Source organism: Lepisosteus platostomus, chromosome 2, assembly GCF_059453375.1.
Source record: "Lepisosteus platostomus isolate fLepPlt1 chromosome 2, fLepPlt1.hap1, whole genome shotgun sequence".
NCBI lineage: Eukaryota > Metazoa > Chordata > Actinopteri > Semionotiformes > Lepisosteidae > Lepisosteus > Lepisosteus platostomus.
The window spans coordinates 482,471-604,366 of record NC_142612.1 but is presented as its reverse complement, the minus strand read 5'-3'; the positions used below and the strand labels follow the sequence as shown (position 1 = coordinate 604,366).

The following is a 121,896-nucleotide window of genomic DNA, read 5'->3' as shown; positions in this document are numbered from 1 at the left end:
TAGCCAATGTTAAGACAAAACCCTGACTTCTTTAAAGAAATAACTGGATTATATCAACTCGTCTGCAAACTCTTATGTTGTTAAATGACAAAGCCTTCAGATGTCAAATTACCTGTGATTAGACAACACGGATGCACTGTACCCAAGTTTACCAGAGAAAAGAAGCCATCAAAACAAATAAAATAAATAAAACGTCGATGCTCAAAGGGGTAAAATTTAAACCTTTTAAAGGTCACGTTAAGGGCAGTACCAGAGATGTCATACCAGCTATAATTTGATTTAATGGAGTAAGAAGAATGTCATTTGCATAACAACCGAGATATAAAAAGAAGATTATAAACTTTAATAAAAAGCATTTTCAATGATCTAAATCCAGATTGAAAGTGTCCGAAAAAAATACTTTCAGTGAGATGACCATTTAGTCTACACGACGGTAGCGCATTCTATTTTTTTAAAATTTTGAAATGGTCTTTTTACGCTCGAGTTTTCCGCAGATTAAACCGACAATTAAAATAATAGTTCAAGCAGATAATTAAAATAATACACCATTTAATTAACTGCACCCTACTAAAAAGCAATGTTCGGAAAATGTCGCCAGGAATAAACCGAGTAATGCAGTGCTGCTGTTTTAAATTTAACTTGAAGGTGTTTTTAATCTTAGAGGTTTGGCATCTGGTTTTCTTTGCATGTGTACTAACACTGATAGCGCTAGTGACCGGTCGACCGGTCCTCCGGCCCTGTCTCGTCTGCGGCACCTACGGAAACTTCAGCCGTGTTTCGCCAAGTAATCACTAGAGGGCGGGACTTCCTCCCGTCAGGGTTTTTCAAACTTTTAAGTTCAGTACAAGTAGTCGACCTGGTTTCTGGACCTGCAAAGTGTGTGCGGCTGAGGGCTCGTCCAGGGTTAGTAGTGTTTTCGTGACGTCTCCGGCTGTTGGAGAAATTCATGCAAGACTGCGGGCATCAGGTACCAGGGGACGGAGGGTGGGGAGTTTTACCGAGCAGAAGATACAGGTGGGAGGCAGAGAGAGCAGAGCAAGACGGGCTGTGAAGCTGCAGACGTGGGGATAACGGGAAACACCTGTATGTGCATTGAAAAGTTGCTTTTTGGGGAGTTTGGGGCGTTAAACGTATTCTGTCTGTCTTGATTAACTGGAAAGTAGTGCAGAACTAAGAGTATTTTAGCTACAGAACTCAGACGTCTGTAGGAAACATGTAGGTTAGCGCGTAAGTTTCAGGTGAAGCGTTTTCAAGTTACTATGATTCCATCGCCAATAGTTTACGGACTCGTATGTAAATATACAATGGTAGAGTACCAGTTCAATGAGTAATTATCTTGCTAGCATAATCACAAGACAGCTGTTACCTTTGGTTTTGGGGTCGTGAATTAACAATCAAGCGCAAGATTTATTTTGCCGTTGTAAAACTAATATTTTGACCTCGTTTTCTTAATATCCTTGGGGAACCGCGAACAAAGGATTACAGAGCTGCCAGGATTACTGCGAGATGGAGTGGAGAGAGAATTCCAATGTCAGCTGTGATTTGGCTTTTGCAGAAGCTCAGCGATGGATGGAGGTACAGAGCGTTTAATTCTAGCAAAATTACTTTTCCCAAAGGCAAAGCGCCTGTTTTGTATTCGGTTAAAGCACGCTTTTATTTTCCTTCGTTGTATACTTGTTCATTTGAGCGTTGGTGAATGACGGTAATTTTTAGTCACCGGGTTGCTGTAGATTTGTGGAGAATATACATGTAAAACTATACGAGCTCTACAGAGTTAATATGTTTGATGCTGGCAAAGTTTCACTGAAGTCATGTGTGTCTGCATACCTACTCTGGCATCCAATCCCAGACCAATAAAACCGGCTTGTTAAAGCTGCATGGTTCGAGCTTTCTTTCGGAGTTATCTCAGTATCGCTATCTCCACTCAGTAATCTCTTGCTTGGTTTACCCCTCCTTTGAACTGTTCTATGAATCATGCGAGCCGTCAGCTATTGTCTCAATTGCTTAACTTACCTGAGATCTCTAAGGAATGTGTTACCAAGCATCTGAAATCTCTTGAACACGTTTCGCGTGCAATGTAAGCGATTGCAAAATAATTGCTACTCTGTGGTTCTAGAAATCGGGAGAAGGCAACTAAAAGAGAGATTTAGCGGTGTACAGTCGTCTAATATGAGCATTTAAATTCTTCATACAGATTAATTTAAATCAAATCTGCTAGCCCTCATCCTGTACGTTCTTTATACAGACCGCTGTCGAATACCTTTTGAGAACAGACACATCATTAAGTTTGCTGATGACTCTGTTCTTGTCGGTCTCCTCCAAGATGTAGACATTGATCATGAGCCTGTAGTGGGTTATTTTGTCTGAAAAATGTAACAACACATCTTTCTTTAACTTATCGTGTTAGTCGTTAATTATAGGAAGCAACTACCCATTGCAAAACCAATAGTTATTGAGGAACAAGAAATTGACATCGTTGTCAGTTATAAATATTTTGCACTATCGTTGATTATAAGCTAAACGTTCAGGAAAATACGGATGCTCTTTTCTGAGGAAATTCTGATTATTACAGAGAAAGCTCTGCTGTTTAAATGTGTGTAGTACAATTAAGCAGTCTTTATTCTATGGAACTTTTATTGACTCTGTTCGACATTCACTTGGTAGCCTGGTTTGGTGACCTTAACACACGCAATAAGACTGAGCAGGACAGTGAAGGTAGCCAGCGAAGTCTTGGGTGCACAACAGCTACAGCTGGGAGACATTGACATCAAACAGTGTGGAAGGCCAACATGATCGATGGCTGTCATGACCACCCCTTACACAGTGTATTTGAGCTCCTTCCGTCAGGGTGTCGATTTAGTCTGCCTAATTTTAGTGCCAATAGTTATTCTTTATTCCTTCGGCTAGCAACCTGCTTGAATCTGAACAACTCGTGATATTTTACTATTTATTTTATTTTTTATTGTCATGCATACTGTATGTCTTATGTATCTGTCTCAGCCACTGATGACAAAGTTTATTTTCCTAAATTGTGAAAATTACTTTTTCACAATTACAAGCTGCTAGCTTGTTTTCCTTTCACTTTATGCATGTATGTTTCTTATTTGTAAATGAGTTAAGAAGTGTTAAATGTATTGTGTTGTAGTGTTATAAAGTTCGAGTAGGTAGCTGCTTCAGCATGTGTTGGCTGCAATGGAATGGGTAAACATTTATTCCATGGTCAAAAGACAGGAGACGCAAAGTTTTGGACAGCCTAAACATTGTGTCTCTTTTCATTTCAGCATGGAATAAACCTTTACCTGTTCCTGTATTGTGTTATGTCTTGTATTTGCCTGCAATGCAAATTTCCCATGTGGGACAACAAAGTCCGTAATATTGCAAGTACCATTAAGCTAGGAAGAGGACAGGGGTGGCTTACTACAGTACATATCTGGAGAAGGAAATGGAACATGGGATGAACAAAAAGCTCTATATAAGGACAGTGTTTGCTCCAGGCCCCCTGTAGTTCTGGGACTGCAGTAGACTATTTATGAGCATTCAGTAGGAAAGCACCCAGTTTAATTAAAATTAAGATGTATTTGGTTCGCATGGAAAATGTGTTGTGCAGTTAATCAGCTACTCTTTTCCCATTAGCATTACTGGAAAGTCTTGTCCAGGTTTGCTCTAACAGGACCAAAAATGAGCAAATGTTCAAGGCAGAAGATACTGAAGGCATTTTGGCTTTTCATTGCAAAGTTAATGTGCAGCATTTGCTGTTTTGTGATTCACTAAGTTACCACACTATCCTTTGGTCTGGCCAGGTCTTAATATTTTTTTTGGGTAGGACATGGTTGGTGTCCCTTTCATTAAGAAGTAGTAAACATTTGCACTGTTGCTCCAAGTTAAACACAATCTTGGAAGATACAAGAATCTATTCTCTTCCCATTAAAGATAGCTCTAATTATTGCAACACTATAAGTCATTGTTAAGTATACTTGACATAAGGAATATTAATCAGCTTAGAATTTGGCAATCGTACCTGACCTGCTGTGCTTGGTGATGGTGTTAAATTTGATTGTAAGAAAATCCTAAACTTCAAGGGTGTGGTATTTCTCCTTAGACTCAAAGGGGATGTTTAAATATTTTTGTGGCATGTCTTATACTGTGATTTGTTACTGGTCTGTTGATGTAGTTGCTAAGAACATCTTAATACGTCAGTAATGTGGAGTTATTGTCAATTTGTCAATTACTTTAAAACAAAAATCTTTTTATGTTTTGATAGAAATTAGTGTGGAGTTGTCTCATGTTGGCGATTTCTGTTGATCACTTTAAAGAATGTAGAAAAACCTGTCTTGGGTGAAGGCCAGACAGTCCGCCAATACATGGAACGTATTTCTGGCCCCTCTGCTGTGTAGAATTTACAACATATCCTGCTTGAATGTACCATTGGTTTTCTAATCTTTTAAAGACCCCATACCATTTGTTTTAGTATTTCTGCAAATCTTTGGGATTTTCCTGATTCTAAACTATCGGATGACAAAGTGGCTTATAGCACATCTTCATTAACATGAAGTGTGTAGAAAAGCCTGTTGCCGTGGGAGATTTGCTCACAGAAGTTGTTCATGGGATCAGTAGAAGTGACTCTTGACTGGATTAAAGCATTGCTCTTTTTGTGTTGTACTCTGTGACTGAGGCTCTCTGTGGATCTCATGATCCATTTTGTAGCACTTTGCATTGTATCTTAGGGAGATTGGTCTATACATAGTTAAGCTGTCTGACAAATCCTAAGTGTTTTAGATTGTCAGGGTTGCTGACAGGAGGGGACTTCCTTTTACTGTTATCTATTTTCAATTAAAAAAAGTTTTTGCTCATAGAAACTACAAAAACTTGCCCGGAAGTTTGAAGTGTCAGCATCCTTGTGCTGAGTGGTAATATAGATTAAAGACTGTGGAAGAACAAGCTAAATGGACCAGCTAAGTACCCAGTTACCAGTGTAAGATGTCAAAGCTGTGTCATTGGGATTGTGACATCTGTGTTGGAAAAACCACACTACCTCCTCCATTTCAGATGAGAGTGGTGTTTTCAGCTAGAACTGGTGAAATTGGACACAGCATAGAGTGAGCAATTATAAGGAAGACTTCATTAATGGGGGCCTGAGGGGGCAAATTTGGAAAACTGCAAAGGAGGTTAGACATGGAAACTTCATGAGTGCTCTGCATTGTTGTGGATGTGGTCTGGTGTAACTAGATATATATTGTGGTCTGTTTGGCTGCAACTCTTTTTGAAGGATTTTTCCATGGTTACAAAATGTAGAGAGATCCTAAAGTGACAATATGTGGTTAGAACTATTAAGCACAATTCTGAGAAGTTCTATTTAATTATTATTTGAGTATAGTCACTTATTCTTCCCTTTTCCTGACCCATTTAGCAATTTATGTTTATTTTTCAACTTGACTTTTCACTGAGTTAGCTTGGGGGAAAAGACCAACAATCCATCATCTATGATATGCACTTTTTTGATTGTTGGCTCCAGAATACAAATGAGAGTCATACACTGGCTGGTAAGTGGAATTTCTGTAGCTAGCACTTTTGGAGTTTTTCTCCAGCTTGCACCACAGGTAATATATACCTGGATCGCTCCATTTCAGTCATCTCTGAATGCTTGGCATTTCAGTCATATCTGTGCAGGTGTCAGTCTTGATTGGGGTCAGAAAACAGTACAGCCTGGTTGTGACCCTCAGGCCCCAAGCCTCACTATAGTCAGAGGCTAATAGTTGGTAAGTTGCTTGGGCATGTCCCTGTGTTTGACTGTTTACAGTACAGTGCTTCAAACAATTTCTTTTCCTTGTGATAGGGAAAAAAAAGGAGTGTTTTTTTTATTTTTTTGCCATTTTGAAATTTGATAATTCGTGTGAGAGTGGGATCAAAAGATATTTAGTGAACTATTGGGTTCTTTTTCCCTTTAGTTTTAATATTTGGTTACTTTTGGAAAAAGGAGCAAGTTACACCGTGTAACTTGACTATTGCTCAGGTCGTGACTCAGATGTACTGTAGGTGTTTCCATTAAAGGGGGTTTCACAGTTTCAGGTGTTAGAGTATCTTTGTGAGGAATAAATCTAAAATTGCATGCCAGAGGAATTCTGAGATGTTTTGGTTCCTGGTAAAGGGTGGCTTTGTGGTTAGTGCTGTTGTTTCAGAATTCTTGAGTTTTGTATTGAGTTTGCATGTTCTGCTTGAGTTCATATGCATTCTCTCTGGGTAATCCAATTTCTTCTTATCTTCCAAAGATATTCCAGCTTGGTAAAATTGAACTGTGCCCTACCCTAGGTTCCCTGCTAGGGTATAGTCCTGCCTTATGCTTTATGCTTTCTGGGGTATGATATTTCTATAGAACTGATGTTAACCAGATTTTTTCATATGACTGAACATATGTTTTTAACTTGTAATTTCTGAAAAATGTATTTGTTTAAACAGGTTTCTTGCATTCAGCAATTTAGTTTGCCCATGCTTGTTAATACCTGTAAAATAATGTGCAGTTTTGCCTCATGTCTGATCAGCTAAGAGGTTCACACACAATATAAGAGGTATAATTTTATCCTGTAACTAAAATGTTTGGGTGGTACAAGAAATCATACTATTGAAATTAATTAAAAATTAATTTGGCTTTAGCTTTAACTTTAGCTTAAAAAGTTTTATGTTGAGTTTCCCTTTTTGAAATGATTAACTCATTCAACAGTCATCACTTAAGATACAAGTTTTTAGGAAAGCTGAACATTTTGATTGTTTCTCTATTGTATTTTTGGCAATTTTTCTCAAGAAGGTGAGGTTCTGAGGTGCCGAGGTTCAGACTTTTGATCCAGTTGACACCAGTGCTAACTTACAGGTACCTTGTTTTGAACATTTTTTTTTATTTTATCCTCAATTTCTTTTTAAGCTGTAAATATTGGAATACTGAGCAGAGGTGGCTGATTTAAATGACATTTAAAATATGCGTCCTGTTCTCATACTTCAGAAAAGGTTGAACACCACACTACTAGTGAAATCGTATACAAGATAAGGCTTAGTACACTGCACTGAGACTTCTTTATATTCGAACAGTCTGTTAGTGAAATTTTGCTCGTCTCGTCTATATAACGGCTTGAAGAGGACAGGACCTAGTTTGAAACTTCTTGACCGCGATGAATGAGGGACATGTTCCATTGCTAACTTAGTCTTTTCTGTATGACTTTCCCCCTGTGAATTAAATGGATACAATTGGCAGATAAGGGACTGGTGTTAATAAGTTGTGTACTTGAACTTCTTGGTTACATCTGTTGTATTCCAGGTGTTTTTTTTTCCAATTTCCATCTTTATTAAACTTTAGTAGATCAGGTGGGTAGCTGCGTCAGCATGCGTAGTCTGCAAAGGAACAAGTAATAGGTTTATTCCATGCTGCAAAAAAGACGAAAGAAAACACATTTCGGCCGTGGAGCCTTCTTCAGGTGTGAGGTCACACCTGAAGAAGGCTCCATGGCCGAAACGTTGTGTTTTCTTTCGTCTTTTTTGCAGCATGGAATAAACCTATTACTTGTTTATTAAACTTTGCAATGAGTAGTTCTTCAGTGCAAAGCTTGATATGCTTGATATCATTTTTGCCACAGTAGCATACAGTAGGTCTTCTCCTAATATCAGGGTGGGTCAGTCTGTTACCTCTGCATGACATTGCATGAATATTGCCTTTCTTGCAATATTCAGGTGTATACTGTAGTCAATCTTCTTCCTTCTAATGTACTTGAGTGCATGAAGAACGTACTGTACTCCTTCACTCACTAACTGAATAACCTTAATTAACTCTGTAATTATAAGTTGTTTTCTATGTCTCCTTCTCTAATTGTAAATCTTCTCCTAATCTACTGTATTTTACAACTTCAATCCCTGTCCTTTATTGAAAAAGTTAATTTTTTGACAGTCTCTGACCTGCCTCGTGTCTTACAAACAGTTGAGGCACTGATTGGAGGACTGACCTCTCTGCGGGTTTCTGTGCTCCGAGTGGACCCCAGGAGCCACTGTTATTCTGTGTTCTGGGGGAACCCTGGCCAGCAGGATACATCTCGTGTTTTATCTTCACTTTCATTTCATACATAACTTGATGTTATCCGAACACTTAGCACTCGTTCGAGAGCAAGTACAGTATTGCTTGCATGGATAGACTACTATGATCAAACGTTTAGGAATGGAACAGAATGTTTTAACATTTTTTTGTCCCTTCATTGTGGCAAATTTAAAATTGAGTACTTGTGCCAAGCCCAAATTACTCCATAGCTTTACTCAGTAATAAATGTTTTAATAATGAATTTACAGGAATAGAAATGTGGTGATATATAGTATGTACTGTATGTGATACATTATATTTTGCAGAGATCATAAACATAGGCTTCCTAGTAATGAATTAATGATTGAAATAAAGACAGGGCATCCCCTCAGGCTATATAGTAATCTGTTAATTTCACCATAGGTCAGACTCTGGCTTTAAGATGATGAGAGACAAGAAGCAACTAGCTTTCTTATCCTACGTCTTCATGTCTGTGTATACATTCAGAAATACTGAGAGTTAAACTGAGTAAGTTTCTTAAATCTCAGCATCCATAAAAGTGAAAGGTTCTAAAGTTATGATTAATTTAATGGTGTTATAAGCCATTTACTCTTTTATCAATATTAATATAGTCAAAATTTGATTTGCTCAATAAGTTTAAATTAACCATTAAAAAAAAAAAACTTGTAACTTGTGAGGCAACATTAGTTCTGGTTCCAGCCATTTAATTGTGTTTTTTGTGTTCATAAAGGGGCAACATATAAAAGCTTTGTTTAGCTCCCCAAATCCTCTTTCTAGAAGGACGGTGTTACATTTGAATGATGTCTGCAACTAAACAAATATTGTTCTTATTTCACCAGGGGTGAATGTAAATGCTTTCCCTGTGACATCAGGCCTCCTGCAGTTTGCACACTGGCTGATTGTAGTAGCTACTGAAACTTGGCAGGGACGTTGCATTGGGTTTAGGTTGATTGCTCTGTGTTGAGGGAGGCTGAATTTGATTGGCCTAGCTAGGATGATTTCCTTGGTTTAGACCAATGATTAACAGATTGTCAGGCTCCAGGGCACTCTTAATGATGATGAAAAATAAGGGGTTGTTAAAACAGAGGAAATGGAGTGGAATGCATCACATGGAAGCCTTCCTGCAGTGCATTCCAACACCGTGCCTAATGACTATAGCAGCAATGCACTGTGGATAAAACATGCAGTAATTGCCTTCATAGCAGCTTTGATGCACTTAAAGCAGGCTTTACAGTGACCAATTAATTCAGATTATAAGTCCTCTTAATTGCTTTTGCATGTAAATCCATTTTTTATTTCACATAATTGGTTTTGTCCTTTGAGAGTTTATTGAATTCTTTTATAAATCCTGTCCAAAATTAATGAGATACAAGTATAAGTCAAATTGCTTTTTAAATTTTTAAATTGCATTTTGAAGAAGATATCGCCTGCTCGCATTGAAACATTTCTCATCTTGCCAGATCCTATTACTGAAGTGCTCTTTACACTCATATCTTACTTTATATTCATGTACTTGTGAGTTATTCCTGACAGGTCAATAATGGTAATCTGATATTTAACTGGACAAATTGTTAATAGTTTATCCTATTGTCTGTGTTAGTCGATGTGGTGAAGCAAAATCCAGAGCTTTATGTTCTGTTACAGTGTATTATATTTGTGGTTATAACATTTATGTGTAATAAACTTCGATACAGAGGAATAAAAACTATTAAATAGGTTGCTCCTCTAACCCTCTCCAAGTGAATTTTAAAATGCTTAATCTAGAATATTTGGAATACCTTTATGAACAATTGTCGCCTTTCTCTGAGCATTAAGCAGTGAGCTTGTTAATGAAATGGTCAAAGGTTCCTCTAATGTGTAGCCTGATTTGCAGCGTAAGGTCGGAAATGTGAAAATCCTCTCCTGCATGGTGCTGTGCTTTATTGCTTACCTAAAGGATGGAAAGAAAGTGTTGTAAATAAATGCTGGGGCACTGACGAAAAGCCTGAACTGCTTCAGAAATTCAAAAGAGTGGTAAGAAAAGCTTTTGTTTTCTATGGCTATTTCAGTAACATAGAATCATGTTCTTCATTCCACATGATCACTTAAAACATGCAGCTCAGTCCAGGCACAGTACCATCATGCATTTGCAGTGTGAATTCAGGCATTGTTAGACTGGGCTGGAATCCCCTGGAACTGGGTTTCTTAGTTTTGAATGTGTACTTACATCTGTGTACTGATGTTTAAACACTAACTGTCCCTGCAGATGGCACAATATAAATGATAGCATACAGTACATACTGTACAAGATTGTGGTTTTACTGTGTTCGTCAGGAGTAAGCTTTTGTTTTGTACATTCGCGTGAGCCCACACACTTCTCATATCATATTTTGAATAAAAAATTACATAGGATGATGATTGGTTTTCATCAGGTGATGCTATACCTGCCAAGGAAACGGCATTATAACTTGGTTGTCTGAGTGTTGTAGATGCAGATAGCTGCAAAATGGTTTTCCTCTGCAGGATTTTGGTCTTGGAAGTTTAGGAACAGCTCTTTGTAAAATCAGTAGATGTATATACATGCAGTATGTTCTGTTTAATTACTTTAAATGACTGGAGGTTGACTTCTTAAGGTACATTTTTCTATTTAATTTCAGCATACTTGATTTCTCTACATCCTACAAATTAATTACAATACCCAGTATTGTACCAAGATGAAAACTAATGAATTAAATTTATTTTAAGCTTTAATCTGTAAAGAGAAGGGAACAGGAGTGCCTCAGTTTCAGCGTGAATGTGATGCGCTCATGATGGCATTCTGCTAATTGTCTAATCATCAGATGCAGACTTTTTTTTAAATGATGATGTGAACCCAGTTGGAATTAAAAAAGTAACATTTCTTACGAAATCAAAGTAAGTAAAGTTTCTGTTAATTTGGAATAATTTAAGAATGCTATGCAAAAAATTTCAAGTATTATGAAACAATAGCCTGTAACAACTGTACATGTTATAAGTAGGATTTGTTTTCATGTTAAAAGTACAAGGACAATTGCACTAGGAAGAGCCAATTTAGAGTGTACAATTTTGGTCATCGTGTTACAGAAAATACATTGTTACTTTGGAATCAGTCCAGAGAAGCAACCAGATGCATCTGTGGTCTTAAAGGGATGTCCTACACTGACAGGCTAAAAGAGCATTTTAGTCATGTTCAGAGATGATTAAGGGGAGGGGATTCAAGTATTCAAAATCCCTGAAGGTATTAAAATCTTAAGAGAAATAAATCAAAGGACATACAGTAAGTGGGGGGGAGGAAGTGCGCTTAAAACTGAGAACAGGAACTTGTTTTTTACGCTCACTACCATTATGTCTAAAACTAGCTACAGTATGTCCAGCTGGATGAGGTCCTAGGATTAGCTACATACTAGGGACCTAACAAAATGGTCTCCCCTCCTTTGTAACGATTTGTATCTAAAAACTTATTGTTCTTATAATTTGAAATTTGACAATGTTAAAGTGTGAGTTGTCCTCACTGTCCAGGGTTTTGCTTTAAATAAATGATAGTTTCTCATGGCCTTTGAATTTCATAGTCTCACTATACAGTCTGTCCTTTTGAATCTTTAAGACTACATCTTTTCATTGTACTTCCCAACTACTAAGTATTTTAAACAGTTCAGTTTCTTGTTTGATTGTGTTTGAAATGCGTGACAAGGACATTCATTGTATGTTGTTGTTTTCTTTGTGGCATGATGGACTCTTAGCAATTCTCGCCTTAGATTTTTTTTTGTATTAGATTACATTAACATTAAGAGACTTATCTTTTTGTCAGTTTGCTTCTGTCGAGCATTCATTGCACAACATATTGACCTTTATTGCACTGTTGAGTAAAAGATATGGTTGGTTTATATTGACTGTTTGTGGAATTCAGTCCCACATACAGCAGGGACTCTGTAGATGCAACTGTGCTCTCTAAAATGTTTTGTGCTGGGAACTAAGCATATTAAATGGGATTGCAAATCTGACATGACATTCATAAAGCTGAACTGTCGAGTTGTGTATGTGGTTGTTTAAAGCCGATTGAGAAATGTATTTTAATGATTCTGCATTCTTGAGCAATAAGATACTGTTTAACTCTTATGTGAGAACTGAAAAACGTTTTCAACATTTGTGATGTTGCCAGCTAGGACTTGGCTGAAATCTCCTGCTGGGGATGAAATGGACACACGTGCCTTAATTGTCTGATTAGCATCCTGTGAAATGGAATTCCACAGGAGAAGAGAGGGTTTATGTGATTGGCCTCTTGGTCAATGGACATTCCACAGCATCAGCAAATGAATGTATAACAGCAGTCAGGTGTAGAGTGTGGGGCTGTGGCTGAGCTCCTTTAGTCCAGGGAGTGAGTCGGGAGAAAAGTGAACTGTTTAGGTAGCACAGGTGTAGATACTCCTGAGTCCTAGCTGCCACCCAGTACTCCTAATTTCCAGATAGTTTGAAGGATTTAAGACAGTCAGTGGAAGAAATGTGCAAATCATTTATTGGTTATGGAGTGTATTTATTTATAGGTTAGTTATGATAGTTTTAGTGAATGATAGATCCAGAGTGAACTTAACATCTTGTCTCCACTATGTATTCCTGTATTTAGTCTGAATTCTCCATAATCTCTGTAGAGTTGTTGAGTAGTGCTGATTATAGTTGAAAACTGGGAGGATGTAAGTTACGCAATGTAAGGTATGCAGGTAGGTCTCCAAGGAGACAAGGAACATGTACTTTCCCATTAAATGGGAAGCCTGACCATTGTGTGAGCCAGCCTGGTTCAGTGTTTCAGGGTGTCCCTGGGTGTGTTATGATTTTTTTTTTTTAAGGAAGAGGAATGGAATTTGACTGTTCCGGCTGGATTGTAGAAGACTTGACAAGTCAGTTCTGAGGAACTGAATATATTTTATTAACCGATACCTCTAGGATGGGTTAGACTTCACTGAATGGAGACTATTGGTGCATCATAGGAGCTTGGAGGGGTTCTGCAAGCCAAGAACAGTGACAGACCATCGAAACACACTCCTGATCTGGTCATATGCTGTCTCTGGGTTATAACCTGTTACCTGTAAAGCGCTCTGAGTGGAGTGTCCAGAAAAGCGCTATATAAGTGTAAGCAATTATTATTATTAATTATATGCTATTGCCTGGGGGTCAGCGTTCACCATAACATTTAACTGGATTAAGATCTATATTTTAATTATTAATTCTGCCTTTGATTTGCTTAGTCCCTCTATTATGTGCACAGCAATGTAATATTTCTTGTTATTTTACATTCTGATTAGATATGAGATATTCAATCTTAAAGTTCTCTCAGGCTGTATAGACTGTGGAACATAAATACTCTAAAATCAGTTGTTCAGATCTCTGCAGTCATGTTGCACTAAAATGTTTATTTTTTCCACTTATTCTCAGTTGTGAGTCTTTTACAATGTTGCTTTTGTTAGAGTACAAGTTTAGGCTGGTGGTGAGCATAACAACCAGTTCATGTCAAAAGTACATAAATGGAAATTGAATATTTCAGTTGTTCTTTTATGCTGTTAGTATTGATCAGTAGCTGGTACACTTTTTATTGACAGCCAGGATCTGAAGATACCTTAAAAAAACAATTATTTGGGCGCACACCTTCAGTGCTCAAAAATACATTTATTAGCACTTGTCAGTGCTTCGGCATACACAAACCTTCGTCAGGATATGGCCTTGGCTTGCTTGCTTGGAAAATAGTTTGCACAAGTCTTTATCAGGACATATTCTTGTATAAGTGAAAACATTGACAAGTAGTAATATGTTTTGGAGTGGCGAAGGTGTATGCCTATTCAATTTTTGCCACTTTGTTTTTTTTACCACACACAATGTGTGTGCATTCTTTTCTTCTTTCTTTTTGTAACCTTTTGCAGACATCACATGTATAGTAGGATTCCATGTTATGTAAGTGTCTTAAGTATTTGCTAAGTATATTTTAAGAGAATGTATCCTTTTCATAGAAGGCTTAAGTTTTCCTAGACCAAGATAAGATGGCAGGATATTTAGTACAAATTATAAGGCTCTCAAATGTATCACCAGGGGTCAGGATTTCACACCCTGAAAGCATGTTGAATACACAGATTTTACTTCCTTAGTGGTACAGAAACGTACCCGAACAGTGGTAATTGTTCTGTAATTCAAAGGACTCTGTAACAAAGTTAATCTTTTTTGCCCCCTGAATAAAAGTTGCCAGTGAGAAGCCTCTAATAACAGATTTAGACATTCTGTAGCAACCTTCTATTACTGCTGCTTGGGTTGGCTTTTGAAAACACCATGAAAGGCTATCTCCCTGTATTGTTGAGCTATAAACAGCCTATTGTATTTTAAAACGATAAAATAAGGGCTTTGTTCTCCTGGAATTCATGTTTCTGAATTGAAATAATCCGTGCATGTACTGTACAAGGAAAAGAGTAATTTGTGAAAATATAAAAATATTAAATTTGACCTTAATCTGCAAAAATGTCAGAGGTACTCTTGAATTGTACAGTCGTTCCTGAAGCCTTAAGGGTTGTAGTCTGCAGTTCATATACTCCCTGCAGTGTCCTGGTGTTTTCTGATGGTTGTTTTACAAAGGTTTATGTTGTGAAACAAAAATAAATAAAGCAAGTAGTAAGTTCAGTACCTCAAAGCCAGAGACATTACATTAACTGTTTGATTTTAATTTTGTGCAAATTTCACATAGGCCATTAATGCCTTTGAAAGAGGGTTACAGTTAATATGCTGTCTGCTTCAAATGAAGTTTGCCAGCATTGGTTTCCTTAAGAAGCTCTAGAAAATTGAGACCATTATACTGGAATCCAAACCACAGAAGACTATAAAGCCAGGCAAGCAAGAGATGTCCTGTTTTTCTCAGTCTTGTGGTAGCAACTTCACAGACACTGCTGGACATATGTTTTTCATTAATCACTGTTGCTATAATGCATTCAACTATGACGTTTGCAGAGATTTTTTTTGCCACTAAAGGCAATTTTCTCCTATTATTGTCGTTATTTGGAAAGTTGTTTTTAAAAGCCCTTCCACTTTCAGAAAACAGGAAAAGCAACACCTAGGTATCATACCAAGACGTGCAACTATTTTGCAACGTTAATGTGACGTTGCTTAACTTTTTAACGAGCAGAAAACACAAAGATTGAGAACATGCCTAGACCAATCTACCCATTGAGGCTGACTAGTTTGTTTATAGCCAGCCTAACCTGTTTGTGCTTTGGTTTCTCACAAGAAGAAGAGCTGGTCCTGGTAGCTAATTACAACAAAAACACTGTGGATTAAAACGAGATGCTGTAGGACTGGTCATATGTACATCAATGGCAATCAAAAAATCCTGTCCGCTTGTACCCCCTGCTGAACAAAGATGAAGTTTATCATTGCAAACAAAAAATTAAAGAGCTCACTAAATAAACAGAATTTTAGTATACTGTAGATCAACAACTACTTCTAGTATGGACCTGCAGCAAAAAAATGTGTACTAATTTGTGTGTACAATATAACTTTGCTTATTTAAACCACAATTGATACAAATGCAAAAAACAGTTGTAGATTAAATCTCTCAATGACATGTTACGTACAGTATATTCAGAAAAGAGATTGGCATGATCTCAATAACCCAAAACTAAATGAGTTTTCTCCTTAATAAAGATTTGAAGACAGACAGGGAGAGAAGCTTGGTGTCAGAGCGCAGGGTTATACAGTGCCCCTGGAGCAGTTGGGGTTAAGGGTCTTGCTCAGGGGCCCAACAGAGTAGGATTCCTCTGATGGCTGTGGGATTCGAACTGGCAACCTTCCAGCCACAGGCGCAGATCCTGAGCCACAGAGCCAACGCTCCACCCGAGGTTTGATAACCTTTGTGCTAGTACGTTTAAGTCTTCTGTAGATCTCGGAATCTCTTCAGAAAACAACAACAAATAGAACTCTCATTTCCTGGATTTTCTTTGATTTGGAAATCTGTCAAGGTTGCAAGGGATCTTCAAGAAATCATGGCTGTAACTAGTCTGTGTAGATTTAAAATCTTTTTTGGACACATTAAAGCACAGTGTGTGTTAGGTTAAGTCAATTGTTTAGAATATTATAAACTATATAAACAATTAAAGTGACACATTAATACCTTCTGGAAATGCCATACTGCTTACAATGAGAATTACATTTAAAAAAATTAAATAGATTGCGTATGCACTTCATACATTGCAAGGCTCAGCACAGTGACCGCGTCACAAACCTAGATGGTGTAGAACGTTTCTGCTGCAGAAGACTTGATCTGCTGGTGTAGCAGAGTTCATATAAAAGAGTGGTCATCCTGTAGTGACCTTGATCGAACCCTGGCAGGGGCATTTTAAGCAGCCTAAGGCTAGTAATTAACAACATGGTAACATTCCTGCAGAGGTTCTTATCACTTTTCGTGTAGCAGTCTGGTACCCGTGTCTGCCGAAGAGCTCAGAAACCGAGATGTACCATAGCAGAGCCCAACGACCAGTGGCAGAATGTTGGACTCTGTCTTGTTCAAAGAATTTATCATTACTCTCTTTTTTTAAAACAAATCTGTTGCATATTTTAATACCAATTTGTTTTTTATCCACCAACAATCTAGGAGGTGACAAATAAGAAGTTTGGAAGTAACAATTTTCGATCAGCACTTGAAAACGGAGTCCTGCTGTGCGAGTAAGTCAATTTCTAACTTGAGACTTTGCGTGGTTTGTGTGCTTTATTTGCGAATATTTGTAAAAATGTGAAATTTGATTTTTTGTCTGGGATTTATAACATGTTTTGCCAGCCAATTCACATAGGGATAAATACTAGACGTAGTACCGTAGTTGTTGGAACATACAATACATGTTGATGTAAGAAATGTGTAGATTTGTAGGATTTTATATTCCTCATGAAAAAGCATATGGCATTTCTCAAATCAGTTTGTTTCAAAGGTAAGTAAAAGAAGACTAGTAGGTAACCAAATAAAGTAATCCTTAAATTCATGGTTCATCATACGTTTTATCAGTTTTTATTCTCATGAATAACTTCAGTTGCATCAAAACTGAACTCCACTTACACTACTAAATATAGGTTTCCTCTTTAGAAATGCCCTTCAATTGATCCACTTAAGAGTCCCCAGAAAGGATGATAAAAATACTCATGTGCCTTTATTAAACAAATGATAATGGTTCTTTCATATATTTCATATACTGTATGTTCTTTCATTGGAGTGCCCAAGTCTCTGAAGATTGCTACAGTCTCTGTATGGTTCCTCAAGCAAGACCACTGTTTGTTGTAATATATCACAGTAGCTAAGGAACTGGGAACAGATGCCAAGAAATTCAATCCTCAAGCTTCTTTTCTGAGAAGTCACTTAGGTTCAGTGGGGTGACGCTTTTGCCTAGTGTGTTTGTGTGACTGGCTTTGTAAGGTCACTCTCACAGAGGGGCAATCATCTCCTTTATTAATTGTGGCTGATCTGTCTGCGTGGGCTGGGCTGGATCTGTGCGCAGGTGCCATTTCTGTGACTCAGCAGCCTAATTACTGTGGTCAGATGTTGCATAGCACTGCTGTTCTAGTTCTGTGGTCAGAAGCAAATTGCATCTTGATTTCATGCTCTAAATTTAGTTCTCATTTCCACATGTGTTCACATTTTTGAAAGGTGCATATATCAGCTTTTGGGCGTGTGTGTCATTCAGCTGTTAAGACGATTTCTTTCTTGTTTAGGATTGTTTGGGATCTGTTTTCTTCCACATTTGCTGTTAAACCTTATATAATGCAGTAGTAGTATTGCAAATTAACATACTCATACTAGGCATTGTCTAAAAGTTTTCAGAAAGTTGACATTGCTAATGAAAAGCTATTTTCACTTTCAGATGGGATGTAAAAACTGTTGATCTCATTGGGGATAGTATTCTATAGTTTAGATGTATAACAAGAGAAAGCCCTTCCACCGAGTTTGTAATGTGGTTGTAGGCACAAAATGAGGGTTTACCTTTTCCACGCTTTGGTCAATTGTCACCGATTTATGATTTAGTTGAAACTTCCTGAACACTCCCTGTGTTTGATGTCATGAAGCTCTCTGTTCACGTCTTATGAAAAACCACTGACTTTAAACCTGCCGCAATCCACCTTTTTTTACTCAAATTATTGCAAAACTGCGTTGCAAGAAAACTGCAAAGATTACTAAGGTTTTTAAATATAATCATTAGGACGTGAAGGTGCCATTTCTGTGACTTCACTAATTACTGTGATACTTCAGCAGATAAAACTGGTCTTAACATGCTGTTTTCAGTGTGGGATCAGTGATGCAGACAGTTTGGCATGAGATGACTGGTGATGTATTCTTAATCTAATGTGCTGTTCAGGCCGAACCAGAGTTTTTAACATGGTTTCTGATTTGTAAAGTTTTCGTATTTTAAATTAAGACAGCAATTCTTTAAAGTCAGAATGGCAGTAATGAAGGAGTAAAAAATTAACAATTATATACAGTCATGACTAGGCATTTTTAGATGTGTAACAAGTACTCAGTTCAGCAAAGGCCAGGATTAAGTTAAGACGTTTACTCTGCCACCAGTTGCAAATTACAAACCCTGTGCTTGATTGTAGATTTTCATTTGGTAAAAGAGCAAGTACCACTAGCAGATGAAAAGCTAATAATGGAACAAGCAAACGTTTATTCCATGCTGAAAAGAAAAGATTACTTTTCTTTTGGTAAAAATGAAGATTACTTTTCTTTTCAGCATGGAAAAACCAACTTTTACTTGTTCCTTTATAGCCTATGCATGCTGACACAGCCACCTACTTGAACTAATTTGTTACTTTGTTTCTTTAATGTAGACCAATGTAAGAATTATGTTTTTTAATGTATCAAAACAAAATGTGGAATGCTTCAAACTCTTAAGGTAACTGCATAGACTTAGAATCCTGGATTGTGTATATTCCAATGGTGAGATACTGATGTACTATATTGTACTCTACTTGGTTTACATACTTTTTGTGCAGAAGTGATTTTACATAACTATTAAGATAAGTTAGATTTACTCAGTTTACTCATCAATATTAAAAAAATATATACATATAGAACGTGAAGTTTTTTTAAATGGTGCACTGTAGTCTGTTTGCCCTTTTAACGACAATGGTCTTTTCTAAATATCTCATGGTGCTCATTGTGTGGGGACCTGTTTTATAACTGTTGATTCCAGTAGTCATGGGTTGGTAACATTACCTTTCCTAATTTGAGACACTGAAATTTCCTTTGTATTGCGAATAGGTTTGTGTACCTTTTCACAGGAGTAGGGATTTGCTTAAGAATGAATTAAGAGTGATTTCATTAAGAATTTTACAGCATCATTAAAACAAAGTTATTGGTAGTTTGGCGATCTGATAAAAAGAATATAGTACTGCCTGATGCCCATGACATTTTGGCTACTCAGGTACAGTATATTGCTAAAAAAGTACAACACCCCTTTTTGGTTTAGGCATTCATAAAAACGGAGGCACATGCATAAGTGATTTAATGGGCTTACAGAGCTAAATAAGGGTATTTCAGACAGGATTTATTTGTTATAATGGAGACATTTACGAGCAGAAATAAGTTCACTACATGTATTTAGACTGTCGTTTCTTAATGTAAGTGCTGTGCATGTTATGAGACTCGTGGTGCCTAATGAGCCTGTTTACAGTGGCCTCAGTCCCTGGAGCTCCCAGGAGCATTGGCCCAGGGGATATGTGCTTGGTGCTGTGTGTGTGACTGTTCTGTGGGCTGCGCGGCTTGGGCACTCAACTGCCATTTCAGTCACATTCAAAACCACAAAATCAAGGATGATCTCAAACCGTGAAGCCACAAATCATGTAAAACTACTATGCAAAAGTATGTATAGTTTGGGATCGTGTGTGTCATGTGTAGATATTAGCACAATCAGTCCAATAAGAAATTTAACACCTACTGTATATGGTGTATGAGATGGTTTTTGTATGTACATGTGTTTTATACTGCTATGACACAGTGTGAGTGACTCTGAGGTATGTTGTCATGTAATAATATTTTAGATGAAAAGAGATTAACCATCTGTTGTGCCTGTTCTATCCTGTTATATAAAATGTTATATACTGTGTATATATAATATACTTTTATATAAAATAACAGTAGTTGGATTTTACTTGAACATTTGTCTATTTTTAGTAGGATGTTGACAAGTCAAAATACTTTTATACATGTATGACTCTCAGATATGTTTGTTCTGGTATATTTCTCAATGGTGTTTCTCATTTCACATTGAATGTTGGGAATGGAGTAAACAGAGCCAGGTGGCTAGCATTATAGGAAGTAATAAAATGTTATTTCCATGAAGCGGCACTGTTGGTGCTTGCTGTAAACTGAACCTCTTTCTCTTTTCTTTTCCAGCCTGATAAATAAGATTAAACCCGGGATTATAAAGAAAGTCAACAGGTTGTCCACTCCAATAGCTGGCTTGGTAAGTTCACAGATGCTTTTAGTAATTCATGGAGGTACCATGATTTTTATTGTTTTCTCTGCCAAAATGTACCAGAAGTGTTTATTATACAACTTTCGAAATGTAGGGCTTGCTAACAGTATGAGAACTGGTAAACGGGTAAATACAGAATATGCTGGTTTAAAAAAAGTTATATAGTCACTCAACATTGTGTTCACTCTCTTACTTTGTGGGTTCACACTCCAGACTTCCACATCGGTTATCTAACCATTTACATTGAAAAACACACAAAAAATACATCTTTCTGAATCATAACTGTGTATCTCCAAGGGCTGTAAATCGGTTTTGAAGTGAACATTTATTTATAGATGTGGTTTCTGAAGCAAATTTAAACATGAAAAGTTATGTTTTTTTTGCTTTTCTAACTAGAAATTATCTGTAATGGCAAAGATAGTTTCTCAGTGTGCTTGCAGTGTGGTTCTTTTAAAATGTGCCATATCCATTCTGACTGAGGTTCCAGATTAAAGGCTGCTTCTAGTAACGTTTCCAGACCATTCTAAAATGACCAGCATTGTACATAATTGCAGACAGCTGTCCCAGGCAAAAATAAATGTAGAAATAAATTCGATTTTACTACATTTAGAAGCATCTGTGGAACATTCCGAATTTTGTGAAAACAGGCTTTTATTCTCCAGTTGATATTTATCCACTAATATGTTTAGTGGGTAAATTTTCATAGTCCAGACATAGGCTGAAGCAATTTTCTGAAAAAGTGCTGTAAAATATTAATTATCCATAAATACTTGCTAAGTTTTACATGCTGGTTTTGGATAGGAAACAGTGCTAACCCTGTGCAATGCAGAGAAGTAGAGTAAGATTAGGTTGAGAGGCATTTGGAAAGCTTTCTAACAGTAGCTTTTTTTCAGAAAAAATTGCAACCTTCTTCCTAGACCCAATTTATATATTTTTTGTAAATTTTGAATTTTCATCTTCAAAGTAGTTAAGGTGGGTAGCTGCGTCGGCACGTTTTGGTTGTGGAACCTTCTTTGGGTGTCGTATATGTATTATTATTCAGAGGATAAAGAAAAGGCAGATACTATTATGTTTCTATTGTTATCATCATCATCTTCTGCCCACATTAATTCCACCGGCTTTACCATACTTTCACAATAACCTTTTGTCAACCTGACACCTCCATTTGGTAAAAAAAATCCAAAAGCATTATACTTCTGATGATTTGAGTTTGTATTCATGTAGGATTCCCAAATTCTGTGAAACTCAAGACTGTTTTTTTTTAAATAATATTGACATGTACACTTGAACCTTTTACCAATCTGGAAGCAAAGCCTGCAGTTTTGTGGCCTATCAAATTACCACAAGAGACTATTTAATTTTAGTGGAACTGGAGGCTGAGGAAACGGCAATGACTTCATGGTGTTGAACCTCAGGCAGTTAATTGCACCAGACAGACATTTTTTGAATTTCTGTAACTTAATGAGTTGCAATTGGAACTGCTAAGGAAAGATAAAGACTGCAGCTTACAACAAATATCACAAAGATTTGTTTTAATTGAGCAGCAGCCAGTTCCTTTTCTTGTCAGGAGTCCCTGCTGTGTAGATTGTGCATATTAGGCCCTTACCACTGAAAGGGAGCTGAACTCCTGGAGAAATGCAGGGTAGGTTGGTCGCTGTCTTGACATTATCCCTGTGGGTGGTTTTCCTACAATGGAGTGGCATCCTATTCAGATATTCAAATAGGATGGTCACGTAGCTGCCATTGTGTTCTTTTTTAGATGTGTATTACTATATGTACTGCAAACCATTCCTCAGCAGAAACCGGACTTTCAATAGCAAACCTATTGGTAGGTATCATTCTAGTTTCCCCTTTGTGTACCTGAAATTCACTCACACTATTCAAGTAGATGGGCTTGACTTGGTAGGAAGCCTTCAAAATTTCTTGCATTTTTTTTTGTTTTAAATAAAGTAAACAAAGTCCTATTTTATATAAACTATTGGCTGAAAATAATCCATACTCCCCTCTTAACATTCCTCTAACAATTGGATACTAGAGCATATTTGTCTTTGGTACTGATTGATCTGTTTAACGGGGTTGACCAAAACAAAGCTTATTACATTTTAGGTACTTCAGCAAATAATTTGAACTTTCATGGCTTCTTGATAAATAGTTTTGACAGTTTTCGTAAGTCATAAGCTTAATCTTGGAACACTAGCAAGGAATCACATGAACCTACTTTAATGCTTCCCTGTCATGTCAGAGTAGAACTGTGGCAGATCAAAACTACTGAGCTGTGCATATTAAGCTAGCTGGATCACAGTTTTAAAATTTGTAAAGATTAGTAACTCGTAGTTCTCTGTTAAACACTTCTACCCCAGATCTGAGGTGTACAATTATTATTTATTGCTGATCATGCCATCTCTTCAGCCTTCTTGTGCATAGTTCTATTAAACATCTAGTCACTGTCCATGTCAGGCAACAGAAGCATGTATCACCTGTGAAAAGTAGCCAGCAGCTCGTGCATTCGCACTCCCCCTCATAATTTCAGGATAATAAAGGAGGGTACCATACTGTATGTGTTCTGAAATTTCATTGCAATTTCTTGTAGTAGAGAGTGACCTAGCATTAGCTAAACATAAGCTAAACATTAGTGAAACATGAGGAAGACTGCCAAACCCTTTCATAAACCCATATCAGACAAATAAAGATTAAGGATTTCTTCAAGCACAGGTGACATGGTGGTGAATTGGTTAGCATTGCTGTTTCCTTCCACAGTCCAAAGACATACTGGTAGTTTAATAGTGTTCTGGGAAAATTGGTCCTGGTATGAGGGTGTTCGTGTCCATGTCTGCCTGTTGATGGACTGATGTTCTTAGTTCTGTTTGCGAGGATAGGTTCCGGCTTCCCCATGATCCTGTATTTGGATAAAGTGCTTAGAAAATGGGTGGATGGATCTGTTTCTACAAGCTAATAGTCATCTGCTTTACCTCTCCTATTTGTGATGATAACTGATCTCCCTTTCTGCCATTTCATAAGGATTCAAAGACTCTTATACTAAAAAGACATTAGAATCTAAAATGATTTACGTTTGGTTCACAATCTCTCCATTCCATTTTCAGATTGCTACCTTCCACACCTTTTGTCTCCTGCCTTTTCATCTCTTTATCCCTTTTTTCCCCAACCCCTTTCCAGTGCTCATCTTTTCATTTCATTCCCATCCACCTCTCTCTCGTATTTCTGCTCTCTCCCACTCTTCCCCTCACACCTGAAGAGGGCTTTACAGACAAAAGTCTTTACCTGTCTGTGTGGAATTGAAGTTCCTTTGCAAATCTTATTTATAACTGCAAACCCCAGAACCAGACAGGACATAGCTATTAGCGATACTTGGTGCTGCAGGAATCCTGTCAAGAGAAACAATTCCTGGTGTCTGACTGTTCAAGGTTTCTGCCGTTCTGTTCCAGCAGCGCTTGATTCATTGCCCAACATCCTATGACAATGTGTATGTGCTTTTAACCTCCACCGTATGCATTTCAAACAGGGATTACAAGTAATTTTCACAATGGATACCTTAATGCAGATTTTCTTTCCATGGTAACCTTTAATATTCAGTAAATATGCATCTAAAGGTTTTCCAAGTGGTTTAAAATTGGTGTAGTGATAAACTGTTGTAAAGAACTGGCAGAACCTCCCAAACAGATGGCAGGCTGCTGAAGAGCTCTTGATATATTTCTTTTAACATGCATATCTAATGTATTCTCATTTCATATTAATATTAGATAAATTGTCATTGTGACAGCCAAAACCTGGCATGTACAGTATGCCTCTTTTACAGTAGTTTAGGAACATACCACTTTGATAGAAATGTGTATTAGATCAGAATACTTGTCATAACTAAGTGCCAGCTATTAAAAATATTTATACTTTCAAGTTTAGTTAACCTGATACTTCCCCTGTATTTAATTATGCCTTTCTGGTGGCGATAATGTAGTAAATCTAGGCCTTTGCGTAGCTAAAAATATTTAGTGAAAATCTCCTGAAGCCTACATTTAACAATAAAATGGACTGTATGTCCCATTAAGCTCTCTTATGTTTTAAAATGACCAACCTTTTATTTGTATTTTTAAGCAGCACATGTAGCGCTTTCCTTTCTGCAGTGAGTGAGGGTAACTCAGCGAATAATGTCCGTCTCTTTAAGAGTGACTTCTTTGAGTTTTCCATCTAATAAGGTATCTCTTTGGTGACTGCGTACAACATTCTTCTATCGCCTGGACATTACTCTGCTCTAAATGAAGATTTTGTTCAGCTGAATTAAACTATAGGAAGAAAGTGATCTCGTTTTTTTTCTTCTGATTTTATTTTTCTGTTTATCCATATATGCATTTTGTTTTCATAATAACAAGGTACTTCATGGGTTATCAAAATGTGGTGCTTTACATCTTGGCCACTTAATACTTGAGTGCAGCCAGCATCGGTATTGTTACATTTATCATACTAATGACCAGTTAAAGACCTCAATTATATAAATTTGAGAAGCCTTGTTTTTTTCTTAATTCAGCCATGGCTAGTTTACCAAAGAATAAAAAATATGTGGGATGGAAATAGATCAGTAATTTTCCATTACAGTTGACCAGCTGTAGTTCTGATCAACTGTTTCCCTTGTGTTTTCCCTGTATTAGAACATGACACCTAACTTGAATCTGAACTTTTTGACTCTTTTCGTTTTCTTCTTGTCTAGAAAAAAACGTTAAGTGGAAGCAAAATTGCCTTACAGTGCTTTAAACTCTGTATAAAGCAAGTTGTGTTTATTACTAGTTGATAATGTTTTGAAGTGTTTCAAATCAAGATAATGCTGTGAGAGAACTGAGGGGGATCTTTGCTCTTGGCTTTATTACCAAAGTTCAACAATTTGAGCCAAAGTGTTTGAATCACATACTGGACATTTTGACTAGATAATGCAAGCTCTCCTTGTACTATTACACTAGTGACAGTTTTACATCCTGCCTTTATTTTTGCATGCTCAGTATTGCATGCCAACAAAAGCAACTTAAGTTTATGTCTTGGCATGCTCTTCAATGTTTTAAAAGTTGATTGTATACAGTGAAGTCAATGCTTCTAGATTAACCTCTTTCAGGTTATTTACCCATGAAGGAGACATGGTTAAGATAATTGCAGACTAAAGAAATAAAAGTAAGCAGAAAAGATTACTATTAGATTGGTCTTATTGATTGTTTCATACCTTGGATTAAATGTTGATAAAGGTCTAAAAACAAAATAAGGCACTCCAACAATATTATAGAAACCTAAGCAGTTTTGAGTGAGACAGATATGACGACAAACTCTTTTAAAAACTTTTTAAGCACAGGATATATTTATGTAATGAAAAGGTTAATTTGACAGCATGATAAACTGTACAGTGTTGCTTAGTACTGTCATGGGCAAAGTCTGAAACAGTAGCAGTAAATAATTATATTGACTTCATGCATTTTGGGGGGTGAAAGATTTCGAAAAGTATAATCGTTTAGGATACATAAGTATTTTGTATTCTAAATGAAACAAAGGATACAAAGTAATTTGTCAAGTAATTTGGTTTTGTCTCTCATGTTTTTTGGTAACTATTAGATAAGTATTTAAAGTTATTGATTATTCATGTAGGAAAATTAGATTAATCTTATTCTTGAATCATGTCAAAGGAAAATGTCAAGAATGTAGTAGAACACACCCAGTCTGTAATTGTACCTTGGTTATATAGCAAATAAAAATCACAGTTTGACGCTCAAGAATGTTGACTGTTTTAAGATAATCCATATTTTTAATCATTTTTTAAAGTTTATTTTCCTTTCAGAAATGTGTATGAACAAATAGTTTGAAGTCAAATCTGCAATCTTTTGTCTGCCTTAGTGAGTGTTGGTGTGATTGTCACACCTCAATGTACACACTGGTACATCAACATTAGGATAATATTCACATTAATAAGGAAAGATTTCTTATTGGTCTTAAATTCAAACTATAGAAAATAAAAAAATGAAAGAAAATGATTAATGTTATGTTACTGGTGTTGCCTTTTAAGAATATCTCATTTTTTAACTTAATTGTACCTTTTCCGTTATTCCAGATGCATTTTGAAAGCTTGGTAAAAATATCATTATGACAATAACGTGTGAATGGGCATAAGAACTGTAATTTAAACCGGGTAAAAAGTCTGGGCATGCTCTGGTAATGCACAATGATACCTTTTGAATAATGATGTTAATTTAATCAACTCCTATTCAGGTTATTTGTATAATCCTTTATTTTCAAACATCTTTCTGCCATTCTCAATTATATTTCTGTTAATCCCTTGTGTTCAGTTAACATCCTAGTTCACTGGATTCTGAAGTTGCCTTAAATCCTGTTTTATTACAGTTTCAGGCTTCAGAGTAGAGAAGATTTCTGAAATGTTCACCAGTGATTTGGTGGTTAAGTTAAGTTGCATGTGACATGAGGGTCAAACATTTGCTTGTGGTATGGACCTCAAAAACTGCTGGAAGGGTTGACATGAAGTGAGATACAGTTTCTGCTGGTCTTTTCTCATCTCTTAATAATTTTGAATTTCATATAGAGCAGCCAAACCTGTAATCACGGGGGGTGGGAGGTTAGCAGAATTACAGGAGTTGGTTAGATTTAATTTAAGTAACACCATTCAGAATCCTGCAAGCATTTGTGTACAAGAAGTGTATATTTATGTAATACAACTCTAATGTCCAAATCATATGTATTCCATAGAAGAAGACACGGTTTCTCTTCCTAATCTATAAGTGATTGGGTCTTTATACAAGACAAATACTGAACAAAAGCAGCTTGAAAGTTGGTATTCTCTTATCTTAACTGTGTATTTGTTAAATGTCTGCTACCCAAAGAGGCTATTATTTGGTGGGGATTAATACTGTTTGAGAAATAGCCTGCATATATAATCTGTGTATATGAATGGGTTTATACGGTTCTTTAATTTTTTGTTCTGGCTGGATCACTGCAGCTGTACTCTTTCCTCTTCTAAGGTGTCAAATCATGCACATACTCTTGCCAGTGGCAACATTCCAGATGCCACCACACCTTTGTTTTGAGAGACTGAGAGAATAAGATTGCCATGCCCCTTTGCTTGTCATCATGCCTACTGTATGTGCTACATAAAGAAAGTGTGCATGGTAACCGTACGTCTCCAAAATAATAAACTTAGATTCCTAATGTATTTCTCGGCTAAGGTGCAGGCAGGGAATACTTCAGCGCTCACACCCGAGTAGCTGACAGTTTCTGGGTGGGTGAGAAAGTGAGTTGGTGTTGGGAGGGGCGGAGAGGCAGCATGGCTCTTTGGGTACAGCCTGTCACATTGACGAGGGTGGGTCTTCTGACGGACTGTGACGCCTGGCTGGCTGGGTACTTCCCACTCACGGTGCAGAAACTCTATAACAGGTAATGTTTGAAGAGTCAATCATTGCCGTCACACAGGGCTGCCTGCACATTATATGTTGTCACTGTTTGCTGCAGCATTTCCCTGTCTGGTTTATTGAAGAAGTGGACTTTGGATCAGAAATTCGGGAGTGTGTTTCCTAGAGAATTGTCCTGTGGTTTTGTGGGCCTAAGCAGCCACTTTCCTTCTCCGCTTACAGGACAACGTTAATGTGTTCCTGAAGGCTTGTGGACGGCTTGGATTGAAAGAAGCACAGTTGTTTCATCCAGGAGATTTACAAGATTTGTCAACTCGAGTCACTGTCAAGTAAGTTTTATTAATCATTAAATAACTAAAAAAACAAATGAGGTTGCTTAAAATCAAAGCAGTGTTGAGCACATTGTGATCTGTTGAGATGCCAGCAAGTGGTGTAATTAAATCTAATGTTGGCTATTAACACTTTTTTTGTTTAATTTGTCAGTCTCTGGTATTTTTTCTGTTTGTTGACTGTGTTAAAGTATAAAAGGATTGCTGCAACACTTTTTTCTTGGTATGTAAAACACCTGAGAGATGAATAGGGACAGGGCGCTTATCTTTAAAGTGGAGTAAACGTGGAAATACTGTTATTGAGTGTCCCTGTATCTTCAGGAAGCCTTGGGATATTTGAATACTGTTTGCAGCATAATTTACATACTGCTGAGCGTTTGTCTTGTCCCTTTCACCTCATGCGACATGGTTGACTCAAGTGATTTTATGTTATGTAATGAAAGTGAGCTACAGAGAGCAGAGCTACCGAATAATTTCTCAATGCGTTGAAAGTACGGCTGTGGTGATAGTTTGCTTGATGGTCTAAATATCTGTTTGGTGTTGTTGTTAAGCTTTAATACAGGGTCTGTCTCCTGTACTCATGTATTCCTTCCAGTAAACAACCAGTAAGCAGTAGCCAGTAGTAGCAATCACTCAAGGGGTTCTTTATGCAGGTTTCTTGAAAGACAGAAAAGGTTTTACTTTTCACAGGCGAAATTGTACTCAATGACAGTACATATAGTGAAGATAAAGTATTATACAGTACAAATTATCAAAACGTGAAGATCTTCACTCTTTAAACAATGGCTTTCATTTTATTTTGCCGTTTTTATGTTGCTAAATTAAGAATAAGATGCCAGTTTAGGCCTTGGCATTGAATGAGTTAGCACTTTGGTCAATAAGGTATGTTGATCAACCTGTTGAGGATCCCTCCACAGGTGTGTCAGCTAATTCATCTTTGAGGGATGAATCAAATGCAGTGAACTCAGTTTTTAATTTTTTAATTATCAGCTTCGTTATCATTTATTCTGGAAATGTTACCAGCTGCACACAACAGTCTATCCTTAAATGCTGGGGAATTTTCTAAAATAATGATTGAATGTAGGTGTACAGTATGTTTTTTTTTTTATTGTATAACAGATTTATGGTGCAGACTGAACAGGTTTCTATATATAACCACTAGAGGAAAAAAGTATTAGTTTGAACATGTTTAGATAAAAGTATAACCAGTGATATATAGATTATATTCTATGAAAAGCAACGTTAAATATTTAATAGTCGGAATACAATTCTTGTCATAGTTTAATAGATAACTGCATAAATAAAGGTTATCTTGGGTATTTGTTATCATTGAACCGATGTATTACTTTGTTCATTTTTTGTATATAGCACTTAACTTTTTTTCCCCAAAGTGTTTTGACATGTTAGTAAGGGCAGCAGTCCATGAGTGGTATGACTTGTCTGACTGTAAACAGAACTTAACTCTGCTGTTAAAATGATCTTCTTTGCCTTGTTGCATTGTGGTTCTGCATTCCATAGTCATGGAGGATGGTATGCAAAGTGGCCCTGATCCACATACTTTGATATGGAATCACACTCAATACGTGTCCTCAATTATACATTGTAATATATTCTGTGTATACACTGTAATCTCTTGGCTTCTCACTGACGGCTTGCAGAGCTGTCAGAACAGGTGCTGCTAGCAAGTCAAACAAAGGGACAGCTTTGCTCTGCGAGTTTTACCACACCCTGTTGTACCTAGCAACCAGAAAGGCATTCTGATAAATTGAAATGATTGATGCTATTATCCTACTCAGAAACATGGACTTGTCAGCTACATTAAATCCAACAAAAACTGTGTGCGCGGGCTGTGCCATTCTCAAGAGACTGCCCCTAATTTTAGAACTGGAAGGTCACTTTTTGACATTGGGTTGAATGGAATGGTGACAAGACTCTATAGAGTAAGCACTTTATTTAGAGCATTTTCTTTCATTCATTGACATTTATATAAAGGCCCATAAAAAGTCACCACTAACACGGCTGAAAATTGACTTCTTGTGTTATCTGGTGTGGTTTTATATCATGTTATAACCCCCATTTTCTTTTAGACATTCCTCTAATTAGAGAAACAGCTAAAATGGCTTTCTATGTTTATTTGGTTTGTTGATTTTTTTTAAACAACTGATCCATAATATGATCAGGTTATTCAGTATACCTGTAGTTTGAAAATGAGCAGCATTGCATGTGCATTACCAGCAGTAAGGCTGTTTTAGGCTTCATATAACCTGACATAGTCGGGGTTGGGATGAGTCTGTGGTCCGCTTTCAAAATTGAATTCAATGGGCATTTGTGAATAACTGATTTTGGTAGGTAGGGAAGGTGCCAACAGCTAAACGGCTAAAATGCCAACATTTTGCATTAGTAATCTTGAATAAGAACTATAATATATTTATACATTGATTTATAACTTCTTAATAGAGAATATTTGAATCCAGTTCCTAGAAGATCTATTGTCTTGGAAAAACTGATTACATTGGGTTTTAATAAGAAGATAGTAAATTTAATGTGATTATCAAACAAAATGGCATGCAAAGAATCCGTCTCATCATTAAAGGAGAATTTACATTTTTAACTTAAATACTGCATGGGAGGGACTGCAAGACTTTCAGACAAGCGGGTAGATGGAGTTCACAAAATTGTACATTACTACTTAAATAATGCTGCCATTTCCTAGATATATCACAATTAAAAGTAAATTTGCTGGCAATTACCTGTCCTCATCTGTAGGTGCTTGTATCCTTAGATTTGTGCACTCTAGACTGTGCCAATTCCTCACCAGGAAAAATTATTAATTAGCAGGTGTTTCCACATGTCAATTTGAGTCTGATAGCTGGCAAACCGGTATTTGTTCTGGGGTTAACCGGTATTTGTTCTGGGGTTTGCTCTAAGGCAGCCTATCAGTATTTCAGTGATTTGTTTTTTTCAGTAAAAATTAAGCTGCAGGGACGATTGATATTCTCTCTCTTACTTAATGATTGTATACAGGACAACTTTTCCAGCTGTCAATCAATACTAGGATATTCGCCATTGACCATACAATTGCTAATGTCGGCCCCATTCCTAATGATAAATCCAAACCAAAAAGTACCAAAATCCAAAAAGTACTTATACACCAATAAATCTTATGATTACCTGTAAAGCTATAGAAATGATCATAAGAACAAAACATGAGATGTAATTATTGGAATTTGTATTGTAACATCTACTCTTTCTATAGATAACTGATCTAGATTGTGGTACAGTAAGGAAATTAATACAGGTTACTAAATTAGGCGGACTAACCAAATAATGTAAATGGAAGCTCTTAGACAAAATGTATAATTTGGAAACATCTAAGTACAGAATTTCACATGCAAGTAGTAGAAACATGACATTTTGGATATAAGGAAAGATTTAGGTGATTGCTGTTCATTTTTTCCCCCATCTTCTGGACAATTTGGGGAAGCAATATTAAAGGTGAACAATGTTTGGGTATATACTGAATTTAAGCTAAGGTGTTACAGTATGTTAAACTTGTAAGGTCTCATTTAGAGTATTGTGTACAATTTTGATCTCCACAACAAAAAGATAATTGCTTCTCTCAAATCAGTCTATGGCAGATGAAACAATGATCTCTGGGCTCACACTATTGTCTTCTGAGAGATTCAGATTCATAAAATGTAAAAAGTCAGTTTAGCCTTTTACATTCCTTCGTGTATTTCTTATTCAAGTAATCAGAATCCTCTAAAACACTTCAGCAATGTAAACTCAGTTAATTTCTTCAGAATCAAAAGTGAAACACACAGCAGAGGTGATGAGTGAAAACTACAGAGACAGAGAATGGGAGACACCCCAGTACGCAAAGGGTTGTGGGAGTCTCGAACAAATGTAAAGCTGATAGTCTGGCATCTTTCATGAAATGTCCAAATGAAATCCAAGGAACACTTAGTTATTATCAATCAAATAGGCTAGACTGGTCAAGTGTCCTGTTTAATGTTTTTAATTACATGACCTTTGTGTCATCTCAAACTTTTAAACCGACATAAAATAACTTTCATATTTTTAAAATCTAAAAAAGTCCAGATCTATTGTGAAGATATTGTGCTTCCAAATGAAGTGAAAAGAAAACATTTTTTTAATTAAACTTTTCTAACTTATTTAAATCTATGACTTTTGCAAACTAGCAATTTTGAAAATTTCATAAAACAGAATCTGCTGAGTTTTCTCAGGCAGACACTCAAAATGACATTTATTTTGTCCATTTGTTGTTTGATCCTCCTTGAAACATAACCAAATATTTTTCTCTGCAGATAGTGCATTCACTAGTTACATAGAAACTATTCTGAAAGTTTAGGAAAACAGTGTTACAGAATAATGAAAGGTGATGAGAGATCCATAAAATATTATGTGATCGCTGCATGAAAATCTTCAAAAATTGAAGTATTCACAGTGAGAACATGATAAATCCTTGACAATACCCACGTCTATTCTGAGGCCTCCAATTTAGAAAAACACATTCTGATGATGTATCTGACTAGATTACAGTATATATAGGCAACACCCTGCATGCCTCATTACCTTAGCTGTAAATTACTGCAGTTTTTGCAATGCTGTTTTCTGAAGTGTGAAAACTGTGATGGGTTCCTGCTGTGCCACTAGTGTTTTGAATGATTGTGCGTTATGACACATGGTGTGATACTGTGCCACTCCCGAAGTTTATTGTTATCTGTTAGTAACCCTCATCTGGCCTTTGAACTCTTTGTTCAAGAATGTTCCAGTGTGGTTGCTTTCATTTGTTCTGTACTGGGACTCTGAACGAGAACTGCTTGTTAATGGGAGAAGAGGGGATGATATGGGAAGAAGTACAGTAATAGTCTCTTATTACATAAGGGTTTTGAGTTGAGCCCTTACAGTGCAAGCCGGTCCTTACAAGAGGACTGATTATAGTACAAGCAATCACAATCCTCACAGGCATTGACAATGTCAGCTTCTTTCAGCTCAGTGACATTCTTTACTGAATGAACACTGAAATATGAACCAGAAAACATGGGTTGAAACTACTCTACGTGGAAGTGCATTAAAAATCAAAAAGAGCACAGTCCTTACACAATGGGTTGTGGGAGTCTGGAACAAGCTACCCAGCTATGTTGATGAAGCCAAAAACCTGATTTCTTTCAAGAAACAGCAGGATGAGTTCATTGGTACTGTAGTTTGTATTAAGCAAACTACAGAAGATGAGCTCATATGGTCTCCACTTGTTTATAACTTATGTTCTTTCCCATTTGAAAATAACACCCATGTGAGTTATAAGTCATTTGGGTCAAACTAGTAAAGTAACCTAAGATATAAATAGGTAACAATGAGACACTCTTTGAGTTCTTAGTTGCCAATGGCATTTGTGTCACATGGTTTATGCAGAGGTAGACACAGGCCTAGCAGAAGCCAAGGAGCCTTGAGAAACAGATGTGGCTTCATTACTCCCACACAGAAAATAGTTCTTGTTAAAAGTAGCTTACGGTATATTGTAACACAGCCTTAAGTGCTCATGTGCTTTTTCGAAGAGCTTTCTGAGAATATTGAACTTCAAATAGTATTTTGAATAATACAATTGATGACTGAAAAGTTACTGTTCCAAACATTTTAACATCAAATTTAGTGATATTGTTCCAGTACATAAGAAATTGTGATAGTCCTGCACATCGTTATATTGATATACTAGTGTGGAGATCGAAAAGTGTTGAATAATAACTGTGGTATTGATTCACATTGGAAACTGGCTGCTTCTAACATTGACTGTTTTAATATCATATTATTTAGCAATGAATGCTTTTTAATGGATAATTAATCTTTTATTTAATCTGTGTACTGTAAAATGGTTTTAAGCTAAAGCCCAAGTTCAGTAGTTCAGGGGTCCTTTTTAAAGTCAGAGAACATTTTGTTACTTTGTGCTGCGGTTCCATCAATTTCAGTCTCATTCTTCTTCACTGTTGTGCCAAGCAATTGTGAAATACGATAGTTGCGTACAACCAATAAATTCTGTCATGGAAACAAGCCTTACCATAAATGGTCACAGCCCTGGTGTTCAGTGCATACTGTTACGGAAACTATGGAAGATTTCATCTGCCCCTCCCTGTTGTCTTTGAACAGTACCTGTACTGTTTGATAAGGATGGAAGCCTTGTCAAGACCTCTATAGTTTGTGCACCTGTTGTTGCTTTCACTTACACAACATCAAGTCCTTTCAGCATACCCAAGATATTAAAAACTTGTTAATCCCTCTTTAATGTGAGGCAAGATAACAAAATGGTGTTTTCTTGATTCTTTAGACAGTTTTGCAGTGCTAGTAATACAATAATGGCTAGAATTTCAGTAGTGTTCTGTGTTGCTCATCAGCAGTACAAAGCTCACCTGTTACTTTTGTGCTTTATGCTAAAAGAGATTGTCAATGTTGAGATGCTGGAAATTAATGAGGATGTTTCTTTTTTTCCCCCTCCATGATAAACACACACACACATACACTTGCGCTGTCTGGTTTTGTCTTTCAGTGTTTATTTAATGCGTTGATGCCTTGGCTATATACAATATATTTTAGATTGTGTATGTACTGCTTATATTATTGATGATTGAGATTTATAATCGCCGTGCTTGAGCGATACTCCTTTCCCTCGTGATTTTTTTTTCTGACTGAATTTTATTATCTTTATTCTTATTTGCTATGAGCCATTTATCCTTTGGTTGCAAGACACCAGACTGGGAATATAGATATGACATTAAAGAAAGTTGAAAATGGGAGAGTTTCGTTCATCAGCTGTACAATAGAATGACAAACTAATAAAATACATTTCCATTTACTCTGCTACTGTATGGAAGCTCTTGCAATGGAGGTGTAATTCCACAGACTCTCCTCTACTGGTAAAAACTTCCAGACCAATAAATATTACCTTTTTGTTACTGTTGTTGAAAGAAAATTGGACTATCACTAATATTAATGATTTGCCAAGCATAGAGCTATATTGGCTCAGAACTTCTGTTATTCCACTGGCTACTGTGGACTGTTACTGTCCACAGTAGCCAGTGGAATCGTATCTTCATATCTTTAATGAAAATCCTGATTTGTTTTTGGTATGAATAACTTGTAACACTGCACTCTTTCTGTATCCCAGTGCTACCTTGAAATTGACCTATTGACACAAAATAAATTTAAATTTATCTTTATAAATGTGTAATTCCTTCACAACTGTGCTTCAGATTGTGAAAACCTATAGGAAAAGTATCTGAAAAATGAGGAAGCTGAGATGTAAGTGAAATTTCAAAAACATTTTTTGGCATGGTAGCCTTAGTCTAGTAATGGAGTATACTACTGTCCCTATTTTAAATAGGTAAATTCCAACCAAATAATGGGAAAAATATATGTTGTCAACTTTTAGTGGTCTCACAAAGTGAGAGAGTTTATAACTGTCCAAGTGTGATAAATGTTATTAACCCATCTACTTTAGGTTCAGTGTAATCATGCACTTGCCTACCTATCTTGTATTATCTTTGCAGATTACTCAAATTGTTTCAAGTTACATTAAACAAAATCATCTCCAAATGTACTCTCCTAAAGGTACTGAGATCTAAATATTATTTTCATTGTGTAACAGATTTGGTTTTCAAGTGCAGAATATGTTCAAATGCTAGCAAAATGTGCAGTACTTTATAGGTTCTCCCTCCAGTGCAGTGTGATCAATGAACATCTTCAAGTACTGTATTGTGGCAGTATTCCAGATGCCCTAATTTAGTGGCTTTCAGCCGAGGAACTGGCCGAAACATTTTAAGGTACATACTTAATGTTGAATCTTCTTTGGTGTTTTATAAACCACAGAATTGTTATGCACCCTCACATCAAGGAAAATAATCTTTTTGAATTGCTTTCAAGATGGTTCTGGGCATCTTGGTAAAAATGCGAATTATTAAATTAAAAAAGGAGTAAAAAATCTTTAAAACAAAAAAATGTTTTTTTTCTTTCAAGGAGAAACAAAATCTCCTTGAAGACATTCAGAAGATAATCATACATCATAGTGATTTATGATGTACTGTAGGTTTAATTTCATTTTTAAAATGTAGCATTAAAACACAAGGAAATCGGTTTTCCTTGAGTGTTTTTTCACTTCTAATCTGGGATTTCTGGGAATCTGGCAGAGGTACAGTAAAGCCCTCAGCCCTTATTTTGCAGCTTCTGCGCTCTCCCATTGTGCTCTCTAGTCTTTTACTGGGGCTCCCCGAAGAGCTCCCCCGTTCTTTGTCTTGGGACCCTCATGAGGAGCTTAATTTGGCCATGGTGTGTGGTTGCCTTGACATGCGCCGTGTGCACTTCTCTCTCTGCAAGTGCTAGAGCTAGTGCCAGTGTTGCTTATTTCAAGCCCTTATCGTGCTCAATCTCGGCAGGAGAGAATGTGAATTGGTACAGAATGTCTTGTTCACATGATGGGGGTGGGGGAGCCTGCTGTCATCTGACCGGCAGTGTTTCTATCGGGGTCACACCTATTGAGATGAAAGGTCCTGGCAGCCGTCCCCAACATTCATTGTTGTAATACGTTGACAATACTGGCATTTTGTCATAGCAACAGCAAACTGTTCTCGCTGTGCGGCAGCAGTTGTTTTTTCTTGATATAGGCTTCACCTGTTTCATGTGAATTACAGCGGATGAGCAATAAAACCTGTTAAATTCCTTGAGTGTGAGACGGAAACATTTTTGAATAAGTTTCAATTTGTAGTTTTTTGGTGTGGGTACCTAAATAGAGCACAATTGCATTTTAGATATCTCCGTCTTTTAAAATCCCTGTTAAGTATACACTGAAATATTATTGGTGCCTCATACATTTATGAGTCACCGGTCAAAGTCAGTATTGATTCAAAGGTCATACAGTAGATCTTTATAGAAATGTCTGCTGAAGCCTTTACTGTACCATTGCTGAATTTTCTCATCACTAGAATGGTGATACTATACAAAAACTTTTTTCTCTCACAGAATAATATATCATAGATACAGTACTTATACAATATATAAACAAAGTTTTGCTTTTGTTCTGATGCAAATTGTCCAACTGATAAAGGAAAATTTGCATTAGAATCTGTTTCATATGAACGTGGTCTTGTTTGAGAAAATGGGTGGTTGTATGGAGAAGGCAAAGTTTTTTTCTTAGTTTTTAGACACCATGCTCTAGTCAATACTGGGAAGATGATAGCCAGCTCTTGACTAAATGACTAAATCGACTGTAGCTACTATTCTCATTTTCTGACTGATTGATACAGTATGCCTTTGGAGTTGCAGTATCAACTATTAAGGAAGCATGCATTAAATAACATTCAATTATCTTTTAAACTAGTTCAGGTGGGTAGCTGCGTCAGCATGCATAGGCTGCAAAGGAACAAGTAATGGGTTTGTTCCATGCTGAAAAGAGAAGAAAGAAAACACAACTTTTCAGCTGTGGAGCCTTTTTTGGGTGAATACAATTATATACAATTGAAGTATATGTGATTTATCGTTGTTAGTCATAGTTGTATTGGAAGACTATTTGCACTATAAAATTTAGGATAATTAATTATTACATCATATAACAGACTCCGTTATTTATTTTTTCTGAAAACTTTAATAACTGATAACGCTAAAAAAGTCAGAAAAGAGCTATTTTTACCTCATGAGCTGTCCTAGCAATCCTCATGTGTATGAGTGATTTAGGCATCCAAGTTCAGAATGAACTCCTGAGACCTGGAACAAATGGAACAATGGCATGCCTTGTGTAAGATTATTCCCAAAATCATATAGCATTCAATTAAGTATATTAATGAAGTCTTCATTCCACAATTAATAAGCACTGTTTCCATCTTTATTGCAGTTATAGATTGGGCTGTGTGTATAAGAGGGGGTGGGTTCCAGCTGCTTTCTCAATACTGTAGCATTCACAGGTAATAAATTACCTAAGTCTAAGCAAACATAGGAGGGACTAAAATAAAGTTTTGTAACATTGAAGACCTTAGTGCAGATTGACGGAACTGCTGTTCTATGCACATGAACACATTTACAGCATATGCATTGCTTTAAGAAATGCTGTAGTCTAATATGTCACATTTACAATCAATGTGACATTCTGTGGCGATGAATCAATAGAAAATATTCGCTTAGGAATGTGTTAATGTAAAAGGTGACTGACACTAATAATCCCCCTGTGTCAGAATGCATTGTTGTGCTTTCTGTGCTGGTGTTTCCAGCTGCAGACGTGCCATGGACCTAGACATGAAAAGTGTCACAAGGTCGAGTAATGTCACATTATTGTATTACCCTACACTGCAGGAATGCGTTGCATAGAGACCAGCCTAGTGTCTCATACTTCCTTAGCTACAGTAATAATCTCCCCCCAGCATGGCTTAGTGTTATTATTGGAGACTATTCAGAGCAATAAGAAGAGCTTTATAGATATGATGATTGATGATGTACAGGCATTATTAGAGTGAGGAGGTGACCAGCTAGCCAGAGGAAGATTTAATTTGTTGATTAAGGCAATGCAATCAGGGTTAGGCACTGTCTGTTGTTGAACCTGTAGTATCCCTGGGATTGCCAACCACATGTGCAATATTGTTGAAATTCCAGTTTCTGTCAGATAGCTTGGTGGAGGCAAGATCTGGTCTGGGGATAGGAATTTTAAATTAACCACTTTTAAATTTCACCTTTGATACACCAAACCAAATAGGCATGCTGTCTGATCAGGTAAGCAGTTTTTGTGAATAGTTTTTGTGAGCTGTAATTTCTTTGGTTCAAATAACATGAATGCAAAACATATGATATGATATAAACATTATAAGTAAAGACAAAGTGTATGTATTTTAAATGTTGGATTTTGGGCCCAAAGTTCTAACACCCCATAAAGAAATCTAATTAAAATCACTGATGTCTAAATGCCAAAAGCACACAAAAACAATCTGCTTTGTTTAGGATCAAAACATTTGAGTGCCATTGATTGTGTCTTACATAAGACAGTCTGCTGACATGTATTCATGGTTAAACAGGTTTCTTTGAACTATGCGAAGCCGGTGATCTGGTTACCCACTGTTCTCAGTGACAGGAATTCTGTGCAAGCCTTAAGGCCTCCTGGCTAGAGATAGCATGACCTTTTGTAGAGTAGGGTGGAGAGCTCAGCGTGACTGCCTGTGCTTTCACTTTCTGGCTACTTCAGTGGGAGACTGTGAAGCACAGAGGAGACATTCTTGCACTTCTTTTATAACGGCTAGGAGACTACAAATGAATAACCATTTTCTCCCCTCTATTTCAGGCCTGAAGAAACAGACAGGAGGTTAAAAAATGTAAGTCTAAATGTGGTGAACATTTTTTAAGTGTTTAACTAAAGTTGTTTACATTGTACGAGCATTGAACTCTTAATGTTTAATATCCTTTTGAAATGTTTAAGAAAAAAAATAGAAATTCATGTTTTAAAATCCTATACCTGCTATTCATCTGTCACAAATTGAGTTAGATCTTCCATAAAGTGACTGTATTGGAAAAAGATCATCGCTAATGGGGCAGAGAAATTTATTTCAGCCTTTCATCTCAGCTGCTACAGCATGTAGTACCCATGACAGTGTGTGGAAATCACATGCAAAAATAAAAACATTGATCTTAATGCAGAAAACAATTGCACAAATGACATTTTTATAGTTATTAGTTATTAGCTATTCTTCTGATTATCAGCATACAACCGTACACATTATATGGGGAGGCTGCATTTTTTTAATTTGTGTGCACTGGGGTTTGTATGTGCTTTTTGCTGGTTTTTGGAAATCTATAAAGAGCTTTTCAATTCTTGCCAAAAATTGTGGTAGATATTTAGAATAGTGTAATGGGCATGCATTTACTACTATACAGCAGATGTTAAAACACAAAGTATTGATCCAACAAACGCACTGCACCTGAAATGCGTTTTGAAATGTTTTAATAGCAGAGGCTGTTAAGTTGGTTCTGACAAAAAATAGCTCTAGGGAATCTACTGTAATTTAAAGTCTTGTCTGCACATGGACAGCTATAACCTTCCTTTCTAATTCTTTATTTAAATAATTACATTAATAAGCGGAAACAACTGAAGCTCATTCCAGTCTTCATTATTGAAAGGGTTTTAGGGAAACTCTCTTGTAATACTAGAAATCTCTAGATATTTTTAAATGTGAAATTTGACTTTTTAATTTTTTTCCAGGTTTTAATCACAATATATTGGCTGGGTAGGAAAGCACAGACTGATCCTTTCTATAATGGACCTCACCTAAACTTGAAAGCTTTTGAAGGATTATTAGGAACAGCTCTATCAAAGGTAATAAGGTTATTTTTTTGGTAAAAAAAAAAGAATTGTTCCTTAATTTAAGGTCTAACTTTTGAAATAGGTGAACTGTAATAATGCAAGTAATCTATGAAGCTCGACAGCTGTGTAAAATCTTATAGTAATAGTCTTTTTTTTGTATTTAGTAGCTCCAGTTATACAATATTTTCTTTTCAATACCTTGAAACGGAAAATCTCTTGCTTGTTTTCAAACTCCCAAAAGCAGTAAAAGCAGAGGTGCTTTCAGGTTTATTTCAGGTAATTTAGCAATTTCGCCATTATTGTGGTTTTAAATAAAATATATTGTAGCGCTCTCGGCTTCACGTGGGTATGCACCCTCGCCGCTGCCGCCTCAGGTCGGCCCCCCACCGCTGGGGACTAGAACCCGGGCCTGCGGCGTCACTCAACAGGGACCCAGCCAGTTGAGCTAAAGGGAATTCTTTCGTCAGCCCTATTCAAAGGGAACGGCGGTGACATCACTGCGCTGGTAAGCCGGCTCGCACAACGTGCAGTGTCGGCCGTCTGCATTACGATTTTTTTTTCAGCAATGTTCCATTTAAATTAAATAATGAAAGGACTTGAAAGGACTTTTTCTTTTATATTTGCCTTAAATTGTTTCACAAGCCTTAAAAATTTGATTTGATGTGCATCTGAAATGACCCTGAAATTTGTAGGACGATCTGAAGGACGTGTGAAGCTGAGCTGGTTTTGATTGCAGGTGCTTGAAGAATCGGGCAGTCTGAAGCGAATCGGCAGGGACAGCGGATACGGCGAAAGCTGGTACGCGGAGAAAGGGGAGCTGCTCTTACTTCCAGCTTCTCACCAGAGAGACGACTCCCTAGACAGCTTGGACTCGGTCGGCTCGAGATCGCTGAGTAACTCTTCAGACGCAACTTTGAAAGGCAGTTGCGAGGGTACGCCGTGTACCAGTTCTATCAAAATAGAATGGTGCTGCAACTTGTTTGGTGGTGGGGGGGAAGACTGCTAGCAGACAGGCTTGGAGAAACCATTATGCCATTAAAAGAAAGTTGAAGAGAAGCTATGTTGTCTTGTGATTAGGACCTCAGCTGGAACTAGTTGATTATCTAATGTTCAATTGTTCCATTATTTAAAAATAGAGTGTGAAGAAATGAGCTATGAAAAGCAAAAAAAAAACAGACATTGCTCTGTTGATATATGGTTTTTTTTACCCTAGTGTGTGAACCAGAACTACTGTACACTGCTGTATTGTGAGTTTCAATAAATATGTACAGTACCACCCATTAATAACAAGAGCCACCACTGCAGAACTGAACTTGGGTTAGCTCAGTAATCATCAGAAATCCCACTGTATAAAATCATACAGTTGGAACACAAAGCCCTCTGGTGGTGACATTTATCACTGCTGCCATGAAAGAAGCACAACTGAAGAATTTAGACCAGGGTAGTAGAGGATGACCAGTGAAGCTGTGGAATGTGATTCACACAAACCCACAAAACCTTTTAGGTGGGAGCTGTTTGCACATTCCACAGAAATATTTTGCCCACAGTAGGATTCTGAAATCCTACTGGCCTAAATACAAGTTTTTCAATTGCCTGGTTCAATCCGAAGGATAATTTTAATTTGATGTAAACCTGGTATTTTTAACTTGAGATTGAAGTAAATAAGGTCCAGGATCTTTGATTATCCCATAACCCAACAAGTAGGCAAGGAAATCTTTTAATCAAAATATGCAACAACATATGAGTTTTTCTTTCTCTAAAACAATGATTCATTTTTGCATGTGTAAAATGACAAAATTGATCCTTGTTATTTGATCTGCAGTTTAATTTTGACTTTCAAAATTGCTGTGGGGTAAAAGCATCCAAAAGCCTATTTTAAGAGATATTGAAAATCGTTCTTGAGTGCTTTGAAAATTTATTTATAAATTTGCATTAGGCTTTATTTACCCTCCAGTACTGAGAGTGGCATTGTGTGGCCACCTTTGCAGATCTTTATCTGTGAAGGTGAGTCCTTTTCATTTTATCAGTTTATCAAAATGCCAAAGCTGACACTTGTTGGGAATACAAAATGCCTTCCATGCAAATATCATTACTGATCAAAGAACAGATTCAATCAAACATTGGCAAGGTTTTGAAGGTCTGGAAATTGTTTTCCAATTATTAGACGTGCCTTTGTTTCTGCTTCTTTGTTCAGCCTGGTGATACATTCCAGTGCATTCAGCAAGGGATTGCAAATGAACATGTTATTCCTGAGCTGGTTTTGTCACTGTTTATTAACAAGTCTGAAAACATTCCAGCCATTGCCAACAGCAGCCTGTGAACTTCTGGATGGGGACAGCGCACGACTGAGCAGTCCACTTAGTCGGGTACAGCATTTCAGCTCTGATCCTCTCCTAACAAGCTGTCTTCTCTTTCCAGGTTGTGGGAGTGACGTGGAGTTGGAATCGGCATTCAAGATGTCGGAGAACAAGGACGGTCTTCAGTACCGCCGGGTTGCAGTGGTAGAACCGAAGAGCAACGCACAGTTTAACCAGTTTCTTCCCACTAAAGACAAGCAGGCTGGATATGTCCCAGCCCCACTGAGGAAGAAGCGAGCTGAACGTCATGAAGACAACAGGAGAAGCTGGGCAAGTCCCATGTACACTGAAGAGGATGGCTCCTTTTCCAGGTAATTTGACCTGCTTTGGTAGCAGAATGTTTCTTGTTATTATAAGGAAAAACAAAATATCAGGTGAATAAGGATGCTGGTGTGTAAAAGAGTAGAACAAAGGTTGTTGGACGTCTTCTTAACATTGGTTTTATAAGGTCTACTCTGAAATTTTTTCCTGAAAAATGATGGCATCTCTTTAGTTTGTATTCTGTGGTATATCATTCACTTGGGTATCCAACCTGATTCACAGTTGGTTCTTTGGTTAAATTTAAATAAACATCCTTGATTATGCTAAACTTATCCTTTTCAGAACTACCTGTAAATTAACTTTTCATATTTTTTTCTGCAATAACTGCATCAGCTGTTACACGAGGTCTCGTCACCAAGTGATAGCATTTGGAAAAATCTTTGTTGGTTATTTCTTCAAATGCGCTTTTCCTTTCTTTTTTGCTGCCAAGCTGGTCTCATGTGTTTTAAATGGAATTAGTTTACACTCTACTGTTCTCAGTGTGTTGAATTGCTCATTGTTCTGGATGACCTCAGTGAAGAAGAGACCGGTAGGAGTAATCCCATTCCTCCAAATGGGCATCCCCTGCAAGGCCACCCTCCCGCAACACACCTACGATTGGCTTACGACTATGAGAGCGATTCTGACTCAGAGGGCGAAAGGAGGCAGCCCAATGTGCTGCTGGATGACCTGGCCAGCCGCAGGTTTCAGACGCACACACCTGCTATCCCGGCCAACTATGCTGTGCCTGTGCACAGCGCCGATTTCTGCTGCCACCTGAGTGGTTCTCTTCCCCTGGGTGCTTTGTCACCAGCACCTGGGCTGGCAGTGGGGTCAGTAAGATCTGTAACTGCAAAATAACATGAAGCTCAGAATATGCATTGCTGCGCTCAAACTTTACAGGAATAGAGGAGTTTAACCAGCTTGCTTCATTTGCTCCTTTTTCGTCTTTAAATGGGGACTGTTGACCTGCTGTTGTTGACCTGGAATGTTATGCATTGTTTATGCTGCAAACTCTGCACTGCGCTGTAAAATAACTGCCCTTTGGAGCGTCTGTGTTTTTGAATTTGCACTAACCTTGCTGGCAGTGTTATGTTGAACCTGATTTTCTTTGCGTGAAAGCATGGTGCTCGCCCTGGTTTGTGTACAGTATTTGCACAGTCGCCCATAGGGCTCATGTGATTGGCTCTTTTTGAGCAGTAGCACGCAGCAGCGTGGGGGTGTCAAGGTGGACAGTAGCCCTTCAGCTCCAGAGCAGGTCCTCATAAGTGACCTTTGCCAAAATTCGGAAGAGGAAGAGGAAGAAGGCACAGCGGACCCACAGAAGGATGACCTCTATGCACGCAAGGTTGGCTTGGTGCTGCAACCCTCGGCAATTGTGGCTTATGACACATTTCTGCCAAAGTACTGGACTCCAGAAGAAGACCTGCATGTGCACAAGATCAAGCTCGGATCTCAGCGCAGACCATGGTATAGGAAGATCCAGGGTTTCAGGTTTGTTTGGGTTTCACAGCATTTAAGATCCAGTTACGTGGATTTCATTGCTTTCTACCAGGTTTAAAACATGCACTTAAGATCATGCCTACAGTAAGTTTAATTAAAAAAACATATTACTCAAATTGTAATATAATTTAAAAACCCAGTTTCCTTTAATTCTCCTCTTTGGTGTTTCTCAGTAGTGGATTGTTCAATTGTCTTGGACATTTTTAATTCCTTTTTAAATTAATTTCTGTTTTAGTCAGTACATCTTTACCTTTTCCCTCTGATGTCTGTTCTGTACTTTGATGTCTTTCCTGTTGGGTCTTTCTGTGTCTTTGCTGTAGCCAGAAGAAGTCTGGTTCATCTTCAGAGGATTCTGACTGTGAAGGCAATCCCGTCTTTGTTCCCTCATCTGCTAGGGATGAACAGCCACCCCAGTCTGTGTCTCATAAACACCTCAGTCACCTGGACAAGCCAAGGGCTGCTGAAAGCATGTCTGATTGCTGTTGTTCCAGAGTGCAGCAAAGGTTCATACCACTGCAAGATGAAGTCTTCATATTAACTTCCCCTTAAACATATAAGGGGATATTTAAAAGCATAACCTGAAATAATCTTTAAATTTAGAAATTAAAATCCAGGATCTTATTTCATTGTATTTGTACATTGGACTTTTTTAAAAGGCTCAATACAGAATCAATGGGCCCAGAAACATATCCTGTCATTTAGTATGAATTTCTTTGAAATTCCTTGAAGAAAAAGGGAATGTGCACACTATTTTAATCAAATGTTATTTTATACTGACTCTTTTAAGTCAGTTTTTCTTCTCTTACATGTTATGATAATACTTTTTTTCTCTTAAATGAAGGGAGATCTGTGGTCATCCCTGTCCATTAATATATTTTATTTTTTACCTTATTTAAGTATAGCAAAGTAAATAATTTTTATAAGGCTGGTTTTAACCTGGTATAGGAATAAACTAAAGGCTACTTCTTCCCTTTTCACACTTTGGTACTCCCACTTTTGTTCTACTGGGGTTTTCTGGTGCTAAATAAGTTTTCTTTCTGCTCTCTCCTGTTGCTGAACTCCAGTCTTTCCATGCAGCCACAAACTCTAAAAGGTGCAACTGAACATTCACAATTCATGAAGCCTTGTGCCAGCGTGCCCAGACTTGACCCCACGACTGGTCCTAGAGTCGTAAAGTGTGAGAGGAACTCATTTCTTAGCCCTTTGCAGCAACAAGACTCGGGCGACATATCGGAAAAGTTTCTTCCTGATCTGGAAAACGATGACATGTTTGCCCGTCGGACTGGGTCTTTCCAGAGCCTTGTGAACCTCCAGTGCAAGAGTCCAGAAGCCCGGGAAGACCGTATCCCAGACTCAGAGCGTGAAAGCAGTATTGTCACTCAGACGCGGCGAGAAGAGTCGGCGACCCCAGATGTAAAGAAAGATGATCTGGTTTTCCGTAAAGTGAGGCTCGGCTCTCTGAAAATGGGACTCTCCCTTTCTGGAGCTCCTGATGTCTACCATGCTATTCCTGTACCGGAGCCCTGGGCTCTGCCACCGAGCCTCCGGTCCCGACTTCTATGCCAGCCCAGGACACCCATTCCCGAAGAGGAGGGGGAAGAGGGCGAAGAGGTGGAGGGTAAACTCTGTGCTTCACACCCAAAAGTAGATGACATGTTGGTGCGAAAGCTGGGGGGAGTTCAGCCTCACACTTCTGTGCCTGTGACTATCCCAGTTCCCACTACCTGCAGTGAAGAGGACCTGCAGAAATGGAAGGCAATTCAGGAAGCCAGCAGACAGAGACACAAGAAGAAGCTGATGGTGAAGAGGTTAGGCCTTTGAGCTCTACGGAATGTTTTCCAGCTTCAACATTTCTTCTTCTGCTGCTGATTAATGGAATATGGTGTGGATGCACAATCTAACAAAGCATGTTGGTTTTGACTTTGGCAGTTTAGGTGCTGTGAACGATTGCTCCTGTGTTTGTAGGCATTTTGTGATGGTCCCTTTGTTTAATACAAAAGCAAAACCCTACAGCTGGTCCTAGAGTCGTAAAGTGTGAGAGGAACTCATTTCTTAGCCGTCTGCACCACCAAGACTCGGAGGATGTATTGGAAAAGGTTTTTTTCCTGATCTGGCAGGAAAAAAAATAGTGGTGTTTGTTTTTTTTGTTTTTTTTGGACTCCAAAGATATTTCCACCTTTCATATCTGTAAAGAGTTGCCAAAAGCATTCTCAAAGCAAAGTGGTTGTACATTAAATGTAGTTTAAAAATTAAACCTATGTTTAACAAGATAATGTGAGTGGTATTATGTTAAGAAAAAGAGGAGAAAGTAGAACAGTTTATTTCCAGAATATATAATTGCAGTTGTTCTATTTCAGACCTTTGGTGCCATATATGATGTAAACATCAACTAGCTTACATAATTATTGATAAGTAATTTATTTATGAACAAAATAAACATTAGCATTTATTTTCTTAGGTGTCCTTATTATTTTTGTGTCCTTAATTTATTAGAAGAAACCTAAAAATATTCTTAAGAAATGTGTGGGTTAGACTGGTGCCATGTTTTAATAACTGCAGTCCCTCTGGCTGCATTTTGAGTGTTCTAATTATCTTTCCTCGGTTAGATCTCAAATATGCTTAAGACACTTTAGAAAACAAAATTAATGTCTAACATTTTATGGATGAGAGACTATAAAATAACATTTGATTGCATGTGACTATTTGGAATTATTCCAGTTGTAAGTACGAATGACATTCATCGCACTTGTCTGTTTTAATCCCAAAGTTTGCATTCTATCGTAGTAAAGGAACTGCAGCCTTTTTAAAAATGATATTTTCATTAACTTTTTTGTCATTCCTTATCAGAGAAAATATTTGGTCATCAAAATTCTTTGTATTCTCTGTATTTTGAAGTCATATTTTGCTTGTCTTTCAGTAGAGTATTGTACTCCTCAATAAATCTGCCTGAAGGTTTTCTGGCATGTCTGTTAACATGTAAATGCTATCTCTCAAAGGTGTTCCCAAACTAAGGTTCAGGTCTTAATCTGATTGACTTTGGAAAGTATGAGCCAGTGGGTAAGAGGAGGAAGTCTGTTTCAAACCGAACTGATTCCAATTATAATAAGATATGCATTTTCATGGAGAACAAGTTGGGCTATGCGAAAAGGCAAATTCCTAATACAAGAAATTGTATGTGGCCAGGAAAAAGGATCTTATCTGTACACAAGGTGCAGGTGCTTCTCTCCAGTTGCTGCTGTGGATGCCATATTCAATTGGTCATTTCCCTGCGGTCTCCAGTCCTTAAATTGAGAACTAACTTTCACTTACACTTACCAAGTAAAATAACAGAATAAAGTATGCTATACAGGATACTATATCAAATAAAAGAATTGATATTGAATAAAAGGATTGATTACTGTGGGTCACTTTACCTTTTATGCTGCCCCTGTAGTTGATACTTTGACCAGCAGGTGTCACCCGTAGTCAATTCCTGAGTGGGATGCATCACCTCCACACCTTGACCTCCAATCCCTAGCATCTGGCAGTGGAAAGTTCTTCTTCGTGTGAATATGCTGCACAAGCTCATGAGGAGTCACCTGCAGAGTTTTCTCTCATTTCCCTGGGACAAGCTCAGACAATGGAGTAAATGCAGGCTCCAAGGCTGCCAGCTTGCCAGAGTTCGTGCTGCATTTGGAAGACTTAAAATTGTATGAAGGCAAAGTTGTTTTGTGAGGACTGACATTTTGTTTAATCATTTGCTGAAACTGGACAGGTTAGGGTTCATTTGTATTTTTTAAACGCATCCTTGCCTGTGTGTTTCATTACAAGATCTCTGTTCTTGACCCTTTTCTTTATAGAAACCGGTATTTCAAATTACTACAAGGTCATAAGAAAACCAATTCTTTCCTCAGCACATCAACATCTGCCACTGTGAGCTCATAAACTCAATAGTTAAACTTCATTAAGGATCAATTTTCATTAGCAAAGATTTTATTTTTCCCCAAATTTGTTTAGCATGATAAATTCGTGGAAGGGAAAAAATTTAAAAGAGCTTGGAGTTGTCTATAGTGTGGAGAGTTATCTGAAATGTGGCTTCATATTAAATTAAATTATGTGCATTAAAGCAACTATTACAGGGGTCTCTACCCCTAGTCCTAGAGATCCCCAGATTCCAAAGATAAATGACCAGTTTGTAAAGACTTTCACTTTTTCACACAGTTTCACTGTGTCCAATTAAACAGGCCATTTGTTAAAACATATTTAGATATCATACCCTTTTTTTAGTTTTCAGGGACCAAAGTTTTGTTAATTGTTAATTGAACAGATCACATGATCAATTCAAGTTGATTAATAGCCTCCTTCTTTAGTCTTTAGAAGCAGGTGACATGTAAGCCTGACTTGACTGGTGATATCTGTCTCTAGAGTTGGAGCCTATGCTCTGTCATTTCTTTTCTTAATGACATGAGTTCAATTTGAGGAAATGATGCTTCCAGAAAAGTAAATACTGTATTTATTCGCTTTTATTTAATAATCCTGTTGTTAAAAAATATATACAAGTCTTGCCATGTGTAAATGTTGCTTGTTTGGCTTGGTGGTTTTATCTAGTATTTAAAACTATTGAAAACTTGAATGATTAACCTTTAAAATGAAACTGTCATGCTGCGCCATTAACAGGAATGCAGGGAAGACGAGGTCATTTAATTCCTTATTAAATCTTCCTTAATTAACATGTGGATAGCATAAATTATAGGTATCTCTACTTGGGAGAGTCACATGGTTGTTTGTGGTTCTCTTTGGTTCCTTAGACTGCTGGAGAAACACTCGGGTGGAGATGGGTGAGTTTGTGCACAGAAAAGGATTCAGCCTGTTTCCCTCTTTGCAGCATGATGCCCCTTAATGGCTTCCTGCGTGTCAGGGTGTCCTGCAGTGTTGCCAGTTGCTTTTTGTTACACAGCAGCGAGCTCCTTGGTTCTGTAGCTTTGCTTCCCAGACTAGGGGTTCACATTTCCCACAATAGGAAAGAAAGCAGATACATGAAATATATAACAAATCTAATCACTAACATTACTGAAATGGAAGAGGGAAATATGCAGTAGGATGAAACTTAATTTCAAGAAGCAGTTTAGCTCCACTCTTTAGGAGAGCTACCTGGTGATCACAGGTACTGTATGTTCAGGGAGGATCACATTAACCCTGACACTGGCTTAAAGCAAGTTTGCCTGCAGACATTTATTTGTCATTTTTTTGTGTGGCTGATGGGTTGGCTGAGCATTTTGCAAAGATTGTGAATTCTGCTGTAGCTTATTGATATCCAGTGTTTTCTGCCATCTAACTATGCCTATTAATACATCGGCTTGTCTAGAAGTTGTCGAAAGTCAGCGTTTTTTTTAAATGAGCTTTCTTCTTCTAGAGCAGCAAGTTAAATATACTCTTTATCACAGTAAAACTGATTCTAAAAATGTTCTTTATTTTTAAAGATCATTGCATTAATTTCCTGTGTAGCAGAGTGCTGAAAGTTTGAGATGCAAGATTATTGAGGAAGAACGGCACCTAAGCAGCATGCTTCACAATTTACTTTGAGCTCCTTGCAAGTTGAAATTGCAGTTTGAGTATTCAATTTCAACACTAGGTGGCCTTCTAGTGACAGTCCAAAACATTGCTTGTGACTGTAGGGATCATGGAGTAACAGTATTCTGAATTTATATTCATAATTCTCTTCCCTCAGACTTTTTTTTACAGAAATTACAGACATTTATTTGACCCTTTCTACCTCCAAATTTTTTCTTTGCTTATCAAATTTTCACTTTTCCGGCATACATGGGTAAAATAAATAATAAACCATGTGTATAACCCAAGTGATGGGAAAGTGCCTGCTTCTCTCTGACTGAGATTTTCACACATGTATATCCCTTGCAGGAGCAAGTCCATGAACGATGTAACCCAGGACACAGAAATAACCCGCCAGATTCGCTTTGAGGGGTTACAGAAGTTAAGAACTCAGATAAAAGAAAGCGACAATAAGTGGCAGGATGTGAGTATGATTTGCTGGCAGGTCTGCTTTGGCTCACCTGATGTACAAGGCAGCAATGAGGGCCACGAATTACAATGCATATTGTCCATCTTGCAAGCTAGTCAATAGCTATGTGTAGTCTTATCTAAATAAAAGATTGCAATGTTTATTTGCTGTTATAATTCCTTTCTGAAAATGGTTTGGCTATTCTTATTTTCAATATAGAATCCTAAAACAAGTGCATGTCACTGATCAGTCTTACGCTGGTGTGATGATTGTGCTACCATTCAGTGAAAGACATCTCCTGTCTCAGCCACACACTGGGTGTGAAGGCAGTGCCAAATATAAATGAGAAATCTGTTTTTACCATCTACCTGCCTGTGTGCCTTAAGGAGGCACGATCAACATTTCTTTTTAGAATAATACTCTACATTGGGTAAAGAAATATGCTGCTACTAATACTTTTTAAAACTAATAAAGTTTAAAACAAAAAGTTTAATCATGCTGATATTCCTAATGTGCTACATATGGTTTTAGCATTATTCTTTCATTTTTGAAATTATGAATCCATCTTAACCAAGCATTTAGGTCAAGCTCAGCAGCCTGATACACATGGGACAGGAAATGGGTGGAACAGTGTGTTACTTTGAACGGAATTAGGACACCAGCAAATCTAGTCCTTTTTTTACTGCAATAGTACTGGCCAGTGCCTTTTCCGTTCCTCCTTCCAATAGCATAGAAATATTCTATGATTTGATACAATGGGTATTGGAGGTTTTATGACATTTATCTTTAGGATCTTGCTAAGTGGAAAAGCCGTCGCAAGAGCTTTAATAATGACCTTGTGAAGAAGATGGCAGAAAGAGAAGAAATTGAACTGCTGACCAGCACTGATACAGAGAGGAAAACCAAGACCTTTCGAGAAATGCAAGAGGAAAGGTAAACCATAGAGGACAGACAGATCTTTAGGTTGTTTCTCTAGACAGTTACTAGTATTTCTGGATTTTTTTTAGTATTGTAAAAATAACATTGACCTGACGATTTTGCTTGGCTTCAGTATATTGTAGACTTAAAGCAGGGAAAACCATTTTTTAAATGGCATTTTTATTATTTAAAAAGGGGTCTGTCTTTTTCTTTCATCTCTTATGTACTGTATATAAAAAATATGAGTGATGGTCTTATGTCTCGACAGAAGACCAATTATACATAATTATACAGAATCCTGGCAATATTGCATCCCCTTTTCATGTACCAGTTAGAGAATGTAAATGTTTGCACAGCTGATGAGCAGTATAGTGATAATTTTTCAGCTAACTTATACCTTTACAGATAGCAATTTTTCTTGGGTTTTTTTTTAGTGTGAGGTCTTGTTACAATCTTGTTTTAAAATTCTTTAAAAACATTCAGACTGTTTTTCACGCATTTGCTTGCTTTTCATTTAGAATATCCTTTTCAGGCTAATTTTTATTTTATTGTTTAGGACCATTAAGGTTATCTAGTTCTTAGCTTTTCATGCCAATATATAGAAATAGTTCAATAAGTCATTCAGTGGTGAGTATTGGCTTCATTTATTTTTGTCTTAATAGCACTGTAACTTTAGGTATTTAGTTTAAATGTTTTCCTCCTGTTTGTGTGAAAGTGTAACCTAATAGCTGAATGCTTCCAGAGACTACTCCTGGCTCCTCCTCTCCCCCACATGCATTTAAAAGCATGTCGCTTTTTCCACAGGGAGAACAGAGGGCTGAGAACCCTCAGCACAACAACAGCTGAGAGCATGTCCCTTCACTCATCCAATGAAGACGTGTTCACTGAGCAAAAGCCCACTTCCAGAGCCCTGTCCGAGAGAAGCTATACTGTGGAAGTGGACAATCCTTACACAGCCCAGACCAGAGTGGCTCCCCCTTCCACCCCTTCTCGGAGAGCACAGAAGGAGCACACAGAATCGTCCACTCCCAGAGTAGCACCAATGCCCACTTGCACACCTGTGTCCACAGCTGCCTCTTCCTCCTTCAGAACAGCCACAAGCCCCACAAGTAAGACAGAGGCAACCACCACTAGCACAGCCAGCAGAGCAACAGAATCCAGGCTCCTGTTTGAGAAATCATCGGAAGAAAAGAGCTCTGTTCCTTTGTATACACACAATTCTATGGACACAAAGCCAGGGGTGGCTCGGGTTTCAGCTTCTCTCCCTAGAAGCTACCAGAGATCTGATAGTTTACGGCTGTCCTCTGTAGTCGCACCACGACCTTTTGGAACTCAGTCAAACAAAATTGCATCCCTTTCCAGAGCTTTTACAGTGAGTAACCTCTTTCTTAAATTTTGACAATTTTAACAGTTTGTCTTCTGCTTTAACAGCTCTTGTGTTTAAAAACAAAGCGAACAATTACTTTTTTTCTGTGCTTTGTGTATGCGTTTAATGTTACCTGCTACTGCATGATCTGTTTACAGTGTTTATAAATAATAGAATAGCCTAATGTTATACCACTTCATATCCAGATCCTGAAATTTCAAAATGCTTCTGTTTTTTATGTTTATATATAAAACATGACTTTTCTGTGTTATCAGGAAAGGAAAGAAATCTTATTAATCTATGTTTAATTGTGGCCAAAAATCTTTGAAATGTTGAACCTTTTGTCATAAATTAGTAATTTGGTGACTGTTTTGGTAAGGCTGTGTACTTGTTGAGTATCCTTTCAGGAAGAAGAAACTTATTTTTAATTTCATATTTTTAATTTTCTTGTCTCCAAATTACATTCCTAATTTTTTTTTTGTTTCAGATGGATGATGCACACAATCGCTACAACGGAGAGAGAGAGCGCTCCCAAAAGACCAGCACCCCTAGCCGATACAGCCAGTTCATGACGGAGGATGATGCTCAATCCCAGTCCAGCTCTGTCCTGAGCAGCAATGAAGAGGAGGAACAGGAAGAGGAGATGGACCCTTCTCCTCCAGCACAGAACACAAGCAGCACTCTTGGTGACTTGAGGACTGACGCTCCCTTCAGCTCTGAAGCGGTGCCACCAGCCACAAAGAGAACGGCAGCAAAGCCACCAGAGGCCAGGGTGGCTCCACAGGTGGGTGTGAGTGAGAAAGACGGCTTCTTGTGTTTTAGTCTGTCTGTTTTTTGACCACAAAATCAAATGTCCAGTACAACATTTTACATCCTTCTTCAGAAAGACATTTTGCTATGGCTGCTTGTTCTAACATACCTGCAGTTTGTTTTATCCTCTTTAATTGTTTATAATGTTCTGTACTGTCTTTGTTATTGTACAAATTGTGAATCTGCATACAAAGTGTTAGGTAATTAGAAAATGAGAAAGTTTGTGTGATTGTTTGCTCCAAAAACAGCCATTATTGTAGCAAAAATCATTCATGAGAGGCATGATTTTGATTTTTAAAGGAAACTTCCGATTAAATTTCCAGAGCACATTTTGTTTGAGGAAGCAGCTAAATATTGCAAGGTTGCAGATGAGTCAGGATAGGCTGTATTTTCTGTCATATTTGTATAGACTTTTGGCTGCATCTTACGCATCTACTTAATAGTGTTATAAAACTAACACCAGGCATTGCAAATTTGTCAGATAAAACACAGCTTCCTGTCTCCTAGTCTCAACACATTTAAGTCCAAACTGAAGTTATAGTGTGGTTGTTTTGTTCAAATACCTCGCAGACATTAGTTGTGTTTTTACCAAAGAAATTATTTTAATCTTTTAGAAATTATTCTTAAGAATTCTAAATTGATACAATTTAATTAATGTAGAAAAGAGATGTGTATTGTTTGCATTGAATACATGTTTTTTAAAGCAAGTTATGAGGAATGCAATACTTGCATAATAACACTGCTGAAATTTGTAGTCATAATTGTTTAACAGACAATTTTGCAGACTTGAAGACCTACTAAGAGCACCTGGACATTGTAAAGAATGATTATTTTTTTAAGATGCATGCTGGTCCAGAACCACTTAAATGAGGGATCGTCTTACCCCCAGGAAAGGCGAGACATGAGATCCTAGGTGTCATGTTCTGTTTTTCAGGAGCAGTATAGCGACATGAGAATCATCCTGAACCAGAAACCAAACAGCAATCGAGACTTTGGGTTCACAACTACCTGGGACTCCACTGCTGCCATTGTGAAGTCCATAGAACACGGTAGGTCACGTTTTGTATCAACGGGATGTAGACTGTATTCTGCATCGTTTTTCTGCCATCAAGTTTGTTTTTCTTTGTAGAAAAAAAGGCAAAATAAAAAAAAGTCAAACACAAAACATGTTATGATGACATTTATGTAAGAAATTAGATGAATGTTCACTCTTTGTGAAGTACACTGAAGTTTTAACTGTTTTGTCTGTTTTGTTAGAAGATCCTATATATATTGTGGGTGTTTGTCCAGGTACATTCAGTGGCATGTAGGGAGGAAATCAAAACTACTCTTCTATGTGCATGTTATTTAACTCCTCATTCCAAGGTTGGGGTGTTGAATGAAGAGTAGTGGAGAATACTTCCTCCATACTCTATGCTTTTGCATAATTTTTTCTGCTGTTTTGCAAATATAGCCAAAGAATGCTATTTCCTTATTAAGTACAGAATCCTGCGTCCGCTTTCAGTTAATCTTTTAAGATTAAAGATAACCTTTACTTTTTTCAAAAGCAATTGCAATCATTTGCTTCAGGAATATACTCCTATTTAATGTCCCTATTTTAGAGGACTCTGGTGAAGGGTTCTGTAGTTTCAGGATTATATATCGCACTGTGAGTTCAAGGCACTGGTTGTGCTAGTTTCAGGAGACAGCCATGAATGATTTATCAAGGTGTGGGACAAAGGTTCTCCTTACACTCCAGCTGCCACATCATTCAGATCTGAACATAAAACTCCCCAGAAAAACTAGGGATTGGCTTGTCAACTTGTACTTCAATATGGTAATCAATTAGTAAGTATACCTAAAATGTGGGTTTTCTTTATATATAAATATGTTTGTTATTAAAACATGCATGGTAAATGTTTTCACTGTCTCCGGTGTTGATTTCATTATTCTGGGATATGTCCAGGTTTCTGAATTAGTATACTGGAGGGACCAATTACTCTTTTAATCTGTGAATGACCTTTTTAGCACACAGAATTTGAAATCAGCAGCTGAAAAAGCAATTGGCCTTGTACATGTGTACAGTGGGATTTCATTTTTTAAATTCAAAGACGGTGAATTTGTGGATTCCCTGCTTGGTGATGAGCCATGTTTTTTTCATTCCATTAGTCACAGTGCAAGACACGAGAAAAATGCAAATGTTGTGCCACTTTGTTATGATGAAGCATTATATACACTATACTGCTCATCAGGTTGAAGCTGGCCTTGAACTATGGTTACGATCTCCTACCCGTAGGTAGCCCAGCTGAACTATGCCAGCTGCAGGTGAATGATGAGATCCTCACAGTTAATGGCCTGAAGGTCTCCGAGATGGACTACACGCAGTGGAAGGAAAGTATGGATAAAGCTCATCAGAATGGAAACCTTGTGATGGACATACGCAGATATGGCAAGAATAGTAAGTTTGGTTATAAGTACTTGGTACTTGTGATGCTCCGTCATGTTTCATGTAAATGTTTGAAAAACTGCACACACAAAAAAAGCAATCAACAAGAAATCCAGTTGCAAACGGGCAGATTTCTAGCAGCTCTGTGATGAAATGGGGCTAAGGGATGCCGAAGTTATTGTGCAGTGTGATGGATTTCATTTCTCATGATGTACTTCAGTAAGGCAGTATCTTGAAATCACTGCATCCAAAATGTTTTCCCTTTGAGAAAAGGAGGATGACTCAAAGACAATTCAGTGCAAATCTGAAAAATCTAAATAAATTAATTGATCTCATGAGGAAGAGGATTTGGTAGCCTGTGATGAATCCAATCTTTCTTAAAGACAGGTGGCTTGTGAACTTGATGTTAGAAAATAATACAGACCCATTAGGAGTGCTTTTTCAGTTTACTGTAGATATTATAGCACTCTGTCAAAGTGGTACAAGACTACTGTAGGGTGTATTGTTAGCACCTTATGAGAGCTGCAAGAGGTTTTTGCTTTTCTTTCTGTCATAAGAATATCATGCTCACAAATGATAGTAGATCATTTGGCCCAATTAGCCGGTTTTGTTCTTTATAGCTAGTTTATCAGAATAAGCAGAGTTGTGATTTTAATTCAGTTGTGGCCTTTGTTCTTCTGTCTTGAAACCAATTTACAAAGTATTCGTGTGAAAAGAGCACCTTGTCAATGCTGTCTAAATCTCTAGTGTAACACCCAGTGGTGGCTGTTGAAAAGGTATAGTGTTAAGTATAATGGATGGGAGCTTGGGAGGTCTACATATCTTCAAAAGTGGCCCGGTCCTTTTTTTATTCACTTGGAATGGTAGTCTTCTAGCTACTGTTTGACTATTTTATTTTAATGGTCAGTGATGCTTGCCCTCAGAAACAAATAAAAAGGAGAGAGGAAAGACTGTGTCATTGTAACATCCTCATGTGAGCCCTTGGAAAATACATTTCAGCCTAGCCTCAGATCCACAGCTGGTCAATAGCCTGAAAAAAAGATAAAAAACTTTAAACGCTGTCATTAGAAAGGTAACTCAGACCTCTGCAGCTTAGGGAAACCATACATTTAATGTGCAATGTTCTTGTATTTCAGGTGGACTAGGAGGAAGTAATGCTCTTTTGTCATCAGTATTGAGTGGCAATTTTGTTTTATTTTAAGCTTTCTGGTCTGCAGACCACTTGATGTATCCAAGTTGATCACTGGTGATCATTAAAAAAAATGTTTGCAATATAATATTATACAAAGGCATACTATGCTTCCATGTTCTCGTGGCAGTTTTTTTGTGTGTGCAGTTTAGCTTCCTGCCTGTTCACCTTCAGTGGGGGTTGATGCTTGCAGGTGCTTAACTTACTAGGTGTTAACCTAACTTAGTGAGTACTTATGGTTAAAGAAATGGTTCTTTACCAGCAAGGTTATGGATACATCAGTCGTGGAACACTTAAAACATATTATACCCATCCCTTCATGAAATTTTAAAACACACCTTTTGTTTCAGCCTAAGTGAATTATTTTCACCAGGTTGCATATAGAAATGGGTTGGTAAAATATTGTAACTCCAACCCAAAAACCTAGAAAAACATGGCATTGCTGCATACATTTGAGTATCTGTAATCTTGTTTGTGAAAATGGGTTTCTTAAGCTTTGACTAAATGTAGACTATGCATGTCTGGGGAAGGTGGTCTGTCCATTATGCCCTCTCTTTTGGTATTGTTTTGTCTGCCTTTCACCTATGCTTGTTGTCATTATTATTTTGATTTGTGAACTTGATATTTTCATAAACTCATGATTTTATGCCATCATACACCATTCAGACTGGGGCAGAGACCTACCTTCCCTACCATTTAAAAGCCATAAAACCATCAATCTGACCAGTATGGATGAAACACTTATAGGTTCCCCTGAAAAGTACAGCAACACCAGCAGAGATCTTACTTCACGCGAGTCCCCGGGGGAGACCAGGAAACCAGATTTTATGAGTGAGCCTGTTAATGTAAGTTCGCTGGCTATAAAAGCTTCTTTGGCAAAAAGTTAAATCCAGTTTTTTAATGTTTTTTTCTTTGTGGTTTTTGGTTGACATTCAATATTTGAACAACAGCTTTTTAGTGCCGTTATTTGGCTTGGTAATGAAAGATTGTGATGTAAAATGTAATTCTTAGCGATAATACACTTGCTGACATGAATGAATAGAATTATTTTATACGTCACTCAGTCATGTAAATGTTTAAAAATGGGTAACAGTTTGACGATACGTAAATTATTTATGGCAGGAAAATGTTTTAAGACCCTTCACAAAGCAAGAGCTCATAAAGATTTAGATACTCTTAGTATTGGAGTGAAGATTTGTTTGACCGGGGCAGCACAGATTCCTTTGACAGCAGTTGTGGCAGCTGCCTTGCCTTTCTTGGATCCTGGATTTGATTCTGGCCTGCGCAGTTTGCGTGTTCACTCCCATGACCACATGGGCTTTTGCCAGGTGCTCCAGTTTCTTCCCACAGTCCAAAGAAATGCTGTCTAGGTTAATTGACATCTCTTAAATGTTCTGTGTGTGATTTGTGATTGAGGATATCTTTAATAGTCAGCTTTTCTCTGCATCTCCCTTATTTGTGTTTTATTCACCGGGTGTTGCTTTTCCAGGATGCAGCAACTAAGGAAGTGAATGGAGGTTTCCGTGGGGAGGCGGTCACAATGAGACATAAAGGTACTGAGCAAAGAGCTGAAAGCCAGCTGGTGTTCTCCTGCCTGAACTAACGTGAATGAGAAATGGAAGAATTTGTCCTTTAGCTACATGCGACAATAATATTGTTTGCCTGGGTTTGGCTGTGCCTGTTGTTTGTTGCCTGTGACAGGTGGTATGACATAAAAATCTATGTATTAAAGCATATTGAACTATTTCAGTTTCCTAAATTGTTTGAAACCATAAACTGTGTACCTTAACTTTTACTGAGTTCACATTAAGGATTGGGATTTATCCTTGTGTACCTTATTTTTTATTTCTTATGTAGAATCTGAGCCAATTTCTTTGAAAAACTTAAAAAGGAGATCAGAGTTTTTTGAACAAGGTAAAAATACAAAGATCGATTGTGTTTTGGTGCTGTCAAATTTTCAGATCATCTTCGCATTGAAAATGTGGTGCTGGGTTATAGGCCTCTTCATCCTTGTAATCAATTCATGTAACAAAGCAACATAATTCATCTGCTCTTTCTTCAGGCTCGTCAGGGTTTGCATTCAGTTCATTGGTCTACCTTTGTGGTAATGGGGCCTTGCTTGTTGTGTTAACCTTTATCTGTGAGAGTGATATGCTGTTCTCAGTAGTCGTTTATTGATTTGGGGAAACATGAAGCCAATATTTTTGTTATTTAAAATTCTAACCTCAGTATTCCTTATAAATATAGACTTTCATTGCCACTTCTGTTTGGACTCTAGTATTTTGTAAATCCTGCACCATGGAGTCCAACATGTATTTATTATACAGAACAGAATTTCTAATTTCTCTATAACAGCATGTCATATGCCATACCAACATATAAAGAATGCCATTGTCATGAGTTGGATTTCTTCCTTGCTTTCAAATTTGTTTTTGTTTTGGCTTCTTCCTTTTTTGAAACATGGTGACAAGGTAGTTTTCCCCTTTAAGCAGTATGAACATGGTATAAGCACTATAACACTCTGCTTCCAGACTTAATGCAGCTCTGACCTTTTCATCTTCATCTTATTACGTTAAAAATCAGTTTCATAATTAGATACAGATTTTCATTTTCATTTTTAAATAAGTGAAAATGTGATTTTTTAATTTACAAAAAAAAACAATTTAAATGTAGAGCATTTTGCATTTAATTGCTCTTTTTTCTTTTGAAGTAAAAGGATTCACCTTTATTAACACAATCAATCAAGTGCAGGACATCTCACTTAAACCACTACCTGACGTATTGGCTTTATCATGTGCATAAGATAGAATAAAAGCAACTAAATTGAATTCTAATTACAACTTCAACATGTTTTAAGGATGTGTGCTCCATATGTGCAGATATATTCATGTTCATGCTGATGTTCAGGTGAGCTTCAGGTTTTTGTGCTACGTACTATATGTTGGTATGGTGTACAGTGCATTTAAGTACCACTCTTACATTCTGCATGTTACAGTATGTTGGGAATGCCCTAAATTTACATTTTGCTAACTAATATTAAATGCTTGGGCAAGTGTGAGTATGCCATTTTCCTCTTTTAAAAATGAAATGATTTTCTTGTCAGACAATAGCAATATTCTGATAATTGCTAATGCTCTAAACTGATTTATATGAAGTCATATGAAGCGTATGTATCCCTTTTGTTCACTATTTATATACTAGATTTATTATACTTGTTTTCTGTGCGTATTGTATTGCAATTTAACACATGAATAAGAAAATGAAATGTTAGTGTGTGTACAGCAAACACCTAATTATTATATAAATATTTTAACATAAAAACCCAGTGAAAGACACCAGTGTGCTTTGTACTATACAGATCGATCTCATAGATATTAGTAAATCAACTCACATTTTTTTTGTTCTTAGGTGGATCTGAGTCTGCAATATCAGATGTAAGTTCTAATGTACATATTATTCCAAAATATTTTTTTTGCAAAAAAAAATGTACCTGCATTTACTACTGCTTGAGATATCTTCCAGTACCTGCAGTATGTATTTCCTTCTTGTATTTTAGGGAAAAACGTATAGCATAATAAACAGAATAGCAACACTTTTGTGAAACACTGCTCTGTATTTTTTCTCATCACCACTCTCTTCCCTGCGTCCATCCTTGAATCAGTCTGGAATAGGTCTGAAAGAGCAGAAGGAGTGTGTGGCTGCTTCTGCCTCTCTTTGTGTAACTGTACAGGAGTATTAACCTAATGACTGTAATCCTAATATCAGGAATATCTTGCTCAACGTTTCCCTTGTCCTGTCTCCGCCCGTCAGCTGCAGGTCCCCTCCATCAGCACCTCCTCCAGCCGCTGGTCCTGGGACCCCGAGGAGGAGAGGAAGCGCCAGGAGAAGTGGCAGAAGGAGCAGGAGCGCCAGCTGCAGGTAAGAGTTTACTTGCTTCCGTATCTCTTCGCACCTCACCCTTTTTGGTGAAGCGATGATGCTTTCTTTCGCAGACATCAGAACCATGTTTCCCTTGACCGAAAGAGCATGCCGTACATTAAACCTTCCTGCTTTGTCACACATGCAGTGAAAGATCCCCACCCCATTCACTCCCAGCCCGGTCCAGGTGTTGCACATTGTCCACTGCTCACAGGTTTCGCCCACCTGTCTAGCTAGTGACGGTGACCTTGCTGTCATTTGCAGGAGAAATACAAGCGTGAACAGGAGAGATTGGAAGAGGAGTGGCGCCGTGCGCAGCAGGAGGCCGAGAAGGAAGGGTCCAAGTACTATGAGGAGGTATATATGGTGCAATTCCGAAGGTTCCTTTTGTTCATTTTTTTAAAAGAAATGCCTAATACAATGATATTTCAAGTTGTCATATTCTGATAAACAGTTTCATTCAATTATAATGTCCTATGAAGATGGCTAAAAAACTTCTAAACTTTCTTAAATCAAGCTACACATATTTACCTTTTCTTTTGCTTCTGTTGTATTATGACTTCATTTCAGAATTGGATTTTCTTGCAAATTGGTCAAGAAAAAAGGTGTTTAAGATTTTCTAATGATAAAATTAAATTCCAGACGGGCAATCTAGCCCTAATTTGTCATATATGCCCGAAGATTGGACCCTGTTTGACCTATCTTCATATAAATCTGTTTTTTTTTCCCCCCGATTCCAACAGGAGCGCAGGATAATTGAAGTCAACACTAAACCCTGTTTGACCCATCAGTCCCCTGACTCTCCCCCAAGCCCGCAGACATGGTCTTGGAAAGATCGAAGCACTCTGGGGGAAGAGTCATCCAGGATCACTGAACAGAAGGATGTTGCCAGGCTGCAGGACGAGGAGGCCCAGCGGCTCAAGCAGCAGCAGCAGCAGCAGCAGCAGCAGCAGGAGGAGGAAGAGGAGCGGAGAAGGATGAGGCAAAGCCAGGAGGAGGAGGCACGTCTGGAAGAGGAGAGGAGGAGGCAAGCGGAGCAGGAGGCACGCCAGCGCCAAGAAGAGCAGAGGGAGAAAGAGAGGAAGCAGAGAGAAGAGGAAGAGCGCCAACGTCAAGAGGAACAGAGGCGCAGGCAGCAGGATGAGGAGAGGAGACGTCAAGAAGCTGCTGAAGAACAGCACAGGGAGCAGGAGAGGCTGAGGCAGCAGCAGCAGCAGCAGCAGCAGCAGCAGCGGTATGACCTCCTCTTTCTCAAGAGAAAGTGTTGGACGCCTAAACCTCTGTCACCGCAGTGCTTAGTTTAAGGAGGATGCACAAGCAAAACGTCAAATAGCAGATAAGAACAGAGGCTTGTACGGTTTGTGCCCGACAAGTATCTACATTTTGTAAACAGTACCACATGATGTCATTCTGTAAATGTTACTCTTTACTCTTCTCTGTCCTCTTTTTTCCTAACATTTAACTGCTATAAAATACTTCTCTTTGCTATTTCCTTGGCTGCACTAACACAGGTCTGGCGATACCTATGGTTTTTCTAAAATCCAGCCTGAAATTGAAGTCTCAGACAGGTTAGTATGACTCTGAAATTCGAATTATATTTAAATGAACAAAACTAAATGCATCACAAATCACTATAAAATATGTAATGGACTTGTGTATATATATATTACAGTAAATAAGGGTGATATTGATTATTTTTCAAAAATGTGGAGAAATACCCATCAGTTTATTTTGATACCATATATATTTGTTTTTGTGATTTAGGAACAAGTCAAAGTCTACTTCAGATCTTGATGATGATTACACAGCAGACGGCAAAGGTAAGTTTATATAAGGTATTCTGAAGTGCAATGCAAATTTATTGACTGTTTTATAGACAGTTTGCATACAGTATTTCTGCTAAATGTATGAAATAATTTTGGAAATAGTTCCGTTTAGAAATATGACCAAACTTTTTCCTACTTAGCTTAAGCATGTCAATAAAAAAATGTTGGAGCAGCAGATATCAACTATAGTAGATTTTGAACTACTTTGGTTATTTTCAATTTTATATTAATTAAGAGCAAATAATGTACCCAAACTGAGAAACCCACAAAAAGCCTTTTAAAGCCAGTCTTCACTATCTTGTTAAATAAACTGGAATGTATATTTCCAGTTCTGAGCTAAAGATAGGAATATATGCTGCTCGGGGCAGTGGCTCTGTGACTAAGGATCTGGAAGGTTGCTGGTTCGTATCCTGCAGCCGGCAGAGGAATCCTACTCCTTTGGGCCCCTGAGCAAGGCCCTTAACCCCAGCTGCTCCAGGGGCGCCGTATAAATGGTTGACCCTGAGCTCTGACCCTAAGCTTCTCTCTCCCTGCCTTTGCGTCTCATGGAGAGCAAGCTGGGGTATGTGAAAAGACAAATTACTAATGCAAGAAATTGTATATGGCCAGTAAAGTGATCTTATCTTAATTTTTTTTTCCACATGAATAAGCTGTCTGAAGTGTGCTTAATTAATACTTCCCAATGCTAATGACCTTATCCCCCTCATGTCAGTTGTCTGGTATAAATTTCAAGCTAACATACTGGGGACTGTATTATTGTTGTACACGGTTTCATTATTTCTTTTTAAGTCCTAATATACGGCAAAAAACATTATGTAGGAAATGACTTTTGGTCATGAAATGAACTACCTTTTCATACTATTCACACATTTTTTAGGAAGGAAAGGTATCATTACAAATGAACATATGGGTCAGAGTTTACAAGACCATTATATTTAATATTCTCTTCACCGGTGAAACAGAAATGTTCATTAAAGTTTCAAAATAAACAAGGTATAGTCGTATAATCGTGTACGTAGGTATTTACTGCAGACATGGGGGCATGGCTCAATGGCTGCTGGAGGAGGAATTGAGGAGGAAGAAAAACAGGGAAGTCCAGAAAATGGTGGCAGCATCTGAGCTGGAGGCAGAAAGAAAGCAAATCCTTAATTTGATGAAATATGCTGACCCAGAGAGAGGTGGGCAAAGGCCTTTAATCTGTGGCCTTCACACTGATCAGAAAAAATAAAAAAAAAGTTTTGAATGATTGGCAATTGTGTGTTGATTGGAATATCTCTAATCATTTTCATCATTTATTTAAAATGCATAATTCAGAATGCTGGTTAAATTCCTCTACCATTTATTTTTCCACCATTCTTTTATGGCACCTACATTTCTATAAATAAAATACAATTTACTCTTTCTTTAAAAGTGTTCATCACCAAGATAATTACCACCACTGTCTGGCATGTACAACAATAGTTCTTGCACAAATCTTTTTTAATAGAGAATAAACTGTTGACAAATTGGTGATCTTGAATCAATTAAAATAAGGTCTTTAAAACCAAATCATTTCATCAAATACTATATCACGTCTTTTCATCCCTTAATGTTCTGCTAAGTCTGGACTTTTGGTTGATTTCAGCCACCAGCAAATCCATGGACAGCACCTGGAGCAGAGCAGATTCTCAAAAGAAGAAGGACCAGGCTCTCTCTCAGGCAGAGCTGGAAAGACAGCGGATCATTGAAGAGATGAAGAAGAAGAATCAGCTTGTGACTGACAGCAGCTGGATCAGACAGCGCAGTGCCAGTGTCAACAAGGAGCCAGTCAGCTTCTCTGGGCCAATGAGGAGGTAAGAAGTTAAGTCCTTACTGTCAAAAACAGTCTATTTCAAGGGTACTTCTTTAAATATCTTCAGCAAACAGAACTTTATGAAGGCCTCTCCTCAGCCTGCTGGCTATTATTTCTGACTAAACAGCTCTTACTAAAAGATCAATCAATGAGGAACAGAAACAGATGGGAATGATATAGTACATGACACTCCCACAATGATGTTTTTTTTCCCTTTTGCAGAGGACCAGTTGGATACATTTCAAGCAGCACTTCTGAATAAGGGCAGTTCTGAAACTGATTTTGGATAGTCTGATGGAAATTGATCCAGGGTTGAAACCAATTACAAATCCCATTTGACCTTTTAAGAGCTCAAAATAAATTGACAAATATAATAAGCCCCAAATAAATAATTTCAATAAGTTAGCCTATGGTTAAGAAATCAGCTGGAGCAAAAAATTAAAATAGTGTTCTTCCGGAATAAGATTTATCATTATTAATTTTTTTAAGCAATAAGCACAATTGATAAATAACGGCCATGATCATTCACCTCTGATGGCCATGATCACACCGATCTCTCCGTTCTCAAAGTATGGTTTCTTAACTCCTATAGCAGAAAAACATCAGAAACTAAAATTATCCTGAAACTTGGTTCACATCTTCCCCCTCTCTCAACAACAGACTAGTTTTCTTCTAATTCTCTCTATTCATTTGTAGGTTTCGTTTCACACCTCTCCTCACCTCTCTCGACCTCGCACCAATTGATTGGCCACTCTGCTTCTCCCCTGCTCCTGATTCCTCCTCTCTCCCGACTTGTTTTCCCATGCTAATTATCTTTGCTGACTGCCCTATCTTTCTTACACCTGAAGACGGCTCCACAGCAGAAATATTGTTTTCTTTCTTCTCTTTTCAGCACAGAATAAACCTATTCTTGTTCCTTTGCAGCCTATGCATGCTGACGCAGCTACCCACCTGAACTACATCAAACTCTTAATATCCCTACAGAGGCCACACAAGAGATGAGCTACCTTCTAACTATATATAATGCAACCTGCAGTTAAATCTCTCTGTTTCCCGAATGCCACAAAATTAATAGGAGCCTATATCACTATCCATAAAAATGCACCCTAAGCAGGAAAGCCGTTTCAAACTGAGGTATCTTTTACCGAGGAAACCCAAGATCCCTAAAAACACAGAATAGCATGCCCTCTCTAACAGGGTTAGGATACTTGGATCCAGCCAGGTTTGATTTTGATGATCATGAAGCAGGTGCTCTCGCCTGGCGCAAGTCACAACTCCTCCGAGACTTCTCTATCCTCTCCTTGTTGCCTGCTTCTTCCTTCCTCTCCTGTCCCCCTTCTCTGAGCTCTATAATGTGATCTTATATTGTCTGTTTCTGTCCTGCTCCTTTGCAATCATTAACCCACAACTTACTTAGGTATACAAAGATAAACTTTACCATTGTTTCTGCTTAAGGGACCCCCCCCAGACCTCAGCAAACATCCTCTTTCCTTTGAAGTTTGAAGTGTTTACTCTTCCCAGTGTCACAAACTTTAAAATCTAAGAGGCACTTCTAAGTCACCTAAAGCTGAAACAGATCATTATTTTGTTTTAGGTACCAAGTCGAAAAATAGTATCAACCTCTAGGATTTGACAGGGAGGGAATGTGTGACATTTCAAATGCTTTTTGACCCATTAGCAAACAGTCCTCAGTTTAAAGATGTAATTTGTGCTTTCTCATAAATGCACTTCATATATCTATATTCCTTCCAAAAAACTCTACCATTTTCAGAGGCGAGTCGCTTGACAACCTGGATTCCCCTCGATCCAACTCCCTGAAGCAGCCTCCATGGATATCCAGCTCGTCCTCCATCTCCTCTTCTTTGGTCCAGGACTTCAGCCGGTATCCCCAGCCAGTGTCCACATCCAATCGCAGCTACATGCGCACACCTTCCACTCTGCCCACATCCCTCTCCATGGGTTCCCTGAAGCAGGGTCTCTGGAACCAGCCCTCTCCCGATCTGCTCTTCCAACAGCAGCAGCGCAGCAGGTGAGACTCCCCGCAGCTGCACCCTAAGGGCTGGTATCCCCTCTTCTTCCTCTCGAGAAACGCGACCTTGTTTTACCGTTTACTTATACAGCCATGCAACACTATTGTCAAATGGTAATACTCGGCTGCAGAGGTGGGAGTAGCAGTGGATCTGAGGTGTAGAATGAACCCACATTCTGGGCGAGGAGCAGCTGAGATGGGGCAACCTGCAGGCGGCGGGGTTGTAGCCAGCTCCAGACACAAGGAGGCGTTGTCGTATGCGCACACAGACGGCATGCTGTGGCAGTGTAGGAAACCAGAAATAAGCACAGTCTGAGATTGTGGTCAAACAGGTGGGGGGTGCAAAGCCGATGGAGAGGCACAAACAAGGTCCAAAGCACAGAGGGGGTATGGTTCGATGGGTCTGGTCAGGATGAGGTGAGGGTCAGATCCAGAAAACTCGGTAACTCAGTTTGTAGTGGGGACAGATCTACAAGAAATTGTGAGAGTGAACAGATTCCAAAGAACAAAATAATAATAATAATAATTGCTTACACTTATATAGTGCTTTTCTGGACACTCCACTCAAAGCGCTTTACAGGTAATGGGGACACCCTCCACCACTACCAATGTGCAGCATCCACCTGGATGATGCGACGGCAGCCATAGTGCACCAGAATGCTCCCCACACATCAGCTATCATTGGGGAGGCGAGCAGAGTAATGAAGCCAATTCATAGATGGGGATTATTAGGAGGCCATGATTGATAAAGGCCAATGAGAATTTTGTCCAGGACACCGGGGTTACACCCCTACTTTGAGAAATGCCCTGGGATTTTTAACGACCAGGGGGAGAGTCAGAACCTTGGTTTTACGTCTCATCCGAAGGACGGCGCCTGTTTACAGTATAGTGTCCCCAACACTATACTGGGGCATTAGGACTCACATGGACCGCAGGGTGACTGCCCCCTGCTGGCCCCACTAACACCTCTTCCAGCAGCAACCTTAGTTTTTCCCAGGAGGTCTCCCCTCCAGGTACTGACCAGGCTCACACCTGCTTAGCTTCAGTTGGTTGCCAGTTGTGAGTTGCAGGGTGATACGGCTGCTGGCAGTACAACACACAGCAGGAATCCAAGCAAGGCAACACTAGGGAAACGGGGGCAAGGAGAAGCTAGGGCAATGGAAACTATGGACTCAAGAATTCAAAGAGCTTTATGGTAGAGCCCCAAGCTCCATCAGATACAGGTATTTTCTGGACCAGCTGAACTGGGAGTGGTCGTAAATTGTTTCCAGGTGGTCCTGGAAACCATGACAACCACTGCTGGGAGATGGTTTGGAAGGTAATGTAACCATCTGCTGTGTCAATACTGGTTAACCCCACAGCTTGCCAGCGAAGGCAAGCATGACAAAAATTAATCAAAAGGTTTTATTTTATTTGAAAATGTCAAGGTAATTTCTGAAGTAATAATTTTCCTAGTTCCACACTTTTTTAGTTATGTTTTTTTAAGATGTGTCACAAATACATTTGTTAAAACAGTTCATGGTTTATCTTTAAGGCACTTAAAAAAGCCAAACATCGTTTTAATGTATAGTTGAGAAAGCTGACCCCAGCACTTTGTGTGTTTTTCTTTCTTTATCTTGATATGGATCTCTTTCAGCATAACAGAGAGATTCAATTAGGTGGCTGTGTCAGCATACAGTATGTAGGCTGCAAAGGAAGGTTTATTCCATGCTGAAAACAAAAGACACAACCTTTTGTCTTTGGAACCTTTTTCAGGTTTACCTGTGCCAAAACAAAGAAATGTTTTCTTTCATGGATGTTAAATTAATTTAGTTATTTAAATTAATGTATTATTTGGTTGGATAAATGCTACTACACCTACATGTACCTGAGGGACTTAGACATATTATAGATCTCCAGTCACATTTCCATTCTGCAATCTAGGTCAGTCAGTGGGAAGAAAATCTGTGCATACTGTGATGCACCTTTGGGCAAAGGAGCTGCCATGGTCATCGAATCTCTGGGTCTTTGTTATCATTTGCAGTGTTTTAAGGTGAGATCAAGGACTCGGCATCATGGGAAGCTCACGCTGTACTGATGAACAGCTGCATGTCTGCAAATACTAAGCTCAGTTAATTTGCTTGCACTAATTATCTACTGCGTATACTGTATGTGTATGATCCATGCAATTCCTCCGAGACTGGAACTCTTAAAATATTGTCTCTAAAGATTTAAATACTTAAAAATGGAAAACATTGTTTTTCAGGTGGAATCTGAGTGAGCAGTTTCTTTATTTTTATGACAGATGTATAAATTGAGAAGTTAAAGAAAAATCTGAATATAGACTATAACAATTCAAGGAAAAAAGTATAAAAAAGACCAAAAATTTATTTTCTGTACTAAAGTCATACTTACATGTTTATTGTAAAACATCTGCTGTTATTTACTTATCTCCTAATACTAACATTCCATTTGAAGTCTACATCTGTTTTTAGCGGGTTGTTGAAATTCTTTATAGGATGCATGGATCCTGCACTTGGGACTATGTCAGTGCCAAATTGAATGCATCACAAAAATATGCTTCTTGTCAGCTCTCAATCACTTTAGTATTTATTTTGTAGTTGTTGCTTTAATTTGTTATTTTTCAGAAACATCTACCATTTACTGTTTTAAAGACATACCGTTTTGCTCATTACATTTTTTTCAGCTATGAAAAGCATTTTTATTTTCCTCTGCCAATTTTTGCTTCTTCAGTGCATCATTTTGTCACCTCCCTATTAACATCTTTGGCTTTTGCTTAACCCCAGTAGAGGATTGGCTGGTGCACTGACTAAAGGCTCACTTCTTACACTAAAGCAGCTTGTGGCTTTTCACACGGTGTCTGCGTGTTCCTCTAAGGCAGTGCTGTTTTAAAGGTTACATTCTTTCACTGTTGTCCTGTGCAGTGTATTGACTGTGGCTCAGATCTCGGTGGATCAGAAACAGGAGCTGAAGTCAGAATACGAAACCGCCAGCTTTACTGTAACTCCTGCTATCTCAGATTTAAAAGTAAGTGTCATTTTCAGTTCTATTTCTATTTTCTACTTTGATCAATGGACTAAGCAGCATTTGTAAACAGCAGAAATGAAATATATTTTAGGTCAGGGAATCTGGAGCAAGACGAAGGGCCAGAGAGAGGTACAGATATGCGTGCGCAACAGTAGGTCACAGCTGCAGAAAAGGGCATGTGCACCTAACAGGGGCTACATCCCCAGACCACACTGTGTCTTACTGGACACTTGTCAACTGTCTTAGTGGACATGGATCTTGGTCAGGAAAGCCTTTCAACCTCCCACACCTAAATTGGAATATTGTGATGGGGAATACAGAAGTCGAATTTGAGATGGTTGAAACGATTAGTGACTGCTTCTTAATCCATTTAGTAAAACACCAATTAGTTAAGAAGTTCTCTTTCAACTAATCTTATTAACCCTCTAGTGCATAGGCAACGTCCTGGGGCCGGCAAGAAACAGATCGATTGGCTTTTGCAATCGAATTTGAAAATGACCGTTTGAAAAGCTGGTCTGATTGGTGAAAAACGATGTCTTTCATCGTATTTTCAGCCATTCAGAGTCATTAGGGGGCGGGACTTCCCCTGGGAGCCACTGGCTGCCTTCTGTCTGCATTCCAGCTGTCAATCATTGCCCCAGCAGGTGGTAATCAATCAGTATCTTATCAGTGGTAAATTTTTCAGACCTGAAGGCCACTCTAAAGTTTTTTTTCACTTACAGCAGATAAGGCTCTTTAGCAGTGCCTATAGGCTTTTTATATCAATTGCAATATCTTTTACATGTTATATAGGCTTTCAATAACTTTGATGATCATTTTTTAGGGGAGGCGAAAGATTTCATTCTAGGTCCAGTCTTAAAAAAAAAAAAGAATTAATTTTTTCAAATTGATAGATTTATCACACATTTTTATCCAAGCTAGTACATACCTATGACAAGGCCTGTAAGCATTTTGAGGCCTAGAATTTGACAACTTTGACCTCTGAAGACCTCCCCAAAAAATGTTCCGTATCTTTGTCTGCTGAACGGACACATTAAGAGATTAAAAAAATTGACTGTTCACACTTGAAGCCAAGGGGGATAGCTTCAGTTTAAGACCTGAACCAGGCTTTTGCTGTGTTCTGCTACAGGAAATTTAACAAAATATTTAAGAGGAGAAATTTCCAGGTGCAAATTTTCTGTAGGTGGTCTGTGACAGGAAAGGGATTTACTAGGATATATTTAAGGAAATCGGTGTAATTCCACCACTTGGAAATAGGATATATGCATACTTCTAGTATACATCAAGAGATACCATCATCACAAAACGTAAGTTTACAATTCAGGGGAAATATTTTTGAAAGACTATGAAGGAATGAGGCAGAGTTTGTTTAATAGACTCTTGTACGGAGCTAGTTATAGAAGTGAAACATCTGAAACCTTGACAGTTCATTACTGGCTGACGTGTCCTCTGCCTTGGTTTTTACATGCCATTTGCTTTCTTCATACCTCTTCCTAAAACAGTGCAGTTTCCTTATCCAACATTTTGATTCTACTGAACAAGATAGTGCAGGCCACAGTACTGTAACATTTATTTGCACAGCAGTGTAACAGTGCTTCTGTTTTTTACTGATTCATGAACAGGGGCTTTTACTGCCTGCTGGCAGAGAGCATGGTTCTGTTATAAAATAGTGTATTTCAGGAGTGATTAACCAAACTCTTGATCCCACTTAGCTGGACAGCCCACTGCCATGTGATGTCACTGCAGTCAAAGGTGACTCTCTACAGCAGATTGAAGAAGAAGCTTCAGAAGACAAATATGTATAAATACTGCAGCAATGGCTATAAATATTGTTGCAGAGAAACATATTGACACTCTTCTTTTGAAACATTCACTGATTCGCTTAGTTTAATAAACTATTTTATCAATAATACATTTTCAAAGTTTATTGAGCACTAATTTATCCTGGAAATCAAACAATAAGGATTCCAAGTAAATTTAATATTTTATGACGGGGTTGCCAATAGATTTGTTTCTGACTGTAGGTCATGTCCTTTTCCTAGATATTAAGATTATATATATATAATCGTGAGTCTTTATCAAATGATTGTATAATTCATTTTTGTGACCTTTTGTTGCAAGAGAGTGAGCTTCACAGGGTGACTCCTCTATACCAGAATATCACTTTCAGCCTGTACAAAGTATAAGGGACATGCATGTATATTACAGAAGTTTTATTAGATATGATACATGTATTGTACCTCTATCTAGTTAATGAATCATTATCGTGACCTTCAACTGGTATGAATGATTTAATTTCAGAGTAGCATTATTTGGCTGTTCATATTAAAAGTAGTTGATACTTGCTATTTTATCATTTCTTTTGTATCTTAGTACCCCCCTCCAAAAGTTTTTGTTGAACAATTTGTTTGCGGTCTAAAATATCTATCACGGTTTATCAACAATGTGCCTTTTTGATTTTCTTTTCTTTTGTCAAGGTGACAGATTATTATATATGCAATGAATTACATTGGGTATTTACATTTTTGGTATAGTGGTTAGAAAGTTCTGAGTTATGTTTTTCATTGAGGTGCTCTATTCAATGCATTTTGGGGAACAAAGATTTTTCCTAGAAAAGCAAGTGTTATCATAACTGGAATCTAAAAAGTCTATTCTTTGTTCAATTATGTTTGTAAATAAAATTATTAAATCTGCATTTTTTGTTTTTGTGAGTGTATGAACTTCATATTTTCCTAGCTACAACATCTTTGATTAAATCTTTGGAATGACACGTCTCTGGTTATCTTGTCTACCGATTGTTGTTTTTTCTTGAGATGACTAAAGATTTGTACCATAAGACGGTTGTGAAAACGAGGTATAGATAAGGATTCACTTTCCTGCATATGCATAATGACATTTATCTATTGTTTTTTCTAACCTGGTCTCAAATTGTTCATTCATCCCTGCGGTGCACATCATAGAGGATTGTTCTTGTCATACTTTGTGTGGAAAGGAACATGGCAGTTTTGAGTCATATATTGTAGTACATTTACAATTGTAAGGATGTGCCTGGATCATAGTTAAGAACTAATAAAGATTTTTTTAACACCCGTTTCCATTCTGCTACATTTTGCCAAGATTGGTATTGATATCATCTGCAGAAAACTCTTATGATGAACTTTTATGATGCCTACCATTAGTGATAATGAGTAAATTGCATGATTGGAAAAAGTACACTGAATATGAACCATTACATTGTTCCTTACCTTGGATGTATTATATAACTACTGTAGAATGTAAAAATAAAATAATTATCTTAAATATTTACACATTTCAACTCAAAACGCATATTCCCAACAAGCTTTCACATAATTAGCTTTATGTGTCTTTCAGATTAGATCACTGGACTGTAATTGATTAATCTGTAACTTGATCTTTACCAAGACACTATCCGGTGACAGACACGCAGATGGTTTTTATTTAGGTTCAGCTTTTGACAGGTATGGATCAGCACAGACATTTGCTTAAAAATAAAATTAAAAAATCTTTGTTTAACAATTTTCACAGAACAATTCACTTTCAAACTGTAAAAATGATGTTTGTAGGACTGACATTTGTTTTACTTCTATTTATGAAAAAGTGATGCATAATGAATAAATACTAAACAGTAGTTCTGTACACTGAGAGAGCAAAATGAGTTTGAGTAAAATTATTTAACTAAAATTGTCAGGTGTTTGAACTGAGTTTGTTTCCCTTGACTGAACTGAGGGAACACATCTTGAGCTGATATAACTCTTGACTGTTGCATTTCAGTTCTGGTCAACTAGTGGGGAAGTGGAATTGTGATTTTTGGGAAGAAATTCCCTTTTACCCAAGACAGTAGGTCTATTCAGTGATAATTTGACAGAGTGCTTGAGTCAGCAGTTTTTGTGTTCCTGCATGCAAGTCCAGGAGAGATACTTTTCCAATTGGCTGCTGCAAGGTTACATAGTTCTAGGGTTGCAATACCATTGATTCAAAAAACAATGTCACGGTCCTGGTGGCTAGATTTGTCTCTTGACTCCTTCCGACGATCTAGGGGGTTCACTTTGCAGGTACCACTAGCAGACGATCCCGACAGGCCAGCCTTCAACAACTGGCTGCAGTTGCACAGAAAGGGTGATTAAACCTCCCAAAGCGGTCCATCTAGAGGTTGATCAGGTACAGTAGGTACATAAATACTATCGGGATTATAGTAATAGCCAGGAAGGTCAAATCTGATGATATAGTAATGGTTCATGAAGAAAATTGATCATGATGCTTTGATCTGTTTTTTGTTCATATTTTGTTTTATTTTTAAAGCATTAAAAATTCTTTAAACTTTTTCATCTTTCATAATTGAAATGAAATTACATCCATCCATGAAGTGATAAGTGCTAAAATAAAGGTCCTTATAAATAAATGGATAGGTGACTTCTAAAAATAAGAATTGTTGTTTTGTGCACAACTACTGTATGTCACCTAGCAATTATAACAGGTGCTAGGGCCCTTATTAATTTGCCACATTAATTTAATCTCCCAGACTTGCCAATGCATTCGTTAACTAGACAATTATCATACATAATATCCCATTTATTTTAGTCTAATATTCTACCCATTACACACAATACAAATCATTCACCATAGTCACTTACTGGAAGAACAGTACAAATCCCATTGGAACTCAGTTACCAAAATATGTCCCCAATGAGGTGTCCAGCAGCAGTGTTCTATGAAACCAGCTCGAGTCAGTGATGTAACGTGATGCCTTCCATTACACCAAGGAACAAGAATGATACTGTGTATACTTTTGATGGCTCTTAGGAAACTTCTCCAGTCCCAGCCTTCCTGAACAATGCGGTTCCCTTCTGTCCTCCATCTTGATTTATCCAGTTTAATGTAGGGGGGAAGGAAGATGATGCTGGAGCCCTTCTCAGCTGCTCCCTGTAGAATCCATAATATCTACATCCTCTCCTGGTTTCAACTACAGTGATCATGATCTGTCCCACAAAACTTCTTCCAAAAAGATCCCTATTCTATACTGACTGGGGCTTCTTATAACACGTTTAAAACAAAGGATCCTTACTCTTCCCCTGGGGGGAGGAAAATGTTCAATTAAGCATTTGGGTAAGAAGGCAACTCATTTGGGCAAGTAAGTGGGTAATCAGGTAAGTGTTTGGGTAACAGGTACACTTTTGGGTAAGCAGGAAAGCTTTTGGAAAAACCAGTAAGCATTTGGGTAAACATTTGGGCAAACAGGAAAGGAGATAAACATTTGGGTAAGCAGTTATGCATTTGAGTAAGGAATTAAGCATTGCTTAACTAGATAAGCATTTGACCAAACAGGAAACCATTTAAAAAAACAAGTAAGCAGATAAGCATTTGCCTAATCAGGTAATCACTTGAGTAAATAGGTAAGATGGCTGATTGGGATGAGTGAGGAGAGGAGGTATGAGACGAGGGAGTGCAGACGGCAGAGGGCAACCCATTTACTGCCAGTCACACCTCACCTGGGGAAACTGCAACAAGGCCTGTCGCTCCAGTCTTGGACTGTACAGTCACAGTAGGCAATGTAAATCGAAAAACTGACAACCACGGCGCAAAACCATGGTCTCTCGAGACAGACAGATGCCATCTATAAGTAGGTTAGCATTTGGGCAAGCATAACAGTCTAGTTAAGCAAATAAGCATTTGGATAAGCAGGTATTTAGGTATGCATGTAAGCGGGTAACTGCCTGGGAAGGCAGGTAAGGGTTAGGGTCAGGTTGTTTGGAGCAGAATTCCGTTTCCAAGGACGAAGTCTCTCTTCACCAATAAAATTGAAGAGTCCCCTCTGGGAAAGGGAGAGAAAGGTCCATCCACCCTGTCCTGGTGACCAGAGGTTCCCTCTACATTTACCTGGTTTTTCGTGTATTTATCTCACTTTCTTGACAGTCCTCCACAGTGTTCAATTTCTGGATCTTCTCTCCTTTAAATTTCTTATTCTGTTTGTATAGTTTGGATTGCTTTCTATACTGTATATTCTAACTGATTCCAGCCCATGCTGGAAGAAATGTGCTACTAGTGGGGTCTGGGCTTCTTTTTTACTAATGTCATGTAAGTGCTGTGCCAATCTTTTGCGAATAGAATTTTTGGACTCGCCTGTGTATAAATTGTTGCATGTGTTACATCTGATGGCAAAGGTGCGCTTGGCATCAGTTTCTACTTTATTCTATATGTGCTGTTATAACCATTACTCTTAATGAATCAGATAAGTGTTTGAGTAATATGGAAATGTACAGGAACAAGTAAAGGTTTATTCCATGCTTAAAAGAAAAGAGACATACTGTTTTGGCTGTGGAGCCTTCTTATGGTGTCTTTCCCAGAACATTTTAAATGGTTTTGAATGTTTTAGACTTTTGGCTGCTTTGACGGTGTGGGGCACCTTTCAGTAATTGTATATCAAAACTTACTCAGTCCAATCAAAATTTGTCAGAAAACATTATTGAATCAAAAAAATTTACAAAAGCATTTTGATCATGTCACACTCATTTTGATTTGGGGAACATTTCAAAATCCGAAGACTGGTGGATTTCAGTGATAGATTGGATACTTCGTATTGTGGAACTGCTTGGTTGAAACCCCAGCTAGGGTTAAGATGAACATTACTTACACAATTCTTATGCTCTGCAGCAGATTTAGGTGACAAGTCAACATTAGGACGAGTGATAATTTGTTCCTATCTCAATCTTTTTTGAGACTTTTGGTTGCTTGAAGAGTGTGGTGGATCGTTCATTAATTGAATCCAAAAATTGTGTCAGTCAGATCAAAAGTTGGAAGGAAACACTTGAATTTAATAAATATACAAGAGCTTTTATCAAAGTTACAAACAGTGATTGTTTCACACGTACTTTTTGATTTGGGGAACATTTTAAAATCCCATGATGGGAGAGCTTCAGGCACAGATTATGGAACTGCTCGCTTGAAACCCCAACTAGGATCAAGAATAGCACACCCACATTACATAAACAATTCTTAGAATCAGTGATGGATTTTGGGGCCCAAGTCAGCTTTAGGACAAGTGATAATTTCCTCCTATCTCAAACTTTTTTGAGAGTTTTGGCAGCTTGGATGGTGAGCTGAAATGTTGTGTAATTGTATCCCAAAAATGAGTTAGTCAGATCAAAATTTGACAGGAAACATGAAATCTAATAAAGTTGCAGAAGCTTTTTTCAAAGGTTTCGATTGTTTCTCACTCATACTTTTTATTTGAGGAACACTTCAAAATGTGGTGTGTAAATGCTGATCCTTACCCTACCTGGGCCATTGTCCACTGGGAATTTCCGCGAATTCTATCTGAAATTCTCTCGGCATGGGATTTTGACATGTTCCCCAAACCTTTTGGAATGAGTGGGAAACAATCAAGACAACGGATAGAAGCACTTGCATTTGAATGAGTTTCAAGCATGCTTGGGTACTCGTGTGATCTGACTGACTCAGTTTTGGAATACAACTGTCGCGTGGTGCACCGCGACCTCCAGGCACCCCGGAGTTTTTGAAAAAAAAATTTCTGCGATTTTCACGAAACCACTTTTCTTCAACTTGAATTGGGCTAAAAATCCATCCCTGAAAATAAAAATTCTCTGAGTAGTGTGGAAATGCTGATCCTTACCCTGCCTAGGTTGTCCACTGAGCATTTCCGCGAACTCTAGTTGAAGTTCTATGGGCATGGGATTTTGACATGTCACCCAAACCAAAAGGAATGAGTGGGAAACAATCAAGACAACAGATAGAAGCACTTGCATTTGAATGAGTTTCAAACATGCTTGGGTACTCGTGTGATCTGAGTGACTCAGTTTTGGAATACAACTGTCGCGTGGTGCACCGCGACCTCCAGGCACCCCGGAGTTTCTGAAAAAAAAATTTCTGTGATTTTCACTAAACCACTTTTCTTCAACTTGAATTGGGCTAAAAATCCATCCCTGAAAATAAAAATTCTCTGAGTAGTGTGGAAATGCTGATCCTTACCCTACCTGGGGTGTCCACTGAGCATTTCCGCGAACTCTACTTGAAGTTCTCTGGGCATGGCATTTTGACATGTTACCCAAACCAAAAGGAATGACCGGGAAACAATCAAGAAAACAGATAGAAGCACTTGCATTTGAATGAGTTTCAAGCATGCTTGGGTACTCGTGTGATCTGAGTGACTCAGTTTTGGAATACAACTGTCGCGTGGTGCACCGCGACCTCCAGGCACCCCGGAGTTTCTGAAAAAAAATTTTCTGCGATTTTCACGAAACCACTTTTCTTCAACTTGAATTGGGCTAAAAATCCATCCCTGAAAATAAAAATTCTCTGAGTAGTGTGGAAATGCTGATCCTTACCCTGCCTGGGTTGTCCACTGAGCATTTCCGCGAACTCTACTTGAAGTTCTCTGGGCATGGGATTTTGACATGTCACCTAAACCAAAAGGAATGAGTGGGAAACAATCAAGACAACAGATAGAAGCACTTGCATTTGAATGAGTTTCAAGCATGCTTGGGTAATCGTGTGATCTGAGTGACTCAGTTTTGGAATACAACTGTCGCGTGGTGCACCGCGACATCCAGGCACCCCGGAGTTTCTGAAAAAAAATTTTCTGCGATTTTCACGAAACCACTTTTCTTCAACTTGAATTGGGCTAAAAATCCATCCCTGAAAATAAAAATTCTCTGAGTAGTGTGGAAATGCTGATCCTTACCCTACCTGGGTTGTCCTCTGAGCATTTACGCGAACTCTACCTGAAGTTCTCTGGGTATGGGATTTTGACATGTTCCCCAAACCAAAAGGAATGAGTGGGAAACAATCAAGAAAACAGAGAGAAGCACTTGCATTTGAATGAGTTTCAAGCATGCTTGGGTACTCGTGTGATCTGAGTGACTCAGTTTTGGAATACAACTGTCGCGTGGTGCCCCGCGACATCCAGGCACCCCGGAGTTTCTGAAAAAAAATTTTCTGCGATTTTCACGAAACCACTTTTCTTCAACTTGAATTGGGCTAAAAATCCATCCCTGAAAATAAAAATTCTCTGAGTAGTGTGGAAATGCTGATCCTTACCCTGCCTGGGTTGTCCACTGAGCATTTCCACGAACTCTACCTGAAGTTCTCTGGGCATGGGATTTTGACATGTTCCCCAAACCAAAAAGAATGAGTGGGAAACAATCAAGACAACAGATAGAAGCACTTGCATTTGAATGAGTTTCAAGCATGCTTGGGTACTCGTGTGATCTGAGTGACTCAGTTTTGGAATACAACTGTCGCGTGGTGCACCGCGACCTCCAGGCACCCCGGAGTTTCTGAAAAAAAATTTTCTGCGATTTTCACGAAACCACTTTTCTTCAACTTGAATTGGGCTAAAAATCCATCCCTGAAAATAAAAATTCTCTGAGTAGTGTGGAAATGCTGATCCTTACCCTGCGTGGGGTGTCCACTAAGCATTTCCGCGAAGTCTACCTGAAGTTCTCTGGGCATGGGATTTTGACATGTACCCCAAACCAAAAGGAATGAGTGGGAAACAATCAAGACAACAGATAGAAGCACTTGCATTTGAATGAGTTTCAAACATGCTTGGGTACTCGTGTGATCTGAGTGACTCAGTTTTGGAATACAACTGTCGCGTGGTGCACCGCGACCTCTAGGCACCCCGGAGTTTCTGAAAAAAAATTTTCTGCGATTTTCACTAAACCACTTTTCTTCAACTTGAATTGGGCTAAAAATCCATCCCTGAAAATAAAAATTCTCTGAGTAGTGTGGAAATGCTGATCCTTACCCTATCTGGGGTGTCCACTGAGCATTTCCGCGAACTCTACTTGAAGTTCTCTGGGCATGGGATTTTGACATGTCACCTAAACCAAAAGGAATGAGTGGGAAACAATCAAGACAACAGATAGAAGCACTTGCATTTGAATGAGTTTCAAGCATGCTTGGGTACTCGTGTGATCTGAGTGACTCAGTTTTGGAATACAACTGTCGCGTGGTGCACCGCGACCTCCAGGCACCCCGGAGTTTCTGAAAAAAAAATTTCTGCGATTTTCACGAAACCACTTTTCTTCAACTTGAATTGGGCTAAAAATCCATCCCTGAAAATAAAAATTCTCTGAGTAGTGTGGAAATGCTGATCCTTACCCTATCTGGGGTGTCCACTGAGCATTTCCGCGAACTCTACCTGAAGTTCTCTGGGCATGGGATTTTGACATGTTCCCCAAACCAAAAGGAATGAGTGGGAAACAATCAAGAAAACAGAGAGAAGCACTTGCATTTGAATGAGTTTCAAGCATGCTTGGGTACTCGTGTGATCTGAGTGACTCAGTTTTGGAATACAACTGTCGTGTGGTGCACCGCGACCTCCAGGCACCCCGGAGTTTCTGAAAAAAAATTTTCTGCGATTTTCACTAAACCACTTTTCTTCAACTTGAATTGGGCTAAAAATCCATCCCTGAAAATAAAAATTCTCTGAGTAGTGTGGAAATGCTGATCCTTACCCTGCCTGGGTTGTCCACTGAGCATTTCCGCGAACTCTATCTGAAGTTCTCTGGGCATGGGATTTTGACATATTCCCCAAACCAAAAGGAATGAGTGGGAAACAATCAAGACAACAGATAGAAGCACTTGCATTTGCATGAGTTTCAAGCATGCTTGGGTGCTCGTGTGATCTGAGTGACTCAGTTTTGGAATACAACTGTCGCGTGGTGCACCGCGACCTCCAGGCACCCCGGAGTTTCTGGAAAAAAATTTTCTGCGATTTTCACGAAACCACTTTTCTTCAACTTGAATTGGGCTAAAAATCCATCCCTGAAAATAAAAATTCTCTGAGTAGTGTGGAAATGCTGATCCTTACCCTGCCTGGGTTGTCCACTGAGCATTTCCGCGAACTCTATCTGAAGTTCTCTGGGCATGGGATTTTGACATATTCCCCAAACCAAAAGGAATGAGTGGGAAACAATCAAGACAACAGATAGAAGCACTTGCATTTGAATGAGTTTCAAGCATGCTTGGGTGCTCGTGTGATCTGAGTGACTTGGATTTGTAATACAACTGTCGCGTGGTGCACCGCGACCTCCAGGCACCCCGGAGTTTCTGAAAAAAAATTTTCTGCGATTTTCACGAAACCACTTTTCTTCAACTTGAATTGGGCTAAAAATCCATCCCTGAAAATAAAAATTCTCTGAGTAGTGTGGAAATGCTGATCCTTACCCTGCCTGGGTTGTCCACTGAGCATTTCCGCGAACTCTATCTGAAGTTCTCTGGGCATGGGATTTTGACATATTCCCCAAACCAAAAGGAATGAGTGGGAAACAATCAAGACAACAGATAGAATCACTTGAATTTGAATGAGTTTCAAGCATGCTTGGGTGCTCGTGTGATCTGAGTGACTTGGATTTGTAATACAACTGTCGCGTGGTGCACCGCGACCTCCAGGCACCCCGGAGTTTCTGAAAAAAAATTTTCTGCGATTTTCACGAAACCACTTTTCTTCAACTTGAATTGGGCTAAAAATCCATCTCTGAAAATAAACATTCTCTAAGTAGTGTGGAAATGCTGATCCTTACCCTGCCTGGGTTGTCCACTGAGCATTTCCGCGAACTCTATCTGAAGTTCTCTGGGCATGGGATTTTGACATATTCCCCAAACCAAAAGGAATGAGTGGGAAACAATCAAGACAACAGATAGAAGCACTTGCATTTGAATGAGTTTCAAGCATGCTTGGGTGCTCGTGTGATCTGAGTGACTCAGTTTTGGAATACAACTGTCGCGTGGTGCACCGCGACCTCCAGGCACCCCGGAGTTTCTGAAAAAAAATTTTCTGCGATTTTCACGAAACCACTTTTCTTCAACTTGAATTGGGCTAAAAATCCATCCCTGAAAATAAAAATTCTCTGAGTAGTGTGGAAATGCTGATCCTTACCCTGCCTGGGTTGTCCACTGAGCATTTCCGCGAACTCTATCTGAAGTTCTCTGGGCATGGGATTTTGACATATTCCCCAAACCAAAAGGAATGAGTGGGAAACAATCAAGACAACAGATAGAAGCACTTGCATTTGAATGAGTTTCAAGCATGCTTGGGTGCTCGTGTGATCTGAGTGACTCAGTTTTGGAATACAACTGTCGCGTGGTGCACCGCGACCTCCAGGCACCCCGGAGTTTCTGAAAAAAAATTTTCTGCGATTTTCACGAAACCACTTTTCTTCAACTTGAATTGGGCTAAAAATCCATCCCTGAAAATAAAAATTCTCTGAGTAGTGTGGAAATGCTGATCCTTACCCTGCCTGGGTTGTCCACTGAGCATTTCCGCGAACTCTATCTGAAGTTCTCTGGGCATGGGATTTTGACATATTCCCCAAACCAAAAGGAATGAGTGGGAAACAATCAAGACAACAGATAGAAGCACTTGCATTTGAATGAGTTTCAAGCATGCTTGGGTGCTCGTGTGATCTGAGTGACTTGGATTTGTAATACAACTGTCGCGTGGTGCACCGCGACCTCCAGGCACCCCGGAGTTTCTGAAAAAAAATTTTCTGCGATTTTCACGAAACCACTTTTCTTCAACTTGAATTGGGCTAAAAATCCATCCCTGAAAATAAAAATTCTCTGAGTAGTGTGGAAATGCTGATCCTTACCCTGCCTGGGTTGTCCACTGAGCATTTCCGCTAACTCTATCTGAAGTTCTCTGGGCATGGGATTTTGACATATTCCCCAAACCAAAAGGAATGAGTGGGAAACAATCAAGACAACAGATAGAAGCACTTGCATTTGAATGAGTTTCAAGCATGCTTGGGTGCTCGTGTGATCTGAGTGACTCAGTTTTGGAATACAACTGTCGCGTGGTGCACCGCGACCTCCAGGCACCCCGGAGGTTCTGAAAAAAAATTTTCTGCGATTTTCACGAAACCACTTTTCTTCAACTTGAATTGGGCTAAAAATCCATCCCTGAAAATAAAAATTCTCTGAGTAGTGTGGAAATGCTGATCCTTACCCTGCCTGGGTTGTCCACTGAGCATTTCCGCGAACTCTATCTGAATTTCTCTGGGCATGGGATTTTGACATATTCCCCAAACCAAAAGGAATGAGTGGGAAACAATCAAGACAACAGATAGAAGCACTTGCATTTGAATGAGTTTCAAGCATGCTTGGGTGCTCGTGTGATCTGAGTGACTTGGATTTGTAATACAACTGTCGCGTGGTGCACCGCGACCTCCAGGCACCCCGGAGTTTCTGAAAAAAAATTTTCTGCGATTTTCACGAAACCACTTTTCTTCAACTTGAATTGGGCTAAAAATCCATCCCTGAAAATAAAAATTCTCTGAGTAGTGTGGAAATGCTGATCCTTACCCTGCCTGGGTTGTCCACTGAGCATTTCCGCGAACTCTATCTGAAGTTCTCTGAGCATGGGATTTTGACATATTCCCCAAACCAAAAGGAATGAGTGGGAAACAATCAAGACAACAGACAGAAGCACTTGCATTTGAATGAGTTTCAAGCATGCTTGGGTGCTCGTGTGATCTGAGTGACTCAGTTTTGGAATACAACTGTCGCGTGGTGCACCGCGACCTCCAGGCACCCCGGAGTTTCTGAAAAAAAATTTTCTGCGATTTTCACGAAACCACTTTTCTTCAACTTGAATTGGGCTAAAAATCCATCCCTGAAAATAAAAATTCTCTGAGTAGTGTGGAAATGCTGATCCTTACCCTGCCTGGGTTGTCCACTGAGCATTTCCGCGAACTCTATCTGAAGTTCTCTGGGCATGGGATTTTGACATATTCCCCAAACCAAAAGGAATGAGTGGGAAACAATCAAGACAACAGATAGAACCACTTGTATTTGAATGAGTTTCAAGCATGCTTGGGTGCTCGTGTGATCTGAGTGACTTGGATTTGTAATACAACTGTCGCGTGGTGCACCGCGACCTCCAGGCACCCCGGAGTTTCTGAAAAAAAAATGTCTGCGATTTTCACGAAACCACTATTCTTCAACTTGAATTGGGCTAAAAATCCATCCCTGAAAATAAAAATTCTCTGAGTAGTGTGGAAATGCTGATCCTTACCCTGCCTGGGTTGTCCACTGAGCATTTCCGCGAACTCTATCTGAAGTTCTCTGGGCATGGGATTTTGACATATTCCCCAAACCAAAAGGAATGAGTGGGAAACAATCAAGACAACAGATAGAAGCACTTGCATTTGAATGAGTTTCAAGCATGCTTGGGTGCTCGTGTGATCTGAGTGACTCAGTTTTGGAATACAACTGTCGCGTGGTGCACCGCGACCTCCAGGCACCCCGGAGTTTCTGAAAAAAAAATTTCTGCGATTTTCACGAAACCACTTATCTTCAACTTGAATTGGGCTAAAAATCCATCCCTGAAAATAAAAATTCTCTGAGTAGTGTGGAAATGCTGATCCTTACCCTGCCTGGGTTGTCCACTGAGCATTTCCGCGAACTCTATCTGAAGTTCTCTGGGCATGGGATTTTGACATATTCCCCAAACCAAAAGGAATGAGTGGGAAACAATCAAGACAACAGATAGAAGCACTTGCATTTGAATGAGTTTCAAGCATGCTTGGGTGCTCGTGTGATCTGAGTGACTTGGATTTGTAATACAACTGTCGCGTGGTGCACCGCGACCTCCAGGCACCCCGGAGTTTCTGAAAAAAAAATTTCTGCGATTTTCACGAAACCACTTTTCTTCAACTTGAATTGGGCTAAAAATCCATCCCTGAAAATAAAAATTCTCTGAGTAGTGTGGAAATGCTGATCCTTACCCTGCCTGGGTTGTCCACTGAGCATTTCCGCGAACTCTATCTGAAGTTCTCTGGGCATGGGATTTTGACATATTCCCCAAACCAAAAGGAATGAGTGGGAAACAATCAAGACAACAGATAGAAGCACTTGCATTTGAATGAGTTTCAAGCATGCTTGGGTGCTCGTGTGATCTGAGTGACTCAGTTTTGGAATACAACTGTCGCGTGGTGCACCGCGACCTCCAGGCACCCCGGAGTTTCTGAAAAAAAAATTTCTGCGATTTTCACGAAACCACTTATCTTCAACTTGAATTGGGCTAAAAATCCATCCCTGAAAATAAAAATTCTCTGAGTAGTGTGGAAATGCTGATCCTTACCCTGCCTGGGTTGTCCACTGAGCATTTCCGCGAACTCTATCTGAAGTTCTCTGGGCATGGGATTTTGACATTTTCCCCAAACCAAAAGGAATGAGTGGGAAACAATCAAGACAACAGATAGAACCACTTGTATTTGAATGAGTTTCAAGCATGCTTGGGTGCTCGTGTGATCTGAGTGACTCAGTTTTGGAATACAACTGTCGCGTGGTGCACCGCGACCTCCAGGCACCCGGAGTTTCTGAAAAAAAAATTTCTGCGATTTTCACGAAACCACTTATCTTCAACTTGAATTGGGCTAAAAATCCATCCCTGAAAATAAAAATTCTCTGAGTAGTGTGGAAATGCTGATCCTTACCCTGCCTGGGTTGTCCACTGAGCATTTCCGCGAACTCTATCTGAAGTTCTCTGGGCATGGGATTTTGACATATTCCCCAAACCAAAAGGAATGAGTGGGAAACAATCAAGACAACAGATAGAAGCACTTGCATTTGAATGAGTTTCAAGCATGCTTGGGTGCTCGTGTGATCTGAGTGACTCGGATTTGTAATACAACTGTCGCGTGGTGCACCGCGACCTCCAGGCACCCCGGAGTTTCTGAAAAAAAATTTCCTGCGATTTTCACGAAACCACTTTTCTTCAACTTGAATTGGGCTAAAAATCCATCCCTGAAAATAAAAATTCTCTGAGTTGTGTGGAAATGCTGATCCTTACCCTGCCTGGGTTGTCCACTGAGCATTTCCGCGAACTCTATCTGAAGTTCTCTGGGCATGGGATTTTGACATATTACCCAAACCAAAAGGAATGAGTGGGAAACAATCAAGACAACATATAGAACCACTTGTATTTGAATGAGTTTCAAGCATGCTTGGGTGCTCGTGTGATCTGAGTGACTTGGATTTGTAATACAACTGTCGCGTGGTGCACCGCGACCTCCAGGCACCCCGGAGTTTCTGAAAAAAAATTTTCTGCGATTTTCACGAAACCACTTTTCTTCAACTTGAATTGGGCTAAAAATCCATCCCTGAAAATAAAAATTCTCTGAGTAGTGTGGAAATGCTGATCCTTACCCTGCCTGGGTTGTCCACTGAGCATTTCCGCGAACTCTATCTGAAGTTCTCTGGGCATGGGATTTTGACATATTCCCCAAACCAAAAGGAATGAGTGGGAAACAATCAAGACAACAGATAGAAGCACTTGCATTTGAATGAGTTTCAAGCATGCTTGGGTGCTCGTGTGATCTGAGTGACTCGGATTTGTAATACAACTGCCGCGTGGTGCACCGCGACCTCCAGGCACCCCGGAGTTTCTGAAAAAAAATTTTCTGCGATTTTCACGAAACCACTTTTCTTCAACTTGAATTGGGCTAAAAATCCATCCCTGAAAATAAAAATTCTCTGAGTAGTGTGGAAATGCTGATCCTTACCCTGCCTGGGTTGTCCACTGAGCATTTCCGCGAACTCTATCTGAAGTTCTCTGGGCATGGGATTTTGACATATTACCCAAACCAAAAGGAATGAGTGGGAAACAATCAAGACAACAGATAGAACCACTTGTATTTGAATGAGTTTCAAGCATGCTTGGGTGCTCGTGTGATCTGAGTGACTTGGATTTGTAATACAACTGTCGCGTGGTGCACCGCGACCTCCAGGCACCCCGGAGTTTCTGAAAAAAAAATTTCTGCGATTTTCACGAAACCACTTATCTTCAACTTGAATTGGGCTAAAAATCCATCCCTGAAAATAAAAATTCTCTGAGTAGTGTGGAAATGCTGATCCTTACCCTGCCTGGGTTGTCCACTGAGCATTTCCGCGAACTCTATCTGAAGTTCTCTGGGCATGGGATTTTGACATATTCCCCAAACCAAAAGGAATGAGTGGGAAACAATCAAGACAACAGATAGAACCACTTGTATTTGAATGAGTTTGAAGCATGCTTGGGTGCTCGTGTGATCTGAGTGACTTGGATTTGTAATACAACTGTCGCGTGGTGCACCGCGACCTCCAGGCACCCCGGAGTTTCTGAAAAAAAAATTTCTGCGATTTTCACGAAACCACTTTTCTTCAACTTGAATTGGGCTAAAAATCCATCCCTGAAAATAAAAATTCTCTGAGTAGTGTGGAAATGCTGATCCTTACCCTGCCTGGGTTGTCCACTGAGCATTTCCGCGAACTCTATCTGAAGTTCTCTGGGCATGGGATTTTGACATATTCCCCAAACCAAAAGGAATGAGTGGGAAACAATCAAGACAACAGATAGAAGCACTTGCATTTGAATGAGTTTCAAGCATGCTTGGGTGCTCGTGTGATCTGAGTGACTCAGTTTTGGAATACAACTGTCGCGTGGTGCACCGCGACCTCCAGGCACCCCGGAGTTTCTGAAAAAAAAATTTCTGCGATTTTCACGAAACCACTTATCTTCAACTTGAATTGGGCTAAAAATCCATCCCTGAAAATAAAAATTCTCTGAGTAGTGTGGAAATGCTGATCCTTACCCTGCCTGGGTTGTCCACTGAGCATTTCCGCGAACTCTATCTGAAGTTCTCTGGGCATGGGATTTTGACATATTCCCCAAACCAAAAGGAATGAGTGGGAAACAATCAAGACAACAGATAGAAGCACTTGCATTTGAATGAGTTTCAAGCATGCTTGGGTGCTCGTGTGATCTGAGTGACTCGGATTTGTAATACAACTGTCGCGTGGTGCACCGCGACCTCCAGGCACCCCGGAGTTTCTGAAAAAAAATTTTCTGCGATTTTCACGAAACCACTTTTCTTCAACTTGAATTGGGCTAAAAATCCATCCCTGAAAATAAAAATTCTCTGAGTAGTGTGGAAATGCTGATCCTTACCCTGCCTGGGTTGTCCACTTAGCATTTCCGCGAACTCTATCTGAAGTTCTCTGGGCATGGGATTTTGACATATTACCCAAACCAAAAGGAATGAGTGGGAAACAATCAAGACAACATATAGAACCACTTGTATTTGAATGAGTTTCAAGCATGCTTGGGTGCTCGTGTGATCTGAGTGACTTGGATTTGTAATACAACTGTCGCGTGGTGCACCGCGACCTCCAGGCACCCCGGAGTTTCTGAAAAAAAAATTTCTGCGATTTTCACGAAACCACTTTTCTTCAACTTGAATTGGGCTAAAAATCCATCCCTGAAAATAAAAATTCTCTGAGTAGTGTGGAAATGCTGATCCTTACCCTGCCTGGGTTGTCCACTGAGCATTTCCGCGAACTCTATCTGAAGTTCTCTGGGCATGGGATTTTGACATATTCCCCAAACCAAAAGGAATGAGTGGGAAACAATCAAGACAACAGATAGAAGCACTTGCATTTGAATGAGTTTCAAGCATGCTTGGGTGCTCGTGTGATCTGAGTGACTTGGATTTGTAATACAACTGTCGCGTGGTGCACCGCGACCTCCAGGCACCCCGGAGTTTCTGAAAAAAAATTTTCTGCGATTTTCACGAAACCACTTTTCTTCAACTTGAATTGGGCTAAAAATCCATCCCTGAAAATAAAAATTCTCTGAGTAGTGTGGAAATGCTGATCCTTACCCTGCCTGGGTTGTCCACTGAGCATTTCCGCGAACTCTATCTGAAGTTCTCTGGGCATGGGATTTTGACATATTCCCCAAACCAAAAGGAATGAGTGGGAAACAATCAAGACAACAGATAGAACCACTTGTATTTGAATGAGTTTCAAGCATGCTTGGGTGCTCGTGTGATCTGAGTGACTTGGATTTGTAATACAACTGTCGCGTGGTGCACCGCGACCTCCAGGCACCCCGGAGTTTCTGAAAAAAAATTTTCTGCGATTTTCACGAAACCACTTTTCTTCAACTTGAATTGGGCTAAAAATCCATCCCTGAAAATAAAAATTCTCTGAGTAGTGTGGAAATGCTGATCCTTACCCTGCCTGGGTTGTCCACTGAGCATTTCCGCGAACTCTATCTGAAGTTCTCTGGGCATGGGATTTTGACATATTCCCCAAACCAAAAGGAATGAGTGGGAAACAATCAAGACAACAGATAGAATCACTTGCATTTGAATGAGTTTCAAGCATGCTTGGGTGCTCGTGTGATCTGAGTGACTCGGATTTGTAATACAACTGCCGCGTGGTGCACCGCGACCTCCAGGCACCCCGGAGTTTCTGAAAAAAAATTTTCTGCGATTTTCACGAAACCACTTTTCTTCAACTTGAATTGGGCTAAAAATCCATCCCTGAAAATAAAAATTCTCTGAGTAGTGTGGAAATGCTGATCCTTACCCTGCCTGGGTTGTCCACTGAGCATTTCCGCGAACTCTATCTGAAGTTCTCTGGGCATGGGATTTTGACATTTTCCCCAAACCAAAAGGAATGAGTGGGAAACAATCAAGACAACAGATAGAACCACTTGTATTTGAATGAGTTTCAAGCATGCTTGGGTGCTCGTGTGATCTGAGTGACTCAGTTTTGGAATACAACTGTCGCGTGGTGCACCGCGACCTCCAGGCACCCGGAGTTTCTGAAAAAAAAATTTCTGCGATTTTCACGAAACCACTTATCTTCAACTTGAATTGGGCTAAAAATCCATCCCTGAAAATAAAAATTCTCTGAGTAGTTTGGAAATGCTGATCCTTACCCTGCCTGGGTTGTCCACTGAGCATTTCCGCGAACTCTATCTGAAGTTCTCTGGGCATGGGATTTTGACATATTCCCCAAACCAAAAGGAATGAGTGGGAAACAATCAAGACAACAGATAGAAGCACTTGCATTTGAATGAGTTTCAAGCATGCTTGGGTGCTCGTGTGATCTGAGTGACTCGGATTTGTAATACAACTGTCGCGTGGTGCACCGCGACCTCCAGGCACCCCGGAGTTTCTGAAAAAAAATTTTCTGCGATTTTCACGAAACCACTTTTCTTCAACTTGAATTGGGCTAAAAATCCATCCCTGAAAATAAAAATTCTCTGAGTAGTGTGGAAATGCTGATCCTTACCCTGCCTGGGTTGTCCACTGAGCATTTCCGCGAACTCTATCTGAAGTTCTCTGGGCATGGGATTTTGACATATTACCCAAACCAAAAGGAATGAGTGGGAAACAATCAAGACAACATATAGAACCACTTGTATTTGAATGAGTTTCAAGCATGCTTGGGTGCTCGTGTGATCTGAGTGACTTGGATTTGTAATACAACTGTCGCGTGGTGCACCGCGACCTCCAGGCACCCCGGAGTTTCTGAAAAAAAATTTTCTGCGATTTTCACGAAACCACTTTTCTTCAACTTGAATTGGGCTAAAAATCCATCCCTGAAAATAAAAATTCTCTGAGTAGTGTGGAAATGCTGATCCTTACCCTGCCTGGGTTGTCCACTGAGCATTTCCGCGAACTCTATCTGAAGTTCTCTGGGCATGGGATTTTGACATATTCCCCAAACCAAAAGGAATGAGTGGGAAACAATCAAGACAACAGATAGAAGCACTTGCATTTGAATGAGTTTCAAGCATGCTTGGGTGCTCGTGTGATCTGAGTGACTCGGATTTGTAATACAACTGCCGCGTGGTGCACCGCGACCTCCAGGCACCCCGGAGTTTCTGAAAAAAAATTTTCTGCGATTTTCACGAAACCACTTTTCTTCAACTTGAATTGGGCTAAAAATCCATCCCTGAAAATAAAAATTCTCTGAGTAGTGTGGAAATGCTGATCCTTACCCTGCCTGGGTTGTCCACTGAGCATTTCCGCGAACTCTATCTGAAGTTCTCTGGGCATGGGATTTTGACATATTACCCAAACCAAAAGGAATGAGTGGGAAACAATCAAGACAACAGATAGAACCACTTGTATTTGAATGAGTTTCAAGCATGCTTGGGTGCTCGTGTGATCTGAGTGACTTGGATTTGTAATACAACTGTGACGTGGTGCACCGCGACCTCCAGGCACCCCGGAGTTTCTGAAAAAAAAATTTCTGCGATTTTCACGAAACCACTTATCTTCAACTTGAATTGGGCTAAAAATCCATCCCTGAAAATAAAAATTCTCTGAGTAGTGTGGAAATGCTGATCCTTACCCTGCCTGGGTTGTCCACTGAGCATTTCCGCGAACTCTATCTGAAGTTCTCTGGGCATGGGATTTTGACATATTCCCCAAACCAAAAGGAATGAGTGGGAAACAATCAAGACAACAGATAGAACCACTTGTATTTGAATGAGTTTCAAGCATGCTTGGGTGCTCGTGTGATCTGAGTGACTTGGATTTGTAATACAACTGTCGCGTGGTGCACCGCGACCTCCAGGCACCCCGGAGTTTCTGAAAAAAAAATTTCTGCGATTTTCACGAAACCACTTTTCTTCAACTTGAATTGGGCTAAAAATCCATCCCTGAAAATAAAAATTCTCTGAGTAGTGTGGAAATGCTGATCCTTACCCTGCCTGGGTTGTCCACTGAGCATTTCCGCGAACTCTATCTGAAGTTCTCTGGGCATGGGATTTTGACATATTCCCCAAACCAAAAGGAATGAGTGGGAAACAATCAAGACAACAGATAGAAGCACTTGCATTTGAATGAGTTTCAAGCATGCTTGGGTGCTCGTGTGATCTGAGTGACTCAGTTTTGGAATACAACTGTCGCGTGGTGCACCGCGACCTCCAGGCACCCCGGAGTTTCTGAAAAAAAAATTTCTGCGATTTTCACGAAACCACTTATCTTCAACTTGAATTGGGCTAAAAATCCATCCCTGAAAATAAAAATTCTCTGAGTAGTGTGGAAATGCTGATCCTTACCCTGCCTGGGTTGTCCACTGAGCATTTCCGCGAACTCTATCTGAAGTTCTCTGGGCATGGGATTTTGACATATTCCCCAAACCAAAAGGAATGAGTGGGAAACAATCAAGACAACAGATAGAAGCACTTGCATTTGAATGAGTTTCAAGCATGCTTGGGTGCTCGTGTGATCTGAGTGACTCGGATTTGTAATACAACTGTCGCGTGGTGCACCGCGACCTCCAGGCACCCCGGAGTTTCTGAAAAAAAATTTTCTGCGATTTTCACGAAACCACTTTTCTTCAACTTGAATTGGGCTAAAAATCCATCCCTGAAAATAAAAATTCTCTGAGTAGTGTGGAAATGCTGATCCTTACCCTGCCTGGGTTGTCCACTGAGCATTTCCGCGAACTCTATCTGAAGTTCTCTGGGCATGGGATTTTGACATATTACCCAAACCAAAAGGAATGAGTGGGAAACAATCAAGACAACATATAGAACCACTTGTATTTGAATGAGTTTCAAGCATGCTTGGGTGCTCGTGTGATCTGAGTGACTTGGATTTGTAATACAACTGTCGCGTGGTGCACCGCGACCTCCAGGCACCCCGGAGTTTCTGAAAAAAAATTTTCTGCGATTTTCACGAAACCACTTTTCTTCAACTTGAATTGGGCTAAAAATCCATCCCTGAAAATAAAAATTCTCTGAGTAGTGTGGAAATGCTGATCCTTACCCTGCCTGGGTTGTCCACTGAGCATTTCCGCGAACTCTATCTGAAGTTCTCTGGGCATGGGATTTTGACATATTCCCCAAACCAAAAGGAATGAGTGGGAAACAATCAAGACAACAGATAGAAGCACTTGCATTTGAATGAGTTTCAAGCATGCTTGGGTGCTCGTGTGATCTGAGTGACTCGGATTTGTAATACAACTGCCGCGTGGTGCACCGCGACCTCCAGGCACCCCGGAGTTTCTGAAAAAAAATTTTCTGCGATTTTCACGAAACCACTTTTCTTCAACTTGAATTGGGCTAAAAATCCATCCCTGAAAATAAAAATTCTCTGAGTAGTGTGGAAATGCTGATCCTTACCCTGCCTGGGTTGTCCACTGAGCATTTCCGCGAACTCTATCTGAAGTTCTCTGGGCATGGGATTTTGACATATTACCCAAACCAAAAGGAATGAGTGGGAAACAATCAAGACAACAGATAGAACCACTTGTATTTGAATGAGTTTCAAGCATGCTTGGGTGCTCGTGTGATCTGAGTGACTTGGATTTGTAATACAACTGTCGCGTGGTGCACCGCGACCTCCAGGCACCCCGGAGTTTCTGAAAAAAAAATTTCTGCGATTTTCACGAAACCACTTATCTTCAACTTGAATTGGGCTAAAAATCCATCCCTGAAAATAAAAATTCTCTGAGTAGTGTGGAAATGCTGATCCTTACCCTGCCTGGGTTGTCCACTGAGCATTTCCGCGAACTCTATCTGAAGTTCTCTGGGCATGGGATTTTGACATATTCCCCAAACCAAAAGGAATGAGTGGGAAACAATCAAGACAACAGATAGAACCACTTGTATTTGAATGAGTTTCAAGCATGCTTGGGTGCTCGTGTGATCTGAGTGACTTGGATTTGTAATACAACTGTCGCGTGGTGCACCGCGACCTCCAGGCACCCCGGAGTTTCTGAAAAAAAAATTTCTGCGATTTTCACGAAACCACTTTTCTTCAACTTGAATTGGGCTAAAAATCCATCCCTGAAAATAAAAATTCTCTGAGTAGTGTGGAAATGCTGATCCTTACCCTGCCTGGGTTGTCCACTGAGCATTTCCGCGAACTCTATCTGAAGTTCTCTGGGCATGGGATTTTGACATATTCCCCAAACCAAAAGGAATGAGTGGGAAACAATCAAGACAACAGATAGAAGCACTTGCATTTGAATGAGTTTCAAGCATGCTTGGGTGCTCGTGTGATCTGAGTGACTCAGTTTTGGAATACAACTGTCGCGTGGTGCACCGCGACCTCCAGGCACCCCGGAGTTTCTGAAAAAAAAATTTCTGCGATTTTCACGAAACCACTTATCTTCAACTTGAATTGGGCTAAAAATCCATCCCTGAAAATAAAAATTCTCTGAGTAGTGTGGAAATGCTGATCCTTACCCTGCCTGGGTTGTCCACTGAGCATTTCCGCGAACTCTATCTGAAGTTCTCTGGGCATGGGATTTTGACATATTCCCCAAACCAAAAGGAATGAGTGGGAAACAATCAAGACAACAGATAGAAGCACTTGCATTTGAATGAGTTTCAAGCATGCTTGGGTGCTCGTGTGATCTGAGTGACTCGGATTTGTAATACAACTGTCGCGTGGTGCACCGCGACCTCCAGGCACCCCGGAGTTTCTGAAAAAAAATTTTCTGCGATTTTCACGAAACCACTTTTCTTCAACTTGAATTGGGCTAAAAATCCATCCCTGAAAATAAAAATTCTCTGAGTAGTGTGGAAATGCTGATCCTTACCCTGCCTGGGTTGTCCACTTAGCATTTCCGCGAACTCTATCTGAAGTTCTCTGGGCATGGGATTTTGACATATTACCCAAACCAAAAGGAATGAGTGGGAAACAATCAAGACAACATATAGAACCACTTGTATTTGAATGAGTTTCAAGCATGCTTGGGTGCTCGTGTGATCTGAGTGACTTGGATTTGTAATACAACTGTCGCGTGGTGCACCGCGACCTCCAGGCACCCCGGAGTTTCTGAAAAAAAAATTTCTGCGATTTTCACGAAACCACTTTTCTTCAACTTGAATTGGGCTAAAAATCCATCCCTGAAAATAAAAATTCTCTGAGTAGTGTGGAAATGCTGATCCTTACCCTGCCTGGGTTGTCCACTGAGCATTTCCGCGAACTCTATCTGAAGTTCTCTGGGCATGGGATTTTGACATATTCCCCAAACCAAAAGGAATGAGTGGGAAACAATCAAGACAACAGATAGAAGCACTTGCATTTGAATGAGTTTCAAGCATGCTTGGGTGCTCGTGTGATCTGAGTGACTTGGATTTGTAATACAACTGTCGCGTGGTGCACCGCGACCTCCAGGCACCCCGGAGTTTCTGAAAAAAAATTTTCTGCGATTTTCACGAAACCACTTTTCTTCAACTTGAATTGGGCTAAAAATCCATCCCTGAAAATAAAAATTCTCTGAGTAGTGTGGAAATGCTGATCCTTACCCTGCCTGGGTTGTCCACTGAGCATTTCCGCGAACTCTATCTGAAGTTCTCTGGGCATGGGATTTTGACATATTCCCCAAACCAAAAGGAATGAGTGGGAAACAATCAAGACAACAGATAGAACCACTTGTATTTGAATGAGTTTCAAGCATGCTTGGGTGCTCGTGTGATCTGAGTGACTTGGATTTGTAATACAACTGTCGCGTGGTGCACCGCGACCTCCAGGCACCCCGGAGTTTCTGAAAAAAAATTTTCTGCGATTTTCACGAAACCACTTTTCTTCAACTTGAATTGGGCTAAAAATCCATCCCTGAAAATAAAAATTCTCTAAGTAGTGTGGAAATGCTGATCCTTACCCTGCCTGGGTTGTCCACTGAGCATTTCCGCGAACTCTATCTGAAGTTCTCTGGGCATGGGATTTTGACATATTCCCCAAACCAAAAGGAATGAGTGGGAAACAATCAAGACAACAGATAGAAGCACTTGCATTTGAATGAGTTTCAAGCATGCTTGGGTGCTCGTGTGATCTGAGTGACTCAGTTTTGGAATACAACTGTCGCGTGGTGCACCGCGACCTCCAGGCACCCCGGAGTTTCTGAAAAAAAATTTTTCTGCGATTTTCACGAAACCACTTTTCTTCAACTTGAATTGGGCTAAAAATCCATCCCTGAAAATAAAAATTCTCTGAGTAGTGTGGAAATGCTGATCCTTACCCTGCCTGGGTTGTCCACTGAGCATTTCCGCGAACTCTATCTGAAGTTCTCTGGGCATGGGATTTTGACATATTCCCCAAACCAAAAGGAATGAGTGGGAAACAATCAAGACAACAGATAGAAGCACTTGCATTTGAATGAGTTTCAAGCATGCTTGGGTGCTCGTGTGATCTGAGTGACTTGGATTTGTAATACAACTGTCGCGTGGTGCACCGCGACCTCCAGGCACCCCGGAGTTTCTGAAAAAAAATTTTCTGCGATTTTCACGAAACCACTTTTCTTCAACTTGAATTGGGCTAAAAATCCATCCCTGAAAATAAAAATTCTCTGAGTAGTGTGGAAATGCTGATCCTTACCCTGCCTGGGTTGTCCACTGAGCATTTCCGCTAACTCTATCTGAAGTTCTCTGGGCATGGGATTTTGACATATTCCCCAAACCAAAAGGAATGAGTGGGAAACAATCAAGACAACAGATAGAAGCACTTGCATTTGAATGAGTTTCAAGCATGCTTGGGTGCTCGTGTGATCTGAGTGACTCAGTTTTGGAATACAACTGTCGCGTGGTGCACCGCGACCTCCAGGCACCCCGGAGTTTCTGAAAAAAAATTTTCTGCGATTTTCACGAAACCACTTTTCTTCAACTTGAATTGGGCTAAAAATCCATCCCTGAAAATAAAAATTCTCTGAGTAGTGTGGAAATGCTGATCCTTACCCTGCCTGGGTTGTCCACTGAGCATTTCCGCGAACTCTATCTGAATTTCTCTGGGCATGGGATTTTGACATATTCCCCAAACCAAAAGGAATGAGTGGGAAACAATCAAGACAACAGATAGAAGCACTTGCATTTGAATGAGTTTCAAGCATGCTTGGGTGCTCGTGTGATCTGAGTGACTTGGATTTGTAATACAACTGTCGCGTGGTGCACCGCGACCTCCAGGCACCCCGGAGTTTCTGAAAAAAAATTTTCTGCGATTTTCACGAAACCACTTTTCTTCAACTTGAATTGGGCTAAAAATCCATCCCTGAAAATAAAAATTCTCTGAGTAGTGTGGAAATGCTGATCCTTACCCTGCCTGGGTTGTCCACTGAGCATTTCCGCGAACTCTATCTGAAGTTCTCTGAGCATGGGATTTTGACATATTCCCCAAACCAAAAGGAATGAGTGGGAAACAATCAAGACAACAGACAGAAGCACTTGCATTTGAATGAGTTTCAAGCATGCTTGGGTGCTCGTGTGATCTGAGTGACTCAGTTTTGGAATACAACTGTCGCGTGGTGCACCGCGACCTCCAGGCACCCCGGAGTTTCTGAAAAAAAATTTTCTGCGATTTTCACGAAACCACTTTTCTTCAACTTGAATTGGGCTAAAAATCCATCCCTGAAAATAAAAATTCTCTGAGTAGTGTGGAAATGCTGATCCTTACCCTGCCTGGGTTGTCCACTGAGCATTTCCGCGAACTCTATCTGAAGTTCTCTGGGCATGGGATTTTGACATATTCCCCAAACCAAAAGGAATGAGTGGGAAACAATCAAGACAACAGATAGAACCACTTGTATTTGAATGAGTTTCAAGCATGCTTGGGTGCTCGTGTGATCTGAGTGACTTGGATTTGTAATACAACTGTCGCGTGGTGCACCGCGACCTCCAGGCACCCCGGAGTTTCTGAAAAAAAAATTTCTGCGATTTTCACGAAACCACTTTTCTTCAACTTGAATTGGGCTAAAAATCCATCCCTGAAAATAAAAATTCTCTGAGTAGTGTGGAAATGCTGATCCTTACCCTGCCTGGGTTGTCCACTGAGCATTTCCGCGAACTCTATCTGAAGTTCTCTGGGCATGGGATTTTGACATATTCCCCAAACCAAAAGGAATGAGTGGGAAACAATCAAGACAACAGATAGAAGCACTTGCATTTGAATGAGTTTCAAGCATGCCTGGGTGCTCGTGTGATCTGAGTGACTCAGTTTTGGAATACAACTGTCGCGTGGTGCACCGCGACCTCCAGGCACCCCGGAGTTTCTGAAAAAAAAATTTCTGCGATTTTCACGAAACCACTTATCTTCAACTTGAATTGGGCTAAAAATCCATCCCTGAAAATAAAAATTCTCTGAGTAGTGTGGAAATGCTGATCCTTACCCTGCCTGGGTTGTCCACTGAGCATTTCCGCGAACTCTATCTGAAGTTCTCTGGGCATGGGATTTTGACATATTCCCCAAACCAAAAGGAATGAGTGGGAAACAATCAAGACAACAGATAGAAGCACTTGCATTTGAATGAGTTTCAAGCATGCTTGGGTGCTCGTGTGATCTGAGTGACTCGGATTTGTAATACAACTGTCGCGTGGTGCACCGCGACCTCCAGGCACCCCGGAGTTTCTGAAAAAAAATTTTCTGCGATTTTCACGAAACCACTTTTCTTCAACTTGAATTGGGCTAAAAATCCATCCCTGAAAATAAAAATTCTCTGAGTAGTGTGGAAATGCTGATCCTTACCCTGCCTGGGTTGTCCACTGAGCATTTCCGCGAACTCTATCTGAAGTTCTCTGGGCATGGGATTTTGACATATTCCCCAAACCAAAAGGAATGAGTGGGAAACAATCAAGACAACAGATAGAAGCACTTGCATTTGAATGAGTTTCAAGCATGCTTGGGTGCTCGTGTGATCTGAGTGACTCAGTTTTGGAATACAACTGTCGCGTGGTGCACCGCGACCTCCAGGCACCCCGGAGTTTCTGAAAAAAATTTTTCTGCGATTTTCACGAAACCACTTTTCTTCAACTTGAATTGGGCTAAAAATCCATCCCTGAAAATAAAAATTCTCTGAGTAGTGTGGAAATGCTGATCCTTACCCTGCCTGGGTTGTCCACTGAGCATTTCCGCGAACTCTATCTGAAGTTCTCTGGGCATGGGATTTTGACATATTCCCCAAACCAAAAGGAATGAGTGGGAAACAATCAAGACAACAGATAGAAGCACTTGCATTTGAATGAGTTTCAAGCATGCTTGGGTGCTCGTGTGATCTGAGTGACTCAGTTTTGGAATACAACTGTCGCGTGGTGCACCGCGACCTCCAGGCACCCCGGAGTTTCTGAAAAAAAATTTTCTGCGATTTTCACGAAACCACTTTTCTTCAACTTGAATTGGGCTAAAAATCCATCCCTGAAAATAAAAATTCTCTGAGTAGTGTGGAAATGCTGATCCTTACCCTGCCTGGGTTGTCCACTGAGCATTTCCGCGAACTCTATCTGAAGTTCTCTGGGCATGGGATTTTGACATATTCCCCAAACCAAAAGGAATGAGTGGGAAACAATCAAGACAACAGATAGAAGCACTTGCATTTGAATGAGTTTCAAGCATGCTTGGGTGCTCGTGTGATCTGAGTGACTCAGTTTTGGAATACAACTGTCGCGTGGTGCACCGCGACCTCCAGGCACCCCGGAGTTTCTGAAAAAAAATTTTCTGCGATTTTCACGAAACCACTTTTCTTCAACTTGAATTGGGCTAAAAATCCATCCCTGAAAATAAAAATTCTCTGAGTAGTGTGGAAATGCTGATCCTTACCCTGCCTGGGTTGTCCACTGAGCATTTCCGCGAACTCTATCTGAAGTTCTCTGGGCATGGGATTTTGACATATTCCCCAAACCAAAAGGAATGAGTGGGAAACAATCAAGACAACAGATAGAACCACTTGTATTTGAATGAGTTTCAAGCATGCTTGGGTGCTCGTGTGATCTGAGTGACTTGGATTTGTAATACAACTGTCGCGTGGTGCACCGCGACCTCCAGGCACCCCGGAGTTTCTGAAAAAAAAATTTCTGCGATTTTCACGAAACCACTTTTCTTCAACTTGAATTGGGCTAAAAATCCATCCCTGAAAATAAAAATTCTCTGAGTAGTGTGGAAATGCTGATCCTTACCCTGCCTGGGTTGTCCACTGAGCATTTCCGCGAACTCTATCTGAAGTTCTCTGGGCATGGGATTTTGACATATTCCCCAAACCAAAAGGAATGAGTGGGAAACAATCAAGACAACAGATAGAAGCACTTGCATTTGAATGAGTTTCAAGCATGCCTGGGTGCTCGTGTGATCTGAGTGACTCAGTTTTGGAATACAACTGTCGCGTGGTGCACCGCGACCTCCAGGCACCCCGGAGTTTCTGAAAAAAAAATTTCTGCGATTTTCACGAAACCACTTATCTTCAACTTGAATTGGGCTAAAAATCCATCCCTGAAAATAAAAATTCTCTGAGTAGTGTGGAAATGCTGATCCTTACCCTGCCTGGGTTGTCCACTGAGCATTTCCGCGAACTCTATCTGAAGTTCTCTGGGCATGGGATTTTGACATATTCCCCAAACCAAAAGGAATGAGTGGGAAACAATCAAGACAACAGATAGAAGCACTTGCATTTGAATGAGTTTCAAGCATGCTTGGGTGCTCGTGTGATCTGAGTGACTCGGATTTGTAATACAACTGTCGCGTGGTGCACCGCGACCTCCAGGCACCCCGGAGTTTCTGAAAAAAAATTTTCTGCGATTTTCACGAAACCACTTTTCTTCAACTTGAATTGGGCTAAAAATCCATCCCTGAAAATAAAAATTCTCTGAGTAGTGTGGAAATGCTGATCCTTACCCTGCCTGGGTTGTCCACTGAGCATTTCCGCGAACTCTATCTGAAGTTCTCTGGGCATGGGATTTTGACATATTCCCCAAACCAAAAGGAATGAGTGGGAAACAATCAAGACAACAGATAGAAGCACTTGCATTTGAATGAGTTTCAAGCATGCTTGGGTGCTCGTGTGATCTGAGTGACTCAGTTTTGGAATACAACTGTCGCGTGGTGCACCGCGACCTCCAGGCACCCCGGAGTTTCTGAAAAAAAATTTTCTGCGATTTTCACGAAACCACTTTTCTTCAACTTGAATTGGGCTAAAAATCCATCCCTGAAAATAAAAATTCTCTGAGTAGTGTGGAAATGCTGATCCTTACCCTGCCTGGGTTGTCCACTGAGCATTTCCGCGAACTCTATCTGAAGTTCTCTGGGCATGGGATTTTGACATATTCCCCAAACCAAAAGGAATGAGTGGGAAACAATCAAGACAACAGATAGAAGCACTTGCATTTGAATGAGTTTCAAGCATGCTTGGGTGCTCGTGTGATCTGAGTGACTCAGTTTTGGAATACAACTGTCGCGTGGTGCACCGCGACCTCCAGGCACCCCGGAGTTTCTGAAAAAAAATTTTCTGCGATTTTCACGAAACCACTTTTCTTCAACTTGAATTGGGCTAAAAATCCATCCCTGAAAATAAAAATTCTCTGAGTAGTGTGGAAATGCTGATCCTTACCCTGCCTGGGTTGTCCACTGAGCATTTCCGCGAACTCTATCTGAAGTTCTCTGGGCATGGGATTTTGACATATTCCCCAAACCAAAAGGAATGAGTGGGAAACAATCAAGACAACAGATAGAAGCACTTGCATTTGAATGAGTTTCAAGCATGCTTGGGTGCTCGTGTGATCTGAGTGACTCAGTTTTGGAATACAACTGTCGCGTGGTGCACCGCGACCTCCTGGCACCCCGGAGTTTCTGAAAAAAAATTTTCTGCGATTTTCACGAAACCACTTTTCTTCAACTTGAATTGGGCTAAAAATCCATCCCTGAAAATAAAAATTCTCTGAGTAGTGCGGAAATGCTAATCCTTACCCTGCCTGGGTTGTCCACTGAGCATTTCCGCGAACTCTATCTGAAGTTCTCTGGGCATGGGATTTTGACATATTCCCCAAACCAAAAGGAATGAGTGGGAAACAATCAAGACAACAGATAGAACCACTTGTATTTGAATGAGTTTCAAGCATGCTTGGGTGCTCGTGTGATCTGAGTGACTTGGATTTGTAATACAACTGTCGCGTGGTGCACCGCGACCTCCAGGCACCCCGGAGTTTCTGAAAAAAAATTTTCTGCGATTTTCACGAAACCACTTTTCTTCAACTTGAATTGGGCTAAAAATCCATCCCTGAAAATAAAAATTCTCTGAGTAGTGTGGAAATGCTGATCCTTACCCTGCCTGGGTTGTCCACTGAGCATTTCCGCGAACTCTATCTGAAGTTCTCTGGGCATGGGATTTTGACATATTCCCCAAACCAAAAGGAATGAGTGGGAAACAATCAAGACAACAGATAGAAGCACTTGCATTTGAATGAGTTTCAAGCATGCTTGGGTGCTCGTGTGATCTGAGTGACTCAGTTTTGGAATACAACTGTCGCGTGGTGCACCGCGACCTCCAGGCACCCCGGAGTTTCTGAAAAAAAATTTTCTGCGATTTTCACGAAACCACTTTTCTTCAACTTGAATTGGGCTAAAAATCCATCCCTGAAAATAAAAATTCTCTGAGTACTGTGGAAATGCTGATCCTTACCCTGCCTGGGTTGTCCACTGAGCATTTCCGCGAACTCTATCTGAAGTTCTCTGGGCATGGGATTTTGACATATTCCCCAAACCAAAAGGAATGAGTGTTAAACAATCAAGACAACAGATAGAAGCACTTGCATTTGAATGAGTTTCAAGCATGCTTGGGTGCTCGTGTGATCTGAGTGACTCAGTTTTGGAATACAACTGTCGCGTGGTGCACCGCGACCTCCAGGCACCCCGGAGTTTCTGAAAAAAATTTTTCTGCGATTTTCACGAAACCACTTTTCTTCAACTTGAATTGGGCTAAAAATCCATCCCTGAAAATAAAAATTCTCTGAGTAGTGTGGAAATGCTGATCCTTACCCTGCCTGGGTTGTCCACTGAGCATTTCCGCGAACTCTATCTGAAGTTCTCTGGGCATGGGATTTTGACATATTCCCCAAACCAAAAGGAATGAGTGGGAAACAATCAAGACAACAGATAGAAGCACTTGCATTTGAATGAGTTTCAAGCATGCTTGGGTGCTCGTGTGATCTGAGTGACTCAGTTTTGGAATACAACTGTCGCGTGGTGCACCGCGACCTCCAGGCACCCCGGAGTTTCTGAAAAAAAATTTTCTGCGATTTTCACGAAACCACTTTTCTTCAACTTGAATTGGGCTAAAAATCCATCCCTGAAAATAAAAATTCTCTGAGTAGTGTGGAAATGCTGATCCTTACCCTGCCTGGGTTGTCCACTGAGCATTTCCGCGAACTCTATCTGAAGTTCTCTGGGCATGGGATTTTGACATATTCCCCAAACCAAAAGGAATGAGTGGGAAACAATCAAGACAACAGATAGAAGCACTTGCATTTGAATGAGTTTCAAGCATGCTTGGGTGCTCGTGTGATCTGAGTGACTCAGTTTTGGAATACAACTGTCGCGTGGTGCACCGCGACCTCCTGGCACCCCGGAGTTTCTGAAAAAAAATTTTCTGCGATTTTCACGAAACCACTTTTCTTCAACTTGAATTGGGCTAAAAATCCATCCCTGAAAATAAAAATTCTCTGAGTAGTGCGGAAATGCTAATCCTTACCCTGCCTGGGTTGTCCACTGAGCATTTCCGCGAACTCTATCTGAAGTTCTCTGGGCATGGGATTTTGACATATTCCCCAAACCAAAAGGAATGAGTGGGAAACAATCAAGACAACAGATAGAACCACTTGTATTTGAATGAGTTTCAAGCATGCTTGGGTGCTCGTGTGATCTGAGTGACTTGGATTTGTAATACAACTGTCGCGTGGTGCACCGCGACCTCCAGGCACCCCGGAGTTTCTGAAAAAAAATTTTCTGCGATTTTCACGAAACCACTTTTCTTCAACTTGAATTGGGCTAAAAATCCATCCCTGAAAATAAAAATTCTCTGAGTAGTGTGGAAATGCTGATCCTTACCCTGCCTGGGTTGTCCACTGAGCATTTCCGCGAACTCTATCTGAAGTTCTCTGGGCATGGGATTTTGACATATTCCCCAAACCAAAAGGAATGAGTGGGAAACAATCAAGACAACAGATAGAAGCACTTGCATTTGAATGAGTTTCAAGCATGCTTGGGTGCTCGTGTGATCTGAGTGACTCAGTTTTGGAATACAACTGTCGCGTGGTGCACCGCGACCTCCAGGCACCCCGGAGTTTCTGAAAAAAAATTTTCTGCGATTTTCACGAAACCACTTTTCTTCAACTTGAATTGGGCTAAAAATCCATCCCTGAAAATAAAAATTCTCTGAGTACTGTGGAAATGCTGATCCTTACCCTGCCTGGGTTGTCCACTGAGCATTTCCGCGAACTCTATCTGAAGTTCTCTGGGCATGGGATTTTGACATATTCCCCAAACCAAAAGGAATGAGTGTTAAACAATCAAGACAACAGATAGAAGCACTTGCATTTGAATGAGTTTCAAGCATGCTTGGGTGCTCGTGTGATCTGAGTGACTCAGTTTTGGAATACAACTGTCGCGTGGTGCACCGCGACCTCCAGGCACCCCGGAGTTTCTGAAAAAAATTTTTCTGCGATTTTCACGAAACCACTTTTCTTCAACTTGAATTGGGCTAAAAATCCATCCCTGAAAATAAAAATTCTCTGAGTAGTGTGGAAATGCTGATCCTTACCCTGCCTGGGTTGTCCACTGAGCATTTCCGCGAACTCTATCTGAAGTTCTCTGGGCATGGGATTTTGACATATTCCCCAAACCAAAAGGAATGAGTGGGAAACAATCAAGACAACAGATAGAAGCACTTGCATTTGAATGAGTTTCAAGCATGCTTGGGTGCTCGTGTGATCTGAGTGACTTTGATTTGTAATACAACTGTCGCGTGGTGCACCGCGACCTCCAGGCACCCCGGAGTTTCTGAAAAAAAATTTTCTGCGATTTTCACGAAACCACTTTTCTTCAACTTGAATTGGGCTAAAAATCCATCCCTGAAAATAAAAATTCTCTGAGTAGTGTGGAAATGCTGATCCTTACCCTGCCTGGGTTGTCCACTGAGCATTTCCGCTAACTCTATCTGAAGTTCTCTGGGCATGGGATTTTGACATATTCCCCATACCAAAAGGAATGAGTGGGAAACAATCAAGACAACAGATAGAAGCACTTGCATTTGAATGAGTTTCAAGCATGCTTGGGTGCTCGTGTGATCTGAGTGACTCAGTTTTGGAATACAACTGTCGCGTGGTGCACCGCGACCTCCAGGCACCCCGGAGTTTCTGAAAAAAAAATTTCTGCGATTTTCACGAAACCACTTTTCTTCAACTTGAATTGGGCTAAAAATCCATCCCTGAAAATAAAAATTCTCTGAGTAGTGTGGAAATGCTGATCCTTACCCTGCCTGGGTTGTCCACTGAGCATTTCCGCGAACTCTATCTGAATTTCTCTGGGCATGGGATTTTGACATATTCCCCGAACCAAAAGGAATGAGTGGGAAACAATCAAGACAACAGATAGAAGCACTTGCATTTGAATGAGTTTCAAGCATGCTTGGGTGCTCGTGTGATCTGAGTGACTTGGATTTGTAATACAACTGTCGCGTGGTGCACCGCGACCTCCAGGCACCCCGGAGTTTCTGAAAAAAAATTTTCTGCGATTTTCACGAAACCACTTTTCTTCAACTTGAATTGGGCTAAAAATCCATCCCTGAAAATAAAAATTCTCTGAGTAGTGTGGAAATGCTGATCCTTACCCTGCCTGGTTTGTCCACTGAGCATTTCCGCGAACTCTATCTGAAGTTCTCTGAGCATGGGATTTTGACATATTCCCCAAACCAAAAGGAATGAGTGGGAAACAATCAAGACAACAGACAGAAGCACTTGCATTTGAATGAGTTTCAAGCATGCTTGGGTGCTCGTGTGATCTGAGTGACTCAGTTTTGGAATACAACTGTCGCGTGGTGCACCGCGACCTCCAGGCACCCCGGAGTTTCTGAAAAAAAATTTTCTGCGATTTTCACAAAACCACTTTTCTTCAACTTGAATTGGGCTAAAAATCCATCCCTGAAAATAAAAATTCTCTGAGTAGTGTGGAAATGCTGATCCTTACCCTGCCTGGGTTGTCCACTGAGCATTTCCGCGAACTCTATCTGAATTTCTCTGGGCATGGGATTTTGACATATTCCCCGAACCAAAAGGAATGAGTGGGAAACAATCAAGACAACAGATAGAAGCACTTGCATTTGAATGAGTTTCAAGCATGCTTGGGTGCTCGTGTGATCTGAGTGACTTGGATTTGTAATACAACTGTCGCGTGGTGCACCGCGACCTCCAGGCACCCCGGAGTTTCTGAAAAAAAATTTTCTGCGATTTTCACGAAACCACTTTTCTTCAACTTGAATTGGGCTAAAAATCCATCCCTGAAAATAAAAATTCTCTGAGTAGTGTGGAAATGCTGATCCTTACCCTGCCTGGGTTGTCCACTGAGCATTTCCGCGAACTCTATCTGAAGTTCTCTGGGCATGGGATTTTGACATATTCCCCAAACCAAAAGGAATGAGTGGGAAACAATCAAGACAACAGATAGAAGCACTTGCATTTGAATGAGTTTCAAGCATGCTTGGGTGCTCGTGTGATCTGAGTGACTCGGATTTGTAATACAACTGTCGCGTGGTGCACCGCGACCTCCAGGCACCCCGGAGTTTCTGAAAAAAAATTTTCTGCGATTTTCACGAAACCACTTTTCTTCAACTTGAATTGGGCTAAAAATCCATCCCTGAAAATAAAAATTCTCTGAGTAGTGTGGAAATGCTGATCCTTACCCTGCCTGGGTTGTCCACTGAGCATTTCCGCGAACTCTATCTGAAGTTCTCTGGGCATGGGATTTTGACATATTACCCAAACCAAAAGGAATGAGTGGGAAACAATCAAGACAACATATAGAACCACTTGTATTTGAATGAGTTTCAAGCATGCTTGGGTGCTCGTGTGATCTGAGTGACTTGGATTTGTAATACAACTGTCGCGTGGTGCACCGCGACCTCCAGGCACCCCGGAGTTTCTGAAAAAAAATTTTCTGCGATTTTCACGAAACCACTTTTCTTCAACTTGAATTGGGCTAAAAATCCATCCCTGAAAATAAAAATTCTCTGAGTAGTGTGGAAATGCTGATCCTTACCCTGCCTGGGTTGTCCACTGAGCATTTCCGCGAACTCTATCTGAAGTTCTCTGGGCATGGGATTTTGACATATTCCCCAAACCAAAAGGAATGAGTGGGAAACAATCAAGACAACAGATAGAAGCACTTGCATTTGAATGAGTTTCAAGCATGCTTGGGTGCTCGTGTGATCTGAGTGACTCGGATTTGTAATACAACTGTCGCGTGGTGCACCGCGACCTCCAGGCACCCCGGAGTTTCTGAAAAAAAATTTTCTGCGATTTTCACGAAACCACTTTTCTTCAACTTGAATTGGGCTAAAAATCCATCCCTGAAAATAAAAATTCTCTGAGTAGTGTGGAAATGCTGATCCTTACCCTGCCTGGGTTGTCCACTGAGCATTTCCGCGAACTCTATCTGAAGTTCTCTGGGCATGGGATTTTGACATATTACCCAAACCAAAAGGAATGAGTGGGAAACAATCAAGACAACATATAGAACCACTTGTATTTGAATGAGTTTCAAGCTTGCTTGGGTGCTCGTGTGATCTGAGTGACTTGGATTTGTAATACAACTGTCGCGTGGTGCACCGCGACCTCCAGGCACCCCGGAGTTTCTGAAAAAAAATTTTCTGCGATTTTCACGAAACCACTTTTCTTCAACTTGAATTGGGCTAAAAATCCATCCCTGAAAATAAAAATTCTCTGAGTAGTGTGGAAATGCTGATCCTTACCCTGCCTGGGTTGTCCACTGAGCATTTCCGCGAACTCTATCTGAAGTTCTCTGGGCATGGGATTTTGACATATTCCCCAAACCAAAAGGAATGAGTGGGAAACAATCAAGACAACAGATAGAAGCACTTGCATTTGAATGAGTTTCAAGCATGCTTGGGTGCTCGTGTGATCTGAGTGACTCAGTTTTGGAATACAACTGTCGCGTGGTGCACCGCGACCTCCAGGCACCCCGGAGTTTCTGAAAAAAAATTTTCTGCGATTTTCACGAAACCACTTTTCTTCAACTTGAATTGGGCTAAAAATCCATCCCTGAAAATAAAAATTCTCTGAGTACTGTGGAAATGCTGATCCTTACCCTGCCTGGGTTGTCCACTGAGCATTTCCGCGAACTCTATCTGAAGTTCTCTGGGCATGGGATTTTGACATATTCCCCAAACCAAAAGGAATGAGTGTTAAACAATCAAGACAACAGATAGAAGCACTTGCATTTGAATGAGTTTCAAGCATGCTTGGGTGCTCGTGTGATCTGAGTGACTCAGTTTTGGAATACAACTGTCGCGTGGTGCACCGCGACCTCCAGGCACCCCGGAGTTTCTGAAAAAAATTTTTCTGCGATTTTCACGAAACCACTTTTCTTCAACTTGAATTGGGCTAAAAATCCATCCCTGAAAACAAAAATTCTCTGAGTAGTGTGGAAATGCTGATCCTTACCCTGCCTGGGTTGTCCACTGAGCATTTCCGCGAACTCTATCTGAAGTTCTCTGGGCATGGGATTTTGACATATTCCCCAAACCAAAAGGAATGAGTGGGAAACAATCAAGACAACAGATAGAAGCACTTGCATTTGAATGAGTTTCAAGCATGCTTGGGTGCTCGTGTGATCTGAGTGACTTTGATTTGTAATACAACTGTCGCGTGGTGCACCGCGACCTCCAGGCACCCCGGAGTTTCTGAAAAAAAATTTTCTGCGATTTTCACGAAACCACTTTTCTTCAACTTGAATTGGGCTAAAAATCCATCCCTGAAAATAAAAATTCTCTGAGTAGTGTGGAAATGCTGATCCTTACCCTGCCTGGGTTGTCCACTGAGCATTTCCGCTAACTCTATCTGAAGTTCTCTGGGCATGGGATTTTGACATATTCCCCAAACCAAAAGGAATGAGTGGGAAACAATCAAGACAACAGATAGAAGCACTTGCATTTGAATGAGTTTCAAGCATGCTTGGGTGCTCGTGTGATCTGAGTGACTCAGTTTTGGAATACAACTGTCGCGTGGTGCACCGCGACCTCCAGGCACCCTGGAGTTTCTGAAAAAAAAATTTCTGCGATTTTCATGAAACCACTTTTCTTCAACTTGAATTGGGCTAAAAATCCATCCCTGAAAATAAAAATTCTCTGAGTAGTGTGGAAATGCTGATCCTTACCCTGCCTGGGTTGTCCACTGAGCATTTCCGCGAACTCTATCTGAATTTCTCTGGGCATGGGATTTTGACATATTCCCCGAACCAAAAGGAATGAGTGGGAAACAATCAAGACAACAGATAGAAGCACTTGCATTTGAATGAGTTTCAAGCATGCTTGGGTGCTCGTGTGATCTGAGTGACTTGGATTTGTAATACAACTGTCGCGTGGTGCACCGCGACCTCCAGGCACCCCGGAGTTTCTGAAAAAAAATTTTCTGCGATTTTCACGAAACCACTTTTCTTCAACTTGAATTGGGCTAAAAATCCATCCCTGAAAATAAAAATTCTCTGAGTAGTGTGGAAATGCTGATCCTTACCCTGCCTGGTTTGTCCACTGAGCATTTCCGCGAACTCTATCTGAAGTTCTCTGAGCATGGGATTTTGACATATTCCCCAAACCAAAAGGAATGAGTGGGAAACAATCAAGACAACAGACAGAAGCACTTGCATTTGAATGAGTTTCAAGCATGCTTGGGTGCTCGTGTGATCTGAGTGACTCAGTTTTGGAATACAACTGTCGCGTGGTGCACCGCGACCTCCAGGCACCCCGGAGTTTCTGAAAAAAAATTTTCTGCGATTTTCACAAAACCACTTTTCTTCAACTTGAATTGGGCTAAAAATCCATCCCTGAAAATAAAAATTCTCTGAGTAGTGTGGAAATGCTGATCCTTACCCTGCCTGGGTTGTCCACTGAGCATTTCCGCGAACTCTATCTGAATTTCTCTGGGCATGGGATTTTGACATATTCCCCGAACCAAAAGGAATGAGTGGGAAACAATCAAGACAACAGATAGAAGCACTTGCATTTGAATGAGTTTCAAGCATGCTTGGGTGCTCGTGTGATCTGAGTGACTTGGATTTGTAATACAACTGTCGCGTGGTGCACCGCGACCTCCAGGCACCCCGGAGTTTCTGAAAAAAAATTTTCTGCGATTTTCACGAAACCACTTTTCTTCAACTTGAATTGGGCTAAAAATCCATCCCTGAAAATAAAAATTCTCTGAGTAGTGTGGAAATGCTGATCCTTACCCTGCCTGGGTTGTCCACTGAGCATTTCCGCGAACTCTATCTGAAGTTCTCTGGGCATGGGATTTTGACATATTCCCCAAACCAAAAGGAATGAGTGGGAAACAATCAAGACAACAGATAGAAGCACTTGCATTTGAATGAGTTTCAAGCATGCTTGGGTGCTCGTGTGATCTGAGTGACTCGGATTTGTAATACAACTGTCGCGTGGTGCACCGCGACCTCCAGGCACCCCGGAGTTTCTGAAAAAAAATTTTCTGCGATTTTCACGAAACCACTTTTCTTCAACTTGAATTGGGCTAAAAATCCATCCCTGAAAATAAAAATTCTCTGAGTAGTGTGGAAATGCTGATCCTTACCCTGCCTGGGTTGTCCACTGAGCATTTCCGCGAACTCTATCTGAAGTTCTCTGGGCATGGGATTTTGACATATTACCCAAACCAAAAGGAATGAGTGGGAAACAATCAAGACAACATATAGAACCACTTGTATTTGAATGAGTTTCAAGCATGCTTGGGTGCTCGTGTGATCTGAGTGACTTGGATTTGTAATACAACTGTCGCGTGGTGCACCGCGACCTCCAGGCACCCCGGAGTTTCTGAAAAAAAATTTTCTGCGATTTTCACGAAACCACTTTTCTTCAACTTGAATTGGGCTAAAAATCCATCCCTGAAAATAAAAATTCTCTGAGTAGTGTGGAAATGCTGATCCTTACCCTGCCTGGGTTGTCCACTGAGCATTTCCGCGAACTCTATCTGAAGTTCTCTGGGCATGGGATTTTGACATATTCCCCAAACCAAAAGGAATGAGTGGGAAACAATCAAGACAACAGATAGAAGCACTTGCATTTGAATGAGTTTCAAGCATGCTTGGGTGCTCGTGTGATCTGAGTGACTCGGATTTGTAATACAACTGCCGCGTGGTGCACCGCGACCTCCAGGCACCCCGGAGTTTCTGAAAAAAAATTTTCTGCGATTTTCACGAAACCACTTTTCTTCAACTTGAATTGGGCTAAAAATCCATCCCTGAAAATAAAAATTCTCTGAGTAGTGTGGAAATGCTGATCCTTACCCTGCCTGGGTTGTCCACTGAGCATTTCCGCGAACTCTATCTGAAGTTCTCTGGGCATGGGATTTTGACATATTACCCAAACCAAAAGGAATGAGTGGGAAACAATCAAGACAACAGATAGAACCACTTGTATTTGAATGAGTTTCAAGCATGCTTGGGTGCTCGTGTGATCTGAGTGACTTGGATTTGTAATACAACTGTGACGTGGTGCACCGCGACCTCCAGGCACCCCGGAGTTTCTGAAAAAAAAATTTCTGCGATTTTCACGAAACCACTTATCTTCAACTTGAATTGGGCTAAAAATCCATCCCTGAAAATAAAAATTCTCTGAGTAGTGTGGAAATGCTGATCCTTACCCTGCCTGGGTTGTCCACTGAGCATTTCCGCGAACTCTATCTGAAGTTCTCTGGGCATGGGATTTTGACATATTCCCCAAACCAAAAGGAATGAGTGGGAAACAATCAAGACAACAGATAGAACCACTTGTATTTGAATGAGTTTCAAGCATGCTTGGGTGCTCGTGTGATCTGAGTGACTTGGATTTGTAATACAACTGTCGCGTGGTGCACCGCGACCTCCAGGCACCCCGGAGTTTCTGAAAAAAAAATTTCTGCGATTTTCACGAAACCACTTTTCTTCAACTTGAATTGGGCTAAAAATCCATCCCTGAAAATAAAAATTCTCTGAGTAGTGTGGAAATGCTGATCCTTACCCTGCCTGGGTTGTCCACTGAGCATTTCCGCGAACTCTATCTGAAGTTCTCTGGGCATGGGATTTTGACATATTCCCCAAACCAAAAGGAATGAGTGGGAAACAATCAAGACAACAGATAGAAGCACTTGCATTTGAATGAGTTTCAAGCATGCTTGGGTGCTCGTGTGATCTGAGTGACTCAGTTTTGGAATACAACTGTCGCGTGGTGCACCGCGACCTCCAGGCACCCCGGAGTTTCTGAAAAAAAAATTTCTGCGATTTTCACGAAACCACTTATCTTCAACTTGAATTGGGCTAAAAATCCATCCCTGAAAATAAAAATTCTCTGAGTAGTGTGGAAATGCTGATCCTTACCCTGCCTGGGTTGTCCACTGAGCATTTCCGCGAACTCTATCTGAAGTTCTCTGGGCATGGGATTTTGACATATTCCCCAAACCAAAAGGAATGAGTGGGAAACAATCAAGACAACAGATAGAAGCACTTGCATTTGAATGAGTTTCAAGCATGCTTGGGTGCTCGTGTGATCTGAGTGACTCGGATTTGTAATACAACTGTCGCGTGGTGCACCGCGACCTCCAGGCACCCCGGAGTTTCTGAAAAAAAATTTTCTGCGATTTTCACGAAACCACTTTTCTTCAACTTGAATTGGGCTAAAAATCCATCCCTGAAAATAAAAATTCTCTGAGTAGTGTGGAAATGCTGATCCTTACCCTGCCTGGGTTGTCCACTGAGCATTTCCGCGAACTCTATCTGAAGTTCTCTGGGCATGGGATTTTGACATATTACCCAAACCAAAAGGAATGAGTGGGAAACAATCAAGACAACATATAGAACCACTTGTATTTGAATGAGTTTCAAGCTTGCTTGGGTGCTCGTGTGATCTGAGTGACTTGGATTTGTAATACAACTGTCGCGTGGTGCACCGCGACCTCCAGGCACCCCGGAGTTTCTGAAAAAAAATTTTCTGCGATTTTCACGAAACCACTTTTCTTCAACTTGAATTGGGCTAAAAATCCATCCCTGAAAATAAAAATTCTCTGAGTAGTGTGGAAATGCTGATCCTTACCCTGCCTGGGTTGTCCACTGAGCATTTCCGCGAACTCTATCTGAAGTTCTCTGGGCATGGGATTTTGACATATTCCCCAAACCAAAAGGAATGAGTGGGAAACAATCAAGACAACAGATAGAAGCACTTGCATTTGAATGAGTTTCAAGCATGCTTGGGTGCTCGTGTGATCTGAGTGACTCGGATTTGTAATACAACTGTCGCGTGGTGCACCGCGACCTCCAGGCACCCCGGAGTTTCTGAAAAAAAATTTTCTGCGATTTTCACGAAACCACTTTTCTTCAACTTGAATTGGGCTAAAAATCCATCCCTGAAAATAAAAATTCTCTGAGTAGTGTGGAAATGCTGATCCTTACCCTGCCTGGGTTGTCCACTGAGCATTTCCGCGAACTCTATCTGAAGTTCTCTGGGCATGGGATTTTGACATATTACCCAAACCAAAAGGAATGAGTGGGAAACAATCAAGACAACATATAGAACCACTTGTATTTGAATGAGTTTCAAGCATGCTTGGGTGCTCGTGTGATCTGAGTGACTTGGATTTGTAATACAACTGTCGCGTGGTGCACCGCGACCTCCAGGCACCCCGGAGTTTCTGAAAAAAAATTTTCTGCGATTTTCACGAAACCACTTTTCTTCAACTTGAATTGGGCTAAAAATCCATCCCTGAAAATAAAAATTCTCTGAGTAGTGTGGAAATGCTGATCCTTACCCTGCCTGGGTTGTCCACTGAGCATTTCCGCGAACTCTATCTGAAGTTCTCTGGGCATGGGATTTTGACATATTCCCCAAACCAAAAGGAATGAGTGGGAAACAATCAAGACAACAGATAGAAGCACTTGCATTTGAATGAGTTTCAAGCATGCTTGGGTGCTCGTGTGATCTGAGTGACTCGGATTTGTAATACAACTGCCGCGTGGTGCACCGCGACCTCCAGGCACCCCGGAGTTTCTGAAAAAAAATTTTCTGCGATTTTCACGAAACCACTTTTCTTCAACTTGAATTGGGCTAAAAATCCATCCCTGAAAATAAAAATTCTCTGAGTAGTGTGGAAATGCTGATCCTTACCCTGCCTGGGTTGTCCACTGAGCATTTCCGCGAACTCTATCTGAAGTTCTCTGGGCATGGGATTTTGACATATTACCCAAACCAAAAGGAATGAGTGGGAAACAATCAAGACAACAGATAGAACCACTTGTATTTGAATGAGTTTCAAGCATGCTTGGGTGCTCGTGTGATCTGAGTGACTTGGATTTGTAATACAACTGTGACGTGGTGCACCGCGACCTCCAGGCACCCCGGAGTTTCTGAAAAAAAAATTTCTGCGATTTTCACGAAACCACTTATCTTCAACTTGAATTGGGCTAAAAATCCATCCCTGAAAATAAAAATTCTCTGAGTAGTGTGGAAATGCTGATCCTTACCCTGCCTGGGTTGTCCACTGAGCATTTCCGCGAACTCTATCTGAAGTTCTCTGGGCATGGGATTTTGACATATTCCCCAAACCAAAAGGAATGAGTGGGAAACAATCAAGACAACAGATAGAACCACTTGTATTTGAATGAGTTTCAAGCATGCTTGGGTGCTCGTGTGATCTGAGTGACTTGGATTTGTAATACAACTGTCGCGTGGTGCACCGCGACCTCCAGGCACCCCGGAGTTTCTGAAAAAAAAATTTCTGCGATTTTCACGAAACCACTTTTCTTCAACTTGAATTGGGCTAAAAATCCATCCCTGAAAATAAAAATTCTCTGAGTAGTGTGGAAATGCTGATCCTTACCCTGCCTGGGTTGTCCACTGAGCATTTCCGCGAACTCTATCTGAAGTTCTCTGGGCATGGGATTTTGACATATTCCCCAAACCAAAAGGAATGAGTGGGAAACAATCAAGACAACAGATAGAAGCACTTGCATTTGAATGAGTTTCAAGCATGCTTGGGTGCTCGTGTGATCTGAGTGACTCAGTTTTGGAATACAACTGTCGCGTGGTGCACCGCGACCTCCAGGCACCCCGGAGTTTCTGAAAAAAAAATTTCTGCGATTTTCACGAAACCACTTATCTTCAACTTGAATTGGGCTAAAAATCCATCCCTGAAAATAAAAATTCTCTGAGTAGTGTGGAAATGCTGATCCTTACCCTGCCTGGGTTGTCCACTGAGCATTTCCGCGAACTCTATCTGAAGTTCTCTGGGCATGGGATTTTGACATATTCCCCAAACCAAAAGGAATGAGTGGGAAACAATCAAGACAACAGATAGAAGCACTTGCATTTGAATGAGTTTCAAGCATGCTTGGGTGCTCGTGTGATCTGAGTGACTCGGATTTGTAATACAACTGTCGCGTGGTGCACCGCGACCTCCAGGCACCCCGGAGTTTCTGAAAAAAAATTTTCTGCGATTTTCACGAAACCACTTTTCTTCAACTTGAATTGGGCTAAAAATCCATCCCTGAAAATAAAAATTCTCTGAGTAGTGTGGAAATGCTGATCCTTACCCTGCCTGGGTTGTCCACTGAGCATTTCCGCGAACTCTATCTGAAGTTCTCTGGGCATGGGATTTTGACATATTACCCAAACCAAAAGGAATGAGTGGGAAACAATCAAGACAACATATAGAACCACTTGTATTTGAATGAGTTTCAAGCTTGCTTGGGTGCTCGTGTGATCTGAGTGACTTGGATTTGTAATACAACTGTCGCGTGGTGCACCGCGACCTCCAGGCACCCCGGAGTTTCTGAAAAAAAATTTTCTGCGATTTTCACGAAACCACTTTTCTTCAACTTGAATTGGGCTAAAAATCCATCCCTGAAAATAAAAATTCTCTGAGTAGTGTGGAAATGCTGATCCTTACCCTGCCTGGGTTGTCCACTGAGCATTTCCGCGAACTCTATCTGAAGTTCTCTGGGCATGGGATTTTGACATATTCCCCAAACCAAAAGGAATGAGTGGGAAACAATCAAGACAACAGATAGAAGCACTTGCATTTGAATGAGTTTCAAGCATGCTTGGGTGCTCGTGTGATCTGAGTGACTCGGATTTGTAATACAACTGCCGCGTGGTGCACCGCGACCTCCAGGCACCCCGGAGTTTCTGAAAAAAAATTTTCTGCGATTTTCACGAAACCACTTTTCTTCAACTTGAATTGGGCTAAAAATCCATCCCTGAAAATAAAAATTCTCTGAGTAGTGTGGAAATGCTGATCCTTACCCTGCCTGGGTTGTCCACTGAGCATTTCCGCGAACTCTATCTGAAGTTCTCTGGGCATGGGATTTTGACATATTACCCAAACCAAAAGGAATGAGTGGGAAACAATCAAGACAACAGATAGAACCACTTGTATTTGAATGAGTTTCAAGCATGCTTGGGTGCTCGTGTGATCTGAGTGACTTGGATTTGTAATACAACTGTCGCGTGGTGCACCGCGACCTCCAGGCACCCCGGAGTTTCTGAAAAAAAAATTTCTGCGATTTTCACGAAACCACTTATCTTCAACTTGAATTGGGCTAAAAATCCATCCCTGAAAATAAAAATTCTCTGAGTAGTGTGGAAATGCTGATCCTTACCCTGCCTGGGTTGTCCACTGAGCATTTCCGCGAACTCTATCTGAAGTTCTCTGGGCATGGGATTTTGACATATTACCCAAACCAAAAGGAATGAGTGGGAAACAATCAAGACAACAGATAGAACCACTTGTATTTGAATGAGTTTCAAGCATGCTTGGGTGCTCGTGTGATCTGAGTGACTTGGATTTGTAATACAACTGTCGCGTGGTGCACCGCGACCTCCAGGCACCCCGGAGTTTCTGAAAAAAAAATTTCTGCGATTTTCACGAAACCACTTATCTTCAACTTGAATTGGGCTAAAAATCCATCCCTGAAAATAAAAATTCTCTGAGTAGTGTGGAAATGCTGATCCTTACCCTGCCTGGGTTGTCCACTGAGCATTTCCGCGAACTCTATCTGAAGTTCTCTGGGCATGGGATTTTGACATATTCCCCAAACCAAAAGGAATGAGTGGGAAACAATCAAGACAACAGATAGAAGCACTTGCATTTGAATGAGTTTCAAGCATGCTTGGGTGCTCGTGTGATCTGAGTGACTCAGTTTTGGAATACAACTGTCGCGTGGTGCACCGCGACCTCCAGGCACCCCGGAGTTTCTGAAAAAAAATTTTCTGCGATTTTCACGAAACCACTTTTCTTCAACTTGAATTGGGCTAAAAATCCATCCCTGAAAAGAAAAATTCCCTGAGTAGTGTGGAAATGCTGATCCTTACCCTGCCAGGGTTGTCCACTGAGCATTTCCGCGAACTCTATCTGAAGTTCTCTGAGCATGGGATTTTGACATATTCCCCAAACCAAAAGGAATGAGTGGGAAACAATCAAGACAACAGACAGAAGCACTTGCATTTGAATGAGTTTCAAGCATGCTTGGGTGCTCGTGTGATCTGAGTGACTCAGTTATGGAATACAACTGTCGCGTGGTGCACCGCGACCTCCAGGCACCCCGGAGTTTCTGAAAAAAAATTTTCTGCGATTTTCACGAAACCACTTTTCTTCAACTTGAATTGGGCTAAAAATCCATCCCTGAAAATAAAAATTATCTGAGTAGTGTGGAAATGCTGATCCTTACCCTGCCTGGGTTGTCCACTGAGCATTTCCGCAAACTCTATCTGAAGTTCTCTGGGCATGGGATTTTGACATATTCCCCAAACCAAAAGGAATGAGTGGGAAACAATCAAGACAACAGATAGAAGCACTTGCATTTGAATGAGTTTCAAGCATGCTTGGGTGCTCGTGTGATCTGAGTGACTCAGTTTTCGAATACAACTGTCGCGTGGTGCACCGCGACCTCCAGGCACCCCGGAGTTTCTGAAAAAAAATTTTCTGCGATTTTCACGAAACCACTTTTCTTCAACTTGAATTGGGCTAAAAATCCATCCCTGAAAATAAAAATTCTCTGAGTAGTGTGGAAATGCTGATCCTTACCCTGCCTGGGTTGTCCACTGAGCATTTCCGCGAACTCTATCTGAAGTTCTCTGAGCATGGGATTTTGACATATTCCCCAAACCAAAAGGAATGAGTGGGAAACAATCAAGACAACAGACAGAAGCACTTGCATTTGAATGAGTTTCAAGCATGCTTGGGTGCTCGTGTGATCTGAGTGACTCAGTTTTGGAATACAACTGTCGCGTGGTGCACCGCGACCTCCAGGTACCCCGGAGTTTCTGAAAAAAAATTTTCTGCGATTTTCACGAAACCACTTTTCTTCAACTTGAATTGGGCTAAAAATCCATCCCTGAAAATAAAAATTCTCTGAGTAGTGTGGAAATGCTGATCCTTACCCTGCCTGGGTTGTCCACTGAGCATTGCCGCGAACTCTATCTGAAGTTCTCTGGGCATGGGATTTTGACATATTCCCCAAACCAAAAGGAATGAGTGGGAAACAATCAAGACAACAGATAGAAGCACTTGCATTTGAATGAGTTTCAAGCATGCTTGGGTGCTCGTGTGATCTGAGTGACTTGGATTTGTAATACAACTGTCGCGTGGTGCACCGCGACCTCCAGGCACCCCGGAGTTTCTGAAAAAAAAATTTCTGCGATTTTCACGAAACCACTTTTCTTCAACTTGAATTGGGCTAAAAATCCATCCCTGAAAATAAAAATTCTCTGAGTAGTGTGGAAATGCTGATCCTTACCCTGCCTGGGTTGTCCACTGAGCATTTCCGCGAACTCTATCTGAAGTTCTCTGGGCGTGGGATTTTGACATATTCCCCAAACCAAAAGGAATGAGTGGGAAACAATCAAGACAACAGATAGAAGCACTTGCATTTGAATGAGTTTCAAGCATGCTTGGGTGCTCGTGTGATCTGAGTGACTCAGTTTTGGAATACAACTGTCGCGTGGTGCACCGTGACCTCCAGGCACCCCGGAGTTTCTGAAAAAAAAATTTCTGCGATTTTCACGAAACCACTTATCTTCAACTTGAATTGGGCTAAAAATCCATCCCTGAAAATAAAAATTCTCTGAGTAGTGTGGAAATGCTGATCCTTACCCTGCCTGGGTTGTCCACTGAGCATTTCCGCGAACTCTATCTGAAGTTCTCTGGGCATGGGATTTTGACATATTCCCCAAACCAAAAGGAATGAGTGGGAAACAATCAAGACAACAGATAGAAGCACTTGCATTTGAATGAGTTTCAAGCATGCTTGGGTGCTCGTGTGATCTGAGTGACTCGGATTTGTAATACAACTGTCGCGTGGTGCACCGCGACCTCCAGGCACCCCGGAGTTTCTGAAAAAAAAATTTCTGCGATTTTCACGAAACCACTTTTCTTCAACTTGAATTGGGCTAAAAATCCATCCCTGAAAATAAAAATTCTCTGAGTAGTGTGGAAATGCTGATCCTTACCCTGCCTGGGTTGTCCACTGAGCATTTCCGCGAACTCTATCTGAAGTTCTCTGGGCATGGGATTTTGACATATTCCCCAAACCAAAAGGAATGAGTGGGAAACAATCAAGATAACAGATAGAACCACTTGTATTTGAATGAGTTTCAAGCATGCTTGGGTGCTCGTGTGATCTGAGTGACTTGGATTTGTAATACAACTGTCGCGTGGTGCACCGCGACCTCCAGGCACCAAAGAGTTTCTGAAAAAAAATTTTCTGCGATTTTCACGAAACCACTTTTCTTCAACTTGAATTGGGCTAAAAATCCATCCCTGAAAATAAAAATTCTCTGAGTAGTGTGGAAATGCTGATCCTTACCCTGCCTGGGTTGTCCACTGAGCATTTCCGCGAACTCTATCTGAAGTTCTCTGGGCATGGGATTTTGACATATTCCCCAAACCAAAAGGAATGAGTGGGAAACAATCAAGACAACAGATAGAAGCACTTGCATTTGAATGAGTTTCAAGCATGCTTGGGTGCTCGTGTGATCTGAGTGACTTGGATTTGTAATACAACTGTCGCGTGGTGCACCGCGACCTCCAGGCACCCCGGAGTTTCTGAAAAAAAATTTTCTGCGATTTTCACGAAACCACTTTTCTTCAACTTGAATTGGGCTAAAAATCCATCCCTGAAAATAAAAATTCTCTGAGTAGTGTGGAAATGCTGATCCTTACCCTGCCTGGGTTGTCCAATGAGCATTTCCGCGAACTCTATCTGAAGTTCTCTGGGCATGGGATTTTGACATATTCCCCAAACCAAAAGGAATGAGTGGGAAACAATCAAGACAACAGATAGAAGCACTTGCATTTGAATGAGTTTCAAGCATGCTTGGGTGCTCGTGTGATCTGAGTGACTCAGTTTTGGAATACAACTGTCGCGTGGTGCACCGCGACCTCCAGGCACCCCGGAGTTTCTGAAAAAAAATTTTCTGCGATTTTCACGAAACCACTTTTCTTCAACTTGAATTGGGCTAAAAATCCATCCCTGAAAATAAAAATTCTCTGAGCAGTGTGGAAATGCTGATCCTTACCCTGCCTGGGTTGTCCACTGAGCATTTCCGCGAACTCTATCTGAAGTTCTCTGGGCATGGGATTTTGACATATTCCCCAAACCAAAAGGAATGAGTGGGAAACAATCAAGACAACAGATAGAACCACTTGTATTTGAATGAGTTTCAAGCATGCTTGGGTGTTCGTGTGATCTGAGTGACTTGGATTTGTAATACAACTGTCGCGTGGTGCACCGCGACCTCCAGGCACCCCGGAGTTTCTGAAAAAAAATTTTCTGCGATTTTCACGAAACCACTTTTCTTCAACTTGAATTGGGCTAAAAATCCATCCCTGAAAATAAAAATTCTCTGAGTAGTGTGGAAATGCTGATCCTTACCCTGCCTGGGTTGTCCACTGAGCATTTCCGCGAACTCTATCTGAAGTTCTCTGGGCATGGGATTTTGACATATTCCCCAAACCAAAAGGAATGAGTGGGAAACAATCAAGACAACAGATAGAAGCACTTGCATTTGAATGAGTTTCAAGCATGCTTGGGTGCTCGTGTGATCTGAGTGACTCAGTTTTGGAATACAAGTGTCGCGTGGTGCACCGCGACCTCCAGGCACCCCGGAGTTTCTGAAAAAAAATTTTCTGCGATTTTCACGAAACCACTTTTCTTCAACTTGAATTGGGCTAAAAATCCATCCCTGAAAATAAAAATTCTCTGAGTAGTGTGGAAATGCTGATCCTTACCCTGCCTGGGTTGTCCACTGAGCATTTCCGCGAACTCTATCTGAAGTTCTCTGGGCATGGGATTTTGACATATTCCCCAAACCAAAAGGAATGAGTGGGAAACAATCAAGACAACAGATAGAAGCACTTGCATTTGAATGAGTTTCAAGCATGCTTGGGTGCTCGTGTGATCTGAGTGACTCAGTTTTGGAATACAACTGTCGCGTGGTGCACCGCGACCTCCAGGCACCCCGGAGTTTCTGAAAAAAAATTTTCTGCGATTTTCACGAAACCACTTTTCTTCAACTTGAATTGGGCTAAAAATCCATCCCTGAAAATAAAAATTCTCTGAGTAGTGTGGAAATGCTGATCCTTACCCTGCCTGGGTTGTCCACTGAGCATTTCCGCGAACTCTATCTGAAGTTCTCTGGGCATGGGATTTTGACATATTCCCCAAACCAAAAGGAATGAGTGGGAAACAATCAAGACAACAGATAGAAGCACTTGCATTTGAATGAGTTTCAAGCATGCTTGGGTGCTCGTGTGATCTGAGTGACTCAGTTTTGGAATACAACTGTCGCGTGGTGCACCGCGACCTCCTGGCACCCCGGAGTTTCTGAAAAAAAATTTTCTGCGATTTTCACGAAACCACTTTTCTTCAACTTGAATTGGGCTAAAAATCCATCCCTGAAAATAAAAATTCTCTGAGTAGT

General features: G+C 40.0%; 1 protein-coding gene across 19 annotated transcripts; it reads left to right on the top strand.

Annotated features, from left to right (window-relative positions):
- Positions 1 to 797: 797 nt before the first annotated feature.
- lmo7a (LIM domain 7a) lies at positions 798 to 73,215 on the top strand. Of its 19 annotated transcripts, none has more exons than XM_088644435.1 (35): positions 798 to 903; positions 1,478 to 1,575; positions 16,686 to 16,756; positions 20,472 to 20,541; positions 28,179 to 28,285; positions 39,612 to 39,642; positions 40,527 to 40,640; positions 41,365 to 41,560; positions 43,047 to 43,296; positions 43,822 to 44,118; positions 44,486 to 44,779; positions 45,109 to 45,291; positions 45,853 to 46,596; positions 49,576 to 49,605; positions 50,687 to 50,801; positions 51,577 to 51,719; positions 52,509 to 53,076; positions 53,558 to 53,854; positions 54,815 to 54,933; positions 56,160 to 56,317; positions 58,161 to 58,339; positions 58,984 to 59,047; positions 59,352 to 59,408; positions 60,903 to 60,928; positions 61,305 to 61,412; positions 61,677 to 61,769; positions 62,156 to 62,646; positions 62,924 to 62,980; positions 63,177 to 63,232; positions 64,258 to 64,416; positions 64,863 to 65,070; positions 66,841 to 67,098; positions 69,022 to 69,130; positions 70,023 to 70,125; positions 71,838 to 73,215. In XM_088644435.1, exons 2-35 carry the CDS (start codon positions 1,507 to 1,509, stop codon positions 71,858 to 71,860), a joined length of 5,847 nt encoding a protein of 1,948 aa, XP_088500561.1. In that variant the 5' UTR covers positions 798 to 903; positions 1,478 to 1,506; the 3' UTR covers positions 71,861 to 73,215. The 19 variants fall into 19 exon arrangements, with proteins under 19 accessions (XP_088500561.1, XP_088500571.1, XP_088500570.1 ...); XM_088644444.1 differs by having other exon boundaries at positions 818 to 967; positions 58,242 to 58,339; XM_088644438.1 differs by lacking the exon at positions 59,352 to 59,408 and adding an exon at positions 59,557 to 59,598 and having other exon boundaries at positions 818 to 967.
- Positions 73,216 to 121,896: the final 48,681 nt, after the last annotated feature.

Bases quoted from the DNA above. Each gene is read 5' to 3' on its own strand.
- lmo7a (XM_088644435.1), top strand. From the start codon at position 1,507: ATGGAGTGGAGAGAGAATTCCAATGTCAGCTGTGATTTGGCTTTTGCA. The intron at 51,720-52,508 runs GTAAACCATAGA...CTTTTTCCACAG, and splicing joins CGAGAAATGCAAGAGGAAAG to GGAGAACAGAGGGCTGAGAA. The intron at 61,770-62,155 runs GTATATATGGTG...CGATTCCAACAG, and splicing joins GGTCCAAGTACTATGAGGAG to GAGCGCAGGATAATTGAAGT.